Genomic DNA, 104,955 nt, shown 5'->3' on the forward strand with positions numbered 1-104,955 from the left:
CCAGAACTCTCTTTTGTTTGCAGTCACTCATATCATCCAAATAGCAACCCATTAATCAGGTCATTTAACTTGGACAGGCCCTGTAGCTGGAGCAGGATCATTACCTTTGGTTTACAAACGTGCTTATAAAAAGTGAGGAAAACATACAGTTAGTATAATTTGATATTTGAATTACACAACAGTTACTGGAGCATAAGGATAACAATTTATTTTAACTTCAGCCATTAGTCACTACAGACTTTGGCAGTCTGCACATGGACCTGTGAAGGGTCTTGGGGCTAAGAGACGCACACGTTGACTCTATTTGCTGCACCGTCTTTCAGGTGGGATCTTCTATCCAATCACAGCGACAGAACATCTGAAATCTTTACACGCTGATTAATGCCTGTATGTGTGCATGCGTTCCTGTTATGTGATGTGATGACTGTTTGGAGTTTGAGGTGATTAAGAGTCAAGAGTGCGTAGCCACATGATAACACTCCCCGCCTGCAAGTGAAGCGTGCTCTGCTCTGTTTGTCGACATGCACAATTGACTTTTAGTCGCCCCAACAACGGCAACAGAACATACAAAATACTTGCGCGTGTGTGCGTGTGCATGTGTGTGTGAGTTGCACATATGTTTGTAGCTCCGAGTGTGACTGCAGCACCACAAACCCTGTAAAAACACAACAGCCCGTGTGTTTGCTTATGTGTGAATAAGTGGAATGAAGAGATTTTCCTTTTTGTAATGATGAGTAACTTGTGTTGTGTCAGGCAGTGAAAATTTGAACATATAAAATACCATTTAACCAAAATCTAATTGTCTAGTTAATGACTAAACACCTCATGAACGTCCCTTGAGAATGTATTTCGATGTAAAAAGTGGTTTTACATAATAAACAGACACTCACAGTTTTAATTTTCATGTCAAGTTTTGCCAAATACTCGGTGCATTTGCTTCTGATTTCCAGCCCGGTCTGATTAAAGTTGGGAACAAACAGAGACGCTGCCTGCTGCACCCACTGTGTGTTTTCCGTGAGTCAGAGTGGGCGTCATCCGGGCGAGGGCATGCCAGCGTCCATAAGCTCTCTCCATCTGTCACCAACGTCCTCTCCTAATGGCCAGCATGTCTTTCTTTTATTTATCCGTTTTGTTTGTTCTCCTGCGCATCACAACAGAATGCAAAGAGGGAGGATGAAGCAACAGTTACATCATGTTCATTTAATTTATTGATATTTTATGGAGACTCTCTTGAAAAGTAAAGATTGCTTTGAGAGGAAGAATGTTCTTTCATTTTAAGCCACAAAATTAACTTTACATACAAATATAAATGTGTTCATTCTGAAACAATTTAGACAAAATAGCGCAGAAACAAAACTGAGCCTTAACTTATTACTGAAGGTCAACAACTGTTTGGTTTTATGCTGCTATAAATGAGCATTACTTTAATTCTTCTCAGACTTTATACTTCATCTTTCCAGTCTTGCTGATGACGCAGATATGCTGAAAGAAGAAGAAGAAGGGGGAGAGAGAAAAATCAGCTTGTGTAACTGTAACGTTAGATTGCTCTTCAGTACTTTGCATCTGACAATGTTTGCTTAAGACCACCCTGCCCAGTGGGAACTTCCAGCTCTGAGCGCCTCAGTCTGCCATAAACAGTATGAAAAGATGAAGCTTGCAATCATTAGAAAGCAGGGAAGGTAATCTAGAAAGATATGACACATTCATTAATCTAACTTTGGCCGTCCCGGGGGTTCAACTCATATTTCTCCTGAATGATAAGGACAGATAAGAAGGGAAGCTTTAACTCTGTCTGATAATGAGATCCTGGCCTCTACATTCCACAGGTCACCCACTTTCAAACTTTCATAACGAATACCAACCCCCCTCGAACATGCAAGAGACACACACACACACACACACACACACACACACACACACACACACACACACACACACAGCATTACAGTACATACAGTGCATGCAGCACACACACTCACACACAAAGCAATGGGAGTCGGTCGAGGCTTAGCGTTTCACATGAGTCAGAGGTAAATTTGAGGCCACGTCATTGCAGACATAAAAATGACAAAGTTCACACAAGTTTGCACTTACTAATTTCAGGCTGAGCAATCTGGCTTGAAATAAGATGTCAGGGGGGCGTCAAAGAAAACAGAGGATACGGTGCACTGACTCAAAGCTTGCAGTGTGGTAAGCTGGGTTTTAAGCACCGGTGAAGCCGTCAGACACACTTTTCAGATGCAAAAGAGTTTGGGTTTCTTTGCACGGTTGCAATTGTAAAAATGCCAGTCCACAGCACAGACAGAGACCACATTAGGTGGTCACTGTGTCAGATGAGGTCAACTTGATCTCTATGATGACTTGGCTGACAGACGTGTCCGACTACACACTGACCCCTGACAGTCATAGTCTGCAGTTGGATATTTTAGATATTATTTCAACTTTAAACTGGTTTTGAGTAACTTAATGCTTGAAACTGGAATCTGCAGAATTATACAGCTGTTTCATCCACACTGACAAGTAAAAAACTGCTCAACTGAAGTCAGAATTTCTTTGTATCCAGATAAACGTACTTGTTTTTATGAGACTAGATACCTTTACTATCATCATGCTAGCAGCTTTGTGAGGATGTATTTTGGCACAGTGGTGCTTTGATCTAAACGCTAACATCAGCATGGAACAATGCTCACAACAACAATGCTAAAATGCTAAACGTAATGTTTACCAGCATCTTAGCTTAGTGTGTTAGTAGTGTGCTAACACAAAGTACAGCTGAGGCTCATGAGTGTGTCAAGAGTTTCACAGATATTTTGTCAGAAATCAAAGTATTAAAATGTGTCTCTACCAAAGTGGTGCCATCTATATCCTAAAAATCCTGACAGGCTAGTCTTCCCATCAGGGCTACGTGATGCAGATATGGGGAGCCGTTGGACAGTTATTGGGGTAATTTTGATCCCAGCATTAATGGAGCTGACAGAATAAGTGATTTTAACATCCACTGTTTCTGTCAGCGGTCTCTTGAAAGAATACTCTGAACGATAGTATCATGGGTAGACGCTTTACACACACCCCACACACAGACGTGATCTGAGCTGCTTCGCCTGCATGTAAAGTCTCCTCTGGCGGGGAGGATACCTGTTGGGTGAGTTTAGGTTTCAGTGAGAGGAGTGCACCTCTTTGATTTGTGCCCCCCCTCCCCATCTGCCTCTTTCATCTCTTTCTCTTAGCCCTTCAAAAGGTCATGTGCTGTGTGCTGCGGCGTCTGCAGACTCACGACTTACATTCAGGTCACGGAAGTATTCATTGTAGTCCAAAGCGTAGCCAACAACGAAGCGGTTGGGAATTTCAAATCCAACGTCTATCAGAGCAAACGCAGACACGAATGTTAAAGAGAGAACATGATGTGTGCACATTTTGAAACTCATCCGGGGAAGACTGACACAAACAGAGAGCCTTGATTCGGTCAAAGAGGACGTGGTGTGTGGAGCTGAGGATCATGGGTGACTGACAGGCCTGGATACCTGCTAATCCCATCCAAACATAAACCCCTTTGATGAAACAAGACTTCTCAAAATCACCACAAAGACACGTTAGAGGTAAAATCTGCCGTCAGATGCAGAGCGATTACTAAGTGTAATGATGTAAGAGGAATAAATGGCATTAAAACCGGGGGCACTTACAGTCTGTCAGACTTTCAGCCATGTTCGGGACCCTCTTCACCAACAGACTGAAGCACATGAAATATAGAGTTGATTTACAAAATGCTTACAGCACTGAACTCTAGTATTTAAAACATATTATGACTTGTCCTTTTTAGAGATAAAATCCCAATGGACTTTACAGTTGAGAGAACATGCAGCAAGAAAGGAGACAAACTTTCAACATGAAAGCAAAGATCTTGTTTCTGTGATCTTGGAGCGCATAGAACAGCCCACAGACACGAGACAGTGATGGTGGACAAGTGATATCTTCCTCTTGTGTTCGTCACACGCTTGGCATTTCCCCTGGTGGGGAAAAACACAGACGGCCGAAAAGCCGGCTCACCCTGCGACCTTGACCATCTTGGGTTCAAAGGTCTCCACATGCTTCAGAAGGGCCTTCATGGTCTTTCCTGTGTCAACTATGGCCTTAGGGAAGGGAAGAGCAAAGGAAGAGGGAGAGATGAAGAGGGAGGGACATCTGAGTGCAGCATGACAGATAAATATGCAGAACACAGGGTGAGAAACCTCCTCTAACTTTATGTTTTAACTAGATTAGCAAACTAATAAAGTACATGCAGTACATATTTTATACATTATAACAAAGACGTCTACAACACTGCTTCATGTTCAATTTTCAGCTTGGAAAAAAAGTGAAAATGTTATGTTTCATGTTTTAAGGATGCCAAGCATTCAATATAACAACAGCAAAACAACAACTGTGATGTTGTGCTCATGTGCTTCTGACTGGAGTTACAACTGAAACATGATCTCAAAGAGAGGAAGACTGTTTTTGTTCTTTTGTGGACCAAAAACAAAAGAGACACGGCTCTTGGAAGCACAATGGCCTCTCAATCAACAAGACACTAAAAGAGGTGCAAACAAAAGTCATCAAAGGCATCAAACGATGTGGAAACTTGAAGGACGTGCTTCGTGGAATAAATTCAGTTTAAAAAAACCTGAGACTCACCTCAACAATGAGCACACTCTTTGCAACATGTAAGAAAAAAGAGACAAACATTAGCAAAACATCACCTTTTGGATATTTACGTTGTTGAAACAGAGTGAAAATACAGGCTTGATTCTTTCGCTGAAACATACATTTCTCATAGACGGTTTTTATGGCAACAGTGTTGGCAGCATCCTCAGCTCCTTAACAGGAACACAGTAACGAACATCTGTGTCTCCAGTGGGCAAAAAGTCACTTCTAAGTGTCCGGGCGCTGCACACTTTCCCTGCTGCAGGGTTTCAAATGACTCCTTGTTCCCTTGGCTGGGTGTATGGGGCTCTTTGTGAGCCCAGAGGAGAGTATCTATGGTTCGGGGAGAGTGATCGGAGAGAATGCAGGCAGCGGGCCAACGCTTTCTCAGTCTACACCTGAACACTGTTACACAACACTGAGAGAAAGTCGATGGGGACATGTGCAGAAAACCAAAACTCAAACATAACGAACCTGTCTTGCTGCATGCTGAAATCTAAAAACAAATGTAGAGCCAACTGTGCAGCTGGAGTTATCTGACTGTGTGTGGCATCAGTGGAATTTATAGCTCTGCTGGGATCCCTGGATCATGAGTTTTAGGTGTTTCCTGTAGCTCCATCTATCGATCTGTGTTGGATGTGACCAAAATGTTCTAAAGGTGCAGAGAGCTGCAGCAAGATCACTCAAAAACTGGTGATGGTGTTTATCTTTTATTTACTTTAAGATGCTATTTCAAAGAGTATTTCACTAGTTAGCAATAGTCTGTGAGGCTGTAATAATGCTAACATCAGCATGCTAACATGCTCGAAATGTTAGCATTCTGACGTGCAGCAGCTACAGTGACAAATTTTGACCTGCTGATGGCGCTAAAGGGAAAGTAACTGGATCACAAAAGTTATTACGAGTCATCCTGAGAGGCACATGATGATCCATTAAATCCTTGTTGTGACGTATCAATCAAATCCAAAGATGTCAGCCTCATGGTGGCGCTAGATGAAACACAAGGAGGTGAGCAAACTCACCATGATTCATCCTCTGGGGACCATGACTGCCTGAACAAAGTTCATGCTACGCTGCTAGCATGGCTAAAAAAGGTTTGTAATGAAACACACATTTCAGGGCGAACTGGAAATTTGGCAAATAAGATGAAAAGTTCATCTTTTGTATTTTTGTGAAAATAACAGGGTAGAGCAGCAGTAAATCTCCTCTTCCTCTGAGCAGAAACAGGCATTTCTTCCATGCTGCAATACTTCCTCCTTCAGAAATGAACACGCCATTTGACACTTACAGCTGAGCTAAATATAAATTGAATGACTCAGATTATCATAATAACACTTCGGATTAAGACATCTGAGTGCTATGGATTCACAGTGAGACGGGGTGATTAATAAAACAGTGCTGATCAACTCATGGAAACCAGAGAGCCTGCTCATGCCGCCTCCCTCTTCAACATTTACTATGCTGACTTTAGGTCAGCATAAAGGAGCGACATCTGCGCCGCACTCACAGTCTACCTGGAGCTGTGACTCAACATTTCAGTGTAAGGCTGATGATTAATAATTTGCTTTCTGACAACATGTGAGACTTTGTGGGAGGTTTCATATTTCCAGCGAGGTGGAGGATTGTAAAAAGAGAATAAAGTGGAGTGATTCATGTTTTGTGTGCGAGGTGCTGGTTTTGTTTTTACTGCCGCGGCCCTCCTCTTCCACAGTGAAGACGTATATGAGCTACAGCACATTCTGACATCTCAGTTTCGGGAATTCAAGACCATTCAGTTGAGTAAGTGAAGTCTCTGTCTAATGTCTGTCTCAGAGAATAATGGATCATTCCTCGCGATCCTGCTCTACAGACTCCTCGGCCGTTCACGCCGGAGCTCGGCAGGCATGACCGGCCGATAAATCTGCCCTGTGGGAACATTTGTTTTGCTGAAACGAGGACGGTTGTGAGGAGAAGGCTTTAAAAGCTGAAGTGCAGGAGTGAGTTCTGGTCCAAGGGAGAGTTTGGGGCAATGAAACATATTCAAAACAGCGTTGCCTGTTAATTAAAGACAAAAAAATCTAATTGCATTTTGTCATGTTAGCTAAAAAATCAGTGTATCCTCAGAAGTGAGTGAAGTCTCTGTTGTTCACCTGCGTAAGAGCTTAACTGACAGCTCCCTCTTGAGGCCAAGGTAGTTTCTCTTCACAAAATAAAACGCAGTGCAACCCCGGTGACCACATGATATCCAAAACTAAGAGGTAAACTTATTAAAACACACCTTTCCACGCAGGAAGGACAGATCCCGGCTTCCTATGATGTGCAGCTCCTCTGTTGATTGGTCATTCTGGGGACAAAAAAATGGACAGATGATTCATGTTAGCAATTACTTTCTTCAATTTTGTGCTTTCTCCCCACATCATTACTGATTTCCTGCACTTTCCTCAGGATTTATTCTTTCCAGCCACCAGATATTACAATAAACGGTCTGTGATGCATGTTTTCTCCGGAGTTTCTCAATAATTTGGCCGCTCTGCAGTACTTGAGACAGAACCGTCTGCAGCATTGATGCAAGACTAACGCACAAAGGGAGACTTATTTTACAACAACTATGAATGTCAAATATTATCCTTAACCCAAACAAAGACGGGCTCTCTCTGTCCCTGTAGGAAGCACAGGGCAAAGCTTTGAAGACTGACAGCTTTGAAGTTAGACTCGGTCGGCTACAGATGCATCACTCAGACAAGAGGCGCAGTGACATGGACAAAAGCCCGGCCCTGGGGGCAGGTCACATGACTCCATCATGACCTGAGATTGACTAACAGCGTCATGGCTCACACACTGTCCTCTGATGTAGTAACTGCTGTTTGCCGCCATGATGCTTCACATCAACAAGTACAGCCTTGTTACTTTTTATACCTTTTTAGACATAAACAGAGATATTCTAAGAAATTACAAGACATTTTCATTCATTTATTAATGTTTCTAAAACCAGCTCCAGCTATAGTTTGTTGTGGTTGTCTCTTCCTCTGTTTATGTATTGTGTTTGTATCTGCTGATCTGGCTGCAAACAACTGTCCTCACAGGGACAAATAAAGTTTTATTGAAATGAACTGAATTCACTGTCATTTGAATGATTCTCACATAGGCCTGTCGACTGCCTGCAGGTATATTTTGGTCATTTTGTCCGAGAAAATCTTCCGACATTACAGTGTGACCTCACGTAAATCTGTGTGAAAGCCAATTCTTAAAGCAGAAACAGTGAATCCTCCCCTGTTCTGTGAAGGGCGAGCAGGAATGTAACCCCATGCAGAGAAATGTAAATCTCATACATCAGGACGTGTGCCAAAGCACACTAAAGAATAATAAGTGGCTGTGGTGACAATTGCAAAGTGAATGTAAACATTAACGTATCACTCCCAGAGATAAATCCTTGGTTTATACGTTCCAGGTGTTAGACCGTGTCATATGTTGTTTCTTTTGGCTGCAGCAGCGGCACTAATTAGCAGCGTGGTGTTTTCATGACCTGAGCTCTGCAGCTCCACAATCAATCGTCCTTGAGGTGTCCTGCCTGAGCTGCTCGTTCCTCACCAAACAGGAACAACAGTGACATCTGGTGGCCAAGTCAAAGTCAGGCGCAACCTTGAGTTACATGACGGACGTGACAGATGAGAAAGTGTCTTTGGTGCAGTGGTGGAGGAACTATTCAGATCCCTTACTGAAGTAAAAGTACTAATGACGCACTGTAAAATTCTCTGTTACAGCTAAAAGTTCTGCACTGAAAAAGTTACTCAAGTAAAAGTATGTGAGTATAATCAGGAGAACGTACTTAAAATATTAAATGTATTTAATGCAGAAAAATGTGACCTGTGACTTTACACTTTTATATATGATTTCATTCAATTATGATGACTCATGCATTCATGTAATGATGATTTTACTGTTGTAGTTGTTTCAGGTGGAGTTCATTTTGAACTATAGGACTGTAAATAATGACTATTTTCATTATGGATTCATCTGCTTATTTTCTCCATGAATCAATTGACTTTTTGGTTTGTAAAAATTAATAAAAAATTACCCAGAGCCCAAAGCGACACCTTAGTACAAATGTTTAAATTATTCAAATTATCTAAAAAGAGAAGCAGTAAATCTTCTTTTTTGCATGAAAAATGACTGAAACATTTATCAAAATAGTTGCCAATTCATTTTCTGTCAATTACTTGTTTCAGATGTTCTAACAAAGCATCACATTTTATGAGCTCTTCATATGTTTTGTATGCAAAAAATCTTAATTTGTAAAGAAACTGTCAAATAAGTGCAGTGAAGAAAAAGGACAGTATTTCCCTCCGAGATGCAGTGGAAAAGTAGAAGGTGGCTCGGAAAAACTCAAGTACAAGAAAAATGATGGAAAACACTAATTACATTTTTTGCCTTTGTTAAGGAATCAGCGGCAAATGAGGACACGGCAGGTCATGACTGGTCCCTCAAACACTCGGACATCAGGGTGCCACTAAAATAAATGCCTACCTGGTAGCTCTTCAGACGGATGAACTCCACCCGGGTCTCCAGGTACTTGTTGGAGCTGCGGCCGAGGACCTTGATGAACTCCACCAGGTCAGCACAGAACTTGTAGCCCCCCTTCAAGACGCACAGCACCATTATGTTGTTGTCCGCAAAGTCGTCTGTGATGTAGTGGGCCAGACGCTCGATCCTGCAGGACGAATCACATCAAGACGACACACATGACCAGGAAATGATTCAAAATAAATCACTTTGCAGGTGTGTGTCTTTACCTGTTCATGATCACTCCGTGTGGTATGTAAACACTCTCTATGTCGTCATGGTAGTGCTCAGGGTAAGTGAACAGGTCTAGACTGTATCCAGGCCAGTCATCTTTGATCTAGGACAGACGGCTCACTGTTAGGAATAGAAGCACAACACTGCTGTGCGTTCAAACTGCTCTGTCGTCCAATATTTAAGAAGCAGCAGCCACATGTGAACAAGCACTATAAAGACCAGTGGACTTCCAAAGTCAAAGAGAAAAGTAATCATGACTGCTACTGATATTTCTCTGCATAATAAATTGAAATTTTGATGTAGTAGGTCATGAAGAGGTGTTTTACAACCTGGGTCTCTCGAAAACTAAAACTCAAAGCAGCCGACGACAGAATTTAGCAACTTGTTATTCAACTTTAACTGAAGAAAAACTAATTATGACAAGTATGACAACAGTGTTACTGATAATGGAAACAGCAGCAGCAGCTCATGAAATGTTTAGCAAAAATAAAATCTGTTCATAGTTAAACTGTCAGGGAAATAACGACTGAACATGAACTACAGGGACAGTTAGCCTTTAGCATCTTCAACTTTTAAGCTAATAACATTATTGACTTAAATTGGATTAATGAGCATTCAGGTTCAGAATACATGAAAATAAATGAATCAAATGGTGACATGGGATAAGAACACAAACATGTTATGTTCTCACAGCTGAGCAAAGCGCAAAAAGTCAGCATTCTCTGTTCATGTTGGATTAAAAGAATGTGAACTACACTTTGAATTCACTACTAGACATTTTGCCTGAACGACCTTTGTTATGAACGTACCACAATTCCTCTTTTCACCCCTGCGTTGTCCATCTGCAGCGGTGTTGACAGGGTGAAAACGGTCTTCACTGGGGCAAAGACTGAGGACAGGACGCAGGTATCAGTGACGTCTGTGGAAATACACAGAAGTAGTTTACTGTACTGCACCAAGTAATGACAGGCTTTCACTCTTCCTCTGAAAAGTTACAGCACAGAGAAAATCTAGGACAACAAGAGAAACCACATTCTGTTCAGGCATCTCCTGCCACTCAGAATCACATTTATTCACTTAAACCTGAATGCTACATTCTGCCTGTGCATGTAAACTACAGCAAAGCGCTGCACAACATTTCTAACCCAAAAGCGTTACTTACAGTGTTGTTGCCTTCTTTGCAGCGACCATTCAAAAACAATGAGAAACACAAGGAAGCGAAAGATATGCAGAGACGTCCTGGCCGGCCTCATGTGCTGCGGGATCACACTTGAGTCATTTGCGTAAAAGGACGGCGTTGTTTTAGTCGCGGCAAATAACAGGGATAATCAGCTTCATGTGATGCTATGCTGGCTTGTAGCCTCATCACAAGCCGCTGAAGGAGAACGCAAAAAAAAGAATTAACAAACCCTTGATTCAGTTTCTGTGCCGTATTTTTTATTGAGTCAGAAAGAAATTGATCTTAAAGGATACTCTTAGAGCAAACACAGCCAACTATTTGCAAAGGAGTTCTCCAAAAAATACTGTGTGTAAGGCAGGAAGGTGAAAAGAGAGAAAGGAAGGAAGGAATAAAAGAAAAGAAATGCGTTTGTCATTATCTTGAGCTAAAATTGTACATTCCTAAAATATCGAGGCTCCCATCAAAAAAGCCTTAAATTGAAAATTGTGCTTTAAAATGACATAATGTTTTAGAAAACGCTCTTTGAAAGGATTTTTTGCCCTACCAGTAAGAGAAGCAACAGTCCACAGCGAAAAATCTCAACTACTGGCCAGACTGCCATTAAATTTGGTTTGAATTTACATTTTCCTGCAGTCCATGTGATATTTGAAGTAAGGCGACTGTCTCTGCTGGTTAAGAGTTTTTTATTTGTCCTAGTTATTGGCTATGTAGATGGTCTTCAACCTCTCGAAGAGACTAATGTCGTTCTCCAACTGCTTCATTGCCGCTTCCAGATGCTCCTTGCGGGACTTCTTTGACAGGGTGTCTGTGACGAGAGAGAGGCCCTGGTACTCATGGTGCAGCTGATCCCACTTCTTCTTCAGGTTCTGGACAGCGGACCACATAAGGAAACCCATCACTGTCACAGTCAAGCCAGCTTGATGATGCAACTAGCAGGATTCAAGGCCTTTATAAACCAAACAGTTTACACTTTCAGAGGAAAATTAACGCTCTGATTTTGCTGTGCGTACCCTCCAAACCTCTTTTTAAATACGTAAAAATGAGCCATGGCTGACATGCTAAGGCAGTTTTATCCTGATTTATTAGGACTGAAGAAAAGTACTTTCCTAAAAACTTCAAAGACTTGAAATCATCAAATTAAATTTCCTGGGCTCCTCAATTTGTTCCCAGTGTCTGTATGACCCCCTGCTGTTCTTGGGGAAAGAATTGTCATCGTGAAGCCATGTGTTTGAGTACCTCCAGGGCGCTTTGTTGCTCCTTGTCAGACAGGTGTTTCATGGCTCTCTGCTCCCTCTGTTCTTTCACAAAGTTATCATACTCCTGCTGAGCCCTCTGCTCTTCTTCATTGCGCTGCCGCAGGTACTCAGGTACTTCTCCATAATGCTGCAAAAAGGAACTGGAAACTTTAGAAAATATGCTAACAGTGGACATAATAAACTATTTAATCAGGCCCCTAAAAATGGATCATTTCATCAATAAAGAGGTGAATCTATCTGAGATTTGAATGTACTACTTGACATCTTTTCCTGCCATTCAAAACTATTTTATATGTATTTTTCTAGATTCTTGTAGCTGACTAAAGCAAACAATGTCAATTTTTTCTTGTGCATCATATTACAGAAAACAATACCATTTTCCTGATATACTTGGGGAGAAGTCCTGAATTCTCAAGGAGCTGCTTGTGTCCCTTGCTGGTGTCCACTAAAGTAGGCCGGGGCTTCACTGGCACTGCTGTAACTGTCTTTATAAAGTCTCTCTTGGTGTGGAAACCCATAGGCGGGTTGTCAGTCCTTGCAGGAACAGCAGGTTTCCTCACAGTGCAGGTACGAACCTCTCTCAAACCCTGTGTATCTGAAAGACATGTAAATATGAAGGTAAATAATGCAATCACAGCTCAAAGACACCACACACTGGTCATAAAGTCAACATGAGAACTCACTTTTGGGTAATTTGGGCTCTTTTGAATGCTTCTTGAGATATTTGTCTGGAGATGGCATCTCTACTTTTGCTGGTCCCATTGTCCTCATCGCATCCTTGGCAGCCTTCTTCTCAAGAATCACTTTTGGCCTGTACTTGGATATATACCTTCACAGGCAGCACATTGGAGAAAATCATCAGCCATTTCAAATTAATTCACCATGAATGAAACGAGAATGACTGCCATTAAAATTCTGATCACTCTCCTTTATTTACATGCCAAAACAAAATAAAATAACAATTGTAGACAACTCACTCTAGCTAACCCCTACTCTCTGCTTAATAACTAGCTACCTTAGCCAGGTAAGCTAACGCTAGCTTACTCGAACCGAAGATACGTTAAAGCAAAATGTTTGGCTTTCAGTGCTCTTAAAGTAGCTACCTTGGTGGTTTTTGACAATGAACCTCTTCCTTTGGAATAAGATTGTAGACGCTTTCTGGTGGATGAACAGCTTTAGACATCTTTAAGGTCTTTGAGCGGGCGAAGGATTAAAAAGACACGGCAATGGAGTTCACCCAGCTAGCTAGTTAGCGTGACCGTTAGCTCGGAATTCTTGGGTCAGTGCGCGATTTGTTTGACAACACAGCTCCTGGCCAGTTACTAGGCAACAGAGAGAGCAAATGCTGCATTTCGTTACAGTCGTAAAGCGCTAAGTTTGAGGAAACTGAGCAGCTGACGTGTAAAGTTCACGGGCTGTGTTCTGGTTTAGAGCACCTAGTTTTTCTATATAAATGGTTTTGTGTATCCAACTAAAAATATTTTCTGTTTTTCGTTCTGCTGCGGCACAAACTGAGCTTTGTGCTGTTGTTTTCCACAAATTATTACCTGTCTCTAAAAACAGACATGTCAGCGTATATTTTGCAATTTGTCCTGAATCTGTTTACATTTAGCGAATCATCAGAAGTTGCTTAAAACTGCTATTTTCGTACTAATGCAAGTCCTGCTTTAGGATTGGGAACACTGAAGTACAAAGATCCATGGAGCAGTGAATGCAGCACACCGGTCAGTCGTTTCCGCGAAGCAAAAAGTTACGAGTTATTACTCTTGTTTGCTCTTATAAGTCGTCCAGTTTGTACGTCAAATAGTTGTATGTAGTGTGCATAGACCAATGAATGGGATAACGTTATTGTTTTAATACGGAAAGCTTACCAGAATTCGACTTGTCATGGACGATTAATCAATTTTGTCCTTCCCGGCTGACCGTAGTTGTTTAGTCGACTTCAGAGCGATCCGTCCGTCAAATAGGTGGTACAGAATTGCACTTTTGCCCCTCAAGCCATAGAGTTGCCACAAACTCTACTAAAAAACACTGTCATTTTTGAAATACGGGAGTAACGTTGCCTGTTTTCACGTGAGTGTCTCGCGCATTTCACAGTCACGGTATGATAACAGGTCACTACTGTGCTGGCTGCAGAACACGTGCAGAGTTATTGCAGCCACTTGCAGCTCTGTATCAGAACAGGAATGAGCCAGTTTACAAACCAGATAATGGAAAAGATCAATAGTGTTACTGCGTTTTAAATGTCCTCTTTAACGCTGGTTTGCTGTCACAGGGAAACAGGCTGCTGCCATTGGACTCCTCAATGGGTTTACTGAATGCAAGTCAGCTTGCACTACGAGCTGCCACATGCTGCCTGAGACACTTTGCAACTTCAAAATCATGGCTTTCCACCAAAGCCTCACTCCTGGGGGACAAGAACATCCTGCTCATGGGTCCTCCTGGCGCAGGGAAGACCACAGTGGGGAGGATAGTGGCCCACAGACTGGGACTGCCTGCCGTTGACATTGATGATGACGTCTTGGAGACGACATGGAGGATGCCTGTGGCTGCAAAGCTGGCGGCAGTTGGTGGAGAGCGTTTCCTGGAGGAAGAAGGCCAGGCATTGTGTAACTTCTCCTCCTCTGGGTGTGTTGTGTCCCTGACGGGCTCCAACCCTCTTCACGCTGCAGCGATGCAGCACGTCAAAGAATCCGGGCTGGTCGTCTACCTGGATGTGGACGGCGAAGACATCATGCAGAGACTCGCCAGGATGTGTGTCAACAGGATCGTGGGCCAGGAGGCAGGGGCGTCCATGAGGGACATTCTGCGCTACAGGAGACAGTTTTATGAGAAATGGCTTGATGTGCGGGTGCTGTGTGGACGAGGGGACACTGAGGAGGAAATAGCGGAGAAGGTGCTGAAGGCTGTGGACAGATATCAGAACCACGCCGCAGAAACCTACGTGTCAACCAGGAGTGACAGCGTGGAGTCATCCAATCAGAAAACATACTTTAGTGATGTGGTAGTTGAAGGCCTGGCCACAGATGGAGGCCTCTATGTTCCCAAAAATGGCTTCCCAAACATAGATGCTCGTGAATGGCTGAGGCTAGCTGACATGTCATACCCAGAACGGGCGTTAGTTTTGCTTGAAAAGTGCATACACCCATTGGACATCTCTGCTCTGGACCTCAGGACGATGATATTCAAAGCATATGGGTCTAACTTCTCCAGTGAGGCAGTAGCGCCTGTAAAACATCTCATCCACAATCAGTATGTTCAGGAGCTTTTTCACGGCCCCACCGCTTCATTTAAAGACCTCGCCTTGCAGCTGATGCCCCAGCTCTTTGCCCACTGCCTGCCGCCGATGTGCAACTACCTGATCCTGGTCGCCACCTCGGGAGACACCGGGAGTGCGGTGCTGAGTGGCTTCAGCAGGCTCAGCGGCACCGACAGACACAGGACCGGAGTGCTGGTGTTTTTCCCAGAGGAAGGCGTGAGCGAGATCCAGAAGCTTCAGATGACGAGCTTCAGGGAGGGCAACGCCAGGGCCGTCAGCGTCCTGTCAGACTTCGACTTCTGTCAGAGGGCCATAAAGAGGATGTTTGGAGAGTCTGGGCTGACCGGGCACCTCGCTGTAGAGTACGGGACGGTCCTCAGCACCGCCAACTCCATCAACTGGGCACGGCTGTTGCCACAGGTGGGTTGATCACCGAGTGGACGGCTTTCACTCAGTAACATCAGCTGACAACATCAACAGTGAGACAGCTAAATGGAATTCAGCCATCATTCATATTCATATGCACATAATGCATCATGCATAGAGTAACTGCCAAGAAGTGAAAGCGATGTCTTCAAACTGCATGTTTACTCGGACCAACAGAGCAAAAGATTTTCAGTTTACAGTGATACAAAAACTAAGAAAAGCAAAAGCAACAAGGGAATTAAACACACAGGATCTCTGTAAAATGTCCCGTTCAGCTTTATTAGACATGCAGAGATTAATTCCAGCTGGTCTTCTCTCATTTGAATGAACACTGTTTGCACTGTTACACTTGAAGATGCTGACTTCCCTCCTGTTGCAGGTGGTGTACCATTCCTCAGCCTATCTGGATCTCTGCAGAGACGGTGTTATCAAGTTCGGGGAGCCCATAGATGTTTGCATCCCTACTGGTAACTTTGGCAATGCCATGTCAGCCGTGTACGCCAAGCAAATGGGCGTCCCGATAAGAAAAGTCATCTGTGCGTCCAACCACAACCGCATCGTCACCGACTTTATTACCACCGGCGAGTACGACCTCCGGGGAAGGCCTCTGGTGCCCTCCCACTCCCCGGCTATAGATATCCTGAAGTCGTCCAACCTAGAGAGGTTTATCTACCACGTCTCACACGGAGACGGCCGTCTGGTCAAGGAGCTGTTTACACGCTTGGATGCACGGCAGCACTTTCGGGTTCCCGAGCCTCTCCTTGGCAGGGTGCAGCAGGAAGCGCTCGCTGGCTGGTGCTCCGAGGACGACTGCTTGGCCGCCATCCAGAGCGTACACACACGGACGGGCTACGTCATGGACACACACACCGCCGTGGCTAAAGTTGTGGCTGATAGGCTGCAGGACGGTTCGTGCCCTGTGGTGCTTTGTTCCACGGCTCACTACGGGAAGTTTGCACCCGCTGTGTTCAAAGCCTTACGAATCCAAAATATTCCAGAGGATCCTGTGGAGCAGCTGAAGACGCTCGCGTCCACTGCGTCCAGACCAGAGACACACAGAGACATGATGACATGCCTGGAGGAAGGTGGCAGGAGGGGACACGGCGTTTGTCAGGCAGAGTACGACGTGCTGGTGGAGGAGGTGGAGAGCATGATACAGGACTCCTTCCTGAAAGTTATGTAGGATTGTTTCAGCTCTTGCTTCGTGCACTCGTCACTCTTCTAATGCAGGTGATGTTTTTTAAGGACATTCAGCAAACAGAACAAAACGAGGTCAAATCTTTGCTAAATGAAATGAAAAAGCTGCACGATTCAAAAATGTAAGAAAAATGATTAAAAAATTGATTTTAAAGGCGTAACTGAGGTGTGAGCCTGCAGGAGTGAGAAGAACACACATTCACTCTGTAATAGAGCTCTAAACTGTTTTCTAATTCGATTTAAAGCTTATTGATTATGCAACATGTCTTTACATCAACACCCAGAGCCCGGCCCACGACGTGGGGATGTGTCGCCCTCGGCCGCTGCTGCGCGGAAACACCGCTGCCAGCCTTTCAGAAACATTATATGAGGAACTAACTACTGCCAGAAGGTCAAATAAATGAGTGTGTGTGGAATCAATACCTGTAGTGCGGAAGAAAATCGTCCTCTTGAGGTTAATTGTATGCTCATGGATTTCACTGTGACAATATGTATTTGATATTTACAGCTTTTTCGAGCTAACTGGAGGCTATCAGAGCCACACGGCACATCTCTCAGCTAATGAACTGACCTCCACGAGCTTCACCGTCCGCTAACTGCCAGGTGAGGCCGAAGCTGCTCCTGTCAGGTTTGTCCCCTCTGGGCTACTGTAGAAACATGACAGGCTCAGTGGAAGAGCACCAGCTGAGTTTTTCTACTTACGGTAATGAGAGGGTTGAATGAGTATTTTGTTAATCAGTAATTTAATTAAACTGCAATCAAGAAGTACATGTAAGACTAATTTCAGATACTTTATTTAAGATGACTCATTCTGTGATTTTTATTTTATTTTTCACTCTTTATTGAAACTGTGACATTTCAGATACAACACGAAATGACCTTTCTGACACTGTTTCATCTTCGTTGTACTGTAGAATATTATTAAAAGATGTTTTATTTCCCCTGCAAAGTGTTATTTTTCCATCTTATAAGCTGGATCATAACTAGAACTGAAGGTCATGCCCTCTTTATCAGTCTATCTTCCATAAAGAAAACGCATTTTGGAAATGGAAAATAACAAATTTCTTATCTTCCAGCACACTCAAACAAAACCACATCGCTCTTCATTGCCAGACATCTGTCAGAGGAAACATCATGTAATACAGGCAGGGGCTCGGTGGCCCCTGAGGGTCATTTTCCACCCCTCAGACGTCACGCCGTCCATAACAGGAGAGTCCAGAAATGACTCCCGTCTCCAAGGCAATCAGCCCACTCATTTAAATCCAGGTGCTGCCTCAGCAGCCGCGGGAAGAGGAGGGACGAAGATACGTTTCATAGATCTCCAGGACTGCTTATGACTGCAGTTGTTAAAATAGATGGAAAGTCAGGGCAGATTTGACGAAGCGCTGAGCGGCGTGCCCTCTGATGTGGATCACCGTCTCTCTGTGTCTGACAGGGACTGACAGGGAAAGTGTTTTCCTCAGATTTTAACATCAGTATTTAGTCCAAGCCAAACTGTGGACCTCCATTAGTGGTCTTCTTAAAAACCCCTCTTTACCTGATTTGGAGGTAACATTTCTAGTCAGGTGACAAACAGCTAAATCTTCACTGTGTGTTATGTTTGAGAGAAATACTCTAAATTACCTGTAAAGAAGCCAACAATTATGTTAGCCCTATAAAACCATGTCTAACAGATTGTTTTTTAATATATCACCTGGAATGAAACTTAAAACAACTCAGACAAACTCATACTGCCTTTAATTGGCTAAACGTATTTGCTAGCATTAAGATTTCCTTTAACTGGAACAAAGAGGCCTCGTCCAAACCACGAAAAAGAAGAGCCAGACCAAGGATGCACAAGTACACAATTTTTTTTGTTACTTACAGAAAATAAAGTCAGCAGTTTCTGCATTAACATCTGCAGGAAACAAACAACATGTTGGACAGTCAGAGCAGCAAACGGCAGAGTGAGGGCCTCTGTGGTTTGGACCGATCCGTCTCTGCTGACAGAATCAAAGTCCGGCGCTCTGGTGTTACTGGACAAACAGAAAGAGAAACAGGTGCTGAGGGAGGGACGTCAGGATGAATCACGACTTGGGCTGGTTTTTTTTTTTTTTGTTTTTTTGAATCGGTGCAATATTGTCCGCTGACTCTACTTCAGTGTTTCCGTGCTCACGGGATGACAGATCACTTTCTTACTATGCATGAATACATTACATAACACACGGTCGCATACTGTAGGCTTCTTTGTACCGGCTCCCTGCTCGCTCTTCCTCCCCTCCTCCCCTCTGTGGTTTGCTTCGCTCTGAGCGTTGGCCTTATTAATCAAGCTGCTTGGCAGGTGAATGTGAGGAATGGGTGGGTAAGGGGGGAGGAGGGGAGGTGTGCAGGTGCATGTGTGTGTGCGTGGCGAAGGAAAGAGAGAGCCAGCTGTTGCTCGGCACCGAGTGGCCCACGGCTCGGTGAGCAAGGATAATTGCAGGTACCAGCCTGCTCCCATCTCCTTAATGTGAACCTGTGGCATAATGGAAACTGCTCTTTCACAGTGGGGGAAATAGATAGCGAGAGGAGGAAATTAACGCATCAGAGGACTTTGCAAAGGAGATCCGGTGAGCCGGCTTGATTTGAGGCCCCGCTCCCGAGATCCCTGACTCTATAGTTTCTTTTCTTTCTGTTGAAATCACCAATGTGGTCCTGAGATTTTGTGATAAGCAGCATCTGGCACATGAATCACTTTGAGCTGCAAATGTGGGAAAACAAGGAACACTCATATTTGTTTGCCTTAACATCATTTTTGCCTGTTATTTGCTCCCACAGCCCTCATTTATTTAACATATATGAACATATTAATAAAATGTTCGTATGCACCATATGTATATTTTTAACTGTAGAGCAGCCTCAGGTTGCTAAAATGTACAAATTCCCCCCAAAACACAACATATAACCTCTGTGCTCTTAAAGGCAGCTGAAGTCCTGAATGGGTCTCAGCTGTTGTGGTTGCAGATCGCAGATCTTTTCTACAACTTCTAAATCTTTAGTGATATACAGGGTTGATGTCACGTTTAAATAAAAAAGAAATGGATATAATTCAGTCACATTAACCTCTGCTTGTGTGGTTGAAGTCCCCGTCTTATTGCATTTATGTTAAATAGTGAAAAAGTTTTATTGAATTTGTCAAGTGTATTTTTTTGATTGCACAATAAGTCAAAATGTCTCCATTGAGAAAGTGATGAAGTGCATCCATGAAGAGAGTCTTTAGCATTGGTTTCAGCACAATTGGACTGTACCCTGATGGTTTAAATAATGTTATTTCAGAGGTTTTCCTCCTGCCAAGAATAAAACCCACAGGGGGAACAGATCATTCCCGTCCGTCTTGGCACAACAAATAGTCACATTTAAAAATATTGGCGTGAAATGCTGGCGTTAAACGCTGGTTCTGAAGTGGAGGTAAAACACTCGCCCACCACTGCACAGACCTGAGTTAAAGTCTTGGCAGCAGCGCCTCAGCTTTGGCCAGCCTGCTTTGACAAACACGATATTAAGTATTCAAGTGGGAAGCTGGAGAGGGATCATGTCCTGGTCCAGCTCACGTGTTGGTCGAAACCCTCATGAGGGCTGCAGAGAGATCTGTGATGACAGGGACTGCGGTACACTGGGAATTTGGGAACAAACAACAAGAAAAATACATTATTTTTCACTGTTTTTTTTTTTTATAATGGTATATGGGGTTAAGCGTCTGAAAGTTTCACTGTGTATAACACAGTGTAACTCCCAGTTAATCTAAAATGGATTTACTTACAGTTAAGTACATTTGTTCTTAATGTGTGATCATTTTGGTCCAATAACATCACAGACCCACAACAAATGATGTAACATCTATAACTGATGGTATAACTTGTGATATAATAATAATGTAGCCCTTTGTTTAACTGATTTGCATCTTAAGTTATTGCCTTCAGTCATTAGAGAAGCTGTTGTTTATTGAATTTAGAGGAAACGTTAAATTTCATGACATGCTAATGGTTTTATTAGCTGCTATAGCAGCTCTGCACCCTCTCTGCACATGTTAATAAGAGCTGCACTTTGACAAAAACAAACCAATTTCAGATGCAAAAAAAGGGGCTGCCTTATTATTTCAAACACAGAGTGGACAAAGACAGGCAGGACAAATTCAGCTCTGCTAAATTAAAAGGCTTATGGCAACTTTAAAATGACTGAGAAATGAAAGGAGTCGCTCTCATTTTCTGTGTTAACTGACTCCCAGTTTATTCAAAACCTGGACTCGTTTGTGGTGGATTCATGACCTCATGTGTTGGTTAAAAAAACTGAAGAAATGCTGACACAATATTCAGTCAAGTGCTCTACTTCAGCACAAATTTGAGGTACTTGCACTTGACCTGAGTACATTCTTTTCATGCCACTTTATATTTCTATTCCACTACATTTCAGAGGGAAATATTCTACTTTTTATTGCATTTATTTACTAGCAACAACTAGCAAGACTTTTACTTGCAATGGAGTATTTTACAGTGTGGTATTAAGCATTTACTTAAGTAAAGAATCTGAAAATCCTCCAGCTCTGCCAAAACATGTCATCTGATGTGGTCACAGTGCAAACACTGACTGCACGCCTTCATACGTGTGTATTTTTGAGTATTATTGTACAGCAAAGCGTTTTTGTACATGATCAATGGTTTCTTTCCGCGAGCAAGAGCCAAACAATCAGCCAACACGTCTCAACATCGTGTTCACCTGAGGCCTCCCTGCTAATGACCTAAGACAGTGATTCATGCTCCAACATACCTCTGCGAGGCGTGAGGAAGAGGAGGAGGGAAAGAGAGCTAATGAAGGTGTCGACAGGAGCTCGCCACCAGATGATGACGATGTTATTGCACTGAACTCATTTGCATTTTGATGCAAACCTCAACAATCTGCACCTATCTGCTGTTAACAGATAAGCACGCGGACAAAAAGCAGTGATTCAATTCAAGGCGATCTTAATAACTGAGGGGTCCTGAAACAGATTACAGTTAACTGATGCCTCCATCAGGCTTCTGGCGACCGTCTGCCCGGATCTTCTCCTCTCTGGGATGAAGGAAAGAGAATCCATTTCTCACTCGGAGAATGAGAAATCAATGACCTCGAGATGGATCTGTGTGAAATGAGATATGAGCCTCGTCTCGGAGGACGGCAGGGCTCAGATTGACAGCTGACTGACAGGGGATAACCGCCAGGGAAGGCCGACAGACTTGTAAGACTGACCCTCTCCGACTCCAAATATACTGTGGAACAGACGGTTAAAATGCTCTTATTGAATTCCCAAATAACTGACCATTTGCTAATCTCAGGCAGAGGGAGACAAAACCACAACCGCTTTGATTTTTGCTCTTCTTTTTGGTTTTGGAAGAAAAAATTGATTGTGAATTTTTAATTTCAAGGTTTTTCTGTAGTTCCTCGTTCCAGGAAGTTCCATGTCTTATATTTACCACCTATATTTACAGTAACTGTCTGGCTTAATGCCAATTACAATTTACAGTAGGCTAGTTGATCTTTAATCCACAAGTTAGTAAAATGTACACTTTAACACACACAATAAAGTATTTTCTTACCTTGTCATTGAGCTGTCTTTGTCTTGGCATCAGTCAAACAACATAAAACTCACTGATTTAGTTATATGCTTACTTATTTCTGACATGCCTGTGAATACTTGTATCATAAACTAATATAATCTGTCATCTCTGTCTGTGATAATCTGTAAATTGTTTCAAAGTCTAGTTTTTTTTTTCCGGAGAACTCATATAATTTCTCTGATTTAGGGTTGAGCTCTTCATTTCGTGCTTCTCTTATCATTTTACAGCACAGAAGAAGCACGAGATTACCAGTAACAGTAATTTCCACTTTGCTTTTTTATCACCTTTTTTCGACTTTCAAACAATTGTAAAATGTTTAAGGAGCGCTGTGACCTGCACAGCCTTTAAAAGGCCGCACTTCCTCCACACCCGTGCAAACCTGAAGATGGGCTGCAGACGCACCGACTGCATCTCAAAGCCTCTGTCAGGCCTTTTTGAAAAACTTGGCTCACTCGTGGGCTCCTGTCCTTTTTATTTTCTTATTATTCCTCTTATGCTCTCAGCAGCACTCGGCGGAGGCTTCGTTTTCCTCAAAGACAGGGAGGACAATGACTTGGAGCGGCAATTCACGCCCAGGAAAGGACCCTCGAAGGCAACGAGAGCGTTTGTCAGGGAAAACTTCCCCCTCAACGACTCCATGTTCTCAGACGACAGGCTGTACGACAAGGGCAGCTTCGCATCCCTCATTGTCGTATCGGCCAACGACTCAAACATACTATCAAATCCTGCCTTTGAGGACATCATCAGACTCAACAACAAGATCCTTAATATCACTGTGTACAATGGGACACTAGGGTTCAATGAGTTGTGTGCAAAAGCCAACGGAGAATGCGTCTCGAGAATCATCCTGGAAATGATTCGCTCTGATGAATCTGATCACACCGGCATCAGCTTCCCTGTACATACCCACAGATCGGGCTCCATGTTCCTGGGCTCTGTGCTCGGTGGTGTTATCACAGACGGCAACAGCTCAGTCATAAGTGCTCAGGCTGTGAAACTCTTCTATTACCTCGATGATATGGAAAACACAGCTAATGCCTCAAAATTATGGCTGAGAGGATTTAAAAACCTCTTATCAGACGAGACGGACGGCAAACACACCGACGTACGTACCACACTGCTGCTGATGCTACGCTGTGCTCTTTCACATCTTTCTGAAAAGCTCAAACATGGCACATGTCGATAACCTCTTTTTGTTTTGACTGATCTAACAAGGATTATTCTATTAGTATTTCTGGCATTCAGCATCAAGAGCTTCTCTCTAGACATCACAGTGGAAAAACACCTGTTTTTTCTCAAGACCACAATGCAATGCAGCAACAAGACTTTTGAGTAGCTGTTATGTTTTTACGACGTTTGCTCTCTGCACCCACCTGTTAAACCTACACACACGACTGTAAAGAATTCAGAAATCAGTGAAGTCACACTTTTATTTCCAGCAACTTTTATCTCCCGGAGTTATTGCCTAAAGGCTCATTTAAAGCAATCATGAGTATAATTATGGTGGAGGAATACTAATTCACATTTTATTTTATGTATTTCAAAATATTAAATTAAAAAAAATGTCAGAATTTGCTTAGAGAAGCCTCCCCCATGAGTGATTTGTTTGTATTTGTGGAGCCCAGTAGAAAAGTTTAAGATACAATCCAGATATGAGGCACATTTTACTGCAAAGGGGGAGTAAAAGAGGAGGCTGACATGACATGACATCCATCACTGTAAAGCCAAATAAGTGTGGATTTGTCTGATAGTTGAACGTGTGGTTGCACCGAGATGTTGAGAGAAACATTAGCTTGGTGTCTAAAATAATAACGTGAAAAAAAAAAGCATATAGACGCATTTTCTCAGCATATTAGTCAAAGCGTGTCTGCTCCCGCTGTGTCTTTACACTTCCTTTTGAGATGATGTGGTTGGCAAAGTTGCAGACGTTGCTTTGTCCTGCAGCCCAAGCTGTGCTGTCACACTGGTTTTACTGCCGTCGTGCGAACGCCGTCGCCCCGACTTAAGCGCTCATCTTGGCTTCTTTCTGCTGTGCTCTATTGTAGGTGTCTTACTACACCTCCAAATCCAAGCAGGAGGAGATTGACAGTCACACCACAGATGGCTTCCCTTTGTTCCTCATCACTTATGCCTGCGCTATCACCTTCTCGGTGATATCCTGCCTGAGGTAAGAAGCGATGAGTGACTGTCACACAGTGAGCGATTTCCTAACTGCAGGCCAGAGAGCTGTTGTTTATCAAAGTGACTGATACTGGAAGGCCTCAGGCAGGTCACATGCAGTGATCATAACAGTGTCACCGGAGCTGCGTCCAGAGCAGGGTCGCTGCCATTTTAAAGGGTGTAGTTCATATTTAATTTGCGTAAGGTGTCGCTGAAAGTAGGTATGTCAGTGACAGCCAGTGTAACCATGCAGGGAGTGGACAAAATAATAGAAACAGCTGATGATTTAACACAGTTCAGTAAAAAGAGCAGAACAGTTGACAATAGCTGAACATGAAGCTTAATGATACTTTAGCTAGTTAGCTAATACTAACAAACTTAATTATTTGTCCTTTATTGATTTATTGATCACTAGTTTCAGCGCTCGTTTTGGGGTGTGAGTGTGATTAAAGGTGCGATATGCTCACAGAGAGCCGTTTAGCACCTGATCTTACTCCTCAAAACCTTGTTTTTTGTTTTACTGTACAACAAACAACCAGATGCCATTAAATTGTTGCTGAGATGCATCTGAGGCTGCTCAGCGTGAAGCTGTCAGTGTGAAAAACTGCTCGCTTTATATTGTTACCTTTATTAGCTGCATGAATTTGATTGCTACAACAACAGCCTATCTTTACCTCCCTGACAGATTGGACAATGTGAGGAACAAAGTGTGGGTGGCTGCGTTCGGCGTCCTCTCCTCTGGTCTGGCTGTTCTCTCCTCTTTTGGCTTGCTGCTTTACATCGGAGTGCCATTTGTTATTACAGTCGCTAACTCTCCTTTTTTAATACTCGGTGAGAAAAAAAACACCCTGACGTTTTTGTACCATACTGTAGTTTATGCTTGTCGTTGGGAGTGTAATATCCATCAAATATTATATAACATTTATGTAAAAGTGACCTAAATGAGTGTAAAAATACTCCTTTTGCAGAGCGTTTGAATTGTTAACCACTGAGCAGTATTTTAACTGCTTCATATATTTTTAATGTAGATTCGACAGCAGCAGTTTGTCGTGTTTTATGAGCATTTTATGGTTTAAGAGTCTTGCAAAATGTTTAAAGTCTCACTAATGGAAATACAGTCCTTTAAAACTGTGGTTAATTTTACATCACTAACAAAATCTTTTTCCAGGAATTGGCCTCAACAACATGTTCATAATGCTGTCCGACTGGCAGCACACCAGCGTGAGAGACCCAGTGCCGAAGCGGATGGCTCATTCCTACAAAGAAGCCATCATGTCCATCACCATCACCGCCCTGACCGACGTCCTCAAGTTCTCCATAGGCGTCACGTCCGACTTCCCGTCAGTGCAGTCGTTCTGCCTGTACACCACCGCCTCCGTCCTATTTTGTTACATCTACACGATCACCTTCTTTGGAGCCTTCCTGGCTCTAAACGGGAGGCGAGAAGCCGGCAACAGGCACTGGCTGACCTGCATGAAAATACCATCAGACATTCTCGATCATCATTCTGAGATATATAACATCTGCTGTGTGGGCGGCGGCTATGACAAGAACACCGGAGCAGAGAAAAAACAACCAGCCAGTAATTTCTTTAAGGATTACTACGGCCCGTTTTTGATCAAACCCTGGGTCAAGGGAGTTGTAATCTTCCTTTACGTGGTATATCTGGCTGCAAGTATTTATGGATGTTTCCACGTACAACAGGGGATTGAGCTGTATGATCTGGCAGCCGATAACTCCCACGTTACGAGATTCAACAGGAAGGATAGGGAGTATTTTTCTGATTACGGCCCATCTGTGATGGTTATTGTGAGTGAAGAATTCCCATATTGGGATAAGACCAAGAGGCACCAACTTCAGGGATGCATGGAGGACTTTAAAAGGCTTCAGTTTGTAGATGAGGACATCTACACATCCTGGCTGGACTCCTATTTATCATATGGACAAGAAGCGCTTTTAAACCTTGATGATAAAGATGTTTTTCTCAAAAATCTCCCTCATTTTTTTGAATCATTTCCTTTGTTCAGGCAGGATGTGAACCAGACTGGAGATGCCATCTATGCATCCCGGTTCTTCATCCAGACTGTGGACATTGCCAATGCCAGCATGGAAATTCACATGCTTAAAGGTCTTAAAACCACCGCAGACAGCTGCCATGTAGCATCTTTACTAGTCTATAACCAGAGGTTCATCTTCTATGACCAGTACGGTGTGGTCGTCAGTAGCACCATTAAAAACGTTGGCGTGATCACGGCCGTGATGTTGGTCGTCTCTCTGCTGCTGATTCCACACCCCCTCTGCTCATTATGGGTGACGTGTTCGATCGGCTCCGTGACTGTGGGGGTAACCGGTTTCATGGCGCTGTGGGACATCACTCTGGATTCCATCTCCATGATCATTTTCACCGTCTGCATCGGCTTCACCGTCGATTTCTCCGCTCACATGTCTTACGCCTTCGTCTCCAGCAAGAAAACGAGCGCCGACGACAAGGCCGTGGACGCTCTCTCCAGTTTAGGCTACCCCATCCTCCAGGGGGCCGTGTCCACCGTCCTAGGGGTGTCGGTGTTGGCCACGTCTGAATTTCACACGTTCAGAACGTTTTTTAAGATCTTCTTTCTCGTCATGTTTACCGGGATGCTTCACGGCCTCACTTTCATTCCAGTAGTTCTGTCATTGTGTACAGGCCGCTCAGATGAAGAAGAAAGTAAAGAGAAGAGTTTGAAAATCAGCAAACTATGACCACAGATCCCATGATAAAAATGTAACACAGCATTTGTTTTGACAGTGACCCATATAAAGAAAGAGTGTCTCTAATCCAATGAAGCCCCCGCCACAATATTTATGGAAGAATGAGCCTAAATTAAAGGACCAGTGTGTAAAACAATCACCTGAAAATAAGAATCACTGTGTTTTTGTTACCTTAGAATGAGCAGGTCCTCCTTCACACTCCGTGTTTTATACAGTCTATTTTTTTATTTCTATAGTAGACCAGGATGACGGGTGAAGTGATATTCAGCTGGTTGCAATCTGCATCCTCACCACTAGATGCCACTGTATCCTACACGCTGGTCCTTTAAGGTGTACTGTATTTTGTAAGTTATTCATTTTTTTAAATATTTGTTTCGTTTGTCTTTTTCTTAATGGAGCAGCTTTTGATGCTTTCTAACATTATGCGTGATTTTGTCAATAGTGCTTTTGTATTCACTGATACATACTGTAATCAAAGTTAATTGTAGTTTAGGTTTCAATAAATTCCATTTATGAGCTGATGCTGTGCAGAAATCCACTCATTCATTTATATGCTGTGCTGCAAGGCCAATAACATCACATTATCATTACTGTGATAAAAGTACAATGCTTCTTATTAGGCAGCTTCTATCAAAATTCATAATCAGTGGTGCAAACTGATGTGCTGCTAAACTCATCTAGTGTCTCTAAAAATACCACCTGAGATGACAATATAATGAAATGGTGCAATTTTGTTTCTGACTAGTTTGTAGTGGCATTTCTCTCATTGGCAGCAGTGTGAGCAACTGATCATTGATCAATTTGTAGAATTCATTTACAGATATATTTGATGACTGACAGGTAAACACAATAAAACTGGTGAAGGATTGGAGTTAGGTTACAACCTAGAAGTAAATTACTGGTTAAATCTGTGAGCGACGTGCATCTAAGGCTCCACATACAAAGATCATTTGAACATATATCACATATGTGACTTATTACAGTGATGTAACTCAGCAGCGTGTGGCTTCAGTTGGTGCCCTGAAACCGCTGTGATCAGGGTTCAGAGGCGGTCGGACTTCTGAGAACCTTACAGCTCAGATCACAATAACCCAATCAAACCTGTTACATGGTGCATAAAAGAAACCCGTTTCAAATGTCACATTATTCCAAACTGCACGTCATTACGCTGCAGCACCACTTCTCAATCCCAGGAACTGGTGTTGAAGACAGATCATGGTCTCCAGCTGGCAGCACATTAACATTAAGAACCCATTGGCCATGCAGATGGTTCACACCTCCAAAGAAGGTGCAATGTCCACCTTCGTCACTGCCATCATCACCATGACTGATGTTTTAGGATTTTTTTTATTGCTCTAATTTCCCTCTCACATCAAAATGGAAAGAGAAAGGAAAGATTCCGTTAGGTTTGGGAAAGTTTCGGTCTCATTTGATAAACTTGCCGCACAGTTATACAGGATCAAGCTTTTCTCAGTTGTTTTCTGAGCAGCGATGGCAGCTGCTGGATTTCCTGTCTCCTGCCGTTTGCTTGCAGATGTCAAGATTTCGGTACAGGACGAGCCAACAGCCTAGAGTGCAGCTGTGCGTCGATTGGTCAAGAAAGTCCAGGAGGTCTTCAGGTTCCAGCATCCCCGGTGGCCCGGTTCATCACGCAGGCTGACTCCCAGCTCTGTCACCCTCCGTCACGCCTGTCTTCCTCACCCTCCTTCCAGGACGAGATGCCTCTAGCCCACACAGCGTGACGTGACATGCCCCTACACCCAGCAGAGACAGCTAGAGCTTGAACTAATAAGAAAGAGGGAGGCTGAGAGATTGGTGACGAAGTAAAGAAACACACCAGGTCCCGCTTTTCTTAACAAAACACAGATCCTTCAGTGCAGTTTGCTCGGCTAACACATGAAGGAGCATCAGCTTGCCTCAACTTTAAATGAGTTTATTGACTGGAGACATGTCGAGGTTGTAGGAAAGGCGTGACTGAATAGGCCCTGCAGGTTTGGAAAAATGGTCATCTGTGTCAGATTTCTGCTTTGCTTTGCTCAAAATGAATAACATGAGCATGGTTAAGCATCGTTTTTGGCACGTGAGAGTTCATTTGGTGCATCGTCGGTGGAGAAGCCCAAAGGACTATAAGGTTTGCTGCTGGACTCTTTTTGTTGCCGAAGCAGAGAGTGAACTTTAAAACGTAATCTTTAATGAACACTATGCGGCCAAAAGTGTGCGGACTCCCGAACATTACACCCACATGTGATCGCTGAACATTTCAAAACAATAAGCATTAATATGTTGCTATATTCTCTCTTTTGGAAAGTAGCCAAAATCAGTGTTTAACCTCATCAGCTGCATTGATTTTTGTAAATATGTGCTTCTTCTGAAAGTTGTGGAACGCTCCAAAAACACCTGTTTGGAGCGTTCCACAGGTAAATGACTGAACTCTGCTTTAGTTCACACAGTGGCCCAACTTTTTGATAATCAGGGTTGTCATTTTTTCCCTCTCTCATTGGCTCGCAGTGGGCGGGGCTCGAATGGGAAAAACACTGATGCTGCTTCCATGCACCAATCACCAATCTGATGACAGCTGCTCTGTCACTGTCAATCAATGTGATAAAACCACAGCCTAACAGTCCTGATGGAGCGCAATGAATATTTAATGTAATAGAGAAATACTTTGAAGTTTTCAGGGGATTTACTCGAATTTAAACTAAACACATCAAAGTATAAGGACAGCGGTGACCTCAGATCTTTTAGCATACAGTGTATATGCTTTCTTTCATCACATCTTAATAATGTATAAGCACCAACTGTGGGAAACCTCTCCTATTTCTTTCATTTTTGCCCTACATTTATTTCTTGTTTTGTATTTCTTATTTTTTTTTTTGGCTTAACAGTGTAATTCATATGCAGATATTACACTTTTTTTCTCGAATTTCTAACTATTTACATTTATCCCACTGGAAATAGAATAAAATAAAGAAAATAAATATACAGACTGCTGCTGCATCAGTTGTCAATATTTTATTTATTTATTTATTTTTTAAATTGTTTTACAACTTTGAATGAAAGTGGATGTAAGTAAGCGGCTCAACAGTGAAAAAACGGCTCCTGACTGAGCACAAATCTCTGGCCTATCGATTGATCTAAATCAGGCAGTTAATTTTGATAAATCAGCCGCCGCCGTTAACAGTTTCAGCACCGGACAGCTCCTTCACCGGTCCGTCTGTTTCAGCACCGGACAGCTCCCAAACGCCGCGCCGTGACTGACAGAAGAAGCGACCAAAGGCGGATCGATGGCGCTCCTGGAGCCCTATGAGATGATGAAGAAGACGGGCTCTACGGGCGCATAGCTCCTGATGTGTCTCTCCGTGGCTTCTGTAGGCCTCCTTAATGCTTGTTGTGGTCGGAAGAGGGCGGAGTGCGTTTGTCATCCAAGTGAGAAGCTCCCAGACTCGGTACCTCTTAAAAAAAAAATATATAAATATAATAATAACCTGCCCCTTTACCCCTCCCTTCCTCCTGGTTTTGATTCAGTCTCTGAAGCCTGCACGCAGGAGGAGAGCGTCCGCCGCACAGCAGAGACAAGACAGTCTACAGAGAGAGAGAGAGAGAGAGAGAGAGAGAGAGAGAGAGAGAGAGAGAGAGAGAGAGAGAGGTGGGGGGGAAACAGCTGCAAGCGGATACTCAACATCAACAAGCTGTATGAGGCATCTTTAAAGAAGAAGAAGGGATTTGGCGAGGACAGCGAGGGGGTTCCTTACGTTTTCCCCCCTCCTCCGCTTTTTGATTTCAAAGGCGTGGAGCTCGCAAGAATATCCTACAAGTGGTGAAGCGATGGTTTAGCGGAGCAATTTGGTAGATTTTCCTCCAGCACGCCCGCCTAACGACACTGTAATTCCGAGCAGCAATCCCCCAAACATCTGTGGACGCTTTTCGCAAAGGGAGATGGCTGTTTTCCGGCTGTCGCTGCTGCTGCAAGTGGGATTTGTGATCGGATCAAACCATAAATACGCGGAATGGTCAGCGCATGGGAAAGATATCAGAGCACAGGAGGCGATTTACGGCGCTCAGACGCACCGTCGGCAGCTGGCGCATCTCCGTGCGCCTCTTCATCCACCCGGGGAGACGGCGGAGCTGCCGCAGAAAATAGAGGAGCATCTCCCCAGGGTGGTCACGGCTTTTCTTCACACGGGGGACTCGACCACCTTAAAGCACGCCAACTGCTCGCGGAGGTACGAGCTCACCTCTCTGCGGGGAAGGTCACAAGCCGCCCCGCATTACTCCATGAGCAGCGTGCTGGATACGGTGCTGCACGCCACAAACTTCCTCAACATGATCTTGCAAGCCAACAGGTCCAGGGAGCAGAGTCTCCGGCGAGACATTGAGTGGTACCATGCCTTAGTCAGGAGTATACTGGAGGGAGACGCCAAGATTCACCGGGCGGTCGTCACTTTTAGCGCTGATTCGTCCGTTGCGGGGCCCTCGGTGCTTCTCCAAGCCACCAGGGCCGGTGGAGAGATAGTCCTCCAAGACCTCTCCAGCGTGGCCCACCACCATCTGCACAACCACACCGTGGACACAGAGTGGTACCACGGAGTCAAAGACAAGAAGAAGCCCAGTTTCCATAAGAGGGTGCTGAGCCAAGATATCAGATCAGTTGACAATTCTTTAAAAAGAGGAGAGAGTTTTATCCCGGACAAGACGCACGTCAAATGGTCTGCGCCCTACCTGGAGTGTGAAAACGGGAATTTTGTTCCCCGCTGGCTTTTGACCTTATCGGCTGCCTTCTATGGCCTGAAGCCCAACCTGGCTCCTGAATTCAGGTAGGCACACAGCTGAAACCTGAGCAGTGATGTTGCTATAAATAGAAAAGCTGGTAAACAACAAGCTCAGCAAAAACGTCACTTTTGTCCTTAACGCTGTTCACATGCGTTTACCTTCATTATGAAACTACAGATTGATGTGAGAAAGATTTCCATTAACCTAAAGGTGAGTTAAGGTGAGTTTAACCACTACATCTGCAATCCTCATGCATAAACCTGAACAGGGCTTAAGATGATCACACCTGCCTCTCCTTCCTCCCCAAACATACCGCAGCTTCCCCCTTGTTATTTGAGGGGGGTTTTCTTCTCTCCTCCAGTCTGACAAGGCGCGGGATGCTAAAAATAACTCTGGATGTTACAGGATGTACCAGTGGTGGAAACCTCTGGCTACAGGCCCTAATTCATTTTTCAAACTCACTCTGCTGCATGCTTTACTACTCAGGAAAATGTCGTGTGCCCTTTCTTTCCCCTTCTTCAAGGCTGCTAAATCTGCGATGAGTCAGACCCTTCCTGAGATGAGCGGCCGCCAATTTAAAAAAAAAAAAAAAAAGAAGAAGAAGCACAGCAGCCAGCATCAGCAGATGAAGAAATGCTGAAATATGTCTGATGTTTGGGTGCTTTGTGCAATCCATGTCCTAAAGCCACCCCTGCTGCAGCCTGCTCCATGTTTATGCCAGCGGTCCTGATGTGCACTGGAACAGTCAAGTGTTAAAGCTCCATATGATCCAGACCAACATCTTCCCAATGAATATTTAATCCAGATCACAAGTTGTGTGTGTACTGCCTTCGATGAATCTTTAATTGATACACTCGAGTCGCTCACAGGCAGGCATGGATTGCAAATGAGTCAAAACCTGCAGTGATTATGCTGTAATAGGCTATCAGCTACCTGGAGTTATCCCAGACTAAAGCCTCTCACAGCAGCTCCACTCACTTACAGTCGTCTGCTGAAGCAATCTGATATGGGAAATTAGCCTGCACACTCAACTGATGAACAGTCAAACCCTGTTTTACACCGGAGCTCCAGTTTCCAGTTTATTTCTGAAGCTGAATTTATGATTTACTTGCTCTCCATGGCCAAAGGAGAAGGTTTTATTGCCAATTTTTTTTCCCCTTTCGAGGCCTCCCCCATAAGATCGAAGGTGTGACATGCGCGGGCGTTTGGTATTGTTTAATGTCTCCAGAGAGCGGCCTCATCAGCGGCACTAAAACAAGCGTCCCACTGCGCTTCAGTGGGCAAGAGAGCAGCATCCATTCATGAATGTATTTCTTATGGATTGTGTGTAGAACTATTACTCATGAAATATGGCAAAGGGAGTCTGCACACTGAAGACCAATGCAAGATCAGAATAGTTCCACATGTTGGGAAACATGTTTCATGCCAAGAGTTAGATAAGAATTGATACCACTCTCACGAAGCTACCGCTAGCAGCCAGTTAGCTTAGCAAAAGTCTGGAAAAGGTGAGAAACGTCTAACATGGCCTGTTTGCTTAACTACGTGTTTATTAGTGAGGTTTAGAGATGCTGTTAGGTGGATTTTATTACCCATGGACAGAGTGAAGCTAGCTGATTTCTCCTGTCTCCAGTCTTTATGCTAAGCTAAGTCAACTAAGCTAAACTAGCTAAGCATATTTAGTGCACACAAAATGAGTGGTATTGATCTTCTTATCTAACTCTGGGAGTACTCAGTGGAAGAGTTCAGCAATCAGTATTCAGCAGCAAATTAGCTTAGCTTAGCATAAGGCAGGGGGAAACAGCTAGCTTGGCTCTGGTTTGGTGCAGAGCTCCAACTGCTCTTGCCAAGAAATAGTCCTGGAAAACCACAACTTGCCATATTTTATGCTTTGGTTTTTATATGGATTAAAAGTGAGCCAGACTAGCTGTTTTCATGCTGAGTTTGGCTAACTATGTGCTTGCTGGAGCTTCATATTCAGTGTATGGACTTGAGAGTGGTATTGATTTCTTAGATAACTCTCAGCAGGAGAGCGAATGAGCAGATTTCCGAAAATGTGCATAACAGCCCAATGTGCATCTCATAGCTTGATGTATGCGTATGTGAGGCTTTGGAATTGACAGAAATGAAGCTCAGTCAATTATGCTTTGTCACTAAGTGAACCATCATCATCATATTGTCTTAAAGATATAATGAAAGAGATAATCTTGGAATACTTTAGGCACGGTCTCATGTTGTTCTTGCCGTGCATCATCCCTCTCTTAGTTTGTTTCTCCACAGCCATCTTTCAGACGCTCATATCGAAGTAGCAGGCGGCTCCTCCTGCATCATCCCTGCGCCTGAGCGCCCGGCCAGATAAGAAACAGGAGAGGAGTAATATAGCTGCCTCAGACATCAGCTCTCCTCCATTTCCCCTCCAGATGAATACACAATCAATACAACAATGAATTAATAATGAAAGATGTAGAACAACAACCCTGGATAGGCCATCTTGATCCCAGCCTTTTACAGCTTCAGTCGCTTCCTGTTTGGTGTGACGATGTCACGAGGAGGACTTGTTTGAGTTTTTATGCATCCGCCGTATGGAAATGCATACGGAGCCGAGGCTGTTTGTTGAACACGCAGGTGCTAAACAACTAACATGAGTTGTCAGAGCAGGAGTGCATGGACATGTTTGTGATAGATCGACCTGTTGTTTCTCTGAAGGTGTAGGAATTCGCTCCTCTTGCACTTCATCTCCTCTCTTGCTGTCTGTCTCTTCAGCTGCACTCGAGTCACAGGGGAGGCAGCTTTGACCACACACAGCGGACTGGCTGTTTTCAAGCGTGCAGTGCGTGTGTGTGTGTGTGTGTGTGTGTGTGTGTGCATGCTGTTAGTGCAGGTTCAGCCGTTCTTCAGGGTGATGCGTACCGTTCCTAATTGGCAGATCACTCACAAACTCCTAACAAATGCAAAACCAGTTTGAAAAACACACAAAGTGGGAACACACAGAGGAGGAAGGCAGGGAGGAGAGAGGTGGTGAATGTGTGAGGTGAACTCACACTGTACTTCAAACTCACCTTTCACAACACAGACCTTAATTGCTTTGAGGCTGAAGCTCAGGCTGCAGCAGCAGCAGCACTATGATAAGGCAAACTAATTGAAACTATCTAAAAAGTACAACGAAATACATGTTTTTTTTCAGCACATTTCTCCAAAGGCCAAACAGGTTCTAATTAGATGGCAGCGTTGTCTTCATTTACGCTTGGCTTAGCTCCTCATTTTGCTGTACAAGCAGCTAAAGTCTGGACAGCCTGACTGCTGTGGGCCGCTCAGCCATCTAACGGAGTGGGAGGCCTCAAGCTCCAGCAGCATCTGCTGAGATGGACACCATCCAGGAACAAATAGGAAGGAAATCCCACAATTCCCGGGGCTAAGCATGATAATATATGACGGTAAACTGAGATGAAAGAGAGCAGCAGAAAAAAAAAAATTGCATCCAAGAGGAAAATTAGTGGAGACTCGCAGCTAAGCATTTCAGAGCAGGAAGCTCTCTTACCCGGTAAAGATGGTGGAAATATAAGTGCACCTGAAATGAGTCTAACCTTGTAGATTTTCCACTGAGTGCAACCTGAAGTAAGTAGTAATCTAGTGTGGGAGAAACAGGGCTGTAGTGTTACAGAGGAAGCCTCAGGGTGGAGGACGGCGTTGTGTTGTTGTGTGAATTGTAAGATGACGATATCAATTTTAAGGACGTTATAGGATGATGAGGGCGGAAATGCCAAGTGCTGCTTATTAAAATGATTAGACGAGAACTGTTTAATTCTGATGTGAATTGTTATCAACTACGGTCAGTCAGCTGATATTCTCCTCACAGCTGTCAGGCGGCCTTTGCCTGCAGCTCAAATTATTGAGCGATCTTCTGACTTGGTGTTTGGCCTTCAGAGGAGTGCCTTTAATGACAAGAATGTCAAGAGTCCAGAAGTGCCAGCTCTCATAAAAAGACCAGAGATGTCTTTATTCGCTTTGTGTGACAGCGGCTTCGCCACGGGGGCTGTGTCTTTTTTGATGACCAGCGACAGAACTCAATAAAATGACCCGGGCTGCTTTGAAACGCTGGTAGACAAAGCAGCTCCACGCCCAGCGGCTATACTGACATTAGCTTCTGCTCGTCCCGTCAGCTTAATGCATTTCCATCACATAACAGACATTTTCCTTGGGAGGGCTGCACGGTTCTTGCATTGTGATTGTTCCACGACATAATGCACGAACTGTGCCCTTCTCAAAGGACAGCAATGTGTTCTTGTCAAAACGCTGGGGCAGGAGACATGTGCATGTAAGTTCATCTGGGCGTGCAGGTCTTCTGGCTACATGGACGAGCTAAAGGATCGGCCTAATGTTTGAGCTTGTGCCAGTCTCTCATGTTCACCCCTGCTTTATATCATTCTTGGTTTATCTGCGCACAGTCAGTGTAGCTGGAGACATCAGAGATTATTCTTCTTGCTTCAGAAGAAATATTATAAATTATCTTGTTGTTTTGTACAATTTTAGATTTAGATTGGAAAAAAGAAAGGAGCACCATGCACATGTTTGAGCACCCCATGAGATTTGAGCTCTCAGATAACGTTTACCGAGGTCTCAGACCTTAATTAGCTTGATAGTGTTATGGCTTGTTCACAATCATCATTTGGAAAGACTCGTCCATGAAGGTCATGAATTTGTCATATTTAGCATATGAATTCTTGAGTTAAGGCCCATTTTAGACTTTTTGTTTGTAGTCACCGAGACCTTCAGATCATCAGCTCATCCTTGGGTCAAAGCGGATGTAATGAATTTCTCTCCAGGCCTTTCTGAGGTATCACCTTCATGAGAATTGAACAGTGGTGAGGTCATGTTGACCTTTGACCACCAAAATCTATGTGGGAGGGTAACAAACAAGCTAACCATTCAAAATGCTACCCAGATTAGCAACTGCAATAAAGTTCCTGAATTTCAAATTGTAATCCTGTACAATACCTGATACTGAAAAGTAATCAAAACATGTATGTTTTAAAATATTCCCCCTGCACCTTTTAGTACAAAATGCTAATATATGTTGACTTAATAACAGTAAAAACAATGTATTATAGTATGTAATGTGCACCAGTGTGCAGTGAGGACGCAGCTATCGTTAGCTAGTAGGTTACAGCAGTGAGCCGTGCTGATGTTGTTAGTGTAATTGATATTGCATTTGGAACGCACTAAAAATGATTAGCTTCACTGCTCATATCAGCCTCATGTTATCACACTGCAGCGTCCACTTAGCCTCGTGAGAGATAGCTAATAATCACTGCTAATAGAACAGATTCTTATGCAGCACTTGATCTGGTATTAGTCTTAATCCGTTCACTGCACTTCATTGTTTTACCACATCTCCGTGCCAGAGCAATTGATTTACTATGAAATTAACCATGACAAAAATCATATGAATCTTGTGTCTCTTCTCTGCTACGGTTACTTGAAACTCAGAGTTTACCATCTGATCTGTGCAGAACAGCTAGACGGGCAAACCAATCTGAGAAAGAGTCCGCCTTCTGGGCCTGAATAGAGACGTACAGCTCAAAGCACATGGGCCTGACATTCAGTATTCATTCATGAATACATCAAAGACTGACTTGTAACAAAGAGGGCACACCGAGGCCTTCATTGCGAGAATGTTTCGGTGAATATCCTTTTGTAGCCCATAAGCAATTACCCAGATATATCTCCAGTCAGCTTCATAATGCTGGGGCTAACATTAGCACAGTCTGACTGGCCTGTCAGAAAGACCGGAGCCCCTGCTGGTGGGATGCTCCTCTCTTTGCAGGCCTGGCCTTTAGACCCACAAAGAATGGAGGATGAAAGCAGAGAGCACTCTGTTTCCTGGGGCATCACTATCTCCTGCTCTGTGATAATCCTGTCTTCATGCCTGAGGGCCTTGATGGCCACCATGATGCTCCTGCCCATGCTCCTCGTCGCCGCTCTGAAATTGCGACCCCGTCTTTGTGCTGCACGCATTTTCGGTCGCCTTCAGAACCAGCACACGTGCTCTTTCTTTCTTTTTTCCGCAAGCTATTTTATACGCCATATGTCCACTTTGGCTGGGATGCTAAAGATTGCCTGGAGAGTTGGAAGCAGAAGAAAAAAAGAGGAGGCGACTGTGGGAAAAAAAACAGAGAAAACAGGCTATTTTTTCTTTGTATGGACTCTCACAAGCAAAACCCAAGCAAATGTTAATGCTTGAGCTGCCAGCGAACGCACATTTTGATGAATCCTACATCCCAAACAAATTGTCCTGCCCTTGTGCTGTGCGCGTTTCAGCATGAGTCTTTTCTACTGTCATTACATAACAGAGAATTGAAAGGGAGGTAATTTCTCAACAAAACAACCAGCAGTGCGCTGGAAAACAGCGAGGTCAGTTTGCCCCAAGGCAGGACCGGAGCAGCAGTTATTAATAACAGAAGTGCAGGCAAAGAGAGCGTTACTCTCGCCTGGTGCGCACAGCGAGCTGGATATAGTAAACCAGCTCCGATACACCTGGAGAACATGCCACAGCAGCGCAATTTGTGTATGTGTGTGCATATGCATAAGAAAGGGAAAGCTAGAGAGAATAATGGCTGTCACAGGAAGTCATCAGTGCTGTGGTGGCTGCGTTTACTGTACAGAATAAATCCATCATAAGCTGTAGGATTTACAATAGACACAATAACTCATTTATACACATACTGGTTCATATTTGTGATGCATGTGATTGAATTTAACCACCATGGAGCTTTTGTTTATCCTGCTGAATAAGCACACAATTGCAGGCAAAGAGGGAAACTTCAGGGGCCCTAAACGTCCCAGAATATGCATCACCAAAGCACAGCATCAAATGAAATGATCACTCTAACAGTGTCAACATTTACATGGTGCATTTAGCTAAATAAATTGTTTATTACTGAGATTAAATCATCACAAATAAGGGAGCCACAGCTCATTTTACCAATAATAATAATAATAATAATAATAATGGTAATAATCAAGGAGCCGGTTAAACTCTTGACTGGAAACATATTTGCGGTGTCCTGTAGTACAGTTTTGACAGACACCTGGCAGCCAATCAGAAATGAGAGTTTTCCATATTTATTTAGTGAAATATCAGTTTGACCTTTTTCACAGCAGACATTTGGAAAACGCACAGGTGTAACCAGTAAAACGAATCACAGCTCCTCTGTCATTTTCCCCCGTCAGCCTTTTTCTGCTCTGACGTGTCAGAACGCCTGCTGCTAAAAGAAGGCCTAATATAGATCAGTGCAGAGCTTCCTGCCATCTCTTCTTTAATTACACGAGCTCTTTCTTCCCAAAAGTGATAAAGCAACACTGACAACATCGTCCGCCGCTTTCTGTCTCGTGTGTTGTTTCGCTCCAGACTGAGCGGTAGATGGGACGATGTGTTTACATGCCTCTGTGTCCCAGCGAGTGTCAGCACATAAACCCCAGCTGTCGTTCTGATGACGCCTGGGACGTTATCCTAAACTCATTTACACGTGGAGAGAATATTCTGGACAGAATCTATATATTCATGATGTAAACTGATCCAGTGTCAGTTAATGTGAGTGTTGATGATGTTTGGGTTTGTGCTGGTGGTGCTTTTTGCTTTCAGTTGCTAACAATGAGTTCTTTGCTGTTGCTGATTTGTATTGTAATTTAAATGCATCACATACGGCAGCATGAGCCTGTATTGGAGACGCATTAGTCTATATAGAGCTTTAGTTTATGAGTCCATCGTTTCCTAATCGTTTCCTCTGTAATTTGCTTCTAATTATGGGGGAAATAGAGGCAAAGTTGACAAGTTGTGTTGACTTCATTTTAAGTGTTTTCCTCATTTGCATTAATCATAGAAGCCTTGAAAACCTCTAACACGATAAATTTTGAGTTCTGATTGCCTTGACGCAGCTACAGTACAGTTAATTATTGCAGTGCGAGTGATTGGTAGACAACAGCTACTGCACAGTACAGTGATTTTGTGACATTTGTAGAACAAGGTGTGCAGAGGGCTGTTCATTTAAGAGCATGAAAAACCAGGTAATACCCTGCTCCATTAGTATCTTGCTTAGACCACGAAGGGCTCTTTAACAAAGCGGCACTGGGGGCAAAATGCATTAATAATACAAATCATAGTATTCTAATTAAAGCCTTGTTAGCCACTGATCACTGGTGGAAAATTGCACACTTACTCTAAAGGGGAAATCAACCCTGAAACAGGAGTGACGTGTAGATTTCCAGCCTGAGCTTCAGGAAGGAGAAATCTCTCCCGGCACTTTTGAGACATAAATCCTGGAAACTGGAATCAGTGATACTCTGCTTTTCTCTTTGCTGTCTGTTAATCCTCTAACACAATAAAAGCCATGTGAAAGTCAACGCTCAAACAAGCATCACGGCAGTTAAAGGTTATTACAAAGTCAGCCAGTGATTTATTGTCAGAGGAGCAGCTCTGGGTTTTGCCTGATTAAACAGATTACAGCTCTGATTCAGCTGCTGCCTTCGGGTGGGGGGGTGTTTTATTCACACCGATCAACCTCTCTAAGGGTACATTTGGTGATTTCTGCTGAAAACTACACCAGAACACCCAGCTTTCTTTCAGTTTGTGTCAGTTCTTCCTGATGCAGACGCACGTGCATGCGAGGCTGCTCTGCACGGATCATTTGTACGTGCTGAATCAGATCTCAGAGAAACGCCGTTTTTTCGTCGGCGCACGTCATCGGGCTGTCATGAAACTCACGAGCAATGACTCTCGAGCACGTCTTCCACAAAGTTTAAAGTCAGTATAGATTTTCCCACAACACTTAGCCTCGGGCTGTGCTCCATTTTTTACATCTGCCAGCGGGGGAAGCCTGTACGTGGGCTGAGATCGCCAAGAGACACTTCAGGGCCTCCTGCTGAACCGCACATGTCTGAAATATGTTGTGTTTAGCAAACAGAAAAATAAAGAACTTCTTACGCATATATACAGTATTTGGCTATTTGTTTGTCCTGTGTGCTGCAGCTGTCAGCTAAAAAAGGCCACACCAATCAGAGCGACTGACCTTCAGACTCTGAGACCCTCACCCTCTCTTCATAGAGCTTTAGGAAGCTAAGAGTAAATCCTGAGCAGCCCTGCTACAAGCTCCTGCCTGGCTCAGCTGGCCCAAATGGAGCAAAGACTCCAGCCTTAGCCGCGCTAAGTGATCTATCTGCAGTTCACCGTCTCTCTGCCGAACAGCAACAGAGATTAAGATGTGGATGAAATTCTTTCTGGTTCCCAAAATGCACATTTGTTGCACAGTTTTTTCAGCTTCTCAGCGATCGATATTCTCCTGTGAATATGCGTCACGGTCTATTATGTTATGTGTGTGGTTACTGCCACTGTGGACCCCTAAAACCCATCTTCCTGGGAGCTTTGGAGATGTAAACAGGAGGTGTAATGTTGCCACAGGGTCAGTTCGTGAGCGATGGGTTGTAGTCGTATTTGTTTTGTTTTGGTACCATCAAAAAAAAGCTGAATTAGCCATTAGCACTGGTTAATGCACAAACAGCTCTTACTGGACACTTTGACAGAGTATAAACTCAAAACCTGATGATTCGCAGGCGAGTTCTGGACTGTCATTTCTTAGCCATTATAGAAGTTTATTTAATGTTTAATGAATCTAAAAATGCGTGTTATTGTCTATGTGTTCACATTTGACTGAGTTATGACTGTGAAGGAAGTTTTTTGTGTCGATGTGTTGATGCATGTATCGTTACTTAAAACAAGGCTTTGTAGTGTAAGACCAATTTATGCAGTCAAGCATTTATTTATTATTATTATTGTTATTGTGGATTTTTTTAAAGGACAATCTGTAAAAGATGCAGGATCCCTCACTCTGCACTGACAGTCTGAGTTCTTCAGCAGCCGAGTTAATGGTGTCCTCCTGTCTTGCAGGGGCGTGGTGCGGGTTGACATTAATCTACAGGATGTTGATATCGACCAGTGCTCCACTGACGGCTGGTTTGCTGGAACCCATCGATGCAACACGACCACTATGGAGGTGAGTGTGCCGAACATGCGGATTAGTTAGGATTGATCCTCTGCTGAAAACTGAACTGTAACGTACACGCTTTCAGTCACATGTCCACTAAACGGAAAAGCAGTAAATGTGGACGTCTGGTGACAGACGGATGGTAAACTGATGCTTCTTTAATGATCCTGTTACTACCCACTACTGCTTATCTAAACACTGCAGGCTATCTTTTAAAATCGTGTACATGCAAGTGTCTTTTTTACCATCTGCTTTAAGATAAGAAATGTGTTATCTTGACAGAGCGGATCAATGTTCTGCAAAACGTGGCAGTTACAGTACTCTGCTTCCTTTTTGTGTTTCCACTGAACATACGTACAGCATCCTATTATAGTCACAAGTGTTACTGTGCAAGCATCACCTGATGTTTACCCTCGTAAATTTATCCTTTGCTGTGTCAAGGTTGCTGTGAAAAAAATATGTTTTGCTCACACCTGAGGCTTTGTTAAACGCACCTGCACCTCCTCCACCCACCTCATGTATCAAGGCGCTGTTGTTATGAAGCGTGATGCGTTCAGCTTTGTGTGAAAGCAGGTGGACAGATGGGCCCAACTGGACCAAGGTTCACTTCATTTGCAGTTTTTCCGCTCACCTGGATGACCGTCATTTTTTTTAGCTAACAAAGATACAGTATACACCACACAGGGGTCAAAAAATATATGTTTCGCTCAATATTAAAGTGATGGGAATGGAGGTGGAAACGTGTTCGGCATTGGCAGAGGAGGAAATAGCCCTGACCATTATCATACTGATGAAAAATAGCCTGTCTCAAGGCCTTGGAACATGTGGGCAGAGCTCGTGGACAGGATGATGAAACTCTTAGCGCTCGGCTATTTTTAAGAGGATGTCAAATATCCACGTTCTACATGTTGAACTGGAGAACGGTCATTCATTTTTATTTTCAGACATGCTAGCTAGAATAGATGAATTAACTACTAATTAATTAACAATTAATACAGTAAGACAAAGTATTTTGGTAACACGCTGTAATTAGTTCATCACCTACACAGTGGACTATTGAAACTGTAAAATTTATTATAGTGTAATTACTCTACATGTTCTGCAGAAATCAGTATTGATGCAATTTTTCCATGACTTAATTTACAAAATACTGTAATTCATTTCCCCTTAAAACACATTTAAGCTAATGTGTGGAAGCTGTTAGCAACAGATGCCGACTTACACATCCAGCAAGCGTCATTATCATTTTCTTTTAGCTCCGTTTTTGGTCTCTACCAACCCCTGAGGGAAAGATCTGGCTCTGTAGAGGCTGAATGTTCCACTGTGGTCATCAGTCAGTGGCTCATTTTGTCTTTTTGGTGTTTGGTGCTGAGCAGGAATCATGCACAGCTGGTTTATCAGCACTTTTTTCTGCTGCTCTTGGAAATGCCATGAGAGAAGAGTGACCGTACACACAATTAGCTAACAGCCGTTAAAGTGCTCCGAAGCCGAGGTCGGCTGATAATTCTCTGTGCATTTCTCACCAGGTGACCTCTCTCAAATACAATTAGTCATGTGTTCCATTGTTGATAGAAAAATATTGATTTTACAGATGTGTATTCCCTGAAAATATATAATACATACATTAAACTTGCTCTAACAGTTAGCCTAGCAAACAGTAATACCATGTTAGACGCCAGCTTGCTCAGCTAAAACTTTCCTTTAATCACAAGTCATGAGTTCATTCTGCCTGCTTTCAAAGTAACCTGTCATTTCATCACAGAGCGCGGCGGCCTGGCTAGCAGCTGGCCTTCTGGTTGATGCTTCCTACCTGCCGGTTCAGTCTCATCGTTAGGAGCGATAGATTTTGAAGAGGTGCTGTAGATCAGACTCCTTCATAATGCATGTGATGTAATGGATTGCAGTGAGCCTCTTTGAATAATTAATCACTCTCTTTGTCTGAGTACTTCCACCTCTCTGTGGACAGTCAATGCCAGAGACATTTGACATAGTGTGTGTGCGTGCATGTGTGTGTGTGTGTGTGTGTGTGTGTGTGTGTGTGTGTGCGGGGCGGCTACAAGGAGAGAAATACATTGTTACTGGTATAGATTTTAGCCGGGCTTGCGAAATAATGATCTCTGTGTGCTTACAGTGCAGGAGTGTGTTAGGAGTATGCTTGCTTACCGCTGAATGATGAAAGCCGCTGTGGTCGTGGCATGTTGCAGGATGTGTCTTGTCTTGCATGACAGCTTTAACATGGAAAGGAGCTCATTATCGCCGTATCTAGATAAACAACATAGATATGAGAAGGGAAGGAAGCAGGAACGTCGATATATCGGGGTAAATGTACCGAGAGCCGCAGTGATTTTAACCAGCTCGTTAACTCTTGCGAATGTGTAACGCAGAGTTTGTTTTGTAATTCATAAATTCCACAAGATCTCCTCAGCTAATAGCAGCCTTGTGCAGATAGGCATCGCAGCTTCGTGTCTGTTACAGCTGACAACCTCCCTTCCTGGTCCTAAAGTGCACGACCAGGTAAATCAGGGGTGACGTGGGAAGCTGATGTCTCTCCAGCTATGAATAGAAAACACGACTGCAGTGGACTGTAATCAAGTCTTGCAGGGCTGTGCGTGTGTGTGTGTGTGTGTGGTAATGTGATAAAAACAGCATTGGGAGGGATGCCCCACGCTTGCAAACAGGGATTCATTTTGTTTTATTGCTGTACTTTTTTTTCCCCCTCATGCAGGTATTTCCTTTGCATGTGCAGCACTTTGTTGTTTCACAGGTTTCTTTGGGGCCATTTAGGTGAAAAAGACAATAATTTCAGGCCACATTAGACGTATTTTCCTACTTTTATTGGAAACAAAGCAGTTGGTTGAGCAGTTTCATTGACGCAGCCACATTTCCATTGCGCCCTCAGATGCTCTTTGTGACAGCGTTTACATGTAGACGCTCTGTTTTGCATGCTCTGAGAGGATTTATCTAACATCTATGAATTCCTTTCATCACACATCCACTGTTGTTCCTCTGCTCCTTAGCAGCGTTTTAAGTGCCACCATTCCACCAATTGAATTTGACAAAATGCAGTCGTTCCAGCCAGCCAGCCAGCCAGCCAGCCGGCCGGCTCCCTGGCCTCCCCTCACATCCTGCCTCTCAAGCTGCTGTTTGCCCAGCCAAGCATGCAGGCAGCCCAAACTCAGATGGAGGCAGATGCTATGGATGACTGATTCACCAGGCAAGCAGAGGCAGGCAAAACAAAATGAGGCTCGGACTGTTGACAAGAAAAATACAACAACCCAGCATGTCAGAAACCTATGGTTATTTGAAGGCAGTGCTATTTTAAAATCCAACAATTGTTAACAGATTCCTTCGATTCTCTCTGCACAAAACCGTATTTAGTTTAGCTATGGAAATCCCACCCAAAATTGTAGGATGTTCGTTTGTTTTTAAGACAATAAAGGCTAAATCATAGACAAACATGATTTTATAACATGCTGCAGTATAGATGATTAAACTTATGAGCAGGAACAAAGCAATATAACATCTCCATCTTGTTGTAAATCAGTTGTTTTTGCAATTAAGCTCTGCATGTATCACCATCAAATTCCAGGAACTTGCAGGCACTGAGAAAATCAACCAGAATCCGCCAACGCTGCTGTCAAGAACAAAGCATAACAATCATTTATTTTAAACCCTGACTGCAGACCAGTCCCCACATGTCTTCAGGCAACAGCAAACATTATGTTTCTTTGATTAAGACTTGTGCCAATCAGGGTGAAGCTGGATGAGTCTTTTCAAAGCCAAGCGAGGAGCCTAAAGATCATCAACCCTAACCTCCACGTTCTTGCTGAAAAGGTGCACACGGGCTGTTTGAGGCTGACGTTTTCCTGCCTTTTTTCCCACCTCTCACCTCTCACTAATGGCACTTCCATTAGTGTGTTTCACCGTTCTTCAAAAGTCTAGGACTTTGCCGCCCTGGGGGCACCTTTCATACGAGAACACGGCTGTGGATGATGATGAATGTTTCAATCAATTAGCTTATTGCTCAGAACAAGTGGTGGAGCCCTGGGGGACTGGAGCCTGTGAAAGGCAGTGACACATAACCTGAATGATTACTCCAGCCGGCACGACAAGGACCCCTAACTCTGCTGCGTTTCTTGTTGAGGGCTGCTGAGTGAGAAGAGTGAGGCCTGCTGGTTAGAAATGAATTTAGAAACTGAGAATGATATGAAAACAGGTGCACTTTAAGGCTAGAGCTAATTAGCAAATGTGAGCATTCTAACGGCGATACTGAGCACCACACCTGCATCAGTGTTTAGCTGTTAGCATGCTAATGTTAGCATTTGGCCTAATTTAGCCAGCTGCTTGTTAGTTTTCCCATTTCGGTTGAGCGGTTGAGTAAATAAAACTTTATTTATATAAGACTTTTTTAAGTGCACAGTTACAAAGTTCTTCTCACACACCAAAAAGTAAAATAAAAATGAAGGTGAAAATATAATTTAATATAAATAAAAGCACAATGAGAGACAAACCAGACAACGAAAACACTGAAAAAACAAAGAAAGCTCAGGATGGAGATGTATAAAAGGCTTGCCTATAAAAACGAGTTTTTAGAAGCTGCTTTAAACAGTCCAGACCTGAAAGATGGAGGAAGATGATTCCAGAGGGCTGGAGCTAAAACAGCAAAGAGACAATCACCTTTTTTTTGTAGTTTGAGCAGAGAAGTGGAATACAGGACGAGGAGATGTTCCCTCTTCTTCATTTCAGTCTTCACTTTCTGTCTTTTCCTCTTGTTGTAGCAACTCCAGTCCACATATTCACACATTTCGGAGGTGACGATGAAGTACAAATTCACTTTCCAGAATGCATTTGCTAAAATATTCCGTTTCTGAAAGCAACTTTGGATCCAAACTCCTTGCCAGTTGAAGCATTATAATTTAGTCGTTTCAGTCCTTCTAGCGCTAAAGCTAACAACCCATATGGCTGCAAAGGACTGACTGTCCACACCAAAACGCACAAATTAGGTGTCAAACCGCGGCGTGGCGGGGGACATTTGATGGTTATGGTGTTTTGTACACTCAACAGCGTGTGCGGTTTATTTTTGCCTCGCTGTGGTGCTCTCGCTATTGTCGAGAAGCCGGAGTGGATATTCCAGCTCTGTATGTTGAATCGCTCTTACATCTTGACCTTGGTTCACAAGGTTGTCGTGGCCCAGCCGGCTATCATCTCAATCACACGCTGATTTCTCCGCCGTGTACCTTGTGCTGCTGAATTAATAACGCCATCAGTGTTGAACAACTGCTGCTACCCTCCTGCTCTCACCTTCTGTCTCTCTCTGGTTTTCTCGCTCTCCCAGTTTTGCAAACAGAAAAGCGCACACGAGCGAGGACATTGATTTACATTCATTCCCTGGAGGCTTATAGCTCCGACCACGACCACTATATCCCCAATCCCAACAGTAACTAACCCTAACCCCTACCCCTATTTCTAACCTCAAGTCCAGATATCAGATTGTTGTTCTAGTTTTGACCCAAAAGTAAATAGTCAACCAATTGTGGGGACAAGCTGTTCTGAGATTGTTTGTCCTGAAATATCTCCATGTGAACAACCTTTCATCACCGCTAGATGGCACTAAATCCTGCACACTGGACCTTTAAGCTTTTGCTCCACTCACAAATTTGCCTCAAGGGGCTTTAAAATTTATGTAGCATTCAACACCCTCAATTTCTATAAGGGTTCCAGTCTGAAGCGTAAAGAAAACATCAGATCTGTGTGGAGCGACAGAAAGAAGAAGAGCTAACAGGCATTAACCCCGGCTCTTCATGTCATGCTTTGTTTCTGTGATTTACATCTCATTGTCTCTTGTCCTGCAATCTTTACCTGCAGCTGTCCATAACTTACAAAGATTAGACAAAGGCCATGTATCCTATCTATGCTGTGATAACAAGTCCTTTATCTGCAGAGTGCGTGGACGGCTACAGAAGGACAAACATTTCCCAGCACAAGAGTGTAATGTTTGCTCAACCTCTTGCACTTGTTTTGAATTACTTCAGTGAGCAGGAGCCGTGAAGTTCCCCTATTTTAGTTCATTCCTTCAGCCTGAGAAGGACGTGTGGCAGGTTGGATTGATGGGATTCATGTGAAACACTTTGGAAACTGAAACTCATTAATCAGCGTGTCATAAAAAAAGATTGATTTGGGCATCAGGCACATTGCTTCATTTACATACAACAATTTTAGGCCCCATTCTGTCCCATAATGAGTCGTCCTTTGTGTTAGCAATCATTTTCTACTAGAAACTGTCCATTTTATTCCACGTGGTGGAGGAAATGAAGCAGCCAGTGTTCAGCTGCTGAAAGTAAGTAAAGCAATGCAATGTGCAGTGGTAGAGTGGGTCATTTTTGTAATATTTGTTAAAATTTTCCTCACAGCAATCAATAATCGAAGGCACTGCCAAAAAACTGAAAAAAAATCTGGTATCTGTGGCTGTTGCACTCTTGTAATAAGTGCATCCAATCATTTCATTCGGCCCTAATTGAATGATTGGATGTCCTACCTCCCTGTCTGCCTGCCTGTGCACACTCTGCCTGTGCACTCATCACACACGACCCGATTCTTCTGCATGTTTTCTGAAATAAATTCGCAGCTTAGCGTGTAGTTTGATGTCCCTCTTCACTGGGACCTGACTGTTCAAATGTGATACGAGTAAGTGTTCCCTCCGCACTCATTCAACAAAAATGCTTACCCTGTCATCTGCAGGCCGGGGCGGGGACTGTAAGATAAAATTAGCGTCTCGGGAATCCCCCCCTCCTCACACACACACACACTTCTGAAATGTGGCATCGTAGTGGGGCGGGGGTTCCCTCCAGGGACCCACGTAAAGAGCAGTTTCACGCCAGGCCACGGCCCGCTCACCCCGCTGATCTCGTTCCACCAATTTGGCTGGAGAGAAAGGGCCTGAAGCATCCTTCTTAACGACGCTCCGTGCTATGTTCAGGAGCCTATAAATAGGGTAATTGCTAATTATCTACAGTGATCTCACCAAAGCTGTGATTATGCTTCAGAGCTGATAAGGGTGCTTGATAGGAGGGAAACAGAACAGTGCTGTGCGCCAGTAGATTTAAATTCACCCTTCAATTTGAGCAAATCCTTTTGTGAATTGTGCAGCATTGTAGTAAAGTAGCAGAGAAACCAGGACGCGGAGCACTACTCAAGACCAGGAAATAAAAAAGGCAATAAATGCGTGTTTTTTCTACTGTGGACAGAGAGATTAAGCAGGATGGACAGAGATCCTCAGCGTGGCAGATGGATGGCGCGTTACATCTTGGAAACAGTTTTCAAAAGTTTTCAGAGCTGGAGAAAGAAAAACAAACCCTTTTTTAAAATGTTTTTTTTAGCGGCGTGTGTTATGCCAACACAGTCTGGGTCAGAATACTTGAGTACACTTTGAATATTTTCTGTGTCATTGCCCACATTTCATCATTCAATATCCAAAAAATATTCAGTTTGGATTCAGTTTGTAAGTGCGCCTCTCTGCCGTCCAGGACAATTTTTGTGTTACAGAATTCGAATCCCACACTGGACACGAGTGAGATGCTCTGTGTCCTGTAGTTTTGTCTCCTTAGAGGGACAGGAGATGAAAACATCAAGGTTGAGGGCTGTTGGGTATAACGCAGTGGGACTAGAGATCACAGGACACTTCTGGTTTTAACTGTGGCCCCCGGCCCCTCGCAGCACAGCCTTCCCTTAGCCGCTGTCCCTCTAATTGGCTCTGTGGATAATGCTGGAACTCTGAATTTACATGGAAACACTTTGAAGACCGGAGTACACTCGCCCCCGAGCGCAGTCTTACAGCCGCTCTGCCCGGCCTTAGCAGCACACGGTAAACCAAGGCAGAAAGCAAACAGTCAGTCCACAGAGGACGGGAAAAAAGTGGGATGTAGAGGTAACATTTGTCTAGGGACCCATGAGATTGGATGTGAAATGAGTACAGTCGTGTGCTCACAGACGATCGAAAACAGACAGAGGAAGAGTGAGGGGCGCAGGCGAAAAGATTTAGTGATGCTAGCTTGGTTTGCGTACACAAAAGTAACCTGCCTTCACTTCAATTCAGGTCTGATGAAGCTGTTAGCGTAACCCCGCACTGAGCCGCTCCGCAGATAGAAAATCCAACAAATCAGTCAATTTTCCGCATGAATTTTCCTCCACGTATCGGGCTCCATGTCATGATGGACTTCCCTCAGCCACGTTCTCGGCTCCTCCTGGGAGATCCTGAGGCGTTTCCAGACCAGAGGGGATATATAATCCCTCCAGTGTGTTCTGGGACGGCCGAGAGGTCTCCTCCCAGTTGGACTTGCCTAGGAATACCTCCGCAGGGAGGCGTCCGGGACGATCAGATGCTCCAGACATCTCAGCTGGGTCCTTTGAGAGCTCTGGTCCAGGCTTATTGCTGATGTTGAAGCTGACCACTGAGTCCCCAAAGGGTGACTCCAGACAAACTCTTTTTGGCTGCTTGGATTTGTAATCAGGTTCTTCCGGTGCATACCCAGATCTCATGACCATGACCAATAGCACCCTGCCACAGGAAGCTATGTAATAAAGGGACAAAGGCAGCAAAATCAGCAAAAAGCCTCTTTTTCCAGGACTGTATTGTTGAATCCACAGTGCTTCACTCATGGTAATCACTAATTTTCTCCATCTTGCATTGGCAAAGATAACATCAATGGCCTGCGATGGGTCAGGCTGACAGTGAATTTGAGGAATATTGGATTCAAACATGTTATTAAAGACAACTGAGCTTCCTTAAATCACCGTCAAGCTGCAAATGAGGGATTTCAAGGAAGGCACAGTGACTGTTACTGTATACTGTTTGAGTTTAGCCGAGGGTCGTGTGGGGTGATGCTGTTTGTTGCTGGAGGCTGCTGAGAGGATGTCAGAAAACTTTGTGCACGCCTGATCCCTCTTTGTTAAGTGCTCATTGTCCTTTTTTTGGCGTGAGTGTGTGCAGGCCAGCCATTAGGAATTATGGACAAAGAGACAACATTTTCCAAATTTGGCCCCTCATATCAGCAGGTTGCAACAAGGGCAGTGCAGCATTGTTTTATCTTGTTGTAAATCTAGTTAGGAGAACGTGCTAATGCTAATTAAAGGTTAAGCTAGCTGATGTCTAATTAGCTTGTCTGCTAGCTTTGCCACATTCAGATTCACCTCACGCTTTCTTTTGGCCAGAAATTTTCCCATTGCCCCCCCCCCCCCCCCCCCCATCTATTTGCAGGACTGTCCAGTCAACATTAGTGTGCATTTAACGGTGTGAACATAGAATAAATATGTGCCTGACTGGCTCACTTTGACACTTACATAAGCTGCGAATGTGATTATGAAAGCAATATTCCAGCGGTGTCTGTTGTGAGTGCTAGTCTCAGCCTGATGGCCATGTTAAGCTCCCTCCAGGCCAGAGTGTTTATCTCACTGGTGTTTAGGCTTTGGTCTTTGGACTGCACCCAAAGCGAGGCCCCCGCTGTCCGGGCAGCCCTGCTCCGGCTAACTCCTGCTAGTTGACCTCGTTTAAAGGCCTGGCTGTGTTGTCTCGCTGTCCCTCTGAGCGCAGACCCACGGCTGTCCAGCTCTCTGCAGTGTCTCTGCGACTCCGTGTGTGTCTGACTTAGAGTAATGCACAGGCCTGAAATTGTGGTCTGAGCCAGATCCAGCGCCAATTTACTGAGCCCAGTCCCTGTCCAGCAGCTAGAAAGGCATGAACCCGGCCTGGAGCAAATATATTGATGTCAAAACTCATTCCTCTCTCTCTCTTTTGGTTTCCTCAGTCTCTTCTGCTCTCTCTCTCTCACAGCAGAGCTACATGCAAACACTCACATTTCATGCTTGCTGCGCCAACTTATGGACCAAATTACGAGGCAATAAATGATTAGTGAGCCAGATTTATAGTATACTCTTTATATTCTCGCTGACATTATTAGACTTAATCTACTTCATATTTCACTTTACTTTTATGGACTTAATACTGTAATTATTTTCCTCATGTTGTAATTACACCACTGCTGTACTCTTGATGTACAGCACCTATTGAGATTTGTCCTGTTTGGTAAACTTAACTAATGAATGGCGTCTTTTATGGTTATATCATAATATTTAGATTTTAGGCTCAAACCTGTGTTGAATCAAGCCCATTGGTTCCCATTTCATACATTTATTTGGCCAAATGTTTGTCCAAGGGGACTTCCAAACTCAAAAAAACAAAAACAAAAAACAAAGTTAAAACAGACCAAAGTGTGTTCGAGAGCTACTTGACTTTGGCCTCAAGGCTCTTATGTTTAGTACAAATTAAAGGAACATTCCAGCAATTTATCTCCCCATTAGGCTGGAGAATGTGCAGGAGACCAGTAAAAAAGCAGAGATAGCCGACTGTTAGTCCTCACAGTGAGTCAAACTCCAAAAGCTCTGCAGCCTACACGTCTCTAAATGCAACTTAGAGTCTCTTTGTCAGATGCTCCATGCCTGGTCAATGTCAGTGTGTCTCTGAGCCCAAGGCCAGGCGATACTGGTGATATCACCAAGGCTATTTCCCCAGACTTGACAAAAGCTCAGACTTTAAGTCCTAGTACTCTCTGAGAGGAATAATTTGATCTTAATGTGTAAAATCACGGAAAATGTGTGCAGGTGTACATGTGCGTTTATTTTATTTAAAGAATCTCATTAGGCTTGTCTTTGTTTTTTTAGCTCTTCCTCTGAAACAAACACCACCTTTCCCTGGTGCCTTCACACACATCCAGAGCTGGCAGTTTACAGCACCGACACAACTGTACTGTATGTGCAGAGTAAACTGCCCTCCAGCCAAGTCTTTTTCTTCTCACCTCCTTTCTGTGCATTCTGTAGTTCAATCTGTAATTACTGGATGATGAGCTTTCCTCTGGGTTTGTGTTGCACTCTGTAGGATCATTACAAATATCTACAGAGGCCTATTAGCGGTTGATTAGGCACGGTGCTGGACCGGAAGCGTGTGGGCTTATTTCAAAGAGAGGAAGAGTCCTCTGCAGGCCCTAATTAGCCAGCAGAATTCAGCTAGTTCCTGGTTTCCTGGTCAGGTGGAAGATGCCTGGCCTCTGCATCAATTAGTGCTACTCTTGGAGTTGGTTTTTATTCCCCTGCTTCATGTCACAGAAAGGTGATGGAGGAGAACAGCTGTGTTTGGTGTCAGGGGAAAGAATATGTAGAGTGCACATTCGTATGCTGAGTGCTGCAGTCTAATGCAATGATCTACAGTAGATTTGAAGCTACAGTGAATTTATAGTCTAAAGGTTTTTGAGGTTCTCGCTGTCTTGTTTGCACAAGTATTTGCAATGTATTTTGCTTAAAACAAGACATATTTTGCATGCTCTTCTCATTTTTGCATGCATAACACATAATTATGCCATCAGTAGAGTGCAGAACTCCACCCGATGTGTCTGAAATATATAATAGAAAGTTTATAGTGTTGCAATCAAGGAGATGTTTGGATTTCACAGAATTTGCATGGAGAATATGGCCAAAAGTATGTAGACATCTGCCATCCTGGCAGTTGAGGTGTTAAAGACCCTGGACGTGTAACAACAAGCTTCCTGATTCAAATCCAGCCGCGAATCTTTGCTCCATGTCATCTCTCCCCTCTCATTTCCTGTCATCTCTCCTCTGCCACCTTCAAATAAAGGCAAAAACAACCCAAAAATATTTCAAAATTGGCTCCCATTCAGCCACAAGAGCGCTAATGAGGTTAGACACTGATGTTGGGTGGTATGGCCTGGGGCCCGTTTCGCCAAATCTGCAACGTGCAAGCTGTGACTTGCAACGTGTGATAATTTCCTCTCACACTAATTTTGACACGTTTAACTAATCAAAAGAAACACAATGCATGAGCAAGCGAGAAGACTGTTAGGACTCTTAAATTTATCAGCAATTTGCAAATGACAGTCATGTGTGAAACGTGCATTGGCGCCATTTGCCATGTGCGTGGATGCAGCACTCGCACATCGCTGTTGTGGAACAGACCCCGGCTCACGGCCGTAGGTGCTGATGTCAGGGCTCTGTGCAGGCCAGTCAAAGTCTTACAGCTGGCTTTGTGCACGGGGGCGTTGCTATGTAGAACCGGGGAATTGATGTTCTCCAAACTCTTCCTGTTTTTCAGCAAAACTTGTTTATTTTTTGAGATTTTTTAAAACGATGATTTTACCTTTTCAGTCCCACAAATAAATAATAATGGAACAACCCTGAGTGAGAGTAAAATCACTCTCTCACAGCTCATGAACAAACGGTCTCTGACAGTGTGGGCTTTGAGTAGACGTTGCTCTATTTTAAAGGCTCGAAAGCCAAAAAGGTTGGGAGCCCCTGGTCTAAGATATCATTATATGTTATAGCATTAAAACCTCATCTAACTGGAACCAAGGATCTCACCCAAATCATGAAAAACAGACCAAAACTGGGGTGTCCATATACTTTTGGCAATATAGCATTCAGCCCTGCTTCCACTGGGTCACTGCTGAGACAGAGCTCTGGTTTGTGTTTATTGCTTCAGTCTTTATTTAAGAATTTAGATCGCTATTAAATTATGAATTGATCACAATGATAGAAACAGCACTGATGTAAGAAACTGCATTCAAGCCAGAGAGAGAGAGAGAGAGAGAGAGAGAGAGAGAGGGAGACTGAGTGTGTGTTGCGTCTATTTTTGATTCCTGCGGCCCTTTTATAAGTGCTCTGTCGCAGGCAAACCATGCTGGTCTGACAGCGTGACGCACTCCGATAAAAAAGCTCTTGCTTGCGGTCACACACATGTCACCGTGGCAATTAGCATGTCAGTGTGTGCGTGATTGACAGCTGCCACAGCTGGGATGTAAACAACAACAGCGGTGCTGGTGGGGGAAACCTGGGGGGTTGGAGACATACAGTACAAGCCTTAGGTGTCTCTCTTACATGTGACTGTCATAAAACATAAATGAGGTGGATCATATTTACTTGTTTCTGGACCACACAGGTAGAAAAGACTGACTGAACATCGTTCCTTTATTTCCTATTCTTATCTATTCAATTCTATTTAAAGGGCTCATGAATCTATTTCTTGCATCCGTGTCAGATCTTATCAGAAACAGCTGTTAGAGAGTCAAACACGTTCTCAATCATATAGACCTAATTAATCATCAGTTAAATCTGATGAGGTTTCTGCTCTCTCGTAGCGCAGTCGATGCCATCAGGCGTAATGGAGGGACCAATATGGCCACCTGAGTTGCTTTGCTATCAGCTAAACATCGTCACAAATAATTGATAGAATGTGTCATGCATATAGAAGTAGGTCCCTGCCTATGTGTACTCTATGTGAAATACTACAACAGTCACGTATATTTCAAAACAATGCAATCCTGTAGAGACCATGACAGTATATCATGTTGTAATAAGTTGCAATATGTTGCTAAATAAGTTTCATCTGACAATTATTTTCCCAATTTAATTGATCCTTTCAGACTATGACGGCAAAAAATTATGAAAAATGTCCATTCTCAGTGCCACATGTGACATCTTCAACTGTGTTGTCTGTCCAAAACTCAAACGTCTTTCAGTAGCTCACATACATGTCAGTGAAAAGCAGAAAATCCCCACTTTTTTAATACTGGAAGTGGCAGAACAGCATTTTTGCTTGAAAAAGGAAAGTAAGCTGCTAATTACTTTACTTTTAATTGACTGATCAAATAATTGTGTCATTTGTTAGCTTATTTAAAATCACTATTGAACATAAAGAATTGTAGACGGTAACATTTTGTCGAAGTGGGTCGTAAAGGTGCACTGTGTCCTTTTGTCTGTTGTGGAGTTTCATGCAGTTTACTCACTAAAAATCATGTTAAATGTATTTCCTCCTCTCAAAACGTTTGCACCCAAGTAAAAAAAAAAAAAAAAAACTTTCATTGTTTACATCAAAGTTTGCTAGCTTGCTAGGCTAATCTTTTTCTTGCATGCATTTTGCTCGTGCATTGCCACTTGCATTATACACCTGTTGAATAGTGTGACACCACTGGCAGGAAAGTGCATCTATAAACAAAATAGGGACCCAGTTATCAAAAAAAGAAAAAGAAAAAGAAAAAACAACAACAACAAAAAAAAACATGGGCACCTTTAAGTTAGCCTTTAAAAATATAACTTTCATAAAAAAACGTTTTTGTGAATGATTATAAACTCATCTTGGTCCAGAAATCTTCTTCAACCATGAAGTTATTTCAACATAACTTCGGGTGTCTCCTTAGGTCCTTGTCTTTGAGTGAAGACCTTTACAGATGTGGTTCAAAAACTCTGTTTTATGACCTCTTGATGTGAGTCCGGCTCCTAGCATGTGACTGATGGCAGGTAGCTGGGAGGCAGGCTGCACTGTCTGTTCAACATACTCCACATCCGAACCTCCGCATCAATCACCGCAGCAGGCAGGAGTGGGATGCACTGCCAGGGCTATTTCTGGCTCTCCCTGTCACACACACGAAAAATATGCACGCTCTCACACACACACACACACACACACACACACACACACGCACACCTGTCTCAGGCTGTTTCTTCCAGTGTCTCTGTGAGGTGGGCATATTAACAGTGGCAGGCGGTAGCTGCAGCACGCTCCACCTGTCCTGAGGAGACAACTGTTGGGAGATGAAATCAGTTACCTGACTCACGCTGCAGCACAGAGCTCATTTAAAGCTGCGCCAGACAGATTTTTATGAAGGGACTCACAACTCAGAAGCCTGAATCAAAACCAGAGGCTCCTGTACTTTGGTAACTGTTGTAATCCAGACTAAGCGCCGCTAACATACTTTGTTTTTTAAGTCTTTTATGATCCATCAGATTACCTTAAAGCTCTTCTCATTGTTCTCTGGAATGCTGCTTGGCCACACGATGCTAACTAGTTTTCAGCAGATTCCTGATGGTTGCCATGCTGGCTCGCTTTTCCCTTTTTAATCCATAGAGAAGTAGGATAATTTGATTAAAGCAGCATTAACAGACAGTTGCCTAGTTACCCATCCGCCAGACAGAGAGCAACATTAGCATTAATTTGAAGTCATGTTTCTGGCAACTTGCAAAATGTATGTCCAATATTCAATCTGAGTGAAATATCTCCCTCCACTATGCTCACCGGCTCTTCGCTAACTTATCTTTCTGCCGTTAGCTGCTGGTCAGCTTTTGCTGGAAACAACAAATAACGTTGCTGAGAGCGGTCAGAGAGAGTTAGACTAAAGTTATGGACCCTAAAGTCAAAACAGTGAGCTGAAAGATACTAAAGTGGAAACTGAGCTCTTTTACATTACACCATCATCTGCCGCATTGTTAGCATAAAATGAGTGAAAGGCCAGCTTTAAAGCGTCAGTTGAAAGTACAAACATGAACCAAAAATGTTGCCTCACTGCGAATAATAATGCCATGATGTGGTACTAAACTGGATATATCAAATATAAAGAACACTTTTTTCTATATGTGAGCAAATTTAAATAAGAAAAAGACAATTCGTGGCGTCTGAGACCTTGTGTTGGCCATTCAGAATCACAAGTAATGCAGAGCTACATGAGGATGGTGTACATTTCATATGCAAATATTTCCAGTCTTGTGGGTTTGATATACCGTTGAAGTCTAAATACGTAGTTCCAAAGTGTTGAACACGGGTTCACGATTTTAAGATCAAAAGGCCCCTTTTCAAGGCTGTCACCGGTGAAACGAGGAGCCGTCTTCAACAGATTAGCGTAGTGCCACTTTAAATGCTTTTCTCTCTCCAGCGAGATTTGTTTGAGGAACTTGTTCGCTGAATAGTAACCTGGTAATTACCTTGTGCTTTTGAGCCCCGGCCGGCCTCTCCAAGGCTTTGGCTGAGGGCCGACACTCTCCGACTGAAAAATGCGCTCAGACCTCACCAAAGACCTTGAGAGATAGCAGAAATAGCTGCCTCTTAAGACGTGCAGAGTCCAGTCCGCCACGAGGAGCATCACAGTGACTGATGCTTCATTTAGACGCCGCCGCTGGCCTCGCCTCTAGATCTCTCACAGTCAGGTCACGAACACTTCATCACGTGTCAAGTGTCAGCTGAAGCACCGTCGCTATTCTGGGCCCCTCGTCGTTTCTTGGGATTCATAAGTCATTATCATCTCTGCTTGGAGAAACATGTTCACGTCATGTGCAAATAAGACTGTAGTTTTAGGGAGAGAGCAAGAGCAGAAAAATTCGAGCTTTATGTCAATGACCCAAATATGTTCAGACAGATGAGAAGATGGATTTTCATTCCCAGAAGAAAGAGAATTAACGACTCTCCTTTAATCATGCAAATAAGTATGTTCTTAATTTAGATATTAATTATATCTTGTAATTTGGCAAACAGGACACAAAGTCTGGCGAGGACGCCCCCTGACGCCCTTCGTGTTTTTCTATCCCTCAGTCTGTTTCCTATCAGACTTTCAATCAAGTGGGAGAAGCTGCACTAATTTAATACCGAGTGGCGAGAAGGCACAGTTCGACGGAGAGAGGAATCTCACAACTTAAATAATTAGACCCTCGTCCCTCCCACAGGACATTTGATCCCACGTTCTGCTCACTGATTTCCAGCTGCAGGCTTTACTTTTGGTTCAGTATTGACACGTTTTAATTGCTTTTATAATGGTGTGTTATCAGTCTGCGTCAAAAGACAACGTGTTTTAAATTCCTGAATTTATTGTGAAGGACATTCAAGCTGACCCGCTGTCCTCTCTGTGTGTATTTGCTCCTCTTCGCAGTGTTTGCCCGTCCACGGTCATGGATTTGTCTTGGACAAGTACAAGTGCCACTGCAAGAAAGGATTCTACCATCCCAACAGAGTCGCTGTCAATGGATTCACAAGTAAGTCAGTTATCACCTGTTTCACTGACGGATGAGATATATTCTTTATTACTGTGTCGTAATAAGGACGAGGAGGTTTCATTGGTCACTTTTAAAGGTATCCCATCAGAATTTGTCAAATTTTGGCAACATGCTAACATGCTAGCAGAGAGCCCTTTTCATGTTATCTCTTCCAATTTAGTACAAATGCAACAGGTGAGCTCAATTTTTAGGCTCGACGCTGCTTCAAAGGTGCACATATGTTGGTTATCATGTCCATCAGTAAAAGAACTATATGTTCACCTTGTATGCTTCATTATCTTACTTTTATAACTACAGTAATGAAAGAGACACGTGTTACTGCCCTGCCTGGAAATTGAAGTAGCCCCAGTACCTGGGGAGGCTAATCAGGTTCAAGATGGGAAATATCTTCTTAATGGTGGTTACTTTTCCCAGTTTATTCTGTCTGCTCTGAGTTAATTAAAAAAGGCTTTTGCAGACGCTGAACCCCAGTGGTTTTCACCTGCCCTCCATCTCTCTCTCTGCCATACTTTCATTTTGATCCACTTTCCCTCCTGTCTCATCCCACTCAAACCTCATATAGCATGTTCCTCTGTGTCTGTCTCAATTTTACTGTGTCCCTTCTCTCACCCATTTACCTCCCTCCCTCCCGCCTCCACTCAACTTATTGCGCCCCTGTTTTACCCTAAAATATTTTCCCTTCATGCACAGAAAAACAAAAAAAGGCTCTGCAACTTCTTGACGTCTGTGCTGTCTGCTTCTGCCTGTTTGTGCTGTGTGCTGTACTGCGAGTGCACACAAACTCACGTGTTCACGTCTGCATGAAAGCTCGGTGTGCGTGTGTGTGTGTGTGTGTGTGTGTGTGTGTGTGTGTGTGTGTGTGTGCATGAGTCTGTGTGTCTTTGACAACACAATAATAGAGAGGAGAGGCAAGCCTGTTAGCGAGGCGTAGTGCTGCAGTCTGGCCTACCATGGGGCCAATAACAAGCCTGTTAATCCACAAGGGAACATCCTTGACACTCCTTTGCAGAGAAAGCCAGTGCAACTCACTTTCCTTTGTCTCCCAGTGATCTTCCACTGTGGATCTTGCATGTAAATATGTGGGAGAAGTTACCGTCGCCGTTGCTGTCAGTCAACTGTAGGAGAAACAAACCGACGAGAGTGAGCTGAAGGATATGACTCATTGCTATGGAGATAAGTAGTCCTTTGGAAGGGATCAATGATGTGCAGAGTCATAGCTTTGAAAAATAGGCCAGTTTCTTTTTAAAGGCAAAATCCCTGCAAATCTCTGAGACAATGGCTGTTTCCAATAAAGCCTCCATAAAAGCTCCACACAAGACCACCATTCGTTATCGGCCCAACCATATGGGCATCTCTCAGGGGATTTCTTGCAAAGCAATAGCTCCTTGTTGTTCCTCTGGGTTTGTTTGAGTGTTACCTTAGTTTACCCTGGGAGGGATTTTACCAGGGGGTGTTTTTTTTTTTTTTTTTTTTAGCATTCACTGTTGTCCAGCGTGACCAAACCCCTCCTCAACAGAGCAGCTCCTTTTGAAGCGGTTAGCGGTTTAGCGGCTAGTGTGTTCCTCAACCTCAGTGCTAATTCCTCAATACATTTACTTTCCCCACCCAGATCTAGTATCATATATTGTATTTTTATGGTTTCAGCCAACCTGCCCTGTCTTTGGACCCCCCCCCCCTCCCCATCATCTCTGTCCTTGTCAGGATAAAATGATTAAGTTCTGCTTTGTCCTCTGTGTACTTTCTTCCCCGACGAAGCCTCAGTTATCAGCCTTGTATGATATGCCAGCGACTGAACAAGGTGCAGCGGTGTTGACTTTTCATGTTCACACATATAGATCCATCTCCCTTGTGTTGACACAGTGTCGATGAATCCTTGTAAGGTCAGAGAGGGATAAGCATATATGTACTGAGGATGCTTCAGTCTGTCACAGAAGCACTTCATGTGTATTTTAGAATAAAGGCCTCGACAGATCAGTCACAAGGACACTTCAGAAACTGACAGTTAGCGACCACGACCTGCTTCTAACATCGAAACATGACGAACAAGTTTCAACTGTTTATTATAAAGCTAATTATTCAAGCAGTTTATTCATTACTTTTAGCGAACAATTTATCCAGTAGTCCTTAGCTAACAGTGTAAAAATATATAAATATATATATTTACATTTAGCAGCAGTTTCAACGGTTTCATTAATTTTAGATAACATTTCAACGGATTATCGATTACTTGTAGGTAACAATGTAATGTCATTAATCCTTCATAACAATTTCAACCTCACTTATCAGTTTTGGCATTGAGCTGTTTATTCATTTATGCTATTAATGTTACCCATTTATCCATTTTAACTAAAAACTCATAAATTATAAATTTATATAAATTCTAAAATATAAATTTTCCTAACTAGCTGAGCTACACTCCACAGTCTTTCCATATGTACCCCCTGATATTCAAGTACAGGTCCCTGGTTATCGCTGTCCTCGAGCACAGAAGTGATCATATCTGCAGAGTGTTGATAAGCTTATTGATCAGTGCCAGTGGCGGAGAGATTACTGGGTTGGTTGCTGAGATTTCTTGCCTTAAATATGAGAGATTAACTCCTTTATTTCTCTTTTTTTGTTTCTGACAGGGATGGGGAAAAAGGGAAAAGCTGCAGACAGCGGCCCCAATGCAGACGAGGGGTCATCCAGCGACTGCCTGCCGTGCCAGCAGGGCTGCGCCTTCTGCAAGGACGACACCCCCTGTGTGGCGCGAGAGGACGGCGCTCTTCGCATGGCCGTGCTCTCCTTCCAGTGCCTCTGCCTGTTGATCGTCTTCGTTAGCATGGTGCTCATCTACCACTTTCGCAGGAATAAGGTGCGCGTGATCATCGTTCATTAAGATCCTCAAGACACGATATGCTCACAGTTGGTAATTTCGGCTTGTCGGGAATTTGTTTCACCATTAAAAGTGAAAGTTTGAAATCTCTGCGGTGCATGAGAGAGAGCTACACAGATTCAGCTCACAATTACAACATCACATCAGCTACCTGTTTGATGTTTTCTGGCCTGTATGATCATCAAAGCCCTTCGGATCAATAAACCAGTGAATCCATATGTGGGTGGTCACAATAAAGCTTTGAAATCATTTCAAACAGCTCAGACACGAGGCTACAGATCAATTCGACATCAGCAACTTGGACCGCGACCAGTGTGCGTAAATGAGAGCACTGAAGCGAGCTTACTCTGATTTATACATCAGGCGGCTGACCGCTTCATCTTCCACACTTTGAGCGATGATATGTAGGCGTCAAACTTTCTAAGAATAAAATCCACATTGGTATTTAATTCACATCGTGTGTTTGTTGCATTTGGCAGTGAGAAACGCTCAGATTTGCACCTGGCTGACAAAGTCATCTCCATCTAATTTAATCACTTTAGTAAACAGTATATTTTCACATTACCTTGAAGGGTGATGGCATTTCCACTGCATCATCAAAAGGGGAAACTACTTCACAAGCACAAAACTTAATGCTCCGCGGGGAAAGCGAACATTCAGATTTAGCTCATGCACGAGTTATTCATAGCACTTCAGCAAAGTATTAAGTCTCTGTGGAGTCGGTGGTTTGGTTTGGTGCTACAGCATAAGGCTTTTTTTATCCAGATCACCACAGAGTTGTCAGATTATTGGAGTATTGTTGAGACAAGCTAGAACTGAGATTCTTGCCTTTTTCTACGGTCACACTTAAATGCTGAGTTCACAGGACCCAAAGTACCACGCTCAGACAACAGAGGCAGAAAACAGTTTAATGAATAACAAGCAACGACTGAGTTCAGGTGAGGCAGAGTTCCTCTGTGAGAGCAGGCAGGCAGGGCACGGATGAAACAGGTGTGGGCTGGGCACCTGAGCACAACAGGAAAAACAACCAATTAGGAGTAGAAAAAGGCAGGCAAGACAAGAATACTGCTTCAGGTCTGATCATTACCACGCAGGAAGACTATTTGTAACCCGGGTGCTTCTACTGAGTGAGCAGGTGAGTCCTGATTGATGAGCGCAGGTGTGCTCAAGAGGGCGGGCCACAACCGGCTGGCCACACCCTCCAGCAGCACAGACGCAGACTGGACAGACACTTAGTGCTCTCTCTTACTTTTTGTCTTCTCAGACATGTTAGCTGAATCATGAATATATTAATCTGTAAAACAGAATTGCTTCTATATAAGTAGCACTTTGAATGTGTCACATTTATCACTGCTGATCTCAATTTAAATGAAAGTCTGTGTAAACAAGTTCACTTTCCACCAAAGTAAACTTTTGATTTAACTTCCTCCGAGCCTCTAGTTTCTGCTGTCAATTAACTGTCTTAATTGAAGGCTTTGTTTTGAGCATTAGACATGCGAGGATAAACCTGAAGACTCGCCACGTTGGCGACAGGGGAGCTGCTCTGTCTCCCACACACCTGAAGACTCCGTCCTATCAGCCAGAGTCGAACAAAGGATCGCTCCCATTAATGAAGCAGATGAAACTTTTAGATACTCCAGGGCTTTGTCATAATTATGTAATCCTCATTTATGTAATCCCCGTTAATCTTCTCAAACTAAGTTTAAGAGCTTAGTTTCAAAGCTCTTTGCGATAACTTTGCGATAAATCAAAAGCAGTTCATTTTCATAAACAAATGGGTTCATTTGGGCTGCAGATTAATGTTTTTTTTATTTTAAACAAGATAAATATCACTGGTTTGGTCTACATAGCTGTGGTTGAAGTTTTTTTTTTAATGGGTGGCACAGTTGTCTCCTGCTCTCTGAAAGCTCCCTCCAGCATGATGTCAATTAGAGGATGATATGCTGTTAAATATCTTACACACAAAGTGCCTGAAATGGTGAACGTCTCTGTAAAAAGTCCCGAGGCGGCAGCTTTCAGGTTGTTCTGTTGGAGTTCAGCACTTTTCAATCCTCCTGGAATATTATGATACCCTGCTGTTTTAGAGTTGTTTAGCTCTCCTGCAATGTGAAGGACATTTCAAAGGTTCTATTGAAATTCAGAGATGTTGGACATTATAATTATGTTTATAATGACAATCCTGCAGAAACTCATCACCCGAGTCTGCAGGTCCCCTCAGCTTTATGGAGCATTTTAGCTTCTTTCAGCGTATTGGTTTCCAAAATGTTAGCAGCTGGCTGGTGAACATACAGCTGATTAGCTGCTGAGGAGCAGGTGGAGACCAAACCAGAGCTAAAAGAGGAGTGAATAATGGATTCACATTTACCAGATGGCCAAAAACACGATACCGAATGAATGCTAATGTTGCTCCACGTCTGCTGAACGCGTTATTCATAACAACTTCATAGGGAAATAGAATGCTAATGCTGTGTTTACAGCTTCGTGCGGTAGCCCTAAATGGCCAAAAATCTTTAATTAATGCAGGTTTAAGTGCATGATGCATAAAGGAGAAGTTTATTAATTGGTGCATCTTTCGTTTTTTGGCAGAGTATCAGAGCATCAGGACTAGTCCTACTGGAGGCCATCCTGTGTGGAGCTCTGCTTCTCTACTTTCCGGTAAGCCTGAGACACTTAATAGTCTCTGTGTGTGTGTGTGTGTGTGTGTGTGTGTGCGTGCGTGAGCAGGCTCGCATCCTTTCATGTGCTCTTTTCTTGACGCAGTCGCTGATAATCCTCATGCCGTGCTCCTTTGAGCTGAAAACAACAATCTTCTCATTGACTGAAGGCTGGCATTCGGTTTGACCTTCAGTTCACGCTGTCGCTCGTTCGTCTAAAACAGAATCAGAGCTCAGGAAGAAAGTTTCCGATCTGCGGCATCAGTACAGAGCAGGATCGTTTGCCTTGTCAGGTAGTACAAACCTCGGCGCATAAATCACACTGTTGTGATGTTTGTTTTTTCTTGACAGCTGCACGGAGCTGTGATAAGCAGGTTTTCACTGCCAAGGTGTCTGTGTGATATAGCTGCACAGACAAACACGCCGGGGCTTGTTGGTGACCCCCCGCTAACTGCACGCAGAGCTGGCCAATGAACCCAGCAGCCTGTCAACACTACCATCTGTTGACCAGCCACTCACGCTGCTTCGTACAGACTGCGCTCATTCAGACCTTCACACAGAATACACTCCATCAAATTTGATTTGACCTTAACCTTTTAAGACCTTGTATTCTTAATTCATGTTCTGGACATTTTTTGTAAAATCTGGGACTTATTTGTTCCAGTTTTTCCCTCAAACTGGTCACTTAAATGACACATGCTTTTATCACTTCTCAAGTCCATCATTGTGGAACAATTACTCGATTCATCGTGTGTCAGTTTCAAACATAAATGTCAAAATTTTTACTATTTTCTGATGTTTTATTAACAAAGCGATCGATTAATTAAGGAAATAACTGTCAAATTAACTGATAATGGAACTAATCACTGATGGCAGCCCTTGAATTGAATACAATGAATTTTGGACCTTATTTATGACACTGCTGTTGGCTTTAAAAGTTGGGAGACATCATATTTTTAAGGTTTTCGTTGTTGTCTCCTGTACTGTGCATTGGACCTGGATTATTTTTACAATATGGCGTTCTTTTCGAAAATGACCACAATGAGCGAGAAGACAGGAGTCTTATTGATCAGTACGTATATTACATGTTTATACTCATTTAAAGTTTTACATTATGATGGGTCCTGTAGGCAGAACAGCGGGTGGCAAAAGGTTAAAGTGTAAGCAAAGAAAGTGTCAAAGTATTGGTCAAAGCTGGTGGATGTCTCCTTACAGAGCAAACAATCAATGAAAACGGCGTTCTCGGTTCAGCTCGTGAAGAATAAATAACTCCTGGAAATGGTTCCTGTTTAGCTGAAGCTTTATGGTCCGACCGAGACTCTTTCTTCATTTGCTGCTCCGAGAAACTGGATGAATATACAGTTCAACAGACATTAAACATGTGTAGACAAGAAATTCAGTCACTGTTACTATAATCAACGAAACTTTATCCAGTTAATAGACGGTGACATTGTTTGCCAACTTCTGAAGCACCTCGTTAGTCTTGCAGATGACCAGCCTCTGTCCCACACCTGCATACCATTGATTTACATGAATCCACCGTTAAGTCTCCCTCTTGGGTGCTTGGGGCATTGCCTAATTGCAATTTACTTGCAATCATGTGGAGCTATATGCTTAGCCAAGCAATGCAGGGTAAATGTAATTAAAGCCAACTGATTTAGAGCCGGCTAATCAATGCAATTTGCTGCGACAAGATCCTGGAAAGTAATAATGTTTGAAATTTGCAGAGTGAAAGCAAGCTGGGACTCAGGTTTATTGGTTGGTGAATGAATGAATCGTGGACGATAATCCCGTTTCCAGCTGATGTAGTGATGGCAGCGAACGCTAAAAATAGATTTCTTGTGAAAAGCTCCTACAAAGGAAACTTAACTTTGTAGCTTACGCCATAAATTCTACCACCTTTCAGCGCTTGTACTGAAATTAGATTATTCTGTGCTGTTATGCTGACATGGTCACCGTGAACGCGACTTTGATAAAACGTCTCAGGCCGATCATGTGAAAACAGCATCTTTCCGCATGGCTCCGTGCAGCACGCTAGATTGATCTCCACCCTGATGCATTTCCATGTCTCCCCCCCTGCGAATCCCACATGAGCCGCGGCTGTGAGGGTGAGACGCATCACTCCCCATCTAAATATAGATTCAGAAATATTCCGCCGCCGCTGCTGCTTCTATTTTAAATAATTCCACTGTTATTAAGCAGCAGGAGATACATCTCATCCTTCTCCCATGGTATTCGGCATTGTGGTGTAATGCAATCCCCCCCCTCCTCCCGGGCGTGTCACATGCAATAACTTCAGCCCCCCTGCTTTGAAATGAAAGGGGAGGAACAGGGAGTGCAGGAGGAAAGAGGCAAAATTATGGCACAGCCAAAGCCGGCTATTTCCGTCTGGCTGTGGAAATGAGAGAGGGGGAGAGCGGACACGCATTTGTGATTCACAATGTGATCCCGGGATTAGCTTGCCAGCCCTGCGTTTGTCTCTTTGCAGCTTCTTATTGACGCTGCTGGGGAGGCTTAGATTGGAGTGAAGTGACAGAGTTTGGATGACGATCGCTGCTTGCTTTTTCAGAGGCCACCATCTCCTCCAGTCAAGCCAGCAATGCATTCAGACAGGAGTGAGGTGTCAGAGGCGCTGCGCGGTGGTGACACCCGGCCTCCTGGGCAGAACTTGGATAGGTGCTTTACAATATTAAGGAAAATGCAAGAAGTCCCTCCAGTAGAGAATAAGGAGCCTTGAAGCTCTTCTGGAGGCTCATGATGGCCCGACATCTCACTAGGACACCTTATGTTGTTTTTTCATTAATGTGTCGCCCCTTTGTATGACTGAAGCTTGAAGAGTATTTCTTATTGGGGGAGAGCACGTAGTTTTTCCTGTGTGTGCACGAACGGTTGAATTTTGCTTGTTCAGCTGTGGAAATTGACTTGGTAATTATCAGCTTTAGTCAAACTTTGGATGTACTTCCTTTCCTCTCTGTACTGCTGTCACAGTCTGTCTAAGGCCGATACAAAAATGTAAAAACCCTGTTACAAACCTGGCTAAGCGTGCAGGCGTTCAGGAATTCAGGTTCCTCCAGCAGAAATTAAGCTACATCAACCAGCTTTCTGTCAATCCCTCGTCCAGATTAAGGAAAGTTTCCATTTTAAATGATGTTTAAGAAATGAGGTTACTGCAGAAAGCTGACAATAACACTAACTGGAGGTAAACACACTGTATGAGACTCACTTTCCCTTTACTACTTCCTGTCCATCTGCGTGTGCACCAGTGCAGACTGACCCAGAGTCAGCACGAGTCCTCTCCGTGCATGTTCTCCCCTGTGAGACATGTCACGCCTCCTGCTCTGATGCTTGTGCATTCATAAATGTTAACTCATATGTAAAAGTGCTAATGTGCAAGTTTCTTTTTATAGTGTTGGCGACACCTCCTGTGCTAAGCATTCGTTGCTGTGGTGTTTTCACAGCGCATTTTCCCACAGATCACTTATTACTGAGACTTTCCCTCAGATCGGATGATCAGCTGATGAGGTTTTTTTTTAATCTTTTCAGCTGTGTGTGCTTTCACTGCTCATGTTAACTACCCAGATCTTCAGATCTTTAACAGAGGCCTTGCACAACCCGATCATCCAGCCTGACATCAGCATGGAGAGGTTTTGTGGTTTTGAAGGACAGACCCTATATAATCATATTGACCTGGCAAATTCAGACCTACCTAAACCTATGAAACCACAAGGATTACATCCCTCCAGGTTTTGCTCTTAACCCAATCTTCTTGTTCGGGGCAGAGCACAGAGCTTCATGACTGTCCTACCCCGACAAACCTTTGTGGTTTTCAAATCAGTGACCTTTGGGTACGATCCCCCTGTCCCTCGTTCCTTGTCTTTCCACCTGTCCAATCTCAGCATTGTCTTGGTGCCAAGCTGGGCCGAGGTGCCACCTTGACCCAACTCAGGGCTTCGCCATGCATGGCAGGCATGCAGACAGGGCTTCACAGCACATCAGGGGGCTAATGAGAAACAGTATGGCCAGGGGATAATGTATCCTGACCTGACAGGCCATGAAACACAGTCTGCCAGCCACTTCTCTCCCTTGCTCAGCTCTGCTTTCCATCCAAGCTGTTCTGACACTTTCAATCTGACTTAAGTGAATCTGGAGGGTTGCTGTTTGCTTCTCCAGCCGTCCCTTCATACCCTGCTTCACTTCTTCTTTGGCAAAGTGCTGTAGAGTCTCCCAAAGCATACGGTCGCTAAGTTGAAGTCGAGGAGGCACCGCTGCAGCTGGAGTGTCTCCCTCTATCTGTGCGAGCTGAGAGCTTGAGAGACTGGAAAAGGAAAGATAGCATCGCCACATGTATGTAGGCTGTTCCCTCTCCGATACGTCCCTTTGTGCCCGAGCAAGATGGGAATATCTCTGAGGATCTAACTGGTGATGAGGAGGGATGGGAGTTGTAGGAGGCGAGCGGCAGCCAGCTCTGGTCTTGGCTGTGCAGAGGCCGAGCTGGATGTAATTTACACTCAGCCCACCTCAGGGAGCAGCGGGAGGAGAAGAAACCATTACCTCCCTCCAGAAAACTGCCCTTCCCATGTGGCAGTGAGTGTCGGCTTTCATATAAAAATGGATCCATTGCTATTACAACACCCCACCTCCCCTCTGCTCCCACCGCCCACCGGCGCCTCCTCCCACTGTCTCGTACTGAAGGTGTTTTGGAGATTAGAAAAGAGAGGCGATGGGCAATGAGTAGGAGATGATGACCAGAAAAAGCGGGGCAGGATGGCTGTCACTATTTCATGTCAAAACATTAAAAGTAGCACGAGAGCTTTGTTGTGACAGAATGATTCCCGGGGCTGCACCATCCCATTCTCTACTCAGACGGAGACAGACACACTAAATGGCCGAAAGTCATTTTTCTCCCTGTTAGCTGGTGGCAGTTTCCAAAGAAACTGTGATAACAAAAGGCTGAAATTTAGCACAGTCTGTTCTTCTGACTGGAAATGGCCAGCGTTTTAAGTTTCAGTCATTTTTTTAAATCCGAAAGCTGATGTGTTTATACTGCATCATTGACAGATGACTCATGTATGATATTTTATTTTGGCATTTTCATTCCAGTAAGTGCTCCATTAGCATGAGGTTGCTCTTCTAGCCGTCATAGCTGCCAACCCCTAATAATAATTCAACATTCAAACCATAATTTAAAATTTCTACTAAGTCTGCCAGAGGCACAATTCAGAGGCATTAAAACAGTTTGGGTCACGCTATCGGTGTCTTTTAAGTTCTGACCTCATTCATTTAGAGATATTAGCAAAATTAATATGAACAAGTTAAGTTTCTAAGAGTCCAGGCTGCAATTTCCCATCATCCACCAGGTGATTAGGAGGATGAACGCGTGTGAAGTATCATCTTTGAAGCGGAATGTTGCTGTGTTTATGCAAAATGAGGTCGAAATTTTTAATTTAGCATGAAAGCTATTAGACAGAGAGCACTTGACACCACAAAGCACAATTAGTTTACAGTAATTAAAGCAAGTAATTGCTCATTTGTTAGCGGTGTTCACGAGTAAACCACTGTTAGAGCCTTCACTGCAGCTTAAATAGACTTAAAAAGGCTTCAAACTGCACTAATCCATGTTTTTATAACAACAATGGATCGTGTAATGTGAAACAGGTTGCTTGAGACTTACTCTCCTCTGCAATTCGACTCAGCTCTACAGCTTTTTTTAGCATCTTTTAACCCATTGTGTTGGTTTTATGGCCTGCAATGTTTAGACTTTTAGTTCATTCTTATCACTCTCATCAGCCCAATATCCGGCTGCAGTGGATTTTAATAAAAAACTAATATCAACTTTATAAGGTCATAATATGTCAGTGTTGTGTTTACAGCTTTTTTTTACTGCCCCCAGGTGGCCAAAAATCACTTGAAGAGCAACTGAAAACCCAGTTTTATTGTCTTCAATCCGACCCCTTCACTTATTCTAAAGTCCACAGTTCAAGTGCTTCTTTATGTTAAAAGAAATAACATCTACAGATAAAACTTAAACAAGGCCAGCATCCGACTCTGTGAAGTCAGAGAATCAGACTTTAACAGTGTTTATAACAGACTACGGTTTGGTATCTTTACTCTCTGCTGAATGCAGTGAACTCATTTTATGGCATTGAGATAGAGGCCTAACATCCCATGTGATCGATACCCTGTGGGACCCTGACCTTCACTGCAAAGGGGATCAATCCCTGAAGCTTTCACCCTCCACATCGACAACCGCGCACACACACATTTGCATTTTTATAGTCTACACGTTACAAGTTAATTACACACTGTTGGTTTTTGATGCTCTGTTTTGAACTGCATTAGTCTAATGAAAGAATCCACCCACTTTCTTTTTTTTAGTGATAGTTGTTGAATATCTCCTGTTCGCCCTACAGCGAGAGCTAATTATCTAAAGCGGTCTAGCACAAAATTATTTGTGTATGCTCTGTGGTGCATCCAGTTGGGTGTCATACTGTGGTTGTGGGTGTGTTACCGCTCTCACATGAAGCCTTTGGGGACTGCAGAGTGCCGGAGTTTGTGTTTTCATGACATTAAAGTTAAGTGCTGGCACTAGGTGTGTTTACGTGTATGGGGTAAAACTTTCAATCAAAGGCAGGGCGAAAATGCTGAAACCTGCATTGTTTAGATTCATGCTTACCTACCAGCAGTCTCCTTCTTTCCTGCCTTTGCAGGTGCATGGCTGCCTTTCTTGGGGCAGTAATGTGAAACCATTTGTAGGAATGTGTAATACCTGCATCCTCATAGCTCCGTAGCTACTGGTGATCAAAAACTAGCTTTGAAATCTTGGCTTCATCCAAATATGTTCGATGTTTTAAACCTTTGTCTCATTTCTGACTGTGGCTTATGTGTGTGTACAGCCAGCTTTGTCTCAGTATGAAACATTAGGACAACAGTCTTCCACTCAGCTGGTGCAACAAGCTGCTGCCCTCCTCTGTCTTCTCAGTGTTTCTACAGTCTAAAGGTTAAACTAAGGAGAGAATATCCTCTTTTCAAAATGGACAGAATGGACAGGGAAGGTAAAAAACAAAAGCAGGAAATCAGCTTCAGCGAGGACGTCAGGAGAGCCGAGCACGGAGGTAGCCACCATCACAGCAGCTCCCGGGAAAAGCTGCTGCTCGCACCACAGCTGGCTGGTTTGCGTCACCGTTGTGTCAACGGGGACAAACTCGAGCGGGTAACCAACCCACTGAATCTGCGTGGAGCCAGCTGGTGGGTGCTGAAACGAGAGACGATTAGGAATGAAATATAACTGCAAATTAAGTGACTGAGTGTTGATTGAATGAGCAAGTGGGTGAGCGTGCGAATCTCGCTCTTGTTATGTTCTTTTAGACTCCCATCGCTCCTCGTTTTACCAGCGATCACTGTTAAATATGCTGATTGATGAACCAGACACGGATGACGCATGGATGTCTCCATACTTAGACTAAGTATGGTATGTGCCTGTGCTTTATTCCGACAGTCTTCATTTGTCTTAAATACTTGAGCGAAGAAACTACATCTCAGCCAAAATATACTTTTATTAAAGGAGCTGCCTCTCTTTCTGTTTGTTCAGTTCAATAGGTGGCACGTTGATGTGGTGGTCAGAGAGGCTGCCCTTTATCCAAAGCATCACAGGTTCAAACCCCCTGATGTTCCCTTCAACAGCCATCATGTCCAGTCAGTGTCCAAAAACAAAACACTGCTTAGTCATTGTCCTACAAGTCAGGCTAATATCTCAACAGCAGCTCTTTGTGATGCCAGTTAGAACTTCCAATCACATGGAGTGACGTGGTTGTGGTGAGTTTATTATTTTGTCCAATAAAGGCAGGTCAGAAAAAAAAAATGAAAGAAAAGTCCGGGGCAGAAGGTTGGTGATGAATAATTTCATATCAGTAAAAACTGAAGACTTGAAATAAGGATAGGTCACGGAGGAGTATTTTCTGTCATTGTGCACTTCTCCAAATGTGCCTTTGTGCACTTTCGCATCTTAAAAAAAAAGTTTCACCTGCTTATGGAGGCTTGATGTTATTCGTCTCAGGTGTGCACCTGCGGAACACGCTGCTCTGTTTTGCAGTTTCCACTCGGCGAGACCAGGTTGTGTGAAGTCAGGTGTCTGGGGCGGCTGGAGACCAGGTCAGCAGATGAACACAATGATCAGGGCAGACATCCAGCTGGGACGTGTTCACCTGCCTGCACGAAACCAGCATAAAACCCTGGAGACTTCCTAAAAACGTCCTCAGTAGCAGCTCTGAAATCTGTACCACGGATCTGATAGTGTTGAATTGTAGAATAATCAGCAAACTTAAAATGTTTGGAGAAAAGAGGCCTGCTGGATGATGGCAGTGCTCGCTCAGCGTTTCCACAAGCGGTTACTCATCCTGTAACTGAGACCAGGCGAGCAGGATGAAGAGTAGTAAGTGTGTTGATAATTGTCTCCTGGATATTGATGTCCATTAGGTCGGTATACGGCACCCCGATCCTCTCAATCCCTCCACGTGCACGCCAGCACGCACGTACGCACACACGTTCGGGAATAACACCTGATCCCTTTCCCTTCCCACAGCGCTGAATCTAAGATTCCCAGCACTTAGCATTGATTATTAATGGCAGGTTTCAAAAGGAAAGGAGGGCAGAATCTGATCTTACTCTTTATGCACACCGGCGTTAAGAGAAACCTATCAGAGGTTCAGGGCCAAAGTGCACGGCTTGTGTAATGAATGTCTGCTCATCACTGTGTTGTCTGTCCCTAAAATGAGTATTGGCATTGGTGTGAGCGTCAGTGAGGGGGATGGGGATATACCTTATAGTATCAGATGAACCGGAGAGGAAGTGGATTGTTAGTTTTGTGTTGCAGTGAGTGCCGGAACCGGAATTTGAGCCTCATCACGTTCTGTAATATTTTTCTCTTCATGGGCAAAAATTGAAGCTCATCTCGAACTTCAGTGGATGGTTTAAGCTGCATGGAAACCAATCACATTTGGCATTTTTGTCACCTGCCAGAGCTTGAATAAACCAGTCAAACCAAGCTGGCACCAAGTCCCAACACAGAGGCTGCCCGAAAATGTGGCTGCTGTTTGTCAAAAGTGTCATAGTGTCATTGCTGTGGGTGTAACAGGGTTTCTCAACCTTTTCTGGTCCCAGAATTCTCATTTCACATGTATCCAAGTATGATATTCCTTTGTCCTGCCATGCTAGCTGCTCTGTGAAGTTGCTGAAGATGCTTTACCCTGTTCACCATCGTAGTGTATCATGTTAGCATGCTAATTAGCACGAAGTACAACTGAGGCTGATGGGAATGACACCCCCCATTTTCCTGTATAATTTCCACATTATTTTATTGTTTTGGGGTTATAATTATTTTGTGCACTCACAATCTGATATGTGTTCATTTGCAAAAGCAAGTGTAATATTCTAGTGGGTTAATTAACAGTTACAATGAGTAAAGCGCACACAGGCACTTTGGGGTCTTTTCGGTAAGACGCCGGAGGGAGTGTGTGTTGTTCAGCAGACATAAATAACCTGCAAAATGCAGTCATGTCATGTTGATGCACTTGTGTTTCTGTATTTCCAGAGAGAACAGAAATGAAGGAATCATTTTTTAATTGAAGTACACCTGAAAATCCCTTTTGTGTGTAACATTAGCGAGTAAGGGTGTAATGCCTGCTCACAGTATTACGAGCCATGGAGCACATCCCACTGACAAGGAGAGAGGATTTCAAGAGACAGAAGACTTATTTTAGCAAACATGAGCAACTAAATCTTTCCACTGTGGTTTTGACCAGTGACAATGATCAGTGGGTGAGATCTCACCATTAAATTGAGGCTTAAACTGCTAAATGTGTTAAAATCTTTTCATGACGACTCATTGGGATCCGTTGTGGTCGACCCTGCAGGGAGCGATGCTGCTGATAACACCACCCCGTCTCTCGTGGCACGTGATGGAGATCCAGCGGCTATTTTGTAGTTTATCTTAAAGGGAGTCATGAGCTGTGCTCTCCCTCGATGCCTTTTTACTCATTTTCCCGGTGCCCTCTTCTGTCCCCATGGACCTAAATGTGCGTCAGCAAGTTGCTCAGCGCCTGCTATCTCTTTATCGGCTGCTTTGCCTCTCCTCTCTGTTTGATGCTTTGTTATTTAGATATTTTTGTGTAACCTCACTGGTGAGTTTTGGATGCACGTGGATAGTCTGCAGTCTAGTTTCAGAGGCTTTTCCATCCTCCCTGGAGTACAATTCAGCATGAAACACCCTGTCTGCATTTAATATTAACAACCGAGCACTCGTTTATTCATTATTTGCTCTGCGCCACATTCCCTTTGCAAAGCTGAGTCAACTGGAGCGAGCTTGTTTGATTCAGAAGTTTCTGTGTTTGGTCGGCCGGCGTCTGCGAGCAGATGAGGATGTGGGCCACCCTTTCTCCCACGGGGTCCTCCGTGTCCCTCGACTGACTCAAACCTAGCGAGCAAAAATATCCACATGCCTGCGTCTTGTCCACAGCCTGAGGGAACGTAATAATGCCTCGGCTAATCCGATTAACATTAACAATCCCACAGGGGAAATCGCTGCACATCTGCAACCGGCAGATAATTATGTTGCCTCAGATGTTTGTTTCTTCCTTTTTTTGTGTGTTTGTTTTGGTGCTTGTTATGTTTTTGGAAGACCGTCAGTGTTTTTTCTTGTCGGCTTGGTTGGGCACCATTTCAGTGTGTTTCTGGGTCTTTGTAGCAAACATGGGTGGATGCCCTCCTCTTTGTCTCAAGGGCAAGCTTTGCATGATGTTAGCAGGCTCGGATGGATTAGTTTTTTGAGTCATGCCAAGGAAAAATGACAGTGCACTTCACTGTTAATCTTGTTTTAACTATTATGGTCAAAGCATTTCAGGGATTTTCACTTTGATGTATCTTGTGGGAATTTAGTGAGAAAATGGTTCTGCAAATAAGGTTTTACCACCATTGATCATGGTAATAGTTGTAGTAGTAGCAGTACGGGTAGTAGTACTGATAGTCATAGTCATCACAACTCAACAGTAAATTTTTTAAAGCAGCAGTGTGAGTAAAATTCAACCAAACAAAATCTTCATTTTCCTCTTTCTGAGCCTCTCATCCATTAAATCGTAGACATCATCCTGCACACAGTACATTCAAAAATGCTTAACAGCTGTATTATGCAATGGCTGCATGTTAAGGACTTGTTTCCATGTGCGACTTGAAAGGACATCAGGCGTTGGCTGCACCGCTGTAGTGTATTTAAGGCAGTTAAGAGGATAAGCAGTGAGGTGCGGTGGTTATTGTGAGGGTATAGCTCACCATGTGCACATTAGGAGGAGGTTTCCTTCACAAATGGTCTGAGCTGAGAGCCTGGCAGCAGGTTTTAGATGATGGAAAACACTCGCTGTTTGAGTCTTACTTTGTTTGTTTACACAACTCCTGTTATTTCAGGCTTCTTCTGTCCTCTTGCAGGTTGGGATTCTTTATTTCCAGCCGAGTGTTTTCCGCTGCATCCTGCTGCGATGGGTTCGACTGCTCGGTTTTGCTACTGTCTACGGGACAGTGACTCTTAAGTTATACAGGTAATACACACGCATCATGCACACATCTGCACAAAACCATTTGTCCAACATCGCTTTCCATTCCAGGAAATGCTGGAAATTGGATTACATTGACCTCTTTCAGTGCAATTACACTGCGTCTCACATCTTAATTCCTTGTAAAAGTATGAGCTTTATGAAGTGTCGAGCTGTTTCTCAGCTAATTCATCACCAGACTACACTGCTGCACATGTTTAGGGGTGGATTCACTTCCTCATTAAGTGGTGGAGGGAAATGCCAAGTAAAAGTAATTAAGAAAACACAGGGTGCTCTGGCCCCCAGATGATCTCCATATATAACGTAGTACTGAATGATGGTTGGCAAGAGACAAACCGAGAGACAAATGTTTGAGATCAGAGGACGGGAGAGGACTGCTGGAGGATACACCGAGGGAGAGACAAGAGGGGGTTATCCAGCACCGAGCAGCCGATAATGAGACAGGGGGTCTGCTGTATTTAAAGTAATGCGCTTGAATTGTTCATCTGTGGGGCTTTTTGTCAGGTGAATCTGTCAAAAAGGCCTAATGAAGATGCTGATTAAGAGGATGCGGCTAATGCGAGCCGAGTAAACCCTTAGAGGTGCAAGTTAACATATCGCACAGATCAATTTTTGATGGGGGGCTCATTAGTGGGGAGCGCAGTGGACACTTCATCAATGTGGGTGAAGGGCAGAGCCTAAGAATAGCAACGGCTGGTCGTGAGTTTGAGCACAGTTCAATTCCTGTGAGTCTGTGTGTTTGTCTGTGACTTTAAAGCTACGTACCGTCGTGTGGACAGATAGCTCGGCATAATGATGCATTTCAGAGCTGAACGTTGCTGCTGCTTTGCATTATATCAGAACTGAAGGGAAAAATTACAACCAATGTCCTTCTCCTGTTTCTGAGAACACAAAACAAACATTTCGGACAAATGACCAATGCTTTTGTTCTGCCATTAAGAAAACTCTCAAAGTTTTGGTGTATTGGTGCCATCTTTACTGCTCAAAATTATCCTGCCATAAACTACCATGACGACAGTTTATTTTTCGTAACGCTCTTAAACTCAGCTTCTCACCTCCCCCCACAGGGTGCTGAAGGTTTTCCTGTCCCGCACAGCCCAGAGGATCCCCTATATGACCAGCTGCCGAGTGTTGCGTCTGCTGGGCATCATCCTCCTCATCGTCTGCTGGTTCCTGGTGGCTTGGACATCTGCCGTCTGTCAGATCCCGGACAGAAAGTTGGCTCTCATCGACGTGGGCTACACGCCCGATGGGCTGCAGTTCAGCATGTGCCTGCTGGATCGCTGGGACTACATGATGGCTGTCGGTAAGCCCTGTTGCTGCCCTCTGAATATACACTGAACTGTGTGTGTGTGTGTGTGTATCACAGTGAGAAAACGTGGGTTATTTGAGGTATTCATGGCATAAAATCAAGAAGTAATTTGTTAGGCGTGGAAGCATTTGCAGTTCAAAGAGAGTGAGAGAGACGGGAAAAGAGTGAGGAAAGTGAAGGTGAAGGATAAGTTGGATGAGTAAGACAGCTTGCCTCCATCTACATTTGGCAATGCTCTTACATTTCCCAAAAGTAGACATTAATCCTCTCCACCGGTGCTACACTTTTGGATGTTTGCCTGCGTTGTGCACGGAGGAGAGGGCAACCAGCAGCCGATGAAAACAGATGAGAAATCAAAGAGATGCTCTGAGGGGAGCGGCATCTCGAGTTGAGGAAATCTGCATGCTATCTTACATCTGCTGACTCAGGCTTCATGAGAAGGAACCAAGGTCCTCTTTGACTTCTGGGAAAACAGATGGACCCCCAGTGGAGCCTGCATGCTGTGATACTCCATACTGAAGGCGCATTTTCATCCTGCTTATTAGGAGGTAAAAATAGGCCGGTAATAGGGAGGTGCGAGTCAGCTCTGACGTCACCTGCGTACTGGTCATAAATTACCGATTTAGAAATCCGCACCTGCAAACCCTCACAGTCAGTGGTCTAATTCATTTTACATCCAAGAAAGGTAGTTCCGAACCAGTTTAGTCCAAGTATGCACAACAAAACTCTCATTTAATCTGAAATATTATATTCCCTTTAAATACAGTTCTCTCATATTCTTGCTGACCCACCAGCATTTTTTATGCTGTGGAGCTTTGCTTCATACACTGTAAAAACCTCCTTAAGCTCAAATCATTTTATTCAGTAACTGAGTCTTTTAATGTCTTCTTTTCTTAAAACAAGTGAATAGTTGTACAGCTTTTCAGTGAGGCACCACTTATAAAAGGTCTGGAAATTGTAACTTGTGAATTTTTTCATGGCTAATAAATTATTTATTAATGCTTTATAGATTTGTAATAAGAAAAGTAAAAAATGCTTTGGCTGCTGGTCAGGTGTTGTTAGACGCTCTGAACTAGCTAAAAGAGTCAAGCTTTTAAGTTTTGGAGCTCAAATAAAACCAAAAATGGTTAAGAAGAGGAAGATTTTGCTGATGCATTTAGGTGAAATCAACCTAGAAAAGCTGAGTCTCTTGAATATTCTGGTGCACTGCAGATCTCCTGTCATTCATTTAAAGATATTTTGACCATCACATGCCCTCACACAGCCCTAACAAATCACATTTCTATGAGTGGCCCATTGCATCTATCGCTCACTGTCGTCCCTGTTGTGAAGAATACGTGTGATTCACCTGACAGCTCCACGGTTCAAGCAGACAGCACCATAGATGTCAGAATAATGGCACCGGGTTTTCATGGAAAAGCATCATGTTTATTGCTGTGGGGTTGGCTACCAAGGAGACATTACATGTAGTTGCCATGGAGGTGCTCGGGGATTCATTTGTTGTCCAGAGAAAACAACCACAGCTGTTACAAATAGGTTTGATAGCTGCTGTTGAACAGGGCACTTTCCTGTATACATGTCTTGCACAACGGTTTGAGATGAGAGCGCTGAACTGTGAAGTGGCTGCTCGGCCCGTAAAGCCTTTGCACTGCGTAGACATTATTTCTCGGCTCGCTCATTGTGTTCACTGCTTCCTTCTCGCTGCTTCACAGCTGAGTTCCTCTTCCTGCTGTGGGCGGTCTACCTGTGTTACGCTGTGAGGACGGTGCCGTCGGCGTTCCACGAGCCTCGCTACATGGCCATCGCTGTTCACAACGAACTCGTCCTGTCAGCGATATTCTATGTCATCAGGTAACGGCTTCTCCTCCTTGTGATGTGGTCCGGATTCCTTAGAGGGTGTATGTCAATTAAAGGTCCTCTGTGTGGGATTTAGGGAGGGTTATTGGCAGAAATGGAACATAATATTTATAGTTATGCTTTCATTCATGCATGAACATCTAAAAATAAGAATATCTGTTGCCTTAGAATGAGCTCTTTATATCTACAGAGGCAGTAAGTCCTCTTCCACAGGGCAAACCAAACACTGGCTTTGCAGAGCGCCTTTCATTCTTTACACATGTTTTCGTAGCCACCAGGCTAGAGGTATTCAGTTCAGTGCTAGATGCCACTAAATCCCAAACACTGCACCTTTAAAAAGACTCAAGCGAATCTGAACCCCAAGCAGTTCCTGGCCATTTTTTTTGTCACCTTTGTATTCACTGTGGTCTATTAGTCCTGCACCTCTATGGAAACAGCCCAATCAGGGCTAGAACTCAAAAACGTCTTGTATGTAGTGTAACACAGTTAAACTACCATAAATCTTAAAGAAGAAAAAATGCAAGTTGAATTTCTTTGATAATTTATTCAACAAATATTAAAAAAAAAAAATGTTGAATCTACAACGTCTTTGCGGGTGCCGACAAGAGTTACCGATATTGGAAAAAGAGGGGGGTCTGTAGGCGCTTTCATCCCTCCTCTCTGCTCTGTGTAAACACAGCCTGCACTTCAGTCGACTTTGACAAGTCACTCAGGGTTTCCCAGTTGTGCTGAAGAGCACAGAATTTAATGTTTTTACAGGATCTGGTTCATGCAAATTTTGGTGAAATTTTAAACAAGACATTCAGACGAAAGTAATTTTGATACAGTTCCACTATTTTAAGCTTGGATTTTCACTGAAAGAGGCATTTGCTGCACGATTTGCTCAGTGACCGTCAGAAATGAAAAAACTGCCGACAGGTTGCAGGTTCTGAGGGTTAAAAGGTTAGTCCACATCATCACTGATCTTTCGTGGTATCTGTCCATGCAGATAATTGGTCTTACTTCGTCTCTGAGACTTCTGCTCTTTCCAGCTGCTGTACCATCAACATATTTCCTAATATCAGTCACATGCTGTTCCATTTGCTTCACTTGTACAGTACTGTGACAAGAAATACTCATGAATGAAGTTACGATGTGTCTTCGACTTGAGAAACTGAAATTGACTTTATAGTTACAAATAGAGAATAATGGCAAAGTAGAAAAGAGCCATCAAGTCAGTGAACTGATTCAGTAATGATGAAAAATAATTACTAACAGAAACATCCTCTTCAGCATGCAGAGGCTTTCACTTTCACTTTCATGCTCCACATTTACTAGCTCCGCATTTAATATCACAGTCTTTCATTTGATCTCTGCTCTTGTCATTTTGACATGTATGTCCTCCAGTAGATTGTCTCATTTCCATCACGTATAGGCTACCGCGTGAGGCTCTGTTCATGTGGGAGTTGTTTTATATTGCAGTGAAACCGTCCCTCTCCCTCCAGTGTACATGTCAAATAGCTGAACCGTGCAGTTAATAAATGAGACGTTTTAGCTGACACCGCCACAGACATTCCAGGCTGGAGCCTCCTTAATTGAGAGCTCAGCTCCATCACATTATTCGCTAATGAACCATGTCAGAATGATTTATGTTTTTTTTTCAAGACGGCATAAATAGCTTGAATTAATAGAAGCCATATTCCAGTTATCAGTTAGCATCCATTACCAATAAATTGTGTATCATCGACATATAACCAGATAGTTAATTGGAAGAAGTTTTTAACAGTTTTGATGGTGTTTGAACATCTTTTTCTTCATAATTTCTTTGCCAACTCCTTTTATCTGCCTCCTCAGCCTTGTTGTGAGGTTTTCTCTGCAGAAAAAGGCCAAATGAGACCCAGAATAAATTGGAAAGTTGCTTGGTGTGGCTAGTTATCCTGACTGGCTGCCACCAGAGACCACGGTGTACACTGGGGCTTGTTAGAGGCATCTGGCGTCCATTTGTGATACTCACAGAACCTGCTATGTGATCCCACAGTGACCTGTTAAAGCTCAGGCTGCCTTTGTCGCTGCGATAGTCATCAGGTTTTAGCCCGGTCCAGGTGTGAATTTGAAGCCGAGAGAAAATGAAGGGATTGTAATGGCTGGGGGTCGAGGCGTGAGTGATGAGGAGTGTTTCACTGAGACGCTGCAGGCTGAGAGGAGACAGCATGCCAAGGTTATTAAATCCTCATCTGCACAGAAACTGCTCACAAAACATGAATGAGGGAAGACTTCAAAGCTTTGGGACATTTCATATGCTGGACCTTTGCCTTCATTCATGCCTCTAAGCTATTACCACAGTAACTGTTCGTTAATTAGCCATTTGCCAACTTCAACAGCGTAATGAGCCTGCTAGATGACATTTGCTTGCATAGAGGCTCTCTGGTGGTTATATTAGCATCTGACAGGACATACCTTCATATTGTTGGTGCACATGAGGTCTCACTATGCTGAAAGCCTGTTAGTTCTTTTTAAATGAAAGGCTGAAGCTGTTCCCTGCACTGCTATTGTTTCTGCCAGTAATTATCTCATTTTCCACCAACTGCTGCGCCACAGTCAGCCCACTGTATTACTGTCTGATGTATAAATAGGCCCAATCTTGTGACCAGATCAAGGTCGCTCCCCTTTATTGTGAATCCAATTGAAAGAACGAGGGAAATATTGTGTCCTTGCTGGCAGAAGGATCACCCAAGTGGAACATTATATGAGTCAGTGGAATTGACGCCTGGACAGACAGTGTATAAATCTGCTTTGGCTGAAAACACATTAAGTCTGCTGATCTCCGTCTTTCTGGGCTCCATCTGTATCTAAGAGGTTTACTGCAGACAGAGCAACGTGTATGAATATCGCAGCATAATTTAGTCATACTTCGCTGCATTTACTGCCACGTTTGGAGTTTGACAATCAGCTATCATAAAGATGCTTCGGATGAGTCTACAAAAGTCTTGTACTGGAAAAAATGTAAGCACAGATACTAAAATACACCGTCAATGAACATGAACAGGTTGAGCAGCTTGATTAATGACTCTGCAATATTATTATTCTACATACTGTAGTGTAATGATAGTAATGCATTCTGTTGGCAGTGAGAGATATGATTATCATTAGCCAAACATTGGACGTCCCTGCTATGTATTCATTAAACTACATTTGATTTCTCTGTTTTCCCTGTTCTCACGTCCTGTATATCTTTCCTCTCTGTTTTCTCTTTACATCCTGACAGGTTCACTCTTGCTCCAGAGCTCCATCCAGACTGGATGCTGCTACTGTTCTTCACCCACACTCACTTAACCGTAACAGTCACACTGGGTCTCCTGCTCATCCCAAAGGTAAACCTGACAAGTCCTTTTCCACGTTACTCTACAAGAAGTACTTTACAATTGCAACAACCAGTTCTTTGTTTTATGGCACTCCACCAGTTCCTGTTTGCCGGCACCCACATGAGAGATGATATAGCCTCTGAGGCCTATGAGGACGAGCTGGACATGGGTCGCTCTGGGTCGTATCTCAATAGTAGCATCACATCAGCGTGGAGTGAACACAGTCTGGATCCTGAGGACATTCGGGTATGCAGTGTTTCCTTGAACCATCCATTTCCCATTGTATAACCTGGTGAAATCTTTTGACTCCTCCAAAAATACTGAGCCATGGCAGTTTTTTATTGCAGACACCTGAAGAAATGGGCCATCTCAGTTCTATTAATGGCTGTGGCGTAAGGTCTTGCGACAGTCTTTGGGAAAAACGTACCAACGTGAGCAGAGATTTCTGTTTGTCTGTTAGAGCTGAAGAAGTCTCTTTACCAAAAGATTTGGGCAAGCCTATTTACCAGAGGGCGTGATCTCATGAAAACATCCTGCTACTTGAGAGCATTCATGGTATCGGATGGGCATAGAGACAGAAATACGATTAATTCAAGACCTGAGCTCAGAGGCTGTTTCAGACCTAACATTACACACTCCGTTTCCCTATTTGATGCTGTCCAAGACTGTCCTGTCTTTGCTTTTTGCAGCACGCATGTGATAATCCGTAGTGCATCATTTAACAGCCATTTGTAGTTACGTGTCATGAATCTGTACTGCATGTTCTCTGTGCAGTAGAATGCCCGCTTTTTTGTAACAGTGTCTTGATTAGAAATCCCTTTTTTAAGCTGTATGGTTAGAATTACTTGTTCTAAGCAGATCACTGATCACTTTGCATCTGTCCAATGTGTAGGAGGAGCTGAAGAAACTTTATTCCCAATTGGAGATTTACAAGAGGAAGAAGATGCTGGCAAACAACCCTCATCTGCAGAAGAAGCGGAGCTCTAAAAAAGGGTTGGGTCGCTCGCTGATGAGACGTATCACTGAGATTCCAGAATCGGTCCACCGGCAATGCAGCCGCGAAGACAAGGAGGCTGGAGAACACGGGAGCAACCGTAACAGCATCTGCATGTTGAAGAAGAACCCCTTTGATCCAGCGCACACAGCAAAGCCAGCAAAGGAGGAGACGCTAAAGAATAAAGTATTCTCCCTCAAGAAGTCCCACAGCAGCTACGATCACGTCCGTGACCAGAGTGAAGACTCCAACAGCTCAGCCACAGACAAGATGGATGTGACAACTGCAGAGGGATCCCTCCTGGATACACTTATGGGCAAGAAGTTGGTCAAGAAGAAGTCAAGTGAGAATATAAATGTTCCCAGTGAATCTACAGAATCAGTTCCCTTGGTCTGCAAGTCAGCCAGTGCCCATAACCTCACTGCAGACAAGAAGCCAATTCATCCTAGAGCGTCCATGCTGCAGAAATCCCTCAGTGTCATCGCCAGTGCCAAAGAGAAGACTTTAGGCTTGACCGGAAAGACCCAGAGCACGGAGGACAGCAATAAGAAGAGCCAGCCAAAGAGCAAAGACACAAAGCCCAATGCAGAGCCAGAAAATGAATGCCAACCCAAGATGATTATCAGCCAGTCGGTTGAGTACAAACAGAGTGCAACGAAAGGCAGGATCATGAAACAGCCAGTAGGTGGCAGCCAGCCTGTAATCTTTTCTGATCCAGCCAAAGGAAAGGACCTCTATGACCTCTCAGAAGTGTGTCCCTGGGAAGTGGAGGATCTCCCAACTCCGTCTGAAAACAAGGTCCAAAAGCATGTTTCCATAGCACCAAAGGAAACCACAACAGTTCACGGAGGTAGCACCAAGGGAGGCAAATCTCAGCAGCAGAAGCAGAAAGGTTCGGATCAATCTCCATCGAGTGGCAGGCATTCAAAGGAAATTCAGAGGACAACTGCTGTACGAGCAGATGTATGTCCATGGGAAGATGGAAGTGAAAGTCAAAGCAGTCAAGTGGAAGGCTCAAAGCAACAACTACACAGTCAAGCAAGCAAACCTGCCAATACTCAGCAGCCTCACAGTGCAACAGAGAGCTTCAAAGCACATCGAGTAGAGGTTTGTCCATGGGATTTCGAAGAGGCCCAAAAGACAGCAGACTTACCTCATTCACCAGATATGACAAAACAAAGAAAAGGTATCTCTCCTGTGGATGGGAAAGGGAGAAGTACCCTTTCAGATCCATCCAAAACAGGAGGCTCACTCCAGCCACCATCTACAAAAGCTGATGTATGTCCATGGGACTACGACAGCACTGCCGTATCTCCAAGTTCTGGACAGAGGACACCTAGTCCCTCTCGAGCATCCAAAAACAAGGATTCCCCTTCAAAAAAGAAGGGTGCCCCTTCCACAAGAACAGTTGAGAAAGAGAAATCAAAAGACGCTGATGATGAGAAAAGTAGAACAAAAGCTAAGGACAAGAGTAAATCTTCAGAGAAAAATGTGAGCCAACAAAAAATGGCTGAGGTATGCCCGTGGGACGTAGAGAGTCATCAGGAAGTGCCAATGGTAGAAAAAAGGAGAAGTGCGAATGTTGGAGCAGCCAAAGCAAAGCCGGCGGAAGTCTGTCCATGGGATTTTGAGGATACGTCAGATAAAAAAGGTACAGACAAAGGCGCTTCTGTCGGGAAACAGAGCAATCCTAAAGGCGGGGTTGGAAGTGCTGCTAAGAAGGCAGATGTTTGTCCCTGGGACTTTGAGGACAGCACATCGAGCAAAAAGGCATGACACTAAACCTTAATGGACCACTGAAATTAAAGTTATTGATGTATACTTTTTTCACGTTGAAATCGTTAAATATTACCTTTTACTATTATTACGGTGACTTGGAAGAAAAGTTGATCAAGTTCCACAAGTTGCCTTCCTTTCCGAGGTTTTGTTCCTGTTTTACCTATTTTGAAAATAAGGAAAATGTACAAAAAAACAAGCAAAGTAATGATGAGCATTCCAGATTATTACAGGAAAATCCTGAAGATAAATCTTAGACTAATTATGCAACTTTTGATTCAGCCTTTTCACTTCATGAGCAATGTTGATTAATCTGCATTTATCATGTTCTTATTCAGTCAACATGGTTCCTTTTGTGCATCATCATCTCTTAATGGATTAGGATGACGTGACAACAGGAGGTGTCAAGAAAAAGAAGTTGAAATTCAAGATACAAAACAGCAAAAGTGAAAGCCAAAGAATACAGGAACATTTGCAAAGAGCGATGTCGGTCCTCTGGCGGTTAAGTTAATTTATTAATTTGTGTCCAACTCCTGGCACGGTGGAAAGGAGGAAATTAGTCTATAGCACTTTAGCCAACTCCATAAATTAAAGTTCCCATGAAATCAAAAGCTTTTTAATCACGTGTCTTGTGCTGATTGCCACATATACGCCAATGTCTGGTCCAACAATGTCAAAAGAGTCATTTTGTAGGTATTTTCACTGATTACTGTGCAAAAATACAACTTTAGAACTTGTACAAAAACACAACTAAAAACTTTTTCACTGATTTGGGAGAAACTGATTCATATTTTATTTCTGGTTTTCCCTCTGATGTCCTCCTCTGCCTCAACTCTCAGTGGTTCATGGAGCTTTCTGATGGACAGATAGTTTAACTTAACGCTGCTAACCGTAGCTTCCATTAGCTACTTAGCTCAGTTAGCTGTGCGACTGATGGTGCTATTAGCTGACTCAGCCCTGGGGTGCCAGTAGCCAAACCCAGCAAGCAAACCAGCTCGGTACTGTATCCCCTGATGTCCAACTGGCCTCCCTTGGACTCTGAGGCTGTCCTACAGTCCCGGTCGAACCGAGATCCCAAGCTGGGAAGAGTTAGCTAATAGGACCTCTGGCTGCATGGCTGGGGGTCGTGACGCATATTCAGTGCTCTTGGCTATTGTGAATGCCAATCAACATCCGAGTTCCTCCCTTCCTTTCTGTTTTTCAGGAACCATGCAAATATGTGGAATCGAATAGCAGTCTGTTAGCTGTTTCATGGGAACTTTAAGACCTGAGGACAGACTCTGTTCTTCTTGTACATTTAGTCTTCTTATTTTCAACCTCATGGCACAATGTCACAGGATATCACACACCGACCAAACATAGACTTTTTTTTTTTCTTTAGATCTATTTAATTGTAGTTCTCTGCAGATTAAAATGCTTCCATGTCTGCAGAGATGTACTGTATGTGCCTAACTAACTAGCATTGTCTTGTATCAGTCTGAAGTGAAGCAAATGACTTCTTCTTCGACACTTTGTGATGGTGAATTATATAAACAGCATGCACAACCAGGTATTGAGAGTAGCTGGACCCTACCGGTTTGTCAACTACAGCAGTTAATGTGTTGACAAATATATAATGTTGTTGTTTTTTTAATACCAGAGGCATTCCTTCTCCTGCTTTCATCTCCAGAAGCTCATTCAGGGTGGTAAAGAATTTATGAGAGCAGCATTAACATGAATGTGTGTCAACAAGGCTCATATGTACACTGTAAAAAGTAGGGATAGAAAACTACTGGGGGGATGAAAAGAACATAATTTGCACCAGCTTTGCTTCTGAATCCAGCATGGATCTTTACGTTGGCTTGCACCAAGTGTGTGTATTCGTGTGTCTGCGGACACAATATTGAATTTAAAGTGAAAATGTGATGCCGAGCCTGATGAGCTGAATCTCTGGAGTCTCATATGTGATCAAGTCCTGGCAGCACCAAAATACCAAAACTGAAAGGTGAGCAGGTCACCACTCACATTTTAGCTTATTAAATCTGCTGCTTTAAGCATAACATTGCTTTAATCTAACTTGGATGTATTGTTTTGAGTTTTGGCCATTATTCCAATTCTCAACAATGATGTTGTACTTGCTGAGACCTGGAAGCAAGGAAACATCTCTAAAGTCAATTGCAGCCGTTGGATGAGCCAACAGTAAAACTGAATGAGTACCGAACCTGTCTGGTCTAAACCTCAATCACAGTTTAAAGATCCACTTCCTGGTTCAACTTTGACCTATCATACTTACCGTAGTTGTGTTTGCACACAGTTTTCCTGTGCAATGAAGGGTTAATATAGCTCGATAATCAGACTGAATTGGGATTTTGTTTCACTTCATGCATTCAAATTGATGTAATGGTCATGTTAGCCAACTGCTGTTTGCAAGGGAGACATTGCCTGAACTCATCAGTACACGTGGCCATTTTTCTGACCATTATTCTGTTGCCATTTTAGATTGATTTGGCTATTTTCCCGTCTCTTCCACAGGGAGATATTGTCGCTATTTTGAGCTAAAAAGCTGCAAACAGTACATTGTTTCTCCAGCCGAGAGAAAAGGTCGTAATTGACCACAAGACCAGGCAACACAAACTGCTTCATAACTTGGAGACATAGGTGTCGATTCACTCGCCTGGAACAAATCAAAGGTTATCTCTGACATTTGTGTGCATCCACTTTTAATATGAAAACAGGTGGTTTAGATAATCTGGCTAAACTGTTAGCTTGTTTACTCCTCATCATTTAAGCAGTCGTGTATCTTGGGATGTCTCCTTGTTTCCAGATCTTAGCAATGTTATTGAAAATTACACAAACTATGGTCATAATAACAAAAATAAAACCCAAGTTTTTATAAAGTGGAACTGTCCTTTAGGTCAAATAATACTGTCACTGTACGGCCATAATGTGATGCGAGTTTAATGCTTGTACTTTAATATTTTGAAATATTAAAGGACAAACATCAGTTCTTAGCTTGTGTCTGTATGGAAAGATCACAGATATCATGATGCATGTTCTTCCTAGTTTAATGCAAGTAGGCTAAAGCCCAATTGATTAATTAAGCTAATCATGTTAGAATTAGATTTAGCAATGTGGTTATCAATTAATAATCTGACTGAACCTTTTGAGGGTTTTGATTTCCTCAGTGTTTTGTATCAAAATGTCTAAATATTCATCATGCACTATCCATCCTGGGATTACAGTGAAAAAAAAAGAAAAAGAAATCGCCCACTTATATTTAACTGTTGAACACCTGACAATAATTACAGTCGTGAGGAAAACTGTGTATCAATATAGCATCTACAGTACTTTATGGTATCTTGTGAGAATTACATGGTATCACTGAATGTTGTCACTGATTGTAATTATCTATGATTGCTGTCAAATTCCTCAATATCCGAGCTCTGTAGGGGTTTTTACTAATCGTGGTTAAAAGAAAAAAAAAATCAGTTCTTGTCAGAAAGTCAGAACACAGTTCGTCAGTCGCTAAATTTCTTTGCCACAGCTCAAATGAAAATAACCCCGTGACAAATACTTGTTGGTTTTTAATGTACGCGATTCCACAGCTAGGCTCCATTAAAATGATTCAGTGATACAGATGCTACGGCCTACATCTGAGAAATTACCCCCGCCACTGGCCTGCGGGGGGCTCGTCTGAAATATTTCAAACGTGGACTGTTTGCCTTACAGTGTGAGGGTTGTCACCACCTCTGCTTTATGAGCTCCTCTAGGAACGGCGTCTGAGAGGAACTGTCGGCGTGCGAGGATTGATTGTAATGCTTCAGTGGATCTATATGATATTTATGAACCAGATGTTAGGCGACATTCATCATATGCAGTGTGGATGCCTGATCATACCAAGGGACCCCTGGTATGACAACAACGGCATTTCAAAAGCCTTTTCTTCTCCTTTTTTTCATTTTTAAGTGACTTTAGTCTTTGGAATCACTGCCGCATTGGATTTCACTGCCCTGGGTGATGAATAATATGCTGTATATTTTTAAATCAAGCCTCTTTTTTTTTGGCCTTGTAGGAAAGCTATTTTAAACGAGGAGATGTTTGTTTCATGATAATTATTTTAAAATATCCACGTGAGCTCACACAGGCTATGATTTCGGTCACATTCAATCCATTTGTTCAAAGAAAAGAACCATAAAAAAGCAATATATTATGACACTCTCAAGCAAAGAAGCTATTTCTCTCTGCTGTCAGAACACCTTATTAACTTATTTATGTTGTTTTTAATCTTTCACACACTTGGCCAATGGGATTTCAAGATCAGAGATAGTTGGAGCACAAAGGAAACACGATTACAGTTTTACTGTCTCAGAGCAGAAAATACTAACAATGCAATATCTCATCAGTATACTATGGAACACGTCACCTGCTCAGTCAATCTACTCTGTTGTTTGATTTGCATAATTTCAGATAGCGCGCTCGCTGTAGCACTCCTCAGTTCAGTCAGTCCATAGCTGTCTGTGTATTAAATTGTGCAAACATAACCAGTGTCTTACTGTCTGTTTCTCTGGAGATTATCATTGTATTTTAGCCGTATCATCGATGAACCAGTGAAAGTTTGAACCTCAACCATGTACTCGGGTGTGCATATCGAGACCATTGTTCTTGTACCATCTTGACATAGACGATGCCGTGTCCTGTAGCTCTTCGTCCACCGATCGGATCTTTACCATGGTGCGTTCTGTTGGCTAGCTGCTTTCATTTAAACCTGACTTCTCTTCTCTTGTGACCAAACCAAGTCACCCGATGGCAAATACAACTACTACTATCGCTACTACTACTATTCAATGCTGTAACGTCGTAAATCTTGTGGCTTCTGCATGAATTCAAGAAAAAAAAATAAAAAATAGGACCGATGTTTCACTGCCCTTGATAGAACAAAAAAGAAAAAAAATTGATCTTTTATGGACTGTTACAAGTTGTATAGTGAGTGATACTGTCCCTAACCCACTGTATTATGTGCTTGTTATGACTATTGCTCTATGACAAGCTTATAGCATCAATATATGGGAATATTTGGTAGATTTATATTGTGTTATATTGTGATAGCATGTACATAAAAGATACCTCCTCTGCAATAAATATTTATATGAAAATGAAGTGCGTGCTCAGTGTGTTCCTGAATGTTTTACTGCAGTACAAAATGTGTCATGATTTGCACTTCAAACTGAAAATGTGCCTGCTGAGAACCTTGAAGCAAGGATAATTTTCACTCCCTTTTCTACTGTGTTCCTACTACAACATTTCTAATCCCGCTGGGAAGTTGATACAAGACACTCCAGTGACGCATATGTGCTTAGTAATCATCCCTGTCTCAGGTTTGTTTGCTTATTCTTCATGTAGACGTGCTGTTGGAGAAACCCTGGCCTTTAAAAGCCTCGTGCATCATAACCACTTTAGGATATGCGCGTCTTGGCGACTGTCCTGAAATGCTTTTATGGCTTGTTGTGCTCTTTTGGACTGAGATCAATGGAGGCTCTGCAGGAAGTGAGAGATACAAGATGGTATCAAATGCTGACTCCAGACCCCTGCAGAAAAACTGAGCGCTGTTATTATTATCCAATCCCCGAGTAATTATTGGCCAAGGTGGAATTATTTATTCCTGGAGCCAAAAGGAAAATAATTTATTGCTCTATTAATATATTTCAACCCAATAAATTCCGCATGATCAGCAATATGTGAAAGCTATAGTGTCACAAGTACTTATGTCTCTATGAATATGGCAGTGATGCAGCAAAATGACATTGTAAAAAGGGCATTGTGTTAGGCAAACGTGTTAGCATTGATTCCTGTTTACATGAGCAGTTTTGGAGCCTTCCTAATAAATAGAAGATCAATACAGGCTGCTGCAGGGAACTAAAATAGAGGAACATCAGAGAGGAAAACAGTCAACAGTGAGACAGAAGCTGTGATGAGGAGACACAGTAACTATTGATGTTCTATATGATATTCATTATGGTGGGATAGTTTGCATCACAAAGAAAAAGCACATAGAAGACTTAAAACAGCTACAATTGATATTTTTATAATATATCAAATGCAAATGTGAACCAGGTCGCATGTAGTGATGAACCTACAGAAACTTATCATCTAAATCTGGAGCTCCTCTCAGTTTTACATGGTGGAAATGTGTCAGTGTTGTTTCATAAGTTGTTCTGCTGCCCCCAGGTGGCCAAAAATAAACTATTACTGCTTTAAAAACACCATACCTCTTATTCTTCTGTGGAAATATGGCTTGATTTTGTCAATAAAGTTTATCTGTATGCTATTAAAGGCCCTGAAACTTTTTTTCTTGTAGACGTTATAATAAGGACTAAAAGATCCTTCCTGAGGATCAACTTGCGGGTCTGAAAGGTGAAGCCAGTGCAGAAGCACTTTAAACCTGCCTGCTGCTCCAAGTCCCTTATCCAACGACCCCACAGAGGGTAAATATTTGGGACTCCAGGTGTTGTATGGAAAAGGGTGTGCCTTAAAAACATTGTATTGTGTTTCCATTACAACAGCATTAGCAAACCTCTACAGAAATAAACTCTTTGTTCCAGTCAAAACTCAATAAAAAAACAGTCACCTTGCCAAAGATCCATCCAGCATCCTGTGGATCTCCTGTGGTGCATGTGAGGATCACAGCTGGCTGTTTGTGTGCCTCTTTGTTATCTTTGCAGGACAGCGGGACGCATCTTCCAGCATGGCAGGACTTATTTTTAAACCTCAGACGGTGATCGGTGCATGATTCACAGCTTTTTGTGGCAGGGCCCTGTGGGTAGAGATGGACGGCGGCGAGGAGGAGGAGGGACAGGAGATGAGAGGAAGCTGATCACTTGGCACAAGCCTGCACGCTTGTCGCTGACTCATCTGTCTTTCAGATGCAGGGAGGGTCAGGAGGGAGGGGTGGGAGGAGGCGGGATGTTGAGGACGTGTCGTGTGTCGTGGTGGACTCATGACTCATAAAGGAGTGTGTGTGAGGAGGTGCACCTGGTGGGACATGTGTATGGACACACACAGGTAGATGTACACGTGTGGGAACATCATTACAAGTCGTGTGGCACCTGCCAGCCCTGAGAACGCAGGTAGTTTTAATTGAGCTCTCACCTCTCGTGTCCAACACTCCATTGGTCGGCATTAGGATTTGTTTTGCCAGTTTTTGTCTGTTTTCTCTCTCTATGACCGTCCTGACAAGAAAAATCGTGTACTTGTATTTCTATTGAAAACCAGTTTACGGCATCTTCTTTGGGACACAATTTCTGTTCCCGCTGAGTTTTCTAAATGCAGTTTTTCAACTCTTTGAGCACCGCAAGCAAAACTGCATTCACCTCCACTGTGTTGGCGCAGAGGCGGAAATTTCAAAGGCAGATATCTCAAAACTATCTGCATGGCTACGTGCCACGAGAAGTAAATGAAAAAATCTGTTTTTGGACATCTTGTGCGTCGTTTGTGTAAAACAGCAGGAACCCTTGATGTGAGTGACCATACAATGATCAAAAAGTCCAATTACATCTGACACCAGGGACCATCTTTCCTCTTATTGTGTGATCGAAATTCCCCACTTTGGTCACATGATTTGCTGAGGAGGCCTGTGAAAAGCTGATCAGAGACATTTTGGGTGAACTGACCCTTTAAATAATCACTCTTGCACAACCAGAATTGGTGTAAATTTTCTCCTGATGTGGAGAAAGCACAGCCTCCTGCGATGCTTGATGCAGCACCTACAGACCTCAGCCAGTAGGCAGGCAGGCAGGCAGGCAGGCAGCCACCCACAAGGTCCTGCACCCCCACCCTCTGAGGCCACACTCCGGTCTGGACTCCCACACAGCTTTCCCAGCCTCAATGGTGGCTTCATCATTAGAGGAGCCGCCGGTGATGTGAGCATCCGTGACTCACAGAGAGCCTCCGCTGCTCCACCACCACCACTACCACCTCCACAACTGGAGGGCTGGCAGAAAACCCACAACGTGCACATTAACACATTTATATACCTGCAATTCAGCACTCAGGTACACACTCGCAGTTCATTTACTTACGCATGCACGATAATATAATGAATGGGTCATCCGATGAGTAATTCTTTACCCTTGAAAAAAAATGTCTCTGTGCTGCAAACACAGCTCATCAAACCTTGAAACCAGCGTCACTCTGCTGCTGTATTAATCAGGGAGATCAGCTCATAGCACCTTCTGATGCCTCTCTGGAGGACTGACGAGCTGATCATGTGCCTGTGAAATTTACCCTAAAAAACTGAGCAGTCGTGTCTTTCTAAACACTTTTAAAAGTGTCTGCTCATGAATGCAGAATCTGCATACAAGGCCCAACGTTTTCGGTCTCTGAAGCGTTGTCGTTCCTGTTTGTAGTCCGAGCAGTATTGACCAATCGTGTTGGAGCGGGCTTTAGTGGCATACAGGTCAGCAGTCCGTGTGGAAATCAAAGGAGGTGGAACACTATCTCAGATCCCATCAGGATCGGTGCACGGAAGAGGAAGTCTTGGTCTGGATATCCATTATCCGGACATCCTCTGGCTGCACAGCCAGCCTGGAAACAGTGGCTGTTGGCCCCAGAGGCGAACTCACCGTCAGCTGATGGAATCTGAGACTGGCGTCTTCCTGAAGTGATTAAAGGCCTAAAACACAAGAGAAAGGGCGTCGTTTCAATGGACTGAAGGGCCAAAACCTGCCCATTTTTACACAGTGACAGGCTGGGCATCGTGTTACAAACTATGACTGCGCAGTTTGGTGTTACTCTCATCTGCGGGACTGTTTCACAGCCTCCATCGACACTGGTTCTTTGACCTGACTCTCATTTAGATCTCTTGCAGTTAGGTTATGGTTTGGTGTCAGAGAACACAACTAAACTACACTGCTCCGACTTTAAATACATCAGCAGGATGAGTTGGGGAAACAGTGCAGGTCACAGAGCCTGACCCATCGTAAAATGTGGTGTAACACTGGCACATACACTGCTTCCAGTTTCTAAAATATTTTTTTCACTGTGAATTGAACAGGACATGTGGATGTTTGACCAAACAGGGGAAAAAAAAGCAAAGATGTCACCTTGTGTAACAACTCTGGACTGAGAAACCCACGAGTAGATTCAGAGATGAGCAGTAGGATAAAAGGATAAACAGGTAGGCAGTGAAAACCGAGAAGGATCACGCAGGCAGGATGAGAAGCCTCCAGAAAGGGAGGTTACAAGAAAACAAAGATAGTTGGAATCTGAAGGGTGCGTATGATGACGGGTGTGTGGGAGAAGAGTGACAGCAAAGGTTCATGCATAAACAGGATGAACAGGGTGATTGATTATTAATTAAATGCAGATAACTGTGGAGAGGACATTGCAGTCGGGACATATTGGGTTACTTGTGATGGGCATTTGTCACTATTTTCAGACATTTTATAGACTTAATATCAATTAATATTTACACGTTAACCCCATCAGACCCAGCAGAAGCCCGTCTACTGTGAAGACCTCACTGAATAATTGCATCTGTTTTTTATTACTTATGATGCTTTAATTGATATTCTAGGAGTTGAATCTTTACTGACAATGAAGATTAGTTGAATGGTTAGATTTGACTAAAACCTGAGTAAAAGTTACTCTGAGTTAAACTTTGTGGTTTTATCTGCTGTTTATGATGCTTTTGCAACGTGTTTTATAGGCGAACCTAAATTCTACATCCACATATAATCCATCATAAATCTTTAATGCAACTCTTCGCATCAAACTAATCTTAGTTTTGAAAAAGTCTTGCTTATTCTGAAAAAAAAAAAAAAATGCAATAAATCTATATTTGAAGCTAATGAGAGCCTGCGAGGCTGATGAATGGAAGCAGTGCACAAACACAGTTGTTACTGTGGGACGACGGGCAACGAAAACAAGTGCAGCTCTGATAAAAATAGCACCATAATGGAATAACTCATTACAACACATTTCACAAAAAGAAATGGACTCTTTATGAACACAACCTTTCATTATTCCAAAATAAGTCGAGCCTCCATTTGGCAGCTATTCTTTCAGCATGATTGATTGCCCAAAATTATCATAAACCCAAAAGGCTAATAGGTAATTCATCTCGCTGGCTGACAGCATGAGGCCAGTTTTGGCTCCTCTCTGATGCTGAATGACGAACTTTGGATAAAAGCTTTGGCCCACACCCATACATGCAGTATTTTTGGACATGAACTCTTAAAATATTGGCAATCGATGTTGTTGTTAGTGTTACCGAAAACCGAGATGTCATTAATCAATGGGCTCCTCCTCCACAGCTGGGGTTCATAAGATATTTATGAGTCAAATTATATCTGATCTGCCAATTCAAGTCAAACGATGCCAGTAACAGAGACACACTGCCGTAGAATACAGTTTTACACTAATTATCTCAGCCGCACACAAGTCTACATACTGATTACAATGATTTGGACTCAATGTCAATTACAGTCCCCGTGGACGTGACAGGAGGTTGTGAGTTTGCTGCGTCGGATGTACAAACGCTCAGGAGCCGCTTTGCCCAAATGATGAATCCTCCCTGGCTGCAGTTCTCTCCTCACATTGTTGTGATTAACTGCTGGAGCCTGACGACACCTCCTCCAATTAGGGAAGCCCTCGTCTTACTCCTGTCAGACAACACACACACACATGCACACACACGCGCACACTCCAGCTGGGAAGTTACAACACATCCTTGTGTTTTTTTTTTGATGGAGTGTAGGTCCGTGTGTGTGTGTGTGTGTGTGTGTGTGTGTGTGGTGTCTGTCATTGTCCTTGTCTATATCAGCTTGTGGATTGAGCCTGTGTTTTATGTGTCAGTTTAAATATGCTGCATCTTACACTTTCATTTACAGGAAATGCTGCACTGGCCGGCCTCCAGTCTCCACATACATATAATATGAACACCTTCACATACTCATATATTAAATATTCATAATATAAATCCACCACACAAGCTCAATTTAAAAAGAGTGTACATCAAATGACGGCACAACATAAAACCTTCAGAGCAACATTTTTTTTTCTACTTATTGTTCTTTTTTATTATCTCCAATTTATTTTTAATCACTTCCTCTCAGCAACACATCTACATCCTCCACAGATACACTCCTATAAACACACATTTGTACACAGATATGGACAAAAAATGTACAAACGTATTTTTTTATATATACAAATGTATAGAATCAGAAATACACAGATTACTACATTGCTTGATTATTTACATTGCCCTGCAGCATCGTATTTTACACTGTGTTACAGTGTGTGCTGTCACGGGGATCCATCTGACTTCCTCTGGCAGCAGAAACATGGAGGTGAAAGGTGAGGAGTCCCGCGGTGAGACGCTGGAGCTGACGGTGGGGGTGACGGAGGGGGTGACAACATCCAAACCCAAAACGGCAGTCGAGCTGTCTCTGCGCTTTAGTGAGGACACTGAAGTCTGCCTGTGAGTCACATACAGAAAGAAAAGTTGCTTAAAGACCTACTCGAAATCCAGCTCAGTGAACGAACCTGTTTCAGGCCTGAGGATGAGGATGAGGATGAGGATGATCGTGACGATGATCGCGGCCCCAGCGCTGTTTACGCAGAGGTGGAGGCATCACGAAAGGACATCCAGCACGAAAAGGACAAAGGCAGGTCCACTCATCTAATAATCCAATTTATGTTGATTTTACACGAGGTGCAAAAATGGCCTTTTTGACTCACCGTCGTCACTCTGTCTTTCAGCAGGGACTGCTGCAGCGCAAACACAGACGCTGAGCACAAAGCCCAAGGCCAGGACGCCGGTGAGTCACAGTCATGCCGACGTGTGTGAATGAAGGCTAAGTGAACGCTCATTCAGCCGAAAACGGCCTTTCATTTGACGTCATCCGTCCTGATCACTCAATTGCAGCAATTTCCAGAAGGTAACTGTGCTTTATCTTCACCGCTTCTGCCTCCAGGTAGCGTGCAGGCAGGTGATTGATGGGAGCGAGGCGGCCTCTGTCAGGGACCAATGTGAGATCATTCACACGCCGTTAGTCATTCACTCTCAATCGTTTGTGCTGGAGCTGAATCATACTGTGCATTCATGATGTTTCACGATGCTGGAACGATAAAGTGAAGAAAAACAAGTGTAAGATGAAGCTGCATTGCAAAGAAGAAGGCAGTGAAACAAGGGTGATACGAGCAAATGTGCACGATGTGGCCAAAAGTGTGTGGACTCCCTCCATAAACAGACTTTTTCTTTCTCTATGCTACATCACCTGAATTGCTACGACCACTAGAGGTCGTCACGGAACAATAAATGGAAATATGGGTCGAAATGGTCAATTTCTTCCACATGAACAAAGGAAAACAGTTTCTTATTGATCTTTAGACGTCAGACCGATACACAGATATGCAGAATATCAGATGATTTCTTTTCCACATTGAATCCGATCTGTGTTTGATCTGAAGTAAAGAAGACAAGAGCTAAAGGAGAACAAAGATGGCATTAAATCCACATTCCGAACGCAGTGGATTGGTTATATGATCAGGCTGAGACTCCTCCACGTTGTAACGGCTGCCTTTAACCCCACGACACGCACACCTCCACTCATGGGCAGCCTGGGGGAAGTACAATACGAGGAGTGCCTGAAAGGGAATGTGAGTCAGCCTCATAGTACAACTTAATATGAGTGGGCTTCACTACAGTGGGAGCTAAACGGATAGCTCAGTGGAGGAGACCGTCTGGGTTACAAAATAGATTTATTGATTTATTTTATGAGAGTTGCTGCTTGCTGTGGGCCCTGCTGTTCAGGTTTGGAATTTCAAATATATTTCCCCAAGAGGAATTTACATTTAAAGCATGTCTTTTAGATTGTTACGTGTTCAGAAAGGGCTTGAATTCATCATCGTGAAAAAAAAAGATGAGAGAGATGAATCATATAATAAAATGTAATATTGGCAAATGGATCAATTATAATTCTGAAGTTTATATTGGATGCCTTTTATGGCTGAAAAATAGCCATTTTTGACAGCTTCAGATTGCTTGTTTTGTCTGACCGGCTGTCCAAAATCAAAGAATGTTCAATTTGCAAAGATATAAAACAGGATAAGGCAGCAATTCCTCACATTTGAGGGGCCTTAACCGGAGGGCCAATTCATGTTCTATTGATCGACTAATTGGATCAGTTGTAGGTACTTTACTCTGAAAGACACAGGGGTGTGTCAACACATAAAAAAACACCTCTAACATCATGGACATTCAAAGGAACGGTAACATCTGCGAGCACTGACTCCGAAAGGACCTCCTCAGCTCACCCATCACCGTAAGTTTGATTATAAATGCACCAATTTGCTGCCGTGTTTCTTTTTCTCTTCCAGCATTTTTGCTTTTGTGAACAAATCCTTCAAAAAGCCAAATCACAATCTCTCTCACCTCCCCATTCGGTTTGTCTCAGCCATAATCGTTTTCTAGAAAAGGCTAACTGTAAATAACTGTAATTTTTAGGAAACCTTACCCAAACAAGAGAAAATAGGGCATTTGCTGGGGACTATTTTCAGCTGAGGATTAATACACATTTTGGTGCCCTTGTGAGTATTTCTGGCTGACAGTAGCAGTAATGAAGGAACACGTCGCCCAGCGCCTACTGATAATAGATTTTTGTCATGGACGGCACCTGTGGTACAGAGAATCCAGATATATCAGGTAACAAAAGAAATACTTGTTAGTAGGATCCATTCTTTGCTTGCTTTGGTCTTTTATTTGGATTTGTAGTTAGTCAATATGACCACTAGGTGGAGGTGTTGGTCTATGAGTGATTTTAACCTCGTTCACCACACAGTATCAACCTAGGAGCAAACAGGATGTGCTGAGAGTCTGTTTCTTCCAGGGAAAAGCTTCAGTATCTGCTGCTCAACAGGATGAAGCCCAAAGATCAAACAGGGAGCCGTGAGCATCACCAAAGAGGTGATTCTGCTGATATTCTCCTCTGCATAAAGCAACCAGACACTGGTGAAATTTCTGCCAAAATGTTCCTGAATCAGATTTTAAATGGATTGTTTTCTTTAGGAAGACAAAAGACAGTATTACAGAGAGCTTTGCCTGCAGGTAGAGGAGAGGAAACAACAGGTAGAAAGGAAGACAAGCAGAAATACTGAGAAGAGTGCTAATAGTACTTTGTAATGCATGAGAGAGAGGCCTCTGTTCTTTCATGGTAAGACTGACACTAGATTACTTATATGCTAACTAATGATTACAATCATTCCACCATCTGCAGCACAATGAGACCATGCAGCACTCCATCTGGGGGATGCCAGGAAGCGGTGCCCCAAACTGCCACCTGGGCACAATGAAAAGGACCGAAAGCCTTCACACTGCAGAGATTTTACCCCAAGAGCAGGTAGACAATGCACCGTTTATTAGCCGAGCATTGTTCCGTGCAACAAAAAGCCTAGTGTACTCAGAAGGTCTGCTGATCGCTCCGGCTTTGGCAGGAAAGAACTGAAAGAGAAACTGCAGCCATGCAAATCTGCTGCCACAAAAAAAAAAAAAAAAAAAAAAACAGGGCTGAAAACCTCTGAGATAACTTCTTCACAAGACTTGTTTCTTTACTTTGACTCTTAAAAAAAAACTCCCATTGAGCTGTGAGTCTCCTGCAGAGCTTTGCTGCACCAAAAATGTTTTTGTAAGTGAAACTCCGTTCTGACCTCCTTTCTGCGCATTGCATCCGTCTTGCAGCTGAAACTCAAACTTCTGTCTGTGATTGTTAACAGTAGGAGCTGGTCAGACTCTAAACAAGTTGTGTTTGAGGTCATAACATGAGTCTGGGTCCTGGGCCAGCATGACATTACAGCCTGTTTCTTTGGCTGGCGCTCGTGAATGCTGCCTTTGTTCCCAGATCTGTGATAAAGGCTTCAGTGGGACCCCCTTCCACCACCCGTGAAATGAAGACCATAACATCCCCGAACAGAGACAGCTGAGAGCTACGGAGCAGTCGGCGAACACGACTCTCTGACTTCAAGTAAGGCTGTTGCCATCAAAATATTTGGGCTGTTTCAGCAGCAAATTGTGATGGTGACATGGAAATAAACTCAAACGTGAGGAGTACAAACAACTGAGGGCGAACAGTAAGCGAGCCTTCTGTTTCCAACTGCATGAACAGGTGCTTTCCACTTTGCATACCAGGAATGGACTTGGGGTTCAGTGTCTTTGCCCAAAAAAAGGAACGCATAGGTCATCTTTGCTAGCAGGTTACCACGACCCATATTTATGTTTAATGCTTGGTGGCGACCTCTTGTGGCCAAAGTTATTATGACAGGAGCAAAGGAGGAAGTCAGGTGACCCAGTATAAAAAGCAAGAAAATCCACACAAACACATTTTTAATTCAAACCTTCTTTTCATCTGCTTTTTGTGAGAAAGTGCGCCTAAGCTAAGCTAACCTGCTGCTAGCTCCAGATAGATATTTACCCGACAGATGTGAGAGTGCAATTTTCTAAAAATGAGCAAGACAGCGAATCAGCATATTTCTCAACTATTCCTTTGAGTCCTCAGTTTTATGATTTAAGTCTGACTCAAGTCCAAGTCTGAAGTCTGCTGTTAGGAGGAGCTGGGAATCACAACAAACCGTTTGATTACAGGACAAAGTGTTCAACAACTGAGCTGCATGACGGAAAACTGAAGCTGACCTAAAAGTTGAACGATGAAATGAACGAGCTGTTGCTGTAAACCACTCACATCTTGTTAGGATGTGTTGCTAATTTGCTCATTATAGTGTCGGACATTAAAAACAGCTCCACTGTTTGAATAACTGAGACACTTTGAATTAGAAAAAGTTTCTGTGATTGATCATCCAGGTAATTTCTCTAATCATACAGTGGGAAACAGTGACTCATCCACGTTTAATTGCATGCTTTCGTTAGCGTGACGTTAGCAAGCTCTTAATTGGAACAGTTTATGCAGACGTTGTGTGTGGATGTATCATCAGTTTTCATCGGCTCAGGGCCTTGTTGTGGAGGGCAGCAGCAGTTTTGCTCAGTCAGTGAGTAATTATGATGTAGGGACAGTTATAAGGGACAGTGAAATACCGATGGTTAGAGCGGAGGCTTGTAATTACACTGTGGAACACAAACTTCTACAGAGGAAGAACCTTTTGGTTCACAGTTGTCTCATGCAAAACATTGTTCACTGAAAGCTGAGAAACTATCCAACAAGTTAAACTTATTCTACTTTTCTCTCGCCTCTGTTGGCAGTTTGGATAGTTAACTAAGTACTGTAGAGTGGACCAGTTCATCACGTGAGACATTGTGGCTATACTGAGTCCTACTTTCCTAAAACAAGTGACGTCTAAAGAACTGACCATATCTTACAGTTATATATAGTTTTTAACTACATATAAGTGTACACTGTAACAGTGTACTCACCAGTTATATAAAAACTAGATGGTATCATGTTACATATATCATACTCTGCTGACTTAGACAGTACTGCAGTATTAATTTAAGTACAACTCTGGTCAGCTTCTGTATGTAGACTGTTTGCCTTTTAATTTTGAGTTTAATTGCTCTTGTGTGGTTTCTATTATTTAGATTCTTATTTTTATTTGACATGAATTGATTTTTTTTTTCTTTTCTTTGTCTATTTCTATCATAAAGCCTAAGAATAGTGGAAATATTGTGAATGCTGTGTACCACAGACTCGCTCTAGGCGCAACATGTGCCCCGTGGGAGACCTCAGGGACTGGAAATGGTTAACCTGATGGGGGTAGCGGTCCGTCGTGACGTCACATACTGGTCTCTGCTGATCCGGGCCGCAGTTTGATCAGGAGGACTCAACAAGACCAAACCAGTCTACGACTCCACACAGCAGACCACCCGCTGCCGCCGGACAAACATCCTAAAAATGGGCAACTGTCAAGTAGGTACCGCTGTCTTTAGCGCTCTGCGCTCCAAACGCTGCGCAAAGAAAAGCTCAACCATCCGCAATTTGGGCTGCGCTCGACGTGCGAGCGACAGTGTTTCAGGCTCATGAAAGCAATCAGGGTTTGGATCCAGCCGATCATCAGGATAAATGGTAGATTCAGGGACTAATTTCCAATCACATGTATTTATCGCTCATCATGGATCGAACTCTGTAACGCACCTGCTCGCCGTCAGTCCGCGCGCTCTGCGTATAAATCATGACAGATCTCTTTTTATTTTGATTGAAATTGAGAGTTTACATTTCAGATTAATATCATTTGGTGTTTCTTTAAATGAACGTCGTAAATGACACCGTGTGACAGACCACCGTGTCTGGGTTTACGCAGAGGAGGCGGCCACTCCCCTGCGGAATTCATCACGGCTCCGTTAGATCTGTGTGCGCGCGTGTGCGTGCGCGCGTGAGGTCTCTGTATGTTATCTGTTATGCAAGAGTCCATAAGTGCAAAGATGGCGGGAGGGTGTCTAATTCGGCCTGATTTCTGTCCTTTTGGTACCTTTGTGTTTAATGTTTCACCTCTTTGGTATCTTCAGTCAGGCTGCCTGACTTAATTACTAACAACAGATTATTTATGCTGTTTCTTATACAATAATTGCTAAAAAGCGTTTTAAACTGCAAGTATCAGTATCTACTTGTTATTCAGAAAATAAATAAAGTGTCGGTCCAACACAAAATAAATGATTACAATTCAATTCAAATCAATTAGCTGTCAACAATTAAATCAATCTCCGACTATTTTGATCATTGATTCAAATCCAAACAATTAAATGATTAATAATCAACACATTAATCAACAATGAAAATAATGATTATTTGCAGCCCTCTTCCCTAAGAGCAGGGCATTAACGGTACATTCTCCTTGTTATGGGACAGAAAAGTGGCGTTCAGCTGTTCTTTATTGCTGTGAATGATATATTCAATTTGTAGAGATTCTTTGGAACTTCAGACCCCTGCTGGCCCCTGGACCGGCCTTTGGTTACTGCCAGTTATTCATGCAACCCCTGCCAAGTTTGTTTAAAGACTTCTGGCCCTGAATTCCTCAAGCGTAGCATTGTGTCATTGCCGTCCCCTCCCCCATCTGGCAGCTGCTCCTGCATCACTATCAGGAATTCCTCTGAACTTCATTCGCTGAGACAATGATCAGTTTCAGCAGAAAGCTGCTTTTAGCTTTAAAGTCGTCTACATAACAGCCTTCTTTTATTCTCTCAGCCTACAATCATGCCGTATGAGGATTTTGATGTCCTAGCTGACATCAAGGCCATCCGCAAAGCCTGCAAAGGCTTCGGTAAGTTGGAAATGAATGAATGTTTGTTTTGTCTGCTAAAGTATTACATGCAAACCACATTGCTTATCACTGCACGGCATCTGTTTTGTGTCGTCTTCCCTTCAGGAACCGATGAGCAGGCCATCATCGACATCCTGGCGAACCGATGTTCATTTCAGCGTCAGGAAATTAAACAGGCCTATTATGATAAGTATGACGATGTGAGTGTCATTCAGTAATACAGTAAAATCTGTGTGTGCTTTATCATTTCGACCACAACAAGCATTTTAGATTTGTTTTAATTTCAAATATGTTAGAAAATCTGCATTTCTATGCCGTTTCTGCACCTTTCTCCCAATCACAAATTAAATTCTGCCTTTGTGTGTCAGGAGCTGGTGGATGTGTTGAAGAGCGAGTTGTCAGGGAACTTTGAGAAGGCAATCCTCGCCATGCTGGACCCGCCCGTCATCTACGCTGTGAAGGAGCTGAGGAAGGCCATGAAGGGAGCGGGCACCGATGAAGACGTCCTGGTGGAGATCCTCTGCACCGCCACCAACGCTGTCAGTCACACATTCAAAGCATCAAATGAAGCCAACAGTTCATACATCAGCAATCTGTGTGCCGCAGTGTTCAGATTTATCATCGTCATACAGATGATTAACTGAGATTTGCATTTTTTGATGTGCGAATATTCTAATTTTTCATTCCTTGTTTCTCACAGGACATTGCCCTGTTCAAGGAATGCTACTTTCAAGGTAAGCCAAAGAGCAAATTCGCCTTCAAATTAAGACTTGATTTGCAAAATGAGCTATATTACTGCATAATAATAATAAACTTTATATACATGCATCAAAGTGCAAAGCTACATAGTTGAACCAGGATGAAAACATGTCAATGACAAAGCCATTACTCACTTTCCACCCATTCATCTCATGTGACATAAATCATATTCTTAAACCTCTCACCCATTAACTCAACACTAAATGTCACTGTTTCCCTTCCTTGTTCGTACTATGAACTCTGGAGGAAATGGCTAAAGGTGACTCATAGACCTACGCCACATACAGTACTATTCCCGGCCCTTTGGTAATGTACAGTCACTGTTTGTTTAGTCAAGGCCCATCCTGCTGCAACTTCCTGTTCACTGTGACACAGCTGATAGCTGATTATGTTTACCAACATCTTGGAATGGTGTAGTTCTTATAACTGCCAATGTCTATTAAAGGCATTCTGTATTCAGTCAGTATTGCGTTGTTTGCTAGGATAACGTGTGTGAGCGGGCTTGCCTGGTTTGTTTCATGGCTAATCAGGCCGCATCACGCCCCTGCTTGCACCGTTAGCTTATCTTAGCTCATAATTCATTGGT

At 43.3% G+C, this 104,955-nt stretch overlaps 6 protein-coding genes across 12 annotated transcripts in view; 4 read left to right on the plus strand and 2 right to left on the minus strand.

Annotated features, from left to right (window-relative positions):
- Nucleotides 1–1,011: 1,011 nt before the first annotated feature.
- prtfdc1a (phosphoribosyl transferase domain containing 1a) lies at nt 1,012–10,693 on the minus strand. 5 transcript variants are annotated; one of them, XR_013079383.1, is made up of 11 exons: nt 10,613–10,692; nt 10,260–10,369; nt 9,447–9,553; nt 9,181–9,364; nt 6,935–7,000; nt 4,669–4,686; nt 4,045–4,127; nt 3,681–3,727; nt 3,282–3,358; nt 1,369–1,482; nt 1,012–1,141 (listed from the first exon to the last, which is right to left on the minus strand). XR_013079383.1 is itself a non-coding variant. In XM_076761542.1 (10 exons), the coding sequence occupies exons 2-10, from the start codon at nt 10,290–10,292 to the stop codon at nt 1,435–1,437; spliced, it is 663 nt and encodes a 220-aa protein (XP_076617657.1). In that variant the 5' UTR covers nt 10,293–10,339; nt 10,613–10,693; the 3' UTR covers nt 1,012–1,434. The 5 variants fall into 5 exon arrangements, 3 of the variants coding, with proteins under 3 accessions (XP_076617657.1, XP_076617656.1, XP_076617658.1); XR_013079384.1 differs by lacking the exon at nt 3,282–3,358; XM_076761542.1 differs by having other exon boundaries at nt 1,012–1,482; nt 10,260–10,339; nt 10,613–10,693.
- Nucleotides 10,694–10,868: 175 nt separating this feature from the next.
- On the minus strand, nt 10,869–13,217 carry enkur (enkurin, TRPC channel interacting protein). The gene is made up of 5 exons (XM_076761535.1): nt 12,990–13,217; nt 12,570–12,715; nt 12,261–12,481; nt 11,867–12,013; nt 10,869–11,496 (listed from the first exon to the last, which is right to left on the minus strand). The coding sequence occupies exons 1-5, from the start codon at nt 13,067–13,069 to the stop codon at nt 11,323–11,325; spliced, it is 768 nt and encodes a 255-aa protein (XP_076617650.1). The 5' UTR covers nt 13,070–13,217; the 3' UTR covers nt 10,869–11,322.
- Nucleotides 13,218–13,830: 613 nt separating this feature from the next.
- thnsl1 (threonine synthase like 1) lies at nt 13,831–16,883 on the plus strand. Its single transcript, XM_076761534.1, has 3 exons — nt 13,831–13,959; nt 14,162–15,565; nt 15,951–16,883. The coding sequence occupies exons 2-3, from the start codon at nt 14,192–14,194 to the stop codon at nt 16,752–16,754; spliced, it is 2,178 nt and encodes a 725-aa protein (XP_076617649.1). The 5' UTR covers nt 13,831–13,959; nt 14,162–14,191; the 3' UTR covers nt 16,755–16,883.
- A 5,879-nt stretch (nt 16,884–22,762) lies between these two features.
- On the plus strand, nt 22,763–27,276 carry LOC143339596 (patched domain-containing protein 3-like). The gene is made up of 4 exons (XM_076760879.1): nt 22,763–23,482; nt 24,423–24,544; nt 25,223–25,368; nt 25,706–27,276. The coding sequence occupies exons 1-4, from the start codon at nt 22,763–22,765 to the stop codon at nt 27,274–27,276; spliced, it is 2,559 nt and encodes an 852-aa protein (XP_076616994.1).
- A 3,532-nt stretch (nt 27,277–30,808) lies between these two features.
- Nucleotides 30,809–90,234, plus strand: gpr158a (G protein-coupled receptor 158a). 2 transcript variants are annotated; one of them, XM_076761401.1, is made up of 12 exons: nt 30,809–32,099; nt 41,993–42,098; nt 58,841–58,943; nt 61,592–61,818; nt 64,426–64,494; nt 75,966–76,075; nt 77,158–77,396; nt 79,115–79,253; nt 82,504–82,609; nt 82,700–82,846; nt 82,948–83,031; nt 83,493–88,587. In XM_076761401.1, the coding sequence occupies exons 1-12, from the start codon at nt 31,222–31,224 to the stop codon at nt 85,368–85,370; spliced, it is 4,086 nt and encodes a 1,361-aa protein (XP_076617516.1). In that variant the 5' UTR covers nt 30,809–31,221; the 3' UTR covers nt 85,371–88,587. The 2 variants fall into 2 exon arrangements, with proteins under 2 accessions (XP_076617516.1, XP_076617517.1); XM_076761402.1 differs by lacking the exon at nt 82,948–83,031 and having other exon boundaries at nt 83,493–90,234.
- An 11,871-nt stretch (nt 90,235–102,105) lies between these two features.
- The window catches only part of anxa13 (annexin A13), a 7,807-nt gene continuing 4,957 nt past the window's right edge, over nt 102,106–104,955 (plus strand). Inside the window, exons 1-5 of one of the 2 annotated variants that reach the window (XM_076761605.1) lie at nt 102,106–102,262; nt 103,535–103,610; nt 103,716–103,810; nt 103,979–104,149; nt 104,311–104,344. In XM_076761605.1, the coding sequence (XP_076617720.1) occupies nt 102,248–102,262; nt 103,535–103,610; nt 103,716–103,810; nt 103,979–104,149; nt 104,311–104,344 (391 nt within the window). In that variant the 5' untranslated portion in view covers nt 102,106–102,247. The remainder of the gene's footprint in view (nt 102,263–103,534; nt 103,611–103,715; nt 103,811–103,978; nt 104,150–104,310; nt 104,345–104,955) is intronic. The other variant, XM_076761606.1, reaches the window with a different exon arrangement.

This window comes from Chaetodon auriga, chromosome 21 (assembly GCF_051107435.1).
Source record: "Chaetodon auriga isolate fChaAug3 chromosome 21, fChaAug3.hap1, whole genome shotgun sequence".
NCBI lineage: Eukaryota > Metazoa > Chordata > Actinopteri > Chaetodontiformes > Chaetodontidae > Chaetodon > Chaetodon auriga.

Bases quoted from the DNA above. Each gene is read 5' to 3' on its own strand.
- prtfdc1a (XM_076761542.1), bottom strand. From the start codon at position 10,292: ATGGACAACGCAGGGGTGAAAAGAGGAATTGTG. The intron at 9,365-9,446 runs GTAAAGACACAC...TTCGTCCTGCAG, and splicing joins CACGGAGTGATCATGAACAG to GATCGAGCGTCTGGCCCACT. The intron at 1,483-3,281 runs GTAAGTCGTGAG...TTCTTCTTTCAG, and splicing joins AATACTTCCGTGACCTGAAT to CATATCTGCGTCATCAGCAA.
- thnsl1 (XM_076761534.1), top strand. From the start codon at position 14,192: ATGGGTTTACTGAATGCAAGTCAGCTTGCACTACGAGCTGCCACATGC. The intron at 15,566-15,950 runs GTGGGTTGATCA...CTCCTGTTGCAG, and splicing joins GGGCACGGCTGTTGCCACAG to GTGGTGTACCATTCCTCAGC.
- LOC143339596 (XM_076760879.1), top strand. From the start codon at position 22,763: ATGGGCTGCAGACGCACCGACTGCATCTCAAAGCCTCTGTCAGGCCTT. The intron at 24,545-25,222 runs GTAAGAAGCGAT...CCTCCCTGACAG, and splicing joins TCGGTGATATCCTGCCTGAG to ATTGGACAATGTGAGGAACA. The intron at 25,369-25,705 runs GTGAGAAAAAAA...ATCTTTTTCCAG, and splicing joins CTCTCCTTTTTTAATACTCG to GAATTGGCCTCAACAACATG.
- gpr158a (XM_076761401.1), top strand. From the start codon at position 31,222: ATGGCTGTTTTCCGGCTGTCGCTGCTGCTGCAAGTGGGATTTGTGATC. The intron at 42,099-58,840 runs GTGAGTGTGCCG...TCCTCTTCGCAG, and splicing joins GCAACACGACCACTATGGAG to TGTTTGCCCGTCCACGGTCA. The intron at 83,032-83,492 runs GTGAGCAGAGAT...TCCAATGTGTAG, and splicing joins TTTGGGAAAAACGTACCAAC to GAGGAGCTGAAGAAACTTTA.
- enkur (XM_076761535.1), bottom strand. From the start codon at position 13,069: ATGTCTAAAGCTGTTCATCCACCAGAAAGCGTCTACAATCTTATTCCA. The intron at 12,014-12,260 runs GTATTGTTTTCT...TCCTTTTTGCAG, and splicing joins CCAAGTATATCAGGAAAATG to CATTATGGAGAAGTACCTGA. The intron at 11,497-11,866 runs GTACTCAAACAC...TCCGCTGTCCAG, and splicing joins AGCAACAAAGCGCCCTGGAG to AACCTGAAGAAGAAGTGGGA.